The sequence below is a fragment of the Quercus robur genome, chromosome 2 (genome assembly GCF_932294415.1).
Source record: "Quercus robur chromosome 2, dhQueRobu3.1, whole genome shotgun sequence".
NCBI lineage: Eukaryota > Viridiplantae > Streptophyta > Magnoliopsida > Fagales > Fagaceae > Quercus > Quercus robur.
Genome location: NC_065535.1, coordinates 60,832,471 through 60,976,649, shown reverse-complemented (window position 1 = coordinate 60,976,649; position 144,179 = coordinate 60,832,471). Strand labels below are relative to the sequence as shown.

The window sequence follows — 144,179 nt, the reverse complement described above, 5'->3', positions numbered from 1 at the left end:
GACAAACAAATTAAATTATGTTAGGCTAAACTACAATTAATAATTTTATAATTAATGAAACAACAATATAACAAATTATAATTTATAAAAGACAAACAAATTAATGAAACAACTAAACAACAATAATTAATAATTTTATGTATATAAAGAATGGGAGATCAGTGGATGAACTACGCAACAGTAGAAAGAAGTTTTTAAGCAATGAAATATATAAAGAATGAACTGCGTAATCGAATGGGAGATCAGTGGATAAATGATTACTTGGTTGTGTATATTGAAAAAGATGTAGTTTGTAGCATTGATAATGAGATTATAATACAACGATTTCAAAAGATGAAAACTCGTAGAAGGCAATTGTAAATTTTATGTATTTGCGTGTTTTTTATTGTTGTTGTTGTCAATATATAAAATTTTCTTTTTATTAGATTGTGTAATTTATGCTTGTTGAGGAACACTCTGAAAAAATTTCTTAGAGTCGCCACTGAATATAGGTAGCTGAATAGTCAAATATTTGCATTTAAAACAAATGAATAGTAAACTGTTGAATAGTAATGTAGTGCATTAACAGGTTTGTCTATGAACTATATTTAATTATTTTAAAAAAATAAAATAGAAAAATCATAAAGGAATTTTTTTTAAAGTATGATGTGACTGATGAGGTAGCTTAATAGAGTATAGCAACACTAAACTCTACGTCTTAGTTTTTAGATATATATAGATATAGACTAGTAAGTTGCTCGTGCGATGCACGGATAATGTTATAACGTTTTATATAAGATGGTTCTAGAGAATGTTGTACATATGTTATAGCATAATTGTTATAGAACTTTGTTAATAATGAGTTCAACATAAGAAGCAACAATTATAAATTATACACTTATATCCATTATAATTATTCAGTTCAAGTGATAAGAAAAAAAAAAACTTTGAAGGAATATTATAGAATAAAAGTTGATATTGAATATGTCTTTGCTTTCCTCCTTATATCTAAAATAAAATGTACATTCCAAACACGCACAATCAATCACAGCCTTAACAAAACCCACAAGTCCACAACGTTCGATCTTAATATCAAAATCATAGTTGCCACTATCAGTCAATATAAAATGCAAGTCTTCTTCCTTGGTAGTAGGCAACTCATACATGTTAGAATTAGATGGAAAAACAATATTTGAGCTAGGTAGGTGTTGTCGAAAGATTGAAAGTAACGCTCCGTTTGTTTCGATGTAAAATATTTTACATGTAAAAAATTTTACTGTAAAATATTTTCATTTTCAAGTGTTTGGCAAGATTAGACACTTGAAAATATAAGCATAAACCAGCCACCAGCCACCATCACCAAATACAAGCACAAACCACCACCAACCATCCAAAATCCAGATTGGCAAGAGAGAGAGAGAGAGAGAGAGAGAGAAAAAAAAACCACCGCCTTGGTGCCACCAAAATCTAGTGACTAAACACCACCACCCACACCACCACAACAACAACCACCAATAGGAAGCAACAATACCAAATGAAAACAAAAAAGAAAAATCCAAAAGCAAAGATCAATGAAACCCACCCTTTATTTAGCCACCATTGACATCGGAACCCATTGCCACCATCGAAACACATAAACCACCATAACTACAATCGTGGCTGTCACCAAAACCCAATCACCAAACTCAAAACCAAACCTGAAAACACCAAACCAAGTCCACCAAAATCCAACATCAATGACCCACCCCACCACAGAGAGAGAGAGAGAGAGAGAGAGAGAGAGAGAGAGAGAGAGAGAGAGAGAGAGAGAGAGAGAGAGAGAGAGAGAGAGAGAGAACAATGCTTAGATCTGACGATGACCCACCCCACTACTGACCTTATCATTGATCTGCATTGCTATTATGCTCGACATCCACATCGGAAACATTGATGCTGAGAGTCAAAGTCCCAAGGGATTGCTAGAGAAAGTGGAGCCAGTGATAAGTGGGAGAGAAGGATTGAATGTGGGTTGGGTTGTGGAGAGAAACTGGAAGAGTGAAAGAGTGAGAAAGGTTGATCGAGACTAAGAGAGAGGCAAATGTAAAATATTTTACCAATATTTCAAGTGTAAAACATTTTACACTTATTTTCCTTGGTTGAATTGTATGATTGAAAATATTTTACTTTTGACCAAATGTTTTACAACAAAACAAACACTGTAAAATGTCAAAACAAACGGAGTGTAAATGACATTGTTTTTATTATGTGTGTATTTTACATAGGATGACATGAAGGGTTATGGGTAGATATATATAAAGGAGTAGAATTGCAAGAGGTAAAAATAGTGAATTGAAATACAAAGAGTTTAGTCTGTTTGTGTGAGGGAGGAAAAGTCTTGAAACATTAAAAAGCAGAATACTTATTATTTTAATTAAAAAATTCTAGAAACATTGAACTAAATGAAATAAAAAGTCAATATTTAATTTGTTCTTATCTCTAATGTGACACTTGAGAATATTTCAGTTCTCTTTGCAAAGAATAGGTCACTTGGCAAAACCTCATATACACGAAAGCACGCACGGCTGATACCATAAAGGGGGAAGGACGCACAGCTGAAGGCAGAGACACGAAAGCACAGTAATATTGTAATGAAAATAATGTACGAAACTTGAAAATAAATAACTTGAAAGTAAGAACAATTATAAGGCGATAGAACCAGCCAAGTATATATGAAAATAATTCGAAGTAAATGAAAGCAATTTAGAACCGTTTGTTATGGCGGTAATCCGTCCAAGGTGGCGGTAGCAACAAATAGAACAATGAACATAGAATTGAAAATACTTGTTATTGAAAGTAGGATAAACACTTACAGTAGTAGTGAATACAAGATCTCAACAGTACAAGTTAACAGTTACAAAGCTTGGACTAGTCCTATTTACAAGGTTTGTAGAGTTACAAGGTTTGTAGTGAACAAGGTAGTAGTAGTAGAAGTAGGGTGAATTCTCTTTCTAAGAAGGCTTCCTAAGGGAAGGAGTTCTAAGGGAAGAGAAATTTGAAGTAAAACCTGAGTAAAATTTTTTTCAAACATAAGGGACAACCCCCCTTAAATAGGCAAAATTCGAAGTGAACAGTGACATGAACAGTAACGGATGAATAGTGACAGGTGAATAGTGACTGAATAGTAAATTTTCTTTTTTGTCTCCAAATCTTGGGGAATCATCCGTAGAGCTGGAATGTCTGAAAATTTGAGAACCAAGACCAAATAATGGGTGTCTTTAGATTCTAGACCATCTTTTAGGCAATATTATTGGTGCCCAAAAGAACCAATCACAAGAGAAAGAAACTAACTTTGTCATCTTGTGCCAATTGAGAGTAATTATTAGGAATCTTCAGTAGCATCATATTGGTAGGAAATAAGCTTCTAGTAGTAGTAAACATTGAAGCATTGTGCAGGCCAGACAAGTAGGAGAATCAAAATCTTCCATCGAATTCGGAGTATCATGAAACAGTTCCGGATTTTCAGCAACATATTCGTCAAGGCCATTGAAATATTTTGGCTTTTGTGCAAGCCAGACAAATAAAGTAGCATCAGTCTTGTAACAGTAGTAACCTTAAGAATAAACTCATCAATTAGTAAAGGGAGCATCTGATGGATAACCATCAAAAGGATCAAAAGGACCTTGTGGAGAATCACATTCATGCTCATGGTATATAGCATACTGATTACAGAATACACAATATAAAATTGGCTCAAACGTTGGAGTTTTCCCCGGGATGAGAAGACTTCTTGCGTTACAATGATCAGCAATCCACAAATGAGCAATGGCTTTAGAATATGGTCTGGGACCAAAGACAGAAATCCTATCTGTGCTTCCCATGAAATGGTAATTTTTCCATAAATTCTAAGCAACATTAATAATTTGGTTATTAAAACAATTTCTCCAACATTCTGCAAGAGTAAAAGGGTCATCAAAGGACAAATGAGAATTTCCTTCAAACCATGGCCCTTGGTGAGTGTGACCATTTATGAGAATGAGATGCTTTGAGGGCTGGACATTCATCCAGTTATCTCTTTCCCATTTTGGCAACGTACTCCAGCATCTGATGGAAACAAAAGGACTGTTAAATCCTTTAATAGCATCCTGAATAATTTGTGGGAGTTGGCTGGCTTGATAATGGCTTGTTAATTTTATAAACGTGATAAAGCCATATTCAAACATTTGGGAAAGCCAGTGAGGGTCCCTGTCATCATCATCATCTGAATCATTAGCAACAATTGAACCATCATCATAATTTATCAAGAGACCAGGAAATGGGTGTTTCTTTTCGTACACTTTGAGGGTACTCCCAAAGTGTTCTTCCCAATCAAGCTGAATAAAGACATTATCACCTTCGTCTAATTCATCAGGATCAAGAATAGTGGTTGTAACAAGTTTCTTGAAATACCTGAACTATAGGTCAACAGACCGAAACATAGCCTTACTGTTCAGAATACGAGATTGTATATCTGTTGGCAAGTTGGCAACAACACTTCTTAACATAGATTGGGTCTTAAGGCTCAATCTTGCATAATCAGTGCCCATTATAGTCATTTTATCCTTTGAATAGATATCCTCTTTGCCAAAGAGTTGACTAATGTAAGAATCATTTGTAATATTTGGATGGTCAACAAGATGACTTCTAAAAGCCTCATTTTCTAAAATAAGAATATTTCCTGGAATAAGCTTTGAAACAAGGTCATTTTCCGAAGCAAGGATTTTTTTTTTTTTTTTCTGAAATAAGGTTAGCATAGTGGCTTATATAAGCTTCATTCTGAGCAGTAAGATTAACAAGGTGGATTTCGAGAGCTTGGAGGGTTTTTTCAAACAGGGAACAATGGTTTCTAGTAAAAGCAGCATAGAGATTATCAAGAATATATTTTATGGAATATGGTAATTCACTATAAACTCCATTATGAAATTGTAAGGATCTAAATAAGACTTCCTGTAAAGAAATTATCATATCACCACTGGAATATGTCATTTTAGCTGGGGCATATCTTTGAAGGGATGTTGATCCTCTGGGTTTTACCCCAGAAGATGCGCCTTCATGCATTGCAAAAGGTCCCACTGGGAGTCTTTTGTTTTGAGAATAGTCCTGTGTAGGAGCTTTTCCCTTGTTTTTATTTTCCATAATAATCCACTTACTAGTGGTATAAATATGAATATTATTATTATTATCCCACCTATTAGTGGTATTTATCCACGCATCATTGTCCGATTCCTGCAAAGAATCATTGATAATGTTAGGATAATTGATAGTGTGGGGCCCAATAATTTATGGGCCAGGCCCACTTGCTCATGGGGAGTCCAAAGGCCCAAGCCGAAGAAGGCTATGGCCCAAGCTCAATAACATAAAGCAGAAAACGGCCCGGAGAAGCAGCCGAGGACAGTCCAGTCCTCGGCTGACCCAAAGCTCCACCGAGAAGAGGGGCAAAAACGGTATAGGGATAAACTTGAAAGAAAATCTAAAATATCTAGGAAAGGCTGCCCCTACTACCCTCCCCATACACAGCTCTGCACCTAACAGAGTCGTATTCTTCAGCTTTATCAACCACTCCCAACGACTTTGGTCTTGGACTGACGGGACAAGTATCAGTCTTGGAAAGGTCGACCCTACACGTGGACGAAGGAAAGCGAACGCAGGCTAGTATAAAAGAAAAAATAAGTAATCTGGAGGGGGGACTGGAAAAAATGGCCAAAAATGGAGGGCCTCCCAGTCTACCTCCGAGAGACAGACTCCAGGGGTGAAAACACCTTAAACACGTACGAACACCATAAAGAACCCACTGCCGGGTATCCAAGGCCTAGCCTTTCAAACCCACTCTCTACAAATGATATTGTCTGGGCCCTTTCACGTGCGAGCCCAACACTATTGTGGTTCGTTGCGGATCGTGTCCTTACAATTGGCGCCGTCTGTGGGAAAGGCTTGCGCGTTGGCTCAGGCGACAGTGGAGTTAGGCTTTTGTCGAATAAAAGTCTATGAGGACGCCTTTATGACTGGCGACACATTGTTGTTGTTCCAACATAAGTTCCCACTAGGGGCTACGCCTCGCAGTGCCAGTGGCGTGGGCAAGTCTAGGGGCTTCAAACATCAAGCTGACTTCCTCCACCTTATTCGAGGAGCTAACCTTTAGGAAATAAATAAATAAATGAACAACTACAAGTTTTGGACAGAACCAAGGCCTTGCATGGTCCTCGGACCCAAGCCTCTGGGGAAACCAACTACTTACAAAGAAAAGACAAGTTTTAGACAGAACCAAGGCCTTGCATGGTCCTCGGACCCAAGCCTCTGGGGAAACCAACTACTTACAAAGAAAAGACAAGTTTTGGACAGAACCAAGACCTTGCATGGTCCTCGGACCCAAGCCTCTGGGGAAACCAACTACTTACAAAGAAAAGACAAGTTTTGGACAGAACCAAGGCCTTGCATGGTCCTCGGACCCAAGTCTCTGGGGAAACCAACTACTTACAAAGAAAACACAAGTTTTGGACAGAACCAAGGCCTTGCATGGTCCTCGGACCCAAGCCTCTGGGGAAACCAACTACTTACAAAGAAAAGACAAGTTTTGGACAGAACCAAGGCCTTGCATGGTCCTCGGACCCAAGCCTCTGGGGAAACCAACTACTTACAAAGAAAAGACAAGTTTTGGACAGAACCAAGGCGTTGCATGGTCCTCGGATCCAAGCCTCTGGGGAAACCAACTACTTACAAAGAAAACACAAGTTTTGGACAGAACCAAGGCCTTGCATGGTCCTCGGACCCAAGCCTCTGGGGAAACCAACTACTTACAAAGAAAAGACAAGTTTTGGACAGAATCAAGGCATCGCATGGTCCTCGTACCCAAGCCTCTGGGGAAACCAACTACTTACAAGGAAAAACTACATTACATGGACGTTAGGATCTATCCGAGGAAAACTCTCCACTAACAATTGGGTTAATTCCTCAATTGCGAGGATTCTCAAGTCTGCTTTCGGATCTTCAGCACCAAAGGGATCGTTACAATATAGAGCAGTATGTTGCCTGAAACACAATCGGAGTTCCCTACTGCTCAGTCAACTCCTCGGATGGATTATTTAGAGATTATCATTCTCGGACGGTATTCTCGCACTTATCATAGAATATTCAACCGTTACCTCGGTTAGTTTCCTAAGTTTAACTTACTATGAATTATCGTCATAATGCCTGGTAGTGTTGGTAAATCAGAATTAGTTGGATTATGTTTCAAGGTTTCCTGCTCTAAGTATCATTGAAGAAACACACACATGGAGCACACTCATTCACAAAGTAGTGTTGCAAAAAGAATAGTATTCAAACAAGTAAATAAATTTCCCTTTTTTTACTAAAACAAAGAAATAGTACAGCGTACAATGAAAAGCTGGAATCAGCTCATGTCAAAGCTCACTACATAATCGAAAAGAAAGATACAAGAGAATAAGACAAAGCCGAGGAGGCAGCACAGAAGATAGGTTGGCTTCTAAAGCTAACTACATAATCGAAAAGAAAGGTACAGGAGAATAAGATAAAGCCGAGGAGGTGGCACAGAGGAGAGGTTGGCTACTGCTTCAAGACCTTGTTCTTCCTCAATGCTTTTACATGCCCATAACTCAGGCAGAAAAAAAACCCAACTTGAGCCTCACACCGCTGAAGGAAAGGTGCAGGGAGCGGGAAGTTGAGGAGCCTTCACCAAAAATTTGCCTGCAACAAGGCAGAGGCGCTGATGGCGGAGAATCTTTCTTCTGACACACCAAAATTCTGGCATGAACAGAACCTGCTTCGGATTTTGACTAAAAGAGGGAGAAACACCCTTTCCCCTCTGTCAAAACGGAATATTCTCTTGAATTTATGCCTCCCTTGCCCGTACCTCACTACTTTGAGTCTCAGGAGGACACGGTGCCTCTGTGGCGGAGAGAGTTCCTTCACCCTAACCTTCGCCTCAAACATGTTATACTAAGGGAGGATAGCACCGAATATGGGAGTTGTGATTTGGGAAGAAACTGAAGGATTTGTGCGTAGGTAAAGCAACTTTCTCTCCTATTTATTTAAAAAGATAAGGTGGTGGCATTTAATTCACGCAGCGTCCCAAGGAACGCTACAGACAAAATGGCTCCGGCTCAATTTCCAACGCCACCTGCAACCATGAGATTAAAGGAGTCTCGTGAAGGCGCACCTCGAACACTGGGGCGCCAAAGAGTACCACGTGACCAAAGACTACAGAAATACCTCTTAATTTGTGGGCCTAGTGAATTCCCGGCCCAGGCCCGTTCTGCATGGGGGCCCAGGGACTACGGCCCACGCCGAGGAATAGCCATTGCCGAGGACAACCTCCTGCTCGGCACCTATACAAGTTTTGGACAGAACCAAGGCCTTGTATGGTCTTCGGACTCAAGCCTCTGGGGAAACCAACTACTTACAAAGAAAATACAAGTTTTGGACAGAACCAAGACCTTGCATGGTCCTCAGACTCAAGCCTATGGGGAAACCAACTACTTACAAAGAAAATACAAGTTTTGGACAGAACCAAGGCATCGCATGGTCCTCGGACTCAAACCTATGGGAAAACCAACTACTTGGATGGGGAAAGTCCTCGGCTTAAATACTGTAAAAGGTTAAGGCCAATAATAGTGTTAAAAATATGGCGAAACGCCCCACTACTCAGTAGCCTAAGGGGGCTGTTCATTTTTGCGGGTGATACGTCTTCGGATGGTTACTTCCTACACCGCATAGAGCATCTAGTTCTCATCTCGGCACGTTTTGGGGTAAGTATCGTTCTTCACAGGTCGGCATTGTTGTGCCAAACAATTCTATTAAATTTATGGTGACATCTTTTCATTAGCAAGTATTTTGGCCCTAGTTGTCATTGATTCAAATGCTATATTATTGAGCCGAACAGCACTTGCAAATTTGTAAAGACATAGAGATAGAACATGCGAAGTAAATTGATAACAATTTTTATTAATATGAAGAATTATTACAACGTATAAAGAGGGGCTTAAACAAGCCTATACAAAAGGTGAACTGCCGAAACAACGATAACATCAGTAATACAGATAAGTAAATAGTCAGGTGTCTTTTAAACTCGTCTTCAAAGTCTCTCCAATCTCTGCCTCAGTATCGCCCATATTGAGAGAAGAACCTTCTTTAGAAAAAGATGAAGGAGAAGGAAGAAGAAGATGAAGGAGAAGGAAGAAGAAGGTGGAGGAGATGAATGAGGAAGATGGAGGAGATGAATGAAAAGAAGGAGGGGAAGAAGAGGGAAGAGATGAAAAGGAAGAAGAAGGAGCAAAAGAGGGAGAAGGAAAAGTACCAGGATGGATCTGATGGTAGAAAGAAGAAGAAAGAGAGGCAAAAGGAGGCACCAGTGAACAAAGAGAGGAAGAAGCAGGGGCACTTAGTCCCTGCCCCAGTCCTGACTCCTAACACACTGGTGCCATGTTAGATATGCTCATGAGAGAGCGGGTGGTACTGATCATGGGTGTCCTCGGCTCAGTCACGCCGAAAGTATGACGTGACAAGTCCCTGCTTCGGATTTTGGCTGAAAGGAAGGTGAGGCAAATCTTGAGTCTCCGCCATCCTTGCCCTGACCAAGCCATTTCAAGCTTTATTAGAATATGGTATTTTTGGGAGGGGAATGGTTTCTTCATTGCCTATAACTGTGGTGAACGTATTACAGATTGAGGTATAATCAGAAGGTAAAGGTAAACTCTGGGAGGAATCTAAGGATTTCAGATTTCTGGAGGATTAAGGGATTCATATATGGGAAAAACAACTCTCGTCTTTCCTCTTTATATAAGGGACGAAGAGGAGTGTACTAAATGTGTTCAGATCTCCAAGGAAATCTGCAAACAAGAATGCGCCCGTTCCGCTCCCCCACACCATCAGTAACCATTGAATCTGAGAGGTCTCGTGAAGAGAAACCATTAAAGACATGCTTCGGATAACCAAACGGCATGAACATATCGTGAACAAATCAAGAAGAACATCTCGTAGACCGGTGCATTTCCTGGGCAGGTGGAGAGCTGCCAACGTCGGTAAAATGTTGAATTAAATGAGCCGTAATAAAGGCTCGGTATTATCAAAACCCCCCTCTCCAACCAGGAGGTCGGACAGCATGGTTTTGAGGGGCTATTGTGGGGCCCAATAATTTATGGGCCAGGCCCACTTGCTCATGGGGAGTCCAAAGGCCCAAGCCGAAGAAGACTATGGCCCAAGCTCAATAACATAAAGTAGAAAACGGCCCGGAGAAGCAGCCGAGGACAGTCCAGTCCTCGACTGACCCAAAGCTCCACCGAGAAGAGGGGCAAAAACGGTATAGGGATAAACTTAAAAGAAAATCTAAAATATCTAGGAAAGGCTGCCCCTACTACCCTCCTCATACATGGCTCTGCACCTAACAGAGCCGTATTCTTCAGCTTTATCAACCACTCCCAACGACTTTGGTCTTGGACTAACGGGACAAGTATCAGTCTTGGAAAGGTCGACCCTACACGTGGACGAAGGAAAGCGAACGCAGGCTAGTATAAAAGAAAAAATAAGTAATCTGGAGGGGGGACTGGAAAAAATGGCCAAAAATGGAGGGCCTCCCAGTCTACCTCTGAGAGACAGACTCCAGGGGTGAAAACACCTTAAACACGTACGAACACCATAAAGAACCCACCGCCGGGTATCCAAGGCCTAGTCTTTCAAACCCACTCTCTACAAATGTTGTTTTGAAACCTCATCTTTTGAAATAGAATGGTTTTCAAGAAAATCAAAAAACAAAATATGTTTTTTCAATTGATTTATCTTTTCTAACCATTTTCTCTTAACACGGTCTTTTTCAGACTGAGCAAAATTATTTTGGAAATATTTTCTTTTAGGTCTGTTTTTTGAAAGCATAAACTCATTGTACAAAGAATCCCAATCAATCTCAAAATCATCATTTAAAATAGTCAAAACTCTTAATTGATTTTAGTAAACATAAGGATTTTCAATAGGAGGAGAATCAAAGTCTGATGGAGTAACAGATACAGAGTCTTCTTCATCATCAATAGCAACATTGCCATGAGGAGAGGAAGATTCAGCTTTAGTAGAATAGAAAGGAGTGCTAACTTGTGAATAACCACTGGAGACTCCTTTTAGCTTTAAATCAAAGGGTTTTTCCAAATTCTTTTTCAAAAAATCATTGATCTCTTGATCTCTTTTTGAAATACTTTCAGATCCAGCAAAGGAATGTCTTCCTTCGTTGATCCTCGATCCAACAAAGGAATGTCTTCCTTTGTTGATCCTCAAAGGTGGATTGTTTTGAAAACTTATTTTAACAGTACCATCAAGATATTGTTGAATATGGGTGAGATCTAGTTCATCAAAAACAGGTTTAGCAGGAGGGGATTCTTGTTCCAACAACCAATCATTAGGAGGCTTAACATCTTGCCATTGAATCATTTTTGGAACTTGAATTTTAGCATCAGGGGTTGAACATTGAATTAACATGGTTTTACCAGAAGGTTCTCTAGGAATCTTAGCACATGGGTTCATTTGAGTACCCAATAATCTATAATAAATGCGATAAATCAAAGCAAAAGGCTTACTACCTTCTTTCATGTGATAACCAGATGAAGCAATATTCGATGTCAAGGCTTTAACAATATTAGGATCATCCAAAGCAAGAGTAAGATCAGGGTAACAATTAAAATAAACAGGACCATCATACATAGAAGCAATAATCATACCAAGAATGCTATCTTTATAAATCTTAAATCTAGCATCTTTTAAACACATGAGAACAGAAGCATTAATACCCTTTCGGGTGAGTGGTTTAATAGCAACTTGAACCATACCAATATGCAAATAACTGAATTTTTTGGCAACAAGGAATTCATTAATATTTCTTTTGGTAAACAGGCAGCATTTTTCATGAACTTTTGAAATAGAGAAAATTTGTTCAACAGTTCTGGCTTTGTAAGCAGAATGAAAAGCACTTTCAACAAAACTAGTTTTATAAACAGTTTTAGTATCAACTTTAGGAATATTCCAATTACGAAAATCAGGGATCAACTCATTATCATCAATAGTGTGATCTTCTTCATTTACAATATCAGGAGGATAACTAGTCCTGGAGCTGATAGAGGAGTTGGATCTCCATAACCTATCCATATTATCCTAGGTTCAACACTCAATTATCATGTTTTTCTCACAACCGTTGCATTACATAACACATACCCTAACCAACCTTATACCTCTCATGCCCTACACGCCCTCTCTTGGCTCAAACGGCCCTTATAGTTAGGTTCTAGGAATTCACTTTACAGTTAGGGCCTTATTATTGTTCTATATTATTCATTTACAATACTTTCACTATAATATTATTGTGCTTCCGTCTCTTCCCTTCAGCTGTGTGTCCTCTTCCCCCTTTATGGTATCAGAGCCACTCTTTTCTGGCCGTTGATAGTGTGGTTGTGTCTTTGTTTCTTGTCCGTGTCTACCCGAAACTTTGATATTCCGTTGTTGTGTTCCCTTCTTACCGTCGTTGGCACCACCCTAGTCGTAAAGTGAATTCCTAGAACCTAACTATAAGGCCTATTTGAGCCAAGAGAGGGTGTGTAGGGCATGAGAGGTATAAGGTTGGTTAGGGTATGTGTTATGAAATGCAACGGTTGTGAGAAAAACATGATAACTAAGTGTTGAACCTAGGATAGTATGGATAGGTTGTGGAGATCCAACTCCTTTATCAGCTCTAGGACTAGTTGTCCTCCTGATATTGTAAATGAAGAAGATCACACTATTGATGATAATGAGTTGATCCCTGATTTTCGTAATTGGAATGTTCCTAGAGTTGATACTAAAACTATTTATAAAACTAGTTTTGTTGAAAGTGCTTTTCATTTTGCTTACAGAGCCAGAACTGTTGAACAAATTTTCTCTATTTCAAAAGTTCATGAAAAATGCTGCCTGTTTACTAAAAGAAATATTAATGAATTCCTTGCTGCCAAAAAATTCAGTTATTTGCATATTGGTATGGTTCAAGTTGCTATTAAACCACTCACTCGAAAGGGTATTAATACTTCTGTTCTCATGTGTTTAAAAGATGCTAGATTTAAGATTTATAAAGATAGCATTCTTGGTATGATTACTGCTTCTATGTATGATGGCCTTGTTGATTTTAATTGTTACCCTGATCTTACTCTTACTTTGGATGATCCTAATATTGTTAAAGCCTTGACATTGAATATTGCTTCATCTGGTTATCACATGGAAGAAGGTAGTAAGCCTTTTGCTTTGATTTATCGCATTTATTATAGATTATTGGGTACTCAAATGAACCCATGTGCTAAGATTCCTAGATAACCTTCTGGTAAAACCATGTTAATTCAATGTTCAACCCCTGATGCTAAAATTCAAGTTCCAAAAATGATTCAATGGCAAGATGTTAAGCTTCCTAATGATTGGTTGTTGGAACAAGAATCCCCTCCTGCTAAACCTGTTTTTGATGAACTAGATCTCACCCATATTCAACAATATCTTGATGGTACTGTTAAAATAAGTTTTCAAAACAATCCACCTTTGAGGATCAACGAAGGAAGACATTCCTTTGCTGGATCTGAAAGTATTTCAAAAAGAGATCAAGAGATCAATGATTTTTTGAAAAAGAATTTGGAAAAACCCTCTGATTTAAAGCTAAAAGGAGTCTCCAGTGGTAATTCACAAGTTAGCACTCCTTTCTATTTTACTAAAGCTGAATCTTCCTCTCCTCATGACAATGTTGCTATTGATGATGAAGAAGACTTTGTATCTGTTACTCCATCAGACTTTGATTCTCCTCCTATTGAAAATCCTCATGTTTACCAAAATCAATTAAGAGTTTTGACTATTTTAAATGATGATTTTGAGATTGATTGGGATTCTTTGTACAATGAGTTTATGCTTTCAAAAAACAGACCTAAAAGAAAATATTTCCAAAATAATTTTGCTCAGTTTGAAAAAGACCGTGTTAAGAGAAAATGGTTGAAAAAGATGAATCAATTGAAAAAACATATTTTTTTTTTTGATTTTCTTGAAAACTGTTAGGACATATGTGTTTCACATGTTTAAGAACATATGTCATGATTTTATGTAATTGGCTTATCCTTTGACAAAACGCACTTTACTTGTATGTTAGCAGATTTAGAATGTTTTAAATACTTCAAGAAACCTTGTTTCAAGATCAAGTGTTGAAACTTTCAAGTCTGTTCAAGAAAACAAGTTCAGAGTGCAAAATCATTAAAACTCGACAGCTGGTCGACAGCTGCATCTATCGAGCTTAAGGAAGCTGTTCTTCATTCGGTGTGCTCGACACCTGCTCGACAGCTGCTATCTGTCGAGATTTAAGATTTTCAGAATTTCAATATGATTTTCTTGGGATCCATGAATATGTCTTTGGGCCTTCTTTTCTTCTAAACCTAGACATATAAAATGATCAGTTTAAGGGCTGTCAAAGTGTTCACAAGTTGCACAAGCTTTAAGCAAACACTGTTCAAGCAAATTGTGATCGGAGACGAAGTTCTTGCCCTAGTTCATCTCTTTCTCTTGAAGAAGTTGCTGTGTATGTGCACCGTAGGGTTTTGTGACCAAGAATCTTCGTGATCTTCATCGTGTGGATGAACTGAAGAACTTTGCAACCAACAACCTTCTTAGTTGGTGATTGAAGTTGAGTACTGGGATCCGCACAATTGGTTAGTCATGTACTGGGAGTCGTGCATCTGAAAGGAGAACTGTCACTACAGAACAAGTCCAATTGGGTATTGGGGTAAGGGTTCAACTGTAAGTTGGTAAGGTACTTGGATTCCTTTACTTGTAACCGCTTGTTGTGATAATAGTGGAGTTTCGGGAGTAGTGACCTGAAAATTACCAGATGGGGTTTTTACCGTTAGGTTTTCCCCATTCGTAAACAAATCACTTTGTCCTTTATTTTTCGCTGCGTATTTAGTTTATTGGTGATTTGTTTGTGCTACCACACGTTTGCATGTTAAATTGATTAATTAATGACTTGACTAATTAATTGATTAATTTCTATCACAATGGGTCATTCAGTTTGTGGCCTATCAAGTGGTATCAGAGCGGGCACACTCTAATTAGGGTTTAATCTTTACTGTGTTGGTCCATTGACCCCTGTTTGTCATGGATAGAGGACAGTCATTAATCATACCTCCTTTATTTGATGGCACTAACTATGCATACTGGAAAGTACGCATGAGAGTTTTCTTACAGTCTTTAGATGAGAAAGTGTGGTAAGCTGTGGAGTTAGGCTGGACTAAGCCTACAGAAGCGCCAGCCGACTGGGATGATGCCAAGATTAAGGCGGCAAACTTCAACAGCAGAGCTTTGAATGCATTGTTCAGTGTTGTCACCAATGAGGAGTTCAAGAAGATATCCTCCACTGAAACTGCCAAGGAGGCTTGGACCATTCTCCAGACAACCTATGAGGGTACTAAGGCTATCAAAGACTCAAAGCTTCAGAGGCTCACTACAAGCTTTAAAGAGATAAAGATGGAGGATGATGAGTCTTTCGATGAGTTCTATGCCAAGCTGAAGAACATAGTGAACTCAGCCTTCAATCTTGGGGAAACCATTCTTGAACCTAAGATTGTGAGGAAAGTGCTCAAATCTCTGCCCGAGAGATTTCATGCCAAGATTACGGCAATAGAGGAGTCAAAGGATATTGACAAGATTCCTCTGACTGAGCTAGTTGGAAACTTGCAGACCTACGAGCTAGGGTTGACAAGAATAAGCAAGTCAGGTAAAAGCAAAAGTATAGCACTGAAGGCCAAGAGCAGTGAAACAGATGAATCTTCTGATGATGAAGATTCCAAGATGAAGTCCCACATCACCAGGCAGTTCAAGAAGTTTATGAAGAATGCCAATGGAAAGGGTTTCGACAAGGACCGCAGGCAATCCAGTTCTTCTCAGTTTAAAGGCCAAGACAAGGGGAAGAAGGATGCTAAGGAAGGCGATCAGTACACTGTTCCTTCAGGACCTAAGTGCTTTGGGTGTCAAAGTTTTGGTCACATGAAGCATGAGTGTCCTACATACCTCAAGAGCATTGGGAAGAGCAAGGCACTTGCTGTTACCTTGAGTGACACTGAGATTGAGGATGATTTCGACAACGAGGATGACGAAATCTTAAATGCCTTCACAGCCACGGTCAATCCTACTGATAGGATTGTTGAAGATGTGGTTGAAGAAGAGGAACTGGTGGAATCTAAGTTTGAGAAGATGGATGACCAAGATGACATCCATACAGCCTATGAGAAGTTGTATAAGCTTTCTGAGAAGCATGAGAAATTATATAGGCTAACCACCAAGAAGCTTAGTGATGTGGAACTTGACCGTGAGGAGCTTTCCATAAAGTTTGATGAGGCCAATCAGACTATTGGAGTACTGAGATTTGAGAACAATTTCTTGGCTGAGAAGACCAAGAAGCTTGAAGTGGAGTTGTTTCAAGTCAGAGCTCAATTGGAGAGGACTTCAAGCGCGAAGCTGGATGAGATGTTGAGCATTCAAAAATCTGCTTCAAATCGAACAGGTTTAGGGTATGGTATTTCTTCCTCTAATACTGCTTCTTCTAGTACTACTGTTTTTGTTTCTCCTACTAATAATGTTAAAATTGAGAACAATGAGATTAAAACTGAATTAGCTAGTGAGAACTTAGACAAGGGTAAATCTATCTTAGGAGCACCCCCTAAGCTTGAGAAGAAAAATATTAAAAACCCTAGGGCTAAGAAGGCTAACTCTCAGAAGCCTAAACAAAAGAAGCAGCATCTCTGTCATCATTGTGGAGCTGCTGGTCATACTCGACCAAATTACTACAAGCCACTCAACAGAGCAACGGCATGATAGCATCTGGTAACCAGAATCAGCTTCAATCCTCTCTTGCTCCCCTTGGAGATCTTCTCAAAGCCTTCATGTTCCTTTCGAACTTGAACGGTTTTAATTCTTCCCCTTCACCGCCGATTCAAGGGTTTGCTAGACGGAAAGGTTCTTCCAAGGTGTGGAAGGAAAAGGGCTCCAAGTGATTCTATCACTTTTCTCTCTCTCTTCTTGTTTTTGTGTGTGCATTACTTATGTATTTTGCTTTCATGTTTTGAGTCAGTATAGTTTTTATGCTTTGTTTGTTTAACATGTTTTTGTTTGGTTATTTTTCAGTTTTTTCTTTGTTTTTTTTTCTTTATAAAAATAAAAAAAAAATTGAAAAAAATCAGAAAAATACAAAAACAGTGTGTGTTTTGTGTACATTGGTACTTGTGTACCATGGATGGCCATTGAAATAAAGTCTTCTAAACTTTGTATCGTTTGTAACTTAGATAAGCATCTCTATGCACAACTAAGCAAGTGAGCTTTGTGGCTCGTGTTTGTGATAAGTACGATTAATTTGTCTCTTAAATTTAACATGCATATCACTCTTTTTGATGGGAAGGACTAAAAAATCCTGAGAGAAAGGCATAAATAACCATCTCACCACTGTTGCCCGCCAATCATAATATGACACCTGTATGCTTCGGCATAGCAAAAGTGCAGTGTCAATGACATTTGTGTGCTTAGGCATAGCAAAATTTGAATGTCAAATATCATTGGGTAATTCTTTTCTCTCTCTAATAAGCCCATGCATGATATGTTTAAAAGAAGAATATGCAAAGAAAAATCAAAAACAAAAAGATCAAAAATGTTTTAAAAATGATTGCAAGCGTGTATTCTAGGAGATGTGAGAGTTATAGGATGTACCTCAAAGGTGATAGTCCCCATCAAGCAGTTATGATTGTGTGTGAGTTAAGTGATTTTCTCATATCTCAAATCATCATAACATATATACACTTATGCAATCTTGCGATGTTTTTCACACACAACACGCAATATTCTTTGCTACTCTTGATACATGTGCAGGTACAATGTGATTTGGCCATCACGAGGTTTTACATGTATTAATGTATGCTCACTAAACTGTTTAGACTTGTTTTTGAAATATAAAATTGGTTAGACTTGTTTAGTGTGTGTGTGTGTTTGTGGAGATCCATGTGCTTAAATTTTCATTTGAGAGATGTTTTTAAGAGCTTAATATGTTGATTGGATCGTTGGTTGAGTTGCATGATGAATTGCATTCATGTTTGTGTTTTTCATATCTCGAAAAACTGCTCTTAAAAGCTGGCTCGACACCTCCTCGATAGCTGGCTATCTGTCGAGCTTCCTTAAGCTTTTTCTTATCGCAATCTCGCCTGCACCTCGATACCTGGTGGATCGATCGAGCTTTTGTTCTATAAACTGGTGTGTTGATCCTCGATACCTCAACTGTCGACGTGTATTTTCTCGACACCTCCTTGATATATACCTCGATACCTGTCAATACCTGCATCTGTCGAGAATTACTGGCTTTCCTATATAAAGCCCTTATGCGATCCGGTCTTCATTTCGTTCGATCTCTCTCTCGATACTTCTCTGTTTCTCTCCCTAAAACACTCCAATCTCACTCCTATCTTGGTTCTCAAGGATTTTCCAAGGTTTTTCACGGTTTTCTTCATTAGGTAAGCTTCTAATCCTTTCTCATTCATGCATTTCATGTTTAAAAACCTAGGATTTGGGGTTTTTGGAAATTTTTTGGGGTTTTCAAAATTGATGAGATTTCATTGAAATTTTGGGTTGGGTTTTCACTTAAATGTGTTTAAAACCTCATACATTGCATCACATTAGCATTATAATGGTCTTGCCATGCATTTAGATGTGTGCTATATGATTGTGTGCTGGTAGGTTTGGATTGGGTTGAGCCCATGATGCAATTACTTTTGCATGTCACATGTTCATGCATTTCCCATGCATACGTACTTCTTTTCAATATATTTGATATATTTGAAAATGTTTGGGACTTTTCTGATTGTCTTTCTTTTTTCTCCCTCTCTGTTGTTTACGTTAGTTGTTTCTATGGCACCCAAGCGTAAATCCACTCCAGCTCGGAACCCTCTTCGTTCCGGTGCTTCTTCTTCATCTGATCCTACCTTATCTCATATCCGGTTCCATGATGATGATGCCTTTAAGGCAATTTCGGAGAACTTTTCTAGACGAGGCATTCATTCGGAACGCCAAGTCATCTTGTTTGATTTTGCAGACACCAACTTTCCCTCTGTCATTCACAGTAGGGGATGGGAGTCACTGTGTGATGCCCCGGTCACCTGTCCTCTCGTGCTTATCCAAGAGTTCTACTCCAACATGCACGGGATTGATCGGTTAGCACCTCTTTTCTTCACTCGTGTTCGAGGTATGCGCATTCCTGTCACACCGCAGTTAGTTGCAGATGTGCCTCGGGTTCCTAGGATAGAGTTTCCTGACTATCCTGGTTGTGAGCGTCTGAGGACTGTGTCTAGGGATAAGCTCATGTCCGCTTTTTGTGAGCGCCCTACTTCTTGGGGTGAGCGTCTTTTTACACCATGTCGACCTTTTGCTAAAGGTCCTAGATTCATGAACATGGTGATGACTTTTGTTTTGCATCCCCTCTCTCACTATAACTCCATCACAGAGCCTCGTGCTCGGTTTTTGTTGTCTCTTCTTGAGCATCTTACCATAGACTTCCCTTCTCATTTCATTCTATCTATTATAGATGTTCATCTAGATTCGGCGACCCGTGATAAGATCATCTTTCCTTCCGCTATCATGAGGATTCTACGCCATTTTTCTGTTCCTTTTCCCTCATCCGACCATTTTACCATCATGTGTGCCATAGATTATGCTACTGTTAAACGTAGCGAGGCCTAGCTTCGGTCGCGGCAGTTGGATCCAACGGCTCCTTCCTCTCGTTCCGCTCCATCCCATTCGGCTCCATCCACATCGGCTCCTCCTTCCTCTTCGAAGAATGTGTCTCTGGGAGATATTATGGCGCAGCTGCAGCACATGGATGCTCGCCTTGATACACTCTCTACGGAGTTGTATCAGGTGAACATTTGTGTCGGTCGTATTGCACAACGACAGGCGTCTATGGGTGGCTTTGCTCCTGAGGCTACTCCTTCACCGCCTTCTCCTGTGGCTTCTGCTTCTGAGGATAAGGATGATGATGCTGGTGATGACGATGATGCTTCAGATGATGGTGATGACGATGCTAGCTCTGCCGATGAGATGTCTACTTGACACTCTTACCCTTTGTCATTCGTGACAAAAAGGGGGAGTAGTTTTGGTGGTATGAGAGTAGTCTATCTTAGGGGGAGAGTTAGTACAAGATCATTTTGTTAGGGGGAGTGTTGATATATTTTTTGAGGGATGTAGTGAGGATAGTTTGTATCTTTTTCTTTTCTTTCTTTTTTTTAGATACATTACTCTTGTACATGAGGTCTTGTGACCATTTCTAGACATGCATTGTACTTATCTCTTTATTTATATTGATGTATGTTTATCTTTCACCTACCCCTTCATGTGTTGTTTCTTTTCGCTCTTTATACACATGTTTCTTATACTTGTATGAAATCTATTATTTCTGTTTCACACAAAGATACCTTGATGAATTTTGTTTAAAGTGTTTTAGAAATACAGGTTGTCAAAGTCTACTTGCCATAAACTCTCTTCTTGCAAAGTTTTCAAGAGTTTGTGTTAGGATAGATTTTATTGTATTCAACAAGTGAATATGAGTTGAGTGATTTATGACTTCTCTCATATGTTCATTTGTTTGTTGTGGTTTTGTCACAGATTGCCAAAGGGGGAGATTGTTAGGACATATGTGTTTCACATGTTTAAGAACATATGTCATGATTTTATGTGATTGACTTATCCTTTGACAAAACGCACTTTACTTGTATTTGGATAGATTTAGGATGTTTAAATACTTCAAGAAACCTTGTTTCAAGATCAAGTATTGAAGTTTTTAAGTCTGTTCAAGAAAACAAGTTCAGAGTGCAAAATCATTAAAATTCGATAGCTGGTCGACAGCTGCATCTATCGAGCTTAAGGAAGCTGTTCTTCATTTGGTGTGCTCGACACCTGCTCGACACCTGCTATCTGTCGAGATTTAAGATTTTTAGAATTTCAATATGATTTTCTTGGGATCCGTGAATATGTCTTTGGGCCTTCTTTTCTTCTAAACCTAGACATATAAAAGGATCAGTTTAAGGGCCATCAAAGTGTTCACAAGTTGCACAAGCTTTGAGCAAACTTTGTTCAAGCAAATTGTGACCGGAGACGAAGTTCTTGCCCTAGTTCATCTCTTTCTCTTGAAGAAGTTGCTGTGTATGTGCACCGTAGGGTTTTGTGACCAAGCATCTTCGTGATCTTCATCGTGTGGATGAACTGAAGAACTTTGCAACCAACAACCTTCTTAGTTGGCGATTGAAGTCGCGTACTGGGATCCACGCAATTGGTTAGTCACATACTGGGAGTCGTGCATCTGAAAGGGGAATTGTCACTACAGAACAAGTCTAATTGGGTATTGGGGTGAGGGTTCAACTGTAGGTTGGTAAGGTACTTGGATTCCTTTACTTGTAACCGCTTGTTGTGATAATAGTGGAGTTTCGGGAGTGGTGACCTAAAAATCACCCGGTGGGGTTTTTGCTGTTAGGTTTTCCCCATTCGTAAACAAATCACTGTGTCTTTTATTTTCCGCTGCGTATTTAGTTTATTGGTAATTTGTTTGTGCTACCACGCGTTTGCATGTTAAATTGATTAATAAATAACTTGACTAATTAATTGATTAATTTCTATCACAAGGGGTCATTCAGTTTGTGGCCTATCAAAAACCATTATGTTTCAAAAGATGAGGTTTCAAAACAACATTTAAACGTGATAAAAAAAAATCAAATTTTGTTAAAATAGATAAAACCATTATTAGATCTAGTCATCCTCCTCTTGAGCCAATTTTGATAACTACTAAGAAGGATGAAGTGACAAAAGAGGAAGTGAAGGCCTCTCCTTTCAAAATTGTTGATGATCAAACTCCCATTGTTAGTCTTATTGAACAAAACAATTTTACTAATCAATCTTTGCATATTATTGGTCAACAGCTTGACCGTATTGAAGAAAAAATTGTTGAAAAACCTATTTCTGAAAAATCTGTTTCTGTTAAAACTAAGAAACCTTTGATTGATTTACCCAGTCAAAGAGAAAAAGTTATGTTTAAAACTTCTCCGTCCAAGACTCTTGAAATTGTTGAAAAAATACTTTCTAATTTAAAAGTTAAAACTGAGGGTACTTCTACAAGTACTCCAACTGCTCGAACCACTACGAGTACTCCAACTGCTCGAACTATTTCCAAAAAAAAAAATTGTTTCTGAAGAAAATACAGATTCTGATACTGTTTCTTCTGTTTCTACAAAAAGAATCTTTGATGATAATTTACCATAAATTAAAAGATTTGTTGGAAACTCCAAACCCATGTCTTTTACTAAAAACTAGTATTCAAAACCCACTCCTCCTGATATGCAGTTAGAAGAGAGATCTTTTCAAACACAGTTTTTTGTTTCTGCTGATAAGCTTTATGAATGGAATATTGGTGGTTTGTCTGAACAAGAAATCATTAATAAAATGAGTCATATGTCTATGGTTGGTATTGCTTATCAAAATAACCATGATCTTGATCAACCTGAAATTGTTAATTTACTTGTTACTGGTTTTTCTGGTACTCTTTGTGGATGGTGGGATTCATATATCACTGAAGAATCCAGAGAGTCTATTAAATATGCTGTTAAAAAGAATGGTGAAGATTTGCCTATTTTTGATGAAAGTATTGGTCGTGGTATTCCTGATGGTGTTAATACCTTGATCTATACTATTCTCAAACATTTTTTTGGTACTCCATCCAATATTTCATCTCGTGTTTCTGATTATTTAAATAATTTAAGTTGTCCTACTATGTCTGATTACAGATGGTATCAAGATGTTTTTACTTCCAGAGTGATGCTTCGGAAAGATTGTCATAAGCCTTATTGGAAAGAAAAGTTTATTGACGATCTGCCTCCTATCTTTGCTCATAAGGTAAAACAAGAATTAATGGGTAAAAATGATTCTATTGATTATGATAATTTAACCTATGGTGATATTTTCAATACTATTAAAAAACTTGGTATCAATATGTGTAATGATGAAAAATTGTTAAAACACCAATTAAAGAATAAAAGAAAAGCTAAATATGAAATGGGAAATTTCTGTGAACAATATGGTTTGCCTCCTATTGCTCCTTCCAGGCAAAAAAGTAAAAAACATGATAAGAGCCATAAAAATATAAAAAATACAGAAATAACTTTGTCTAATGATTTCTATGCTAAGAAGAAAAATGTTTCTAAAAAATATGTTAAACAAAGATCAGGTAAAGGTAAATGCTTTAACTGTAGTAAACTTGGACACTTTAGTAAAGACTGTAAAGAAAAACCTGGTAAGTTAAAAAACAAATTTAACATGCTAAATATTGATGATAAAGAGCAAGAAGAATTATTCAGAATCCTTGAATCAAACAACCCGTCTGATTCTTTGGAAGATGATTTTTCTTCTTCATCTGATTCTTGCTATCAATCTGCTGATGATTCTTCTGATTCTCCTAATATTAAAATTGGTTGTAGAGATTCTTGTTGCAATGTTGTTAAAACTCTTAATGCTCTCACCAAGAGTGAAGAAGATGAAAAATTAATAATTCAGCTAATAAATCAAATTCAAAACCCTGAACTGCAAAAAGAATATTTGGATAGGTTTAAGAAAAATTTGATAAGAGATGAAACTGGTAAAAAACCAAAATCTACTATAAGCTTTGAAGAAACTTTGGAAAGATTTAATAAAAAGAAATCTAAAGAATTAACTGTTAATGATCTCCAACATGAAATTAATATTGTTAAACAAGAGATAAATGAATTAAAACATGAATTTAAAGGCATGAAAAGCGATAACAATAATCTCAAACAAGAATTGATAATGTTAAAAATTGATAAAGATCTTAATAAATCCGATAATGAACAAGATAAACAAGATGAGCACAATGATGGAGCTGAATCCAGTCAACAGGCTCTTCTTTTTTATAAAGGTATTCCTGATACTTTCACTGATCCTCAACTTGCTTTTGTTAATAAAATAGTTCCTCCAAAATGGTTTACAAAAGTTAAAATTGTTGTTTCTCCTGATTATCATTTCACTGTTATTGCTATGATTGATTTTGGTGCGGATATGAACTGTATCCAAGAAGGATTGATTCCTTCAAAATATTTTGAAAAATCCACTGAAAGATTGGTTTCTGCTAATGGTTCCCAAATGAAGATCAAATATGAATTGAATAATGCTCATGTTTGCCATGATAATGTCTGTTTCAAGATTCCTTCTGTTCTTGTTAAAAATATGACTGATAAAGTGATTCTTGGTCTGCCATTTATAAATGCTTTATATCCTTTTTTTGTTGAACATGATGAAATTACTACTGATCCTTTTGGATAGAAAGTAAAATTCAAATTTGCTTTAAAATTTGAATTTGATATTGATAATTTGTCTTATAAAAAAATTCTCCCATGAATGAACTTATTCAAGAACTAGTGATGAGTTCTTGCCAATATTTCACTGATGATTTTAAAGGTAATTTTCATAGTACCAAAATGTTAAATACTATCAATTATCCTAACATTATCAATGATTCTTTGCAGGAATCGGACAATGATGCGTGGATAAATACCACTAATAGGTGGGATAATAATAATAATATTCATATTTATGAGTGGATTATTATGGAAAAGAAAAACAAGGAAAAAGCTCCTACACAGGACTATTCTCAAAACAAAAGACTCCCAGCGGGACCTTTTGCAATGCATGAAGGCGCATCTTCTGGGGTAAAACCCAACGGATCAACATCCCTTCAGAGATATGCCCCAGCTAAAATGACATATTCCAATGGTGATATGATAATTGCTTTACAGGAAGTCTTATCTAGATCCTTACAATTTCATAATGGAGTCTATAGTGAATTACCAGATTCCATAAAATATATTCTTGATAATCTCTATGCTGCTTTTACTAGAAACCATTGTTCCCTATTTGAAAAAACCCTCTAAGCTCTCGAAATCCACCTTGTTAATCTTACTGCTCAGAATGAAGCTTATATAAGCCACTATACTAACCTTATTTCAAAAAAAATCCTTGCTTCGAAAAATGATCTTGTTTCAAACCTTGTTCCAGGAAATATTCTTATTTTAGAAAATGAGGCTTTTAGAAGCCATCTTGTTGACCATCCAAATATTACAAATGATTCTTACATTAGTCAACTCTTTGGCAAAGAGGATATCCATTCAAAGGATAAAATGACTATAATGGGCACTAATTATGCAAGATTGAGCCTTAAGACCCAATCTATGTTAAGAAGTATTGTTGCCAACTTGCCAACAGATATACAATCTCGTATTCTGAACAGCAAGGCTATGTTCCAGTCTGTTGACCTATGGTTCAGGTATTTCAAGAAACTTGTTACAACCACTATTCCTGATCCTGATGAATTAGACGAAGGTGATAATGTCTTTATTCAGCTTGATTGGGAAGAACACTTTGGGAGTACCCTCAGAGTGTATGAAAAGAAACACCCATTTCCTGGTCTCTTGATAAATTATGATGATGGTTCAATTGTTGCTAATGATTCAGATGATGATGATGACAGGGACCCTCACTGGCTTTCCCAAATGTTTGAATATGGCTTTATCAGGTTTATAAAATTAACAAGCCATTATCAAGCCAGCTAACTCCCACAAATTATTCAGGATGCTATTAAAGGATTTAACAGTCCTTTTGTTTCCATCAGATGCTAGAGTACGTTGCCAAAATGGGAAAGAGATAACTGGATGAATGTCCAGCCCTCAAAGCATCTCATTCTCATAAATGGTCACACTCACCTAGGGCCATGGTTTGAAGGAAATTCTCATTTGTCCTTTGATGACCCTTTTACTCTTGCAGAATGTTGAAGAAATTGTTTTAATAACCAAATTATTAATGTTGCTTAGAATTTATGAAAAAATTACCATTTCATGGGAAGCACAGATAGGATTTCTTTCTTTGTTCCCAGGCCATATTCTGATGCCATTGCTCATTTGCAGATTGCTGATCATTGTAACGCAAGAAGTCTTCTCATCCCGGGGAAAACTCCAACGTTTGAGCCAATTTTATATTGTGGATTCTGTAATCAGTATGCTATTTACCATGAGCATGAATGTGATTCTCCACAAGGTCCTTTTGATCCTTTTGATGGTTATCCATCAGATGCTCCCTTTACTGATTGATGAGTTTATTCTTGAGGTTACTACTGTTACAAGACTGATGCTACTTTATTTGTCTGGCTTGCACAAAAGCCAAAATATTTCAATGTCCTTGACGAATATGTTGCTGAAAATCCGGAACTGTTTCATGATACTCCGAATTCGGCGGAAGATTTTGATTCTCCTACTTGTCTGGCCTGCACAATGGCCAAAAGCTTCAATGTTTACTACTACTAGAAGCTTATTTCCTACCAATATGATGCTTCTGAAGATTCCTAATAATTACTCTCAATTGGCACAAGATGACAAAGTTAGTTTCTTTCTCTTGTGATTGGTTCTTTTGGGCTCCAATAATATGGCCTAAAATATGGTCTAGAATCTAAAGACACCCATTATTTGGCCTAGGTTCTCAAATTTTCAGACATTCCAGCTCTACGGATGATTCCCCAAGATTTGGAGACAAAAAAGAAAATTTACTATTCAGTCACTATTCACTGTCACTATTCATCCGTTACTGTTCATGACACTGTTCACTTCGAATTTTGCCTATTTAAGAGGGGTTGTCCCTTATGTTTGAAAAAAAATTTACTCAAGTTTTACTTCAAATTTCTCTTCCCTTAGAACTCCTTCCCTTAGGAAGCCTTCTTAGAAAGAGAATTATATGTATGTATGTATTGATTATGGATAGATATATTGATTTATGTATAATTTTTTTTAATACCAAAAATAGAAGAGGGGAGAGAAATTTTTGGAGAGTCAAGGGGGCCATGCCCCTAGTGGCCTAGCCCCCCTCCATCCATCCCTATTTATAACATACCTTGATCAGTCATGGTTAGTTGCACTTGTAGTGTTTGGCTTCTGGAAATCACTTCAGCTAATGTGAGGGAAGATGTGAGGGAAGGACATGCTTAATCCAAGTCAAAAAGCCATATATGGCTTAGTTAAGTTGGATTTTTGTTTTTCAAAGAAACCTATGTGGATAAATTAGTTAAAGTTTTATAATGTTGGGTTGTTTTCGTTTCCTGTGAGAGAATGACATACTTAATCCAAGTCGAATATCTATATATGGATTTGTATATAGAGAAAAACTTTCATCACGCTTTTGGGTTAGGATTCCAACAAGCAAGTGTGATGAGGATGGTGTTTATTGTGGGAAGAGAGAGAGGAGAAATTGAGCGGGTTGAAATAAAATATTGGTTTCTAAAGAATTGGTACACTAGTATTAATTGGTATTACAATTTTTCGTTTCTTTGCCCAAACCAAAACAGTCTCTGAGTGACAACTTTGACTCTGGAGATAGACAAAAGGGCATTTTGAATATAAAATCAAATTTTTTGAACCAAAATGAGAATATCAAACTTAAGGGACCAAAATGAAAGCAATTCCATACTTAAAAATATATAATAAAAAAATTAGTAAGAAGAAAATGTAAAAAAAAAATGTTTTGGTTACATTGATGGGTACGCACACATGTATAGGGGTGACAATTTTGCCTTGTCCCACCCCACTTCGCCCCACGCGGGTTTTCCCTGCTCCGCAAAGGTGGTGAGACAGGAATGGGGCGTGATTTTATCTTTGCACCGCAAGGCGGGGATGAATTTAGACTTTTTAGACCCATCCCATCCCCGTCCCACCCCACCCATCCCATCCCCGCCCTGCATTGATAAGGGTTAAATTGTAAATTTTTCATACCCTAAAACCCTACTATTTAAACAAACATATCATCAGCTTATTTTATTCTACCCAACAGGGCTTTCTGCCTTTTATTTATTTATTTATTTTTTTCTCTAGTAAGGTTGGAAATAAGGTACTAATTTTAACATTTTCTTTTGTCTTTATTATAAACAAATTTATATACTATTAAATCATTGATTTTGTATTATGATATATTTTGTTTTTGTTGTGATATTGTCTTGTTAAATACTATAATAATATTATTCAATTTTTGCTAAAAATTAGTTTGATTTGATGGGATAAATTTATTTGTAATTTCAAGTATATTTTTATTAACGAAATAGATTTTATTAAAAACAATTGTAATAGTTGTGGCCAAATTAACAAGAAGTAGAGTTTTGCAGGGTGGGGTGGGGCTTCATAGGGCCCCAAGGGCCGGGATGGGATAAGAAAATTTTTCCCGTCATGCGAGGTGGGGATTAGTGGTGGCTCTACATGAAAGCTAGGGTGGTCACAGGACCACCCTGACTTGCAAAATAATGTATGTATACATTTGCCAAAAAAAAATTATATGCTAAACTAACTTATTGTGATCACCTTAATAAAAATTTTGAAACCCTAACTTGAGAATTACAAAAACTTGGATTCAACAAAAATAAGAGTAGTGCTACTACATTGACAACATTTTCACAATAATTTTACAACAAATCTAATGTAATAAGCCTTTTACTGATTCTAATTTGGGCCAAATACTAGTATTTTTTTTTACTCACAAATAACAGCTTTTTGAATAAGATTTATTGTAAAATGGTTGTGGACGTAGCATTGCTCCAAAATTAATTCTGCCTCCAAACATAATTCTTAATTCCTGTTTTTTTTTTTAAACTTAAATAATGACAATAAATATTAGCTCAAATAACAACAAACATAAACCAAACAAAAACAAGACAAAACCAAACAACAAGAAGTGAAAAGATAATTCAACAAAAAGCCTATTATAAAAATAAAAAAAAGAGATAAAATTTGTAGCTCGTTCAACCTATTCAATAAAAATAATTTCTAATTTCATTTTTCTTTAAAAAATGGTAATAAGAAAAAAATTATAGTAATTTAAATTTTTTAGTAACCACCCTAAAAATAATTCCTAGAGCCACCATTGGTGGAGATGGGATAGGACAAAACCATGCGGAGCGAGAGCAAAGACCTCATTCTTCGACCCCCGTCCCATTGCCATCTCTACACATGCATGTACACTAGGTAAATTTGAATTGAAATCGTGACTTGAAATTTGAAATCATATATGTACAAACAATTTCAGTTCAAATTATGTGTTTTGTTGTTTGAAACCATGTGTGAAAATATGTATGGGTAAAAAAATATGAAAATATGTACAATGTTATTTAAAACTGAAAATATGTGTTTAAGTGGATTTACCAAACACCCCAAATCTCTGCGGACATGTGTGCAAATTGATGGTTGTAATTAGCACTCCATTGAGGGGTATTATAGTGGATAAACTATAAACGGGCCTGAAAATGAACATTTTTCGCCGACTGGTTGTATTGTATATTATTTGTATTCTTCCCAGGGGTTTTCCAACGGGGCTGATTACTCGATGATGATGATCCTGAAAGCCAAGAACCCCCATTTCCTTCTACAATCCACAAAGTCTCCCAATGATAAAACCCACTCCAACAAACACAAACGCAAATCCATTCCCTCTGTGACTGCGTGTCAGTGTCTCCTCCGCAACTCTGATGCTGGAAAATTGGTCCATGAGTTCGACCCAAAGGTTCCAGTAGAAAAGGCTGTGACACCACCCAGCTCATGGTACACAGACCCTTCGTTTTTCCAAGAAGAACTGGAGCGTGTCTTCTACAGGGGCTGGCAGGCCGTAGGGTGCATTGAACACATAAAGGACCCAGGTGACTTTTTCACGGGCAGATTGGGTGATGTAGAGTTTTTGGTTTGTAGAGATGAAAAGGGAAACATTCGTGCCTTTCACAATGTGTGTCGCCATCACGCCTCTCTCCTTGTCTCATCAGGAACTGCCCACAAAGCCTCTTGCTTTGTCTGCCCTTATCATGTCAGTAACACTTAGACTTCACTAACCATTATGGTATAGATATGTTGTGTACTAGCACTTCTCTTATGATAGTTAATATCTGTTAGCACATTTCTAAGCCATTTCTCATGTCAAACCTCACCAAATATGGGAGATTAAAAACCTGTGTTGAAAAGGTATTCTGTAGAAAACATAGGGCACAAGTAGCTTGAGCATTTAACTCTCCAGCTTTAACCCAAAAAAACCCATATTTGAATAAAGAAATGCTGAGTTTACAATATTTTCACCGCTTCACAACAAATAATAGGTGGCCAGTTATTACTGGTGGTTTAAGAAGTAATTTAAATGGTGGGTTCAAATTAGAACTAGTTGTTACTTAAAATTTGTTGTGAAAGTGTTGTGGACAAAACATTTCTCATTTGATTAACAAAATTCAACATATTATGCTTTGTTTTAAGTGGTGAGACACTTAAGATTCTTCTAGTTGAGACTTTCCTATTTTTTGATTAGTAAGTAACATTTATTGATATAACATGAAAAGAACATAGATACTTCTTTTCCAGAAAAATAAACACATTGTTTCTCTTTTTAGTTTCACTTTGTGGACAGTCTGTGTTGAAAGAAAAACTAAATTTGAATTTCAAGCACTTGCCCCAAAGAAAAAAAAAACAGTTAATTTGATTTCAAGTTGCTTTCTTCCAAAATTTGGACCAGCACCATCTTTATCTCTTCTAGATTTGAGCATCATATATCACCTCTTCCTTATATTGCTAGACACATCATACAATGTTATATTAATAAATTACTAAATTTCATCATCATTGACTTCCATCAAACATCAATGGTGTTGTCCAACGAACATGTGTGTAAAACTTCCATGTTTGAACACTACTCTTAGGTCAACACTAGGTTTATATCACTCTCTTGAACAATTTCTTTATTATTTAATGAAACAGAAATACTCACCTTAACCAAATTATCATTGTTAGAGTAAATATTATTGATTGGTGCATAATATCCCATGGAACAAATTCTTTTAAGTTTTTTGCCCTCCATTTCACCTTGTATTGGATATTCTATATATATGTCATCCTCAAGACCACCTCTTGGTATATGCAAGAGTTTGCAGTCCCCTCCTAAATCACCATTTAAGCCTACAATTTGTCAATCCGCTTAGATAACCACTTCAATTGGAGTTCAATCTCTTCCAACTTTTTGATCTTCATGCAAGGATGGATTGTCTTTGGCTCTAATAGCAACTAACGCAACTAAGAATGCTATGAGACTAGGGTTTACTTCAATTGTCCATCAAAACCTAAGTTTCTTAGAGGGAATAAAGGGAAAATGTTCCTTGAGTGCTTAATCAAGTGAATCCTAAGTCCTTTAAAAAACTTTTGAGCTAATAACTAAATTTTAATTGATAAATAAAAGTCAAGATGTCTTTTAAAGTTATCATAACCTCTATTTATAACAGGATTGAACCCAAGAACCCCAGTAACTTAAAACTGTAGCCCCTAATTAAATCTAATTAATCGTGCACTTCAGCTGAAATAAAAGGAAAAGTACAAAAGTACTCTTTAAAAGTCTAGCCATAGTGCCATGTACAGGACAGTCATTACAGTACAATGAACATTACTGCTCTAGTAGTCATAACCTTTATTTTAAAGATCTTACCCTGCATTATTTGGTCTTTCTTGGGTCTATTGAACCCAGAAACTCATACTCCTAAAAGTTTAAATTTCAATCCTTTTGCTATCTTTTTCTATTTCATGTTGCTTTGTCAGGAACTTTCTCATAATGCCCATTGTTGCATCAATCAGCTAGAAAGGTGGTACCAAATTACAACACAGTCTGTAACAGAGTAGATGTAAGCTCTTTTTTAACTCTGTCAACATGCTTTGGGGTTAATGTTTACCTGTTCATCTTGCCACAAGTGCTTCTGATGCTATAAATACATTTCCTCCCCCTTCTTTTTTGGATTTCTGGAGAGGGTTGTGGGGGATGTTATGGGTACCTTTATTAGATTAACACCCCCTCCCAGGCATCATGCCACCAGCCTAGTCCAACAGAACTTCAACTGTTTCCTTGTACCTTTCTAACGAAACTTCTATATGTATGATAGGACAGTGCCTCATCAAAGTTGGTGGGATCACACTCATTTTTAAATAGAAATTATGAATTTTTCTTTTGTGGCAGCTTAGACCATTCAATAGTTTAAGTATCTCTTATATGATGGATAACTGAGTGAAAATTACAAATTCAATACTTACTTTTACTAGGAAATAAGGATTCTGTTCTTTACCTCATATGTGTAATACAATTTACCTGTACAGATATAAGTAAAGATTTAAATCACTAATAAAAAAAATCAAATCACTTTACTTCAGTAACTCAAATGAAATTCGAAGATTGCCTACCATTATGCGTCATTGATTTGTTTGAACAATTTAGATCTGTACATACTATGATTATTAGGCTTCAAAAATCAATTTTGCTGCAGCACCTTCCTATATATATATATATATATATATAACTTTAAGTAATGTTATACTACTCAAATTTTTTTTTTGTATGCGATCTTTGATATATCCATTGTTGGATAACATTTTCTTATTATACCCTTCATGCTTGCAAAATTTCTAGATGATTTGAGATCAATTATTATCTCATCTGTAAAATGTTGAAATTTCAGGTTTTTGTATTTAAAAATTATGCAGAAATGATGAGTTTGGATTGAATAGTAAAATGACATCCGATTGACAAGAAATTTGGTATGTGTGTTAAGAACATAAAGAATGTGTAATCCAATGGTGGTACTTTCAAAATATTAATTTGATAAAAAGTTATCAAGTCGTGTTACACTACTTAAATTTACACCATGTGTTATTTAATCCTAACCTCTAACTGAAGGGAATGAGTACGACTTTAAGTTGTCAATCTATCAATATAATTACAAAATAAATTATTCTGTTTATTTTGAGTTAAGTTCAAGTTACACCTGGTGTAACTTTAAACTATGTTACACCACCCAATAACTTGTTATAAAATTCATATTTTGAAAATCCCACCGTTGAATTACATGTTTTATATGTTTTTAACATTCATGCCAATTTTCATGTCAATTGGATGTTATTTACCAATTAATCCATAGACTTATCTTTTATGCATTATTTTAAATTACAAAAATTTGAATTTAAACAGTTGACTGATGACATAACTATTAATTTTTGATCACCTCGAAATTTTGCAAGCATGGAGAATATATGAAGATAATGTAATCCAACGGTGGATTTCTCAAAATTTGCATCCAATTAAAAAATATTGAGTGGTGTAACATTACTTAAAGTTACAAAAGGTGTAACTTGAACCCAACCCATTTATTTTATATATTCTTATGATGATTTTAACAGATAGACCTAAACTTTTTCTACAGGCATGGACGTATGGGTTGGATGGACAGCTTCTGAAGGCAACTAGGATAACAGGAATACAGAATTTCAATGTAAAGGTATGCTGTGAAAATTCCTATATTAGCAATCACATTAGAATTCTTGTACAATATCCTCTAAATTCGAGAATAATTTGGATACTTTCTCTGTTCATTGAGGGTAGGACTTTGGACTTATACCAATAAAAGTAGCTACTTGGGGGCCATTTGTCCTTCTCAACTTAGACAAAGAGATATCTCGGCATGAAGCTGATATTAATACAGTGGCAAGTGAATGGCTTGGTAGCTGTTCAGAGATACTGAGTACCAATGGAGTTGATTCTTCCCTAAGTTATGTCTGTAGTCGTGAATACACTATTGAATGTAACTGGAAGGTGTGGTCTTCTAACTATGTTGTTGAAATTATGCTCCTTAATGAATCTCCTTTTTTCTTTTTCTTTTTCTTTTCTTTTTTATTTTTATTTTTAAATTGGCCTCGTATAATGCCTACAACTTTTAATGCATGGAAATCCATATGCAGGTGTTTTGTGACAACTACTTAGATGGTGGATATCATGTGCCATATGCACATAAAGGCTTAGCATCAGGTCTTCAGCTTCAATCCTATTCCACCAAAGTATGATTCACTGCTTATTACCTCTCTGAAATTGTACTTCATTGTTACAAATTATGGTAGTATGTCTCTCACAGAGTCATGAAGACCATAATGTTTTCTCTGAATTACCTGCATTTGATTGCTGGTGTTGTACTTCCAAGTAACAAAAAAATTGATTGTTAATTACACCTAAGGACAACCTCTGATTCTAAACAAGAAATAATACATAAACTGAAGCACTTAAGATTATAGAACACTTCTTTATTTAGTGACATAGGTTTTGGACATACCGCATTCCAGAAGAAGAATGACTTCTTCTTGAGCCTTCTTCAACTTCACCTGCAAGTTCTAATCTATTCAGAAGCATTTTCTACCTTTCCAATTTTGTTCCTTCTCTGTGTTCCAACAAAACAGAAATTTTCTGTTGTTTTTCTTCATATTTTAGCAAGAACAAAAATTCTCTCAGAAAACTCTCTCTGATAGCATTATATGCTGGAGAGATTTCAGTTGAATTTCAACATTTGTTTCCCTCAAAAAACTGTGACAGTGGTATATGGTAAAGAGATTTCAGGGGACTTTCTGTACTCGTTTCTCGCAGAAAACTCTCTTTGACAGCAATATTTCTAAGGAACTTTTGTTATAGTTTCAGTACTCTTTTTCTCTTAAAAGCTCTCTTTTTTGCAGTGAAGCCCCCCTATTCATAGGGTATGCGAAGTTAACCATAGCTGAACCTGTTTTCTAGTCAATCATTTTGTTGAGATCCTAATGTTTATCCTTATTCAAGATTATTCAGGCACATATCTGTGACTTTGTGAGGCCCAATCATGGACCCATCTGGTTGCTGAAGAATCCCCAGCTGTGGGCTTGAAACCAGGACCACACATGGTACCTATTTGGACCTTTTAAGGCTCTGTTTGAAGCCCGATGCTGCCTTCCTTAAACTATTCCTGCCAATGCACTTTATCTTTATTACTTAAATTTTAATTTAAGCTTTTAGAGCTGGACTTGCTTTCCAGAAATTAAAGTTTGGCTGTCAACATTGATACTTCTAGATTGGTAGTTTAATTACTCATGTTTATTGATGTTTCTCTTTGTTCCTGATGGGTTGCTGCTTATGAGATAGATGTATGAGAAGGTTAGCATTCAAAGTTGTGAAGGTGGCTCGATGGATAGGAAAGATGATTACGATAGACTGGGATCAAAGGCTCTATATGCTTTTATTTATCCAAACTTCATGATCAATAGGTATTTGCTCAGTTGTTAGAAGTGGCAATGGCTCATCTATTTGTTACTTCCATGAATTGTTTCAGCTAATCTGTATGTCTAAATAAGTTGAGTTCTTTGGTGGTCTTATAGGTATGGACCTTGGATGGACACCAATCTAGTACTCCCACTAGGACCCAGGAAATGTCAAGTGGTATTTGACTACTTTCTTGAAGCTTCTCTTAAGGTAATCTCTTATTTTATTCACTAATTCATTACATCTTGTCCGTAATTCAAATAGTACTACATACAATAAGCATTACCTCAAACGACACTTTCTTCCACTGTAAGAACAAGATGGAAAGTGAGGTTATGGGTTCAAAACTCATTAGGTGTATGTTTAACTTACTAATAAAAAAAATCGTGAAGGAATATTTAGATGGATGTCATGTCATAATTTGGTTATCCTCCACCCAAGCTGTGTCTCTCTGTATAGGTATTGGCTTGATTGTACAGTGTTATCAAATGTAAGATTTTCTTTTGTTTTTATTTATTTATTCTACATTCGTGTTAAAAAAAAAAAAAAATTATTTTGGAATATTTATTAAGTGCTATTTGCAGACAAATCATTAATTTTTTGGGGCATGACATTTTGAATGTGTCTGAGCATGCTGTGTTAAGAGGGCTGCACATCGTTGGGTTCATACTGGTCAAGGTCCCCAACTAAACCACATTTAATAAAAATGGTTTGGGTTGAGGCTGAAGAAGTCTAGTGTCATTGGATTGCTTCTCACTATTATATACTCTTGCCTGCTTATCATATTGATTTGCATGTCTTACTATATAAGATAACATGACAAATAAGCAACTATCTATATATCTTGATCTTGTTGGAAAGCTGAGATAGGCGAAACTGCAATAGATATTTCTTCAATCTCTAATTTCCTAATTGTACTTGTAATTGCTATTGAAATGACAAATCATTATTCTCAAATGCGTGATTCAGAGGAAGCATTTTGGGGATAAGAGTGTTGAGTGTGAGCTCCATGCATAGTTCAGTCTTAACCTACTTGTGAAATGTATGAAATTTTTATGATGAAAATTTGAATGATTGATGGCTTGTGGTTGGGAATATTTTGTGCATCTAAATTCTATATATGTTGGCCAACAAAAGAAGAAAGGAAAAAAAAGAAAGAAAAAAGAATACAATGTTTTATTATATTGGTCTTCTGATATGTGAAAACAAGTGCAATGTACTCTAATGAGCTATTCCCCCTCTCATCTCAGGATGACAAAGCTTTCATAGAGAAAAGTTTAGAAGATAGTGAACAAGTGCAGGTAAAACATTGTCTAGTCCATCAATCTGGAAACTATCTCAAGTATCACTTATTTTAAGGCTAATGCACTTGGTTTAAAAAGTGCAGATAGAAGATATTGTGCTATGTGAAGGTGTTCAGAGGGGCCTTGAATCACCAGCATATTCTACTGGCAGATACGCTCCTACAGTAGAGAAGGCCATGCACCATTTCCATAGTCTGCTTCATTATAACCTAACAAATGATTAACTCATCTAATTAATTCCGAAATTGAATATACGAACATTATTTTTTTGTTCCACGGTCCACCTCCCATTTCGTATAATGCATGTCTCTGTTAATTCAAGTTTACAGTTTTATGTAATAATGAACCTTTTTGTCAGTGCCTTTGAGTTTATATTGTATTCCCAAAAGCATGGAATGACACCCAGAGTCATTCTCAGCAGTAAATTCTTGGTTATTGAGTAGTCTTGCTTCTATGTAAATCTAGCCAAATGGGACTATTGCCCTTGTCAAGTACCAAATAACCAAATACATGAACAAATGACAAATTCCAAACTTCGAAGTTACTATCCATATCATCCTTGGGAAAGAGGCGTAGCAGGTTTAAGAATTATTAAATAGGAAAGGGTAAAGAAAAAATAAAAAGGATTGTCAATAAATTGATAAACCAAAATAGTATTGACAACCCCTAGTTATGTATGATCTGCTCTCTAAGTTAAATTTTATCAAGTTTTTATACGTACTCGAGGGCAAAGTTAGGCCCATAACAACAAAATAGACTAGCTTAGAAAACAACTAAAGTACGTCTACTTGAACTGGAATGAATTTTTACTTTTATTTTATATATATATGTATATATATATATATGTAATTTGTATACCTTTTAACAATAGATATTTGAAACATTGCTCCTTGGAAAATTAAAATGAAAGGCCAAAGAATCATCAAACAAAGCTTATTCTGATTTTAATTTGCATTTTTACCGTCTTGATTTTGATTGATTTTGACTTGAAACTTTAGGGATTCTGACCTAATAATAATAATAATAATTATTATTATTATTATTAGACAAAATCAGCAACAAAAGAAGTGAGAGTGCTGAAAAGGGGAGGACACGCTTGAGAGAGAGAGAAGAGTTGAGTCTGTCATGCCACAAACGTCCAAAGTTGATTTTTATTTTTTTTTATTTTTTAAATGTTGAGCTGTAAAATGGTGAGGCCTCAAAAGTTTGTGTCAAATATTAAAAGATTAATCAAAGTTAAATTGTTCAAGTTTTATATAAAATAGTCGTAAATTTATGCGATGCGTGAGAAAATGTAATATAATTATTTTATAAGAATATATTGTAAAAATTGTAGGTTAAATAGTACGTGTTATGTAAAAGTAATTTCTATTTTTAAAAGTTTTATGTAATAGAACATATAATGTATTTGACATTCAATAACAATACATAGTGATTATATATATATATATATATATACAAAATGTAAATTAATAAGAAGATTTAAATTACATAAATTATAATATTGTTTTATATAAATAGAGAAGATGTTATTAAAAGGATTTAAAAAAATATAAAATAATCAGTTGACTAATTTGAACATATCTAAGAATTAACAAAAAATTATACACCCACATTCCATGAAACACAAACATGTTACATTAAGTTTAGAATTGTAGCTTTTTTTCCCCAAATATAATTATAATGCCTACATTATTGAATCTTAAATTTTAAGGTGATCTTTGTCTCAAAAAATATATATTAAGCTAATCTTTTAAATATTTATCATTTTTATTGCTTTTTTAGGGCTCATATTTCTAAGTTCAAATGCCTATTTTGTTTGTATTTTTTAGCCAAAAACTAAAGAGTTTGATAAGAATAAAATAAAATTTCATACTTTTCAACCCAAAATTAAGGGAAAAAAATTTGTGTTTTTGAGCCAAAAAGGAAAAAAATTGAAAAGACAATCTACAAAAAAAATCAATTTAAGTCCCAATTAGTCCAACATAGATCGAAACGAACCAAATTATCAAAATGAGGCAAATGAGACTGAATAGGCTAAATGAGAACAAAGTGGACTGAAATGAACCTAAGTAGACCAAAATGGATCAAAATATACTATGATGTTGCTCAAAAGGATTGGATAGACCAAATGAGATTGAATAAACCAAATGAGACCAAAGTAGACCAAATTGGATTGAAGTGAACTTAAATGGACTAAAATAAACCAAAATGCTATGATGATGTAGCTTAAAGGGAAAGTAACAACAATAAATACTCCGCTCTCCACTTTTATGGCCTGTTTGGAAGGAAGGGGGTAGGAGAAAAAGTGGAAGAGAATAGAGTTAATTAAAAATAAGTTAATTTTGTACTAAATCTACTTTACTCCCCTTTCCTCTCCCTCAATCCAAATGGACCATTACAGATTATATAGATTATAAATTAATTTTTTATTTGTAATTGGCTTTAAAGAATAAAAACTAGTGTCAATAGAGGTTGACCATTTTTTGGCTTAAGCACTCGCTCAATTTTAAAGAAATGAAATTTTTTTAGTTGTATTGTGTTCTATAGTGAAGTTTTCTTAATCGCGGTAGTTTTGAACCCACTTAAAACAAAAATGATATAATTTGATGGAAAAAAAAAATTGAGTATTGTTGTAAAAACAAAAATTATAAAATTTGGTAAGCCAATATTCGCATGAGAGAATTACATAGGGAATAAATTTAAGATCACTTTAAAAAAAAAAAAAAATTTATTTGTAATAACATATATTCCGAAGGCAGAGGGAATCAGAGAACTGGAAATCTGATGATCATCTAGAAGATGCCACTATTTTTGTTGGAAAAGAGAGATTCGAGAGAGAGAGAGAGAGATGGGAGTGAACAGAAGAAATAATTGGGGGAGTGTGTCCATGACCCAAAGTCGTTTTTATCAAGGGATTAAAATGAGCTCTTTTTAAGGCATTCTCGAAACTCATTATAAAGTAGAATTAACCCCCCATAAGTATATACACTGTAATAAGTATATACATGAGAGGTATATACTATGTACTGAACTCATTTGACATAATGCTTAAATCATGAAATGAAATGCAAAATCTCCTTAAGTATATAAACTGTAATCATTTGACATAATGCAGTAATTACTGCCAACAATTGGAGAATCTTGGAATTTAAGCACGCTCAGTTTGATAAGATGTTTCACTCGAAATTCCTGTAGCATCCCACTAATCCACAAAATATTACCAAAACAGAGGGTAGAATTAACTGTACTTAAAATACTGCACGCTTGCTATGCACCACGTAACCCTAAAACAAGTTATAATAAATGAATTCGAAACGGAAAAGAAATGGACTCAAACGAATTCCTTTAAGATAAGTTCCATGCATAAAATCCACTTTTCCCTCAGTATCACAATGTGAGGATATCAAGTACCAAACATAATTTCAACAATAGAACTGCACAAGCATATCTTGTCAACAAAAACGGGTAGTATGCCAAAAAGTAGAACTGCACTAGTACCCTATCATCCTCGATAAAAAAAAAATTTTAAAAAAAAATCCCCAAGCAATTCAGGTAATAATGCAGATCGCTCCTATTTTCAATTCATTAGTTTGTTTTTCCATCAAACGTAAATCACTGACATCCTAAAAACTGAATATAAAAAAAGAGCAATGAAAAAAACCCCCAAAGAGGGAGTGAATTTGTAAACTTGGTTGACGTCACTGCTCCAACTCCTCAAGTCTTCTATATAAACTAACCTATAAGGCACGAAAGAGAGAATTAAACAAATCAGAAGCCATAGCAGTTAGAATGCACCCTAGAGAAAAATAACATAAATAGTGTCATTTCTTACTTTGAGAAGCTCCTCTTTGACAGAACTTTAACTTTTTCAATCCATTACCGATGGGAGTTTCTGAAACAGGTATTAGTTTCCCTAGAACAGCAAGGGGCCAACTGAATGGGGAGAGAGAGAGAGAGAGAGTGAGAGAATATTCCATTAGTTAGGGGAAGAAAATGGAGATAAGCACTTTAGCCTATAATACTATAATAACACATGCCTATGGTTTTTACATGTTCATAACGGTTGGATGGAGTTTTCCAGGTTTACCAATGACCATCCAGAAAAAAGAGATTCACTTTGCAGAAAAAGTTCCAAACAAAGTTGAGATGCAAGATGCTCAAAAACATTTACAACGCCTTAAAACCACTTGATGTTATTACCAACTGACCTTATGATACCAATAATAACAGAGATCAGCCACTGAGACCAATTCAATTTTACTGTTGAGGTGAACTTCCCAAGAAACTCGATGATAAGAACCTAAACAACAGCAAGAAATGTGAATTCAAAACAAGATCCATAAAGCCAAAAGGCACATAAAAAATGCTGTACAAGTCTCACCTGAAGCACAACTGTTGCTCCCACTATCCCCATGAAAAGATAGTTTTTAGTAATTCCTTTGAACACGTTAAATTCATCTGGCTTTCGAGCATTAAATTCATTGAAAATCTGCAGTTGGAATAATTAATTGAAAACGCTTAATAGCTAACAAATATCACTCATGATATACCAATTTCCTAGCCAAATGAGATCAGCTTGGCCGGTTAACTTTACAGACACAAATGAATCACACATTGGAAAACTAGCAGACAAACAATAATGAATGGCAGTCGGGATATTTTTATCAGCCAATTAAAATTGATAAATAATTGGATCACGAATGGAGTTAACAGCACCAGTGTGCCATCCCCACCCTAAGAAGATTTCATAATCCTGACAAGTGTAAGTGTTCCCGTAACACACACAAGCACACCACTTTTTTCTTTTACATTTTTTAAAACAAAATTATAATCACACAGCCGCAGGACTGGGTAGTCTGTGGCTACAACTGCTGATTTTTAGCATGTGTAATGAGATAAACAGAGATACAGATATCAACAAAAAGTAAAGAAATTACATGGGCAAACTTATTCCTTAGAAACAGAAGATTTTTATATTATATATATATATATATATTTTAATTTTTAACTCACACACACACAGCTGATCACTCCCAGTGAAGAAGCATGAAAGAATTTGATAGGCATGATGATCAAGAGCTTCATTAAGACGGCTTTAAATGAGTTTTCTTGTCATGTGTGTAGAATTGGAATAAAGCCAGACTGAAATCATTTCATTTTAATTCTCCAAGAGGCTAAATCAAGTGGTCTGTGGAAGCCGTGCATGTCAAAGTAGCCTATATATATATATAGTAAACCTATTTAACAGATTTCTGAGAATGTAGCTATAGAACCTTCTGTGAAATAATGTTTAAAAGAGATAAATATGCCCCAAAGAATATCCAGGCAAATAGTCAAAGTCAAAGATAGAAGCTTAAATAACTTAAACTTCATTTCTTTAAATTGAAAGAGTCAAAAATTACCTGACAAAGTACAAAGGCATTGAATATCAAAGTATTCTTCACTTTGGTGGCATGGGCGATTGTGTCACCCTCTAACTTCAGTATACTTCTACCTTGGAAATTGAGGACAAGCAGAACGGTCACTTGATATAGAGCCTGCAATTTCCAAACCAACATTAAAAATGACCATTAACATGACAGACAACTGAAAGACAGTTTATGAACTGAAATTCCCTCAACAGTAACATAGTACTGGTCACAAAGAAACAAACAAAACACATGTACCTGTATCAGCAAGTTCCTCCACATGATATTTGTTATAAGAGGTTCTCTGAAAAACGGACAATAATTCATAAAAGCATCAAAGAAACAGATATACAATAATTTGATTCTTTTCAATGAAGAGCTCAAAATACAAGTCATGCCAGCCAATAAAAATTTAAAAAGATTTGAATAACCTTGGTAAAGATGACAAAAAAACAGAAAACAGAGTGCACAACATGGTTGGTCCCTCTAAAAAATTGGTCCGTAATGCCAATAAGAATACAACTTACCATTATAAAGTTCCTTTCAACAGGGGATAAACTATAAAGTAAATGACAAAACTTTAAAATCATTTTCCAATCCCATGGAAAGCATTGCATCACACTAAATTGAAATAAAACAATAGGCAACTTATTTTCAAGAAACCAGCATAAAATTACAGCTCCCATGATCCAAAAATTATTACCTTCGACCAACTGGAGGCCTGTCCATCAGGTGATCAGTTGGTGGTTCAGTAGCCAATGCTAGAGCTCCAAGAGTATCCATGATAAGATTAACCCAGAGAAGCTATACAACAAGCAACAAATGTTGATCCATCAGCATGGAGCACATACATCTATGCAGAGAGAGAGAGAGAAAGAGAGAGAGAGAGAACCTGCACAGCATTTAGTGGGACATCCCCAGAGGAAACCGCCGCCACAACATTTATAATCAGAGCTGCTACATTTACTGTAAGTTGAAACTGAATGAATTTTTGAATATTTGCATATACAGATCGGCCCCATCTGACAACCTACATTACAACAACAACGAAGCCTTAGTCCCAAAATTTTGGGGTCAAAAATAAAAATTATTAAACATTTTGCATTTTAAAATTAAAATATGACATTGTGGCCAGGATGATCCTAAAGACAAGCTCATGAATTAATGGGTCCCAAGTCTAATTCAATTGTCATTTAACAGAGAATAATAGAATCTTATAAGTTCATAACAGAACCCTCAAAGAGCAGAAAAGTCGAATCAAATGATCATGAACATAAACTAACATGACACATTAAAATCTGCAACGACCAAGGACAAATCTCTTTTGAGATAATATCCACATTTTTATATAATTCAACAAAACAAAATATTATATATTCATTCCAGTCCTTGCAACTATGGACCATTATTCCTAATCCTCTCTTGTTCTTTTACCTGTCCGGCCAAGCAACAGAAAACATAATGAAAGCAGTAGTCACATTTTACAACAAACGAAAGTTACAGAGAATTATCTTGAGGGCAGAAGAAAGCATTTTACAAGTTTTCAAGATCAAAGTTATGCATATAATTATGAGGGAAACAAAACAGAGAAGAAATAAGAAGGCACATATATGACAAAGCTAACCTTCACAACAGAAGCAAAATTGTCATCCAAGATAACGATATCCGAGCTCTCTTTAGCAACCTCTGTCCCAGAAATACCCATTGCAAGACCGATATCTGCCTAAACTCCAGAATAATATAATACCAATCAACACTAAGAAGATAGATTTTTTTAGACCATTTTATGTCAAATAAATTTCAAAATCTAAAGGCAAAAACAGGGCTATAACAATTAGCCAGTACAAATTGTACAATGAAAACCATTATTGCATGTGTGAACAGAGACCTGGATCCACAATTAGTTTGTTTCACTCGCAAAGCCAAAGGATCCATTATATTGCTCTTGGTAGAAAAGCACATTTAAACAGGGGATTCTCAAAAATGAGAATCACCTAAGTTGATTGTATCAAATGGTATTTGCCACAGCATCCAGACATCTATAATCAAATAGATTAAATTATATGGTACACCATTATTGTGCTGACTTTGTGAACAACACTTGTTCTTTTAAAAAAAAAATTATAGTTGGGGGTGAGGGATATGAAGCTGGATGTCTCCATTGGAAAAACCAAGAGGTGCCAGTTGAGCTATGAGGTGGCAAATTTGTAAACAATACTACTAGTAGTAGTAACAACAGTAAGACATGGCCAGACAAAGAAGACTCCATAAAACGACACGAAGAAGACAAGAAGAATCATAAGAAATAGGAGATGCTGTTAAACCTCATATAGAGCAGGAGCATCATTAGTGCCATGCCCAGTTACAGCAACATGTCCCCTCTTTCTCAATACTACCAGTAGTAGTAACAACAGTAAGACATGGACAGACATAAGACTCCATAAAACAACATGAAGATGACAAGAAGAATAGGAAGAAATAGGACATGCTGTTAAACCTCATGTAGAGCAGGAGCATCATTAGTGCCATCCCCAGTTACAGCAACAACATGTCCCTTCTTTCTCAATGCTTGCACAAGCAGAAGCTTGTCATTGGGAGAAGATCGGCCCATCACCTATACATTGGACAATACAGTTAATGTTTTCACCATGTTGGCCACAATAAATATTTTTTTTTTTTGGATAATTAAAAATATATAAATAAATAAACAATTTAATTAGTGGACATATACACAATAAATAAATAAATCAAAGATAATACAAATGTAGCAGATCATACAGATATCTGATCGACAATTTCTTCTCTGCGCAATTCTGGTAACTCACGAAATACTCTTCCTTCAATGAGAGTTGGCTCAGTAACATTGTCATCTGAACCTAGTATTCCACATTCAGAAGCTATTGCTTTAGCAGTTTGAATATTGTCACCAGTAACCATGCGCACCTATGCATAGGAAAAAAAGATGCTCCTTTTAATAATCTATATAAAATTTACAAAATTACTCTCCCCACACACACACTGCATACCATCATGATCATATTACTATCAATAAAATAATGAAACCAAAAAAGCACGAGAGAGAGAGAGAGAGAGAGAGAGGGGTGCTTTATCTCACACAAACTCTATGATAAGCTATTTTAGTGTAAATCACATGATTAATGACAGAAACAGGTCTTCAACATTACATGCAACTAAAAACTTTAGTACAGAAAAAAAATACCTTAATGCCAGCTTTTTGGCATAGCTGCACGGCATCTTTGACACCAGGTCGACAAGGATCCTGCATTGTATTGTCCACATAAGTTAAAGCCCTCGTATAGGAATTGACTTTCAAAAAGTTGATGCTATCAGTAACACACTTCAAGTAAAACCTTCTTGAAACATTTTAGATGATGCCCTTAAGAAACAAGCCCTTTTTAATAGAAAAAACTAAGAAACAAGATAGTTATTGGACTTTGTGAAATATCAACTGCTGCAACAAAATACTTATCAAAAAGAAAATGAATGCTACAAAAATAATGCAGACTAATTATACAAAATACTTGGTGAAATGAATGTATATAAGCATTTTTTTAGAGATATTTTAAGAACATTTTCCATGCTAGGAGTGCAAAGCACGGAAAGGAAAGAGGTATTACAGCAAAATGACATAGAATCTCAACAAATGCTTTCCTCATTTCATACAACACCTATTAAGTTAAAGGAAGGTTTTATAAGACTGCTATACGACCAGGTATGCTCTATGGTACTGAATGTGGTGCTACTAAGAAGCAACATATTCATAAAATGCGTGTAATTGAAATGAGATTTTTAATATGGATAAGTGGAATTACACAGAAAGATAGGATCCAAAATGAGAAAATCCGCTTAAAAATAGGCATAGCCCCCCTATTGATGAAAAGATTAGAGAATCTCACTTGAGATGGTTTGGTTATGTTCAAAGAAGAGCGACTAATGCAACAGTTAAAAAAAGTGAATTGATGCAAGTTGAGGGAAAGAAAAAAAAAGTAGAGGAGACCCAAAATTACATTAGTATAAGTAATTCAAGAGGACTTGTCTAGTAAAGGTGAGTATGAATTCAGCTAGAATAGAATGGAGGAATAAATACACGTGGCTGACCCTAGTTGACCCTAAAAATTTGGGATTAAGACTTGTTTTTTGTAGTTGTATATTGTACACACCAGTTAGGACCCGAACCAACAATTTTACCCTCAATCCAATTCTTAAAGGGGAAGGAGAGGTGCCAATTGAGTTAGAGCTTATCAACAAGAAGAATGTAAACCATAAATGGAAACATGGAAACATATACCTTTATGCCCAAAATAGCCAGCAATACAAGGTCATCCTCAGGTAAGGCCCACTGATCTAGTTGCTCTTCAGTAGATGGAACCTTTTCCACTTCATATAATCGATATGCCATGGCAACACAGCGCAAACTACCAGAAGCCATATCTCCAATAGCTTTCTTAAAAAACCTCGCCTGCAAACCGAGAAAAATTTCACCTAAGCAATAAAGTTACAACAGAAACTTGAAAAATACTTGTACTAATTGTGGTGTGACCATAAAATACCTATTAAGTCTACGGTATTGCATGTTGGACTATTAAGAACTAGCATGTTCATAAAATGAGCATAGTTAATGACAATGTTAAGGTAGAGATGTGATAATGCAAAAGAAAGGAGATGAAATAAAAAATTTTAAAAAATAAAGATAGATCCTATTGATCAAAAGATAAAATAAATTCACATGAGGTGGTTTGGTCATGTGCAAAAGGAGAGAGATTGATGCAACAATGTGGAGTGATTTATTTCCAGTCAAGAGAACGAAAATGTGTAGTAGATGATCTACAATAACATTAGTAGAAAAAAAAAAAAAGATATGACAATTAAGGAAGTGAGAGTATGATTTTGGATAATATAGAATGGTGGAGAGAACATGGGGCCGACCCGTATTAGTGTATGACAGATCCATAACAAAAATTTGGGCCAAGGCTTTGTTTTCATCATTGCTCTTGATATACACCTTAAGAGAAGCAAATCTGAAACTGCATCTCTTGAAATTTTTTAAACAAAATAACATTTCTTGCAAGATTTAAAAATGAGTTAGGTTCAAATCACACCACATTTATTCTTGTTAATATCAGATGAGTTTTTTGATTGATCCACTGTTGAATTACATTGATCCTATCAATAACTATTTCGTTTATAAAATGTTTTAAGTTCAAGTATTTTGTATTCTACATATAAGTTTATTAACAAATACTAACCAGTAACCAAGTAATAAAATGGTGGACTTTTCCAAAAAAAAAAAAAAAAAATCTAACAAAAAGTTGTTAGTGTTAAAACACTAAAGAAATAACACTAGGTAAAACTTGAACTTACCAATAAATAATTTTTATATCCGAATAATATCAAAACTGAAAAGGATAAAAAAGGAAAGGAAAGAGAATGACAACGAAAACAATCAATGATATTGTTGTTGAGTACTTCAGTTAAGGTATGCTTTTTGAAGGTTGAATGTTGTATCATTTAAATAGTTAATTATCTTTCTTTTTAAAGCAAGTTTTTGGAACTTTTTTATTTTTTATTTTTTAAAAGTACTTGGATTTTAAAGCTAAAAATTGAATTAGTATTGGGTATGTTATCTCTTTTTTATACGTAAGTATTAGATATATTATTAACCCTTGATGCTTGTTATTTATGTTTTAAACCTATTAGTAACAATAAATATACAATCACAAAAAAAAATATTAAAAAAAACCCTAAAAAAACATGTCAATCAATTCATTAATTAACATATTTCCACCATATCATATCCTAATTTTTAAAAAATTAACGTATCACCATATCTGTATCATATTGGACCTAGATAAAGTATTCATATCAATGCTTCATAAACTATGACACAAACTGTAAATCTTGGAAAGTAATTACGCATCCAACCTTATCTTCATCCATTGCAACTAACTGACCCGCTGCATCAATATACTGCGTGCATGATGCTAAAACTATTTCAGCAGCCCCTTTCCAGTGAATATGAATTTGAGAGTCGGGCTGTAAACAAAGAAAAGAAAATGATAGTCATTAGTAATAACATTTTGCCATATACGCAAAACACATAGTATCAGTAGATTAATCCTGAAATTACACACAATGATTATTGAATTCCACCAAAACTTGTTTTGGACCAAGATGCTGGTTTCATGGAGAACATCAGATCATAGATAAAGAATTTATATTTTTCCATAATAAATAAGTAAAGCTTTAAAGTCTTCTTTATTGACAGCACTTTGATATCCTAATTGCTCAATAGTATTCTTCTACGTATCAATATCAAAACATGCAATAGGCAAAAAGGAATCATGAATTTTTTTAATTGGAGGTGGATGGATCTATTAGTAGGTTGTATACACACAAGCATATCATGTAAAACATAGGGTAAACAAAATTTGTCAAGCAATGGTAGATTTCCATTCCTGCAGGGAGCACAGTGTGAAGCAATCACTACCTTAGGAAAAAAACAATGCAACAATCACTACTTTAAGAAGGGGGGGGGGGGGGGGGGTGGGGTGAGGGGGAACAATAATGTTAAGCAAAAGGTGACATGCGATGTCAAGGGAACTACCTAGTGAAACTGCACTAAAATTTATTTAAATTGAGAATACATTAAAAATAGTATTGCTGAGAATATTCTACTAAAAAAGAATACTCTATTTTGTCTTTTTAATGCCATTTGTCAGCTGGGAGGTTACGAGGTAGAGTATTAATTCTTTTGAAAATTTGGGGGTGCTGTGTTATTTCTTGAAAATCATTATAGCGAGTGTTGTTTCGCTATACCTTGGGGCTGTCATTGTAATTGACCATATAAATTAACTAGTTAAAATACAACATTGTTAAATAAAAATCAAATTAACTTAACTAAACATAAAAAATTTAAAATTCTTGCCACTGAATGAAATTCTTAATTCTCTAGGACTGTAGTGGTAAACTATCTTTCATTACTTTCTACACAATTCCTTTAACTTTTTTTATTAATGGGAATCTGACATCATTAATAACAAATAAATAAATGGTCATACAAAGTGCAGAACCTCTGATTCTGCAGGGCTGTGCGTGATTGTTGGTAGACAGCCTTACCCCCGAATTTTGGAATCTGATCTCAGTAACATCAATAACAAAATTTACCTCTTTCAAAAACTAAAAAAAATTAGCAGATTACCATATTTACCAGCTGTATCTGAGATTTTGTTTCTTCAGATATCAATAATACAAATGGTGTGGAAGAGAGAATAACATTGGTAATAACTATAGGTTTCAACTTTTTTACTGACACGCACAGTTCCATAACCAGCCATTAAAGTCCCAAGAAGCAAGCTCAAATTAATCTTCTATTTGTTCCTTTGGTTTGTTATGCCTAATTTCAATCTAAATAGGGGTAATTACTGTAAATCCCCTTGTGGTTAGGCCCATTTAAATAGTGCCTACCCATAGTTTAAACTATGTCACTTTACCCACTTGAGGTTGCCTCCGTTAGGACTCCTTAACCCACCTCAACTTCTCACCATTAGAAAAAGGGAAAAAAAAAAAAAAAAAAAAACATAAAGATAAAGATCTAAAAATTAGGGTTTGATAAAAATTGACACCCCCAATTCCAACCTCAAAACTCCAGAAACCCAAATAAAAAGTGTAGCAAGGAGAAAGAAGAGAATCATTCAAGGATCCAAGAAATCACTGTGTTATAAATTTCCAGCAGTTATCCCACCATGTCAAAATTTCAGATACAAATTCTAATGGTCTGTTCTACAATAGACCTTATCTGAATATCAATTTCCCACCTAATGTCTCTCCACTGAAGCCACCGAAAGATTCTTTCTAAGATAAAGAATAAAAATGACATTAACATCCTGCCTCGATAGTAAACATGAAATGAAGGTGATAAAAAATTAGAAATGACTAAACTTTGGGTCGGAAAATTCTAATGACCAACTGCTTTACCAGAAGACAATGAACTTCCACCAAACCACCACTCCCCCCCCCCCCCCCCCCCCCCCCCCCAACCCCCGCCCCAAACCCCAAGCCAGATAAGAATGTTGAAAAAAGATATGGTGAATCCATAGCCCCACCATTTTACTGAGAGGGGCATAGTTGGCACTGCAGAAAACAGGAGTTGACCCAATGCCATAGTGGGTAAGGCCACCCATGAGGTTCGAAAAGAAGGCGAGTAGGTCACGTTAAATTGGAAACTAACAAGGCTTTGAAAAGCAATACATGAATACAAGAAGTAGGTCATGTTAAATTGGAAACAAACAAGGCTTTGAAAAGCAATACATGAATACAACAAGCACCATTTCTGGTGTTTGAATCTGTACATATGAATCTGTGGGTATGAACCATGTGTTGGTGAAGGTGAATCTGTGTGTGTATGTTCATGTGGATTTGGCCTTGTTTATGATTGTGGGTGTATTGATTTTCTGGTCAGTGTACAAGTCATAATGTTAATATAAACACATCATATCCATTTCTGGGTTTTGATTTTAGTGTTCTAAGGTCAAAGTTTAAAAACTTTCACAATTTTTTCCAATACCACTTTTTGATCTAAATTTTTCTGGTTTTGTTATTTTATTTTATTATTTTTTTTTTTAACAATGAGAAGTTGAGTTACGGAGTCCTAACAGAAGCAACCTCAGGTAGGTAAAGTGATAAAGTTCAACCCATGGGTAGGCACTATTAAAATGGGCCTAACCCGAAGTGAGTTTACTGTAATTACCCCAACTAGATATCTTGATAGAAAACTTTCTCTATTTAGTTCATAGTATTTTTTTTTTTTTTTTTTGATAAGTAAGAAGATAATATTATTAAAAAGGGAAAAACAGGAGAATACAAAAGTGTTCACGGTAGTGAACAACCAAAAAAAAAAATACAAGCAGCCACACACAGCCACTAAGAAAGGCTAATAGATGAAAGGAATTCCATAAGGGTAAAACAATCAGAGAGACCCCAACACTAAGACCAATCAAAGAGGGTCCAATGGCATAAATCTAATAATTGAACCACAATTTTCCCCTTATCCTCGAAAGAACGCCGATTCCGTTCAGTCCAAATAGTCCACATTAAACAGCTTGGAACCAAATTCCAAATATCGGAGCTATGCTTCCCAAGCCAATGGTACCAACAAAATAATTTGTACCTAAATCTACAAAATAGTTCATAGTATTTTTTTTCCCACTTGCAGATTTAATTAGTACCTAAATCTACTTATCAAAAAAATATTTGCACCTAAATCTCTGTATTCCAATCAACAATCAACATAGGCAATCTGCCAAGAGTCTTGTAGCAAAATGGCAATGTTTGGTCTCCTTTATGTGGGAAACCGAGCTTCAAATCCCCCTTCCCCAACTTGTTGTAAAATTTTAATTATTTATTAAAAAAAAAAAAAAAAGATCCAACATATGCCATCAACAGACAGCAATACATGTGTTGCATAGTTTGTGTAGTCTTGGGCAAGATTCACAATATTAAGAACTGAAAATAGAAAATATATAAGCAAGTATCATTTATTCCAGTTGCTGCCATGATTGAATAATATTTAAAGAAGAATATGCCTTCACATTACCAATTGTAGTGCAATGCCTCCTCGTTTTTTATCGGAGTTGAACGGGAAGACATGAATGACTGAAGATTCAGATCTGACGGCCTCAAAATTCATCCCCAGCTGTGAAGAAAAAAAAACAGTCTAAGAGTACTACTAAAAAATCAATTTACCAGAGAAGTGGTAAAAGTTATATAATTAGAGAACGAACCTTCACTCCCCAATTAAGAATTGCCTTTTCTGTTGGTGAACCAGAAAGCTCTATATCTCCACCACCCTGCAGGAGAGCAGTGACACCATTATCATACTATGCATAGGTTTTCTGCTTATGTTTTCGCAGAATTATTTACTAAGGAAAAAGCACACCTCAGACCCATACACACTGCCATTAGTGTTTTGTGCAATGCCTTCAATGAGTAAAGAGCATAGCATGGAAGGCAACTCTGACTTGTTCTCAGGAGAATCAATCTTTTTCCCGCCAACGTAAGCCTCAACAACAGTCATCTATTAATAAAAGATAATATCACAATTAGTAAACATAAATTGAAGAAAAAGGACAATTGACTAAACCCCAACCATCCCCCTCCCACACCCTGCACAACCAAAAAAAAAAAAGAACCTCAAGGCAAGCTTTTTGTCCCAAAACACCCAGCTGCATTCACAATAGTCTCTTACTACCACAGCCACAAAACAATAACTTCCATGTCTCTTTCTTTTCATTTTCTTCTTTTTTTTTTCTCTTTTTTCTTTTTTTTGGGGGGGGGGGGGGGGGGGGGGGGTGGTTATTGTCTTGGAATTAAAAGATTTAACCAAATTTTAAGACTTTTATTAATATTATAAATCTACGTACTTGTTATGACTTGGCCATGTTCATTTGATATTTCAATCCTAAGTGACCACCAAGTCCAAAGCCTACCAACATAAGGAACTTCTCTTCTGAACAGCATAAGATTAAATCAAGCAAATGCTTAAAAATCTACCTGATTCAAAGTTAAGGTTCCAGTCTTATCACTGCATATAGTTGTGGCAGAGCCCATGGTTTCACAGGCAGAAAGCCTTCGTACCTGCAATATGACTTTTGTTATACAAATATATTTACTTTCACACAGCATGCGTATGCGCGTACTAAACAACTAATGTAAGCACAAGCGTCAAAAACTCCATCATTACATACCAAGGCCTTATCTGCCATCATTTTTCGCATAGAATAGGCAAGACTGTATCATAGTCAAAGAAAACAATTATCAGGTAATGACAAAATATAAGACAAATAGAGATATAAACATATTAGAATAACATATAATATTAGATATACATATCAATTAATCTGAGCTAATGAGAAACAAAAAATGAGTAGCCAAGACTGCATAATATTCAGGAAAAACAACCATAGGAAACAAGGGATGAGAGAAATTGATATATATATATATATATATATATACACACACACATAGATAGATAAATTAATACCGGTCAGACTAATAACAAGTTGGAGGTAGCACCATCACCTAGATGAGGGGAAAATATGCTGAGACATTCCCAACTTCATGTGCCAGAAAAGGGAAAACCAACCAAAAAAAAAAAAGGCGAAATGCTGGCAGTCCCTATCTCTTATATGGATTGATTGAAGGCATTTCAAGATTTAAGGGGAAAGACTACAAAGAAGAGAGAGGGGGGGGGGGGGGGGGGGTACATAACACAGTTTAACATGGGGAAAGGTTACAGATTTATCGATATTTATATGTACAATTATTTTTTAACTACAGTAATTACAGAAAAGATATTTGCCCAAAAATACAGAAAGAATTACAGAATTCAACATATAAAACATATATAAAGCTAGGGAAACTCACGTTAAGGTAACGGCTAAAGGGAGCCCTTCAGGCACTGCAACCACTACAATGGTGACCTACAATATTTCAACATAGGTAAATTTATCAACATGTTTTTTATAGTAATGAATTTCTCCACATATAAATATGCGCATAAATACACAAAACATCAACCAAAAAATATATACATACAGCAACGGTAACAATTTTAATGGCGCCATCTATGGCAGGACTAAGTTTCGTCTTGCCAGCTGTAAACAGAATGTTTCCATTTGCGTCTTTGGTATGGCCAGTAAAATATCTGCATACATTTTATTTGTCAACCACAGCACTTAATTATGAGAGAGAGAGAGAGAGAGAGAGAGAGAGATCATTCCCAATATTTTGAGTTACCTGACCAGAAGGACAATCAAGACACAAACAGCTACTGTAAGTCCAACCATACCAATTAAAGTCGCAACTCCATTTAGGCGTACCTATAACATGTAATTTGCAAGTTAACATAACATCCAAACAATGAAGTTACTCAAAAACATCAAGATAAAATAGCTGACCTGCAATGGAGTCTCCTCACCAGTGTCTTCTGAAATACTAGCCATGAGCATACCCCACTCAGTATTAATCCCAACACTAGTTACCTTTAAAAAAAATGTGCATGCAAGTTGGTGAAAATAAAAGAGTGAAGCAAATAAGATTTGCAGATAGTACAACTTGATATTTTCCGTAATACAGACTGTAATAAAGAACAGTGATGACATTTTCTTATGAGGCGCACACGTTAAATTAGAAAAAGAAGACAAAAAAAGGTGTTAAGACTCTCATCATTACAAACTGTCTCATTTGTATGCTGTTTGTCATGACTGATATGCTGTAGACTTTACTAATATAGAGATACTTCTGTAATAATAGATATAAGGTGTAGTAATAAGCTGATAAGCATATCAATTAGACATGTTCTTCACTATTAATGGCATGTGATTAATTAGATATACTATTAGTCAGTTAGGACGTAGTTAGAGCTGTTAGTTACAGTTGTAGGAGCTTGTAGCAGTTACTTAAGATCAGAAGGGACAGATTGTAACTCATCAATGACATAACACACAAGTTCTTCTCTTTCTTGTTCTCTATTCTCTCCAATTCCTTTCTCTAATTCTTAAAAGGCCTGGCTACCTCAAATCAGCCATTCCAAAGCACAATTCACACACTTAATCACCATCAACAGTTCAAGGGAGAAGATCCAGCCTGCTGGGTGTACAAGGAAAATCAGTTCTTTGCATATAATAAAACCCATATGCATCAGCAAGTGTCAATGGCTTCGTTTCACAAGGGGAAGCTCTGGTGTGGTTTCAAAATGCTGAAGACATGGTTGTTTGCTGGTTGGGACTTCTGCATATGATGACCCCATGACAGTTTCAACCAAATTAAAGCAGGCTTCCAATGTGCTCAGTTAAAGGGCTTTCAGAGCCTCATAAGCTCAGTTGCTTCTTGAGTGGACTCGAAGATGAGATCAGACTGTCTGTAAGAATGCTAGCTTATAAGACCTTAAACACAGCATTTGGATTGGCAAAGATTCAAGAAGAATATCTGAATAGCAGCCAGAAAAGCCTGAAATCAGTCCAAGATAATGGGAAGCCATCAATTCTTGAAGTTCCTAGATTCAGAAAAAAAAAAGAAAAGAAGAGAAAGTAGAGAAAAAATTAGGGGTTCCAGTGCAGAAGCTCACTAGTGCTCAAATGGAGGAACGAAGGAAGAAGGGTCTTTGTTATAACTGTGATGAAAAGTGGCATGTTGGCCACCGATGTAGGGGAGTGAAATTCTTTCTCTTAGAAGGCTCAATTGTGGAAACAGATCACAAGCCTGGAGTACAATTGGTAGAATTGACTGCCGATGATGAAATTATGGCGGATCAGGTTCAAGAAGTCCAAGCAAAGGATGCAGAGATCACTTTGTGTGCTCTAGTGGGAAATCCCTCTCCAAGCACCATGAGGGTTAAGAGCAGATTTCAAGATAAAGAAGTTGTGACATTGATTGACTCGGTAGTACACACAATTTGTGGATGCTGTTCTGGTTTAAACAAGTTAGCAGTGGACATTTCTCATATCCTGGAAGTGAAGGTAGCAAATGGAGAAGTTATTAAAACAAAAGGGGTTTGTTGTGGCCTATTTCTTTTGATGCAGGATCAGAAACTGTGTTAATTGGAATGTGGTATCCCTGGGGGTAGTGAAATGCAAGGTCAGAAATTTTGTGTTGATTTGAATGTGATGTCCCAGTGGGGTTGTTAAGTAATCTTGGGGGCTCAATGGCTGAGTACCTTGGGAGCTATAGGTTGGGATTTCAAGTTGCTACCATGAAGTTTTAGTACCTGGGAAAGCAAGTGGTACTTCAAGGGCATGCAGGTTACTGAATCTGTCCTTCAAAGAGACATGTTCTTTACTAAAAGACCAAAGAAATGGTTAATTTTGCAGATTGCTACAGCAAGTCCTGGTTGTATGGAGCAGGAATCACTACCTGCAATCTTGGCTGATCTCCCTGCAGATTATGCAGAGGTCTTTTCCACACCAGTGAGCCTTCCCCCAGTTAGAGGCCATGAACACCAAATCATTCTCAAGGAAGGTACTCCTCCAGTTTCTGCAAGACCCTACAGGTATCCTTATTTTCAAAAGTCTGAAATAGAAAAAATTGAGAAAGAATTACTTGAGGTGGGGTATATTAGACCAATCCAAAGCCCTTTCTTCTCACCTGTTTACTTGTTAGAAAGACTGATGGTAGTTGTAAGAAGTGCATTGATTATAGGGCTTTGAATAATGCTACTGTTGAAGATAAGTTCGCAATTACCGTTGTAGATGAACTCTTTAGATGAGTCGGCTGGGGCTGAAAATTTTTCTAAACTTGATCTCAGATCTGGTCACCACCAGATTCATATGAAGGAGGAAGATATTCCAAAAACTGCATTTAGAACTCATGGAGGTCACTATGAATTTCTAGTTATGCCTTTTGGCTTAACTAATGCTCCTTCTACTTATGAACACTGTTTAAACCCTGTTTAAGACGATTTCTTTGTTCTTTGATAATATTCTGGCCTTAGTAAGACTTTGGATTTCTAGTTAAGTTTTCTGGCTTAACTAATGCTCCTTCTACTTATGAATACAGTGTCTAAACCCTGTTTACGAAGATTTGTTTTAGTCTTCTTTGATGATATTCTGGTCTTTAGAAAGACTTTGGATGAGCGTATAGTTGACTTGAAAGCTGTCTTAGAGTTGTCACTGAACAATCATGGCATATCTTCTGTGGCCATGGTGTTAAAGCTGATCCCAAAAAGACAGCTGCAATGCAGCAATGGCCAGTGCCTAGCTCAATAAAACATTGAGGGGTTTCTTCGGCCTGACTGGCTATTACAGAAAATTTATTAGGCACTATGGGGAAATTGCTAAACCACTGACTGGTCTACTTAAAAAAGAATCATTTCTGTGGGATAATAGGCTTAAGTGGCTTTTGAGAAACTGAAACAGGAAGTGGCTAGTCCACCAGTGTTGGCCCTTTCAGATTTTTCCAATTCCTTGTTGAGTGTGATGCTTTGGGCTTTGGGATTGAAGCTGTTTCAATGCAAGACCATAGGTCAATTACTTTTCATATTCAAGCTCTTAAAGGGAAGAACCTGCATTTGTCCACCTATAAAAATAAATTGTTGGCCTTAGCTACTGCAGTGCAGAAATGGAGGCCTAACTTGTTTGGCAGGCCTTTCCTTGTGAAGACTGATCCAAAAATTTTGAAATTTCTGTTGGAGAAAAGAGTTGGTAATCTGGCCCAGTAGATATGGATCACTAAACTCATGGGCTATGGCTTTTCAGTGGAATACAAGAAGGGAAGTGACAAAAGGGTGGCTGATGCGCTCTCCTGAGTGGTGAAAGTAGACTCACAAACCAGCCAACCAGACTTTCAGCAAGATTGTACTCTATTTTTGCTCTCTGTCCAAAATCCAACTTGGCTTGATACTCAAAAGGACAATTACCAGCTGGATGTCAATTTACAGAAGTTGATACATTCCATTGAATCAGGTGACCCCCATCCAAATGGTTTTTCCTTGAATAATGGCCTGCTATTATACAAAAAAAGAATTTATCTTCCCCCAAATTCTTCTCTCAAGCCTTTGGTTCTCAAACACATCCATAATAGTCCTGTAGTATAAATCTCTTCATCTGCTAAAGAGTTTTATTAGCAAGGCATGAAAGCAGACATCATGTGATGAACTGTTGGCACCAGTCCTCCATTTTAAGGAATGTAGCATCTGTCAAAGGATCAAGTCTGACACTACTGCCCCTGCAGGTTTATTACAACCATTGTCAATTCCAACAAAACCATGGACTGATGTTAGCCATGATTTCATTGAAGGCTTACAGTAATTCTGGTGGTAGTGGACCACCTGACCAGATATGTGCACTTCATGCCTTTATCCTCACCCTTATACAGCCGCAAAGGTAGCCTCTGGGTATATGCAGCATGTCTTCAAGTTACATGGCTTGCTTGCAACCCTGGTCAGTGATAGGGATGCCACTTTTACTTCCCATTCCTGGTCTGAGCAGTTCAGATTACAGTGTGTGGATTTGGCTTTGTCAACAGCTTAACACCCTCAGTCTGATGGACAAACTGAGGTGGTGAATAGAAGTCTTGGGCAATACTTAAGAGCTTTTGTGGGTGATAGACCTCAAAGATGGGTTGAATGGTTACCACTGGCTGAATATTGGTTAATTAACAACTTTCACACATCTCTTAAGCTCACCCCTTTTGAGGCTTTATATGGGTTCCCTTCCCCCAAGCTGCAGAATTATATCCCTAGTCAGCTCGAATTGAAGCAGCAGATTACTCTTAAGCATAATTTACTGCTGGCTCAAGAGAGGATGAAATTTCAAGCCAACACAGGTCTGAAAGGCATTTTCAAGTGGGAGACTGGGTTTATTTAAAGTTGCAACCTTACAAACAGAAATCCTTGGCTGGTCAGGGTAAGTGGAAGCTTGCACCAAGGTTCTTTGGCCCATTTCAGATCCTACAGAAGATTGGGGAAGTGGTTTATAAGTTAAAACTACCACCTGATACTGGCATACACCCTGTATATTCCATGTTTCCTGTTTGAAAATTAAACTATGACAGCATGTCACACCAACCACAAATTTTCCCCTTGATTCAGAAGGTCAATTGGCACCTGAGCCTGTTGCTGTTCTCCAATAGGGTGAAGCAGTTAAGACCTAGGTCAATCACTGAGGTGTTGGTTCAATGGAAGGACACCTCTCCAGAGAATGCCACCCGGGAGTCTCCACAAGCTGCAACTTCAATTCCCTCACCTTGTGGGCAAGGTGCTTTAAAGGGGAAAGGAATGTTAAGAGACTCATCATTACAAACTGTCTCATTAGTATGCTGTTGTCATAACTAATATGCTGTAAACATTACGGATATAAAGATACTGCTGTAACACTAGATATAAGGGGTAGTAATAAGCTGGTGCTCATATCAATAAGACACATGCTTCAAAACTAATGGCATATGATTAGTTGGATATTCTGTTAAGTCAGTTAGGAAATAGTTAGAGCTGTTAGTTACAGTTGTAAGAGCTTGTAGCAGTTACTTAAAAGCAGAAACGACAGATTGTAATGCATCAATTAAATAACCCGCAAGTTCTTCTCTTTCTTGTTCTCTATTTTCTCTTATTCTTGTCTCTAATTCTTAGGAGGCCTGGCTACCTTGAATCAGCTATTCCAAAGCACAATTCACACACTTAATAACCATCAACAGTAAGAACCACAGAGCAGGTTCTTATCAAAAGGTCCTCAGTTTTCCAGAAAAGATAGTTAATCTGGGGAGAGAATCATTCCTACATATTAAACTACCATTTTATATATATATATATATATATATATATATATAAACACACAGTATGTGAGAATGACATATATATAGTTTATGAAGAAAAACACTACACACAATAAGTGAAGAAATGAAAAGAGCTAAAAACAATATCATTTTACCAGCATGGTGCCACTACCATCAGCAACTTTGCAGCCAGACATCAGAAATGGATCTTTGGAATCCTTGTGTACCTGGGGTTGGGGGGAGGGGGACATTAAAAATGAAAAATATGATTATTAATAAAAGTGCAAGAAAGGTAGAAATGCTCACAATCTTGCTCTCCCCAGTCATACTCGATTCATCAATTGCGAGAGAGTGACCAGAAATCAATACTCCATCGGCAGGAACCTATGAAGAGATTTAGAATGTCAAGTCAACAAAATATTTAAAGCACGACTGTAGTGTACAACAATAAGAGCAAGAATGAAACATGTACCTGATCACCGATGTTGAGAGGCAAAACATCACCAACTACTATGTCATATATAGAGATTTCAACTCTTCTGCCACCTCGAATAACCTATGCATGTGTCTTCAGGTGCAAATCCAAAAAGAAAAGAACGAGAGAGAGGGGGGGGGGGGGGGGGGTGGGGGAGGGGGCACCACAAAAAGTCATAGAAACAAACCTCCATATGGATATTTCGCTTCTCTTCATTTAAACTTTGGAACTGAAGAGATTGTTTGTAATCACTTATAGCTGTAGAGGAAAGTATTAGAAAAAAATGGCAAAATAATAATAATAATAATAATAATAAGTGCAACTGTCATTCCATAGAGGCAATCAACATGACAATTTGTAAGCCCCTCCAAGATGCATTGGATATAGAAATTGCATATGATAAACAGATCAAGAATTAAAGATCCATAGAGAATTAACAGAAAGCATAACTTCAGATAGAATAGAAGAAAAGTACATATGTGGCCAATCCTAAGTAATCTATTGACGATCCATAGCTGAACCCAAAAAATTTGGAACTAAGGCTTTGCTATTGTAGTTGTTGTAGAGAATTGTAGACACAAAACATCACATAGCAAAACAGATTAAAACTAAAAAAGTGAACAATAATAGATAACAAGAATTCAGAATAAAACTTGAGCTTCAGCAATAATAAAAGGAACAGTTGTACAGTTGTGGGAATTTATAGCTTGAAAGAAAAAAAAAATCCCTTAATTGTTAGGAAGACGAGCAGGTAAATTAACAAATGCACATGTTAACAAGTATAATATAATGTTCAATGATATGAAGGAATTACATTTTCACTTGATTGGTTGGTTTTCAAACATTAAACATTTACGAGTTTTTTTTGGCCCGTTTATATCTAGAAATAAAATAAAAAGGAAACAAAAAAAAAAGCTCAATGAATGGTGTAGTAGTCCTTTTTAGCAACTGTAATTTTATCCTCCATGAACACAGTGATAATTACAGTGCTTCCAATTCATCTTGTTTTAAAAACATTTAAATGTTTCCCAACATCTTGTCAAAAAGAAGCAAGAATATTTAAAAATCATAAGAAAAACTAAAATAAATAAAACCAACTAGAGCTGAATAAAATGAACATTTAATAGAGGTATTAATCCAACATATTAAACTTATCCTCTAATGTAATAGAAAATAAATATTTTTAATGAAGCATTCCATTCAATACCTGTAACAACAATCACAAGAATAACAGCAAAGGCTATGCTGCCTCCATCATACCATCCTTCCTTAATCCCCTTCAGAAAAAAAAAAAATAATAATAATAAGGCACAGTTTCTTGAGATAAATAAAGATAAATGACGCAGTTACTAAATAAGTGGAAACTAGTATACTACTTATCAGAAAATAAAAGAGGAAACTAGCATACTAAAACAAGGCAAAAAGGAAAGTAAATCAAACTGAGAGAGAGAGAAAGTGTACCTCTCTAACAAATAATGATCAAAAGCATAACAGAAATAACAGTCTAGATGCTCTTAAAGCGAAGCTTGACCTATTTGTAAAGTCTTATTACAAAATGCAAAGCGGCACAAATCATGTGTGCACCAGGAAGTTAGAAGCCCCCAAACCCACACAAAAAATGGAAATCACACCAACCAGCTTAAAGTATAAGGAAATGACAGTCATTCCCAAAGTTTCGCAAAAATGACAATCACCTCTCTAAGATTTGTGATAAATATAAAAAATATAATGGAATCCCTATTTTGTCATTGAGTTTATCCTAATTTTGCGGACTAACCTGCCCTTGACTAAGGGATAATGTTCCTATTTGTTCTTGGCTTATCAATGAAGTCTTTATTTTGCCCTAATCTAATCACCCAATTTACCAAGAATTATGAATGCTTAAATTGGGTAACTCAAAGGTAAAATAAGAATTTCATTGTATTTTTTTTCTGTTTTTATTTTTTATTTTTATAAGTAATATAACTTCATTAAAATAAATAAATTGAGGGAACCAAAGCACATGCAACACTGATTTACCAAAGGAATACCTTTTTATTTATAAGGTTATCCCCTGCAGGATCTTATCAAAGGCTGCTTTCCAAACAACAAAAGCTTCTCTTTGGTGTCTTAGCATGCCATATACCCTTCTATGGAAATCTTACGTCATTTAATCCATGAACAACTTCATAATATGATTTCACATCAAACTTTTCATTGCCACTCAAAAGATCATGAACACCACCACATGGAATATTGGAATATAGGATGTCAAGGAAAGACTGAACTGACTAAAACATTCCATCCAACAGCTTGTTCCAAACATGAAGAAACTAATAAATCTTTGTCAACTGTGATGGAGGACAACTAAGGATACAACTCTTTCAGTATGATCACCACACCAAGTATCATACCAGAATCTTACCCTATATCCATCTCCAACCACATGAACAAATAGGTCGCAAATCCATCCCATCATACTCGTACTCTTCCAAAATCCCCAACAGTGAGTAGTTCTAATCTTATCCATGGTCCAATGGCACCATGCATCCCCATATTTCCCTTCTATAGAAATTATTTTCCTCCTCTTTAACACCACAATCATTTCCCCAGGAAAACTTGATTAAAATTCCTCACCCCAACCATAATTGCCCTCCTAGCGTGATCGTTTTTCCTTCAAGTGTCCTATCATTAAGATTTCAAGTGTGTGGTCACTCTTGGAGAATTCCATTATGCATTTGAAATTAAATTTTATTTTGCACATTTCCTTCGTTAGGATTTATTTGGGATTTTTGTCTATGTTTAATCTTGTGGGGTTTAGACCATTTAGTTATTTTGGAGATAGATGGATTACCGCATGATTTGATTTCATGACTAAATAAATTTGATTGGGAGATCTTATATTGTGGTTTAAAATATAGAAACTTTTGGAATTTAAAATTTCATAGCATTACAATTAGTGTGGGTTGATACAAGGGGAGAGGGGCAATCACATAGTTAGTGGACTGCAGGTCTCACTTATGTAGTTGAAAACGTTGGATTTGATATTATTGTTCTAGTGGTCGAGTAATATTGGAACTAGTGATATGAATTTCCTTGTAGATTTTATTCTCTGTTAGAATGCAATTCTTTAGGAGCACTTTGTGTACACACCCTGTGTAAATGATGTCTCTCCTCCATATCAATAAAAATATATTATCTATAATAATAAATAAAATCTCCAAATTAAAAATAACAATTTACAGATTGCAGAAGAACAAGGGGACCATGGGCAACATTCACCACACATTTTAATGTGAGCTATGACATGTATTTGCGTAGCATAGATATGTCTCAACAGCTAACTCTTAGGTTTTATCAACACACTTAGTTTCTTAATAAAGAATAGAAGGATGTGGCTCACATAATTCTAAAATGCAACAAGAAGACAAAGATAATTGTCTTGCAGTGGAACAATACACCAAAACTCTATTAGAAGAATACCAGGGCAGCCTGCATCCACAAGTTGTGAATGCTGACACCAATATGACCATCATCTAAGTGAACAAGCATCTAAAAATGTAAACAAATCAGTACAAGAAGGACAAAACCAAACAGCCAGCCATTCATGCAGTGTGCGAAGCAAAATAGACTTCAAATCCAAGAGAAGAGTTCAAGCCCCATCGAACAAACGCTCAGGAAATTGATCAGTCTGAGACTGATCAATTTTTATCCATTATAGCTAGGGAGAGTTATCTAATTAATTATGAAATTGAAAACTCACCTCAGACTTTATACCAAGTGCCAAAGAGGCCACAGCAGCTACTATCAATATGATTAATGTGAGGTCTTGCCAAGCTTCCCAAAGAAACATCTAAGAGACAGCAAAATAAATAAGTACAATCATCTTGTATTCTCTTCTTCAACAAAGGTAAAGTAAATAGCACTAAAAAAAATGAGTGTTAAAAGATCAAATTGATGATGAATTTACCCAAAAACTCCTCCCTTTTTTCTTAGGATATGTATTTGATCCAAATGAATTCTTCCTCTTCAGCAAATCATCATCATCACCTTTAATACCCTTCTCTAAATTTGTTTTCAACAATTCTGATAGTCCTTTGACCTGATGTGGTAGGGAAGCAAATAATATATATAACTAAACTTAACTAAGTACTAACAATACAAAAATCAGATAAAATAAAATAAAATAAAATGATAATTCAGTTGCAAACTTGCCCCTCCACACTCCTGCAGCGCTGAAACATCATGATCCCGTGACATTACAGCAAGCTGGTCTTGTCCAATTGCAAAATGACCACCGGAAGGTGGAGGTGGAGATGCTTCTGATGTTCCTAACACTTGAAGACAACAAATAAATAATCTTGTGTACAAGTAGGATACAACAAGAATGCAACTAAAATATCAGCCAAGAGCCTTGTAGCTCAATTGTCATCTCTTGTTGTTTCCTACAGAGACATCTAGGGTTCAAATCTCCCCAACCCCAATTATCGAATTATAAAAAATAATAATAATAATGCAACTACAAATCCACATGGAACTGAAAGTAACTGTAGAAAACAGGTAATTTAGATAAAGATAATATAGCACCATGGCATAAGGAGATGCATCAAAAGTTCAAAAATTAAGTCCAACATAAATGATAGTTAAATATAAACTTGAATCCTGCCACATCTTAAGATCTGGCTACAAATAAATGATCTCACACCAGCATAGGCAACAAGAAGGTAGGGCTAAATTGCCCTTCAAGAAGACTAATAAAATTGAAGCAGTTATATAAAATATTCATAAAATATGGGTAACCCGGTTGATATTATGTCTGGTACAAGAAGAAACCAAAAAACAAGGTTGTTGTCCTGAAGAAAGAAACGGTCTCCAACAATAAACCTATAGAAGGCCCTCAACGACACAGACTGGTGGGAAAAAACAAAACAAAACAAACAAATTGGCATGAATTTTTTTTTAAAAAAAAAATTATAAGGTTTGGCCCAAATGAGAGGGGAAAGGAATTTGAACTAGTAACCACAGCTTCATAGGTTAAGGTCTTCATAATTCTATTTGTGCTACCCTCACTATTTATTTCCCTTGGAAGACCATTTGGTGTGTTAAGGCCCCAAACAGGGTGTCTTTCTTTCAGTGGACAGCACTGTGGGATCAAATTCTCACAACTGATAATCTTGTTAAGAGGAATTTTTCCCTAGTCAATCGTTGTTGTATGTGTTGTTATTGTGGGGAATAGGTGGATCATCTCTTGCTTCATTGTGAGGTTGCTCGTCCATTGTGGAGTGTAGTGTTTTAGATGTTTGGGATTCAGTGGGTGATACTGGAGAGGGTCATCTATCTTCTGTTTGGTTGGCAAAATTGATTGGGGAAGCATTTCTCGGATGTTTGGAATTTAGTGCTTGCATGTCTAATGTGGTTAGTGGGGATGGAACAAAACAGCTACAATTTTTGAGGATGTTAAGAGACCTTTTGAGCATTTGAAGTCCTTGCTAATCCAGACCCTGTTTGATTTTTCTTGGATTTGGGGTTTACACACTGCATTTCCAACATTCTATTAGTTTCTCTTTTGATTTGATTTTAATTGTTTTAGATACTTTGTGTTCACCATCATGAACATAGAGTCCTCATTTCTATATCATTAAATTCTTATTACTTATCAAAAAATAAATGCTCTCCAGCCGATTATGCAAACAAAAATTGTGAGACAAATTAGAAAGAAAGGATTTTTGAAGCCAAATCCAAGCAATTAAAGCAAACTATGTCCACTGGATTCCATTTTTTAGTCTCAATTATTCCATTAGATTGACTGCCTAACACATAAGCCAGACTGTACTAGTCGTTCGTCATGACCCTTTTGCCACAATTTATGCTAAAGAAGTAAAATAACTGTTATGGATCAGTGATTTATTAAGAACAAGACCAGCAAGAACAAGACAGAGAAATTTAATAATTCTTCTGAGCAACAAGTTATGGATCAGTGATTTATTAAGAAATAAAAAACAGCTGACAGAAACCAAGATGGCATAATTAGTATTAGAAATAAAACTATAAAATCTTTCCTAAAAGCAAACCTCAAACACAAACAAAAAAAGGAAAAACCAAAAGATTAATGCAGATAAGAGAAACTGTGGTAGCAAAAGGAAAGGAATAACTAGAGGGAAGGGACAGACACTATAAAGCCAAAACAAGTAGCATTCAGATTTGATAATATAATAACTGCTATAAATAAAGAACAAGAAAGGACATAAGTAGATTTACCATTCCTTTGTTCCCCAGCCGCCTTGAAACGATGTGCAGCCTAATACAGCCAATTTCATAAATTCAAAGATACAATACACCTGTAAACACTAAACATCGTACAAGAAAATCAAGTTTGAGGAAATATATTACCCGTATGGCTTCAATATTTACTCTAACTTTCCTAATCAGTTGCTGCTTCTCTTCTTCCCTTTTCAGGTCCAAGGTGTAACGAAATCGACGAGAAGCATTTAGCACAAGTGCCGCTTGCTACGATGAAAAAAAAAAGGTTGAGTAAGTAGCCCAAATGTTAAGGAGCATCGTCTTCTAATCAAGACACAGTAAATTCAGCAACCAACAGAAAATTCACTTAACACCCACTAAATATAAAGAAAGATAAAATACAGAGTCAAACTTGCCATTACTGCCCAAATACAGTAAGATTACATAAAGAAATTTATGAAAAAGATAAGCTGCAACTTGGAAATGAAAATACTCAGTATGATGCACTATATAATTACAACCATAATTTTTTATGCTAATTTGAGTATTTCTCAAACATATTTGTTTGCTTCTTTCCAAAAATGAAATCTTGTTTGCTACTAATACTGATTAATGTTTCCTAAAGAAGCACGATATAACAAAAAGTTTGTTAAAAACATTACCATAAACACAAACACACTTTTTTTGTTCAAAACTTTCCTAGTGAATCAACAAACACTTATTTGCTAGTACATTAAGTTGAGTAGCCCAAGTGTTAAGGAGCACTGTCTTCTAATCAAGACACAGTAAATTCAGCAACCAACAGAAAATTCACTTAACACCCACTAAATATAAAGAAATATAAGACACAGAGTCAAACTTGCCATTACTGCTAGAATACAGTAAGATTACATAAAGAAATTTATGAAAAAGATCAGCTGCTACTTGGAAATGAAAATACTCAGTATGATGCACTATATAATTACAACCTTGATTTTAGATGCTAATTTGATTATTACTCAGACATATTTGTTTGCTTCTTGCCATAAATGAAATCTTATTTGCTGCATATATAAGCATCTGGCTAACTAAGAGAACTTCACTTAGATTAGTTGAACATTGCATAGCATACCGTACAACAATCCTCACTATACTCTTATACAGGCACCAGTTACTGGGTAATCCATCAAGATTACTACTAATACTGATTAATGTTTCCTAAATAAGCATGATATAACAAAAAGTTAATTAAAAACATTACTATAAACACAAACACACTATTTTTGTTCAGAACTTTCCTGGTGAATCAAATAAACATTTATTTTGCCAGTTACATTAATTGGCCTCAAAATATAGTAACACAAAGCAATTGAAAAAGTGCACAATTCCAATTTCAAATACAAGATTGGCCAAAAATAGAAATAGAGTTGAGAAAAAAAAAACGTACCCTCCATTTTCGGAGACGCTCGATGGAGGCATTCTTAGTGCTGGTAATATTGAAAGGATTCGAAGACGACGACTCTTCGTCTTCATCGGCACGGCTTCCTCCGCCGGCCTCAACGTCGTTGTTGTTGGTGTGCCGGCGGTACGGCGAGCCCTTAAAGAAACTCATGTCACTGTCGCAGGAGAGATGGCACCGTCAGATTTCTCACTTCACTCTCTTTTCACCACTCATACATCACACTCATCACTTCACTACCACTGATTCACTATCACTATGCGAAATCGAATATTCAAACAAACAGTAAAACACACTCTCTCTCAAATCTGAAATATATATTTATTCTACCCAGTTTTTCACTCGCTGTGTTTGCACTTTCTCCCTCGCCAAACAGAGATTAGGGTTCCAAAGAAAAAAAAGAAAAAAAAAAAGAAAAAATGGGCCCCGGTGCTGCACCCTTTTTATAGGAAAACGTGGTTGGTTTTCCTCCAAAAGAAAATATTATATTATATTCAAAATCAATAAAGCTAATGTCGGTTTGAAATTGCTTAATAATAATAATAATAATAATAATAAGTGTGATTTGAAAAGGCTGTACAAACACTAAAAGGCAAAAATATAAGGACACTAATGATCCGTTTAGACGAGTGAGAGAGAAGTAGAGTAGGATAGATTTAACATAAAATTAATTTATTTTTAACTAATTTTTCTTTATTTCTCTCTTTTTCTGCTCTATCCAAACAGACCATAAAACAAGCCATAAAAACAGACCATAAAACAAGCCATAAAAGCAAGTATACAGAGTCAATAGTAGTTCACCTAGCCTTACCTGATCTTTTTTGTTTTTCAAATTTTCTTCCCGAAAAAGAAAAAACCAGTAGCCAAATTTTCTGCTGCTGTTTCCCTTCTACTTCCACTTGACCTTTACGTCTAGTCTTCTTCTTCCTCTGCAATCTACTGCTGTAAGCAGTAAAAAATAAGAAGTTAAAAGGTTATTTATATATATATATATATATAGTTAAAAGGTTATTTATATATATATATATATATATATTAAGAAAATTGTTAATGGATATCTAAAAATATTTGGTAGTGAATTATTTTTGGAAAATTTTAATAAGGAAAGAAAAAAATTAATATTTTGGCAATTTTTTCTATTTTTTATAAAAATTATGTTAAATTTTTTTTAAAATAATTTTTAATAATTACCTTAAGAATACCCGTTAATATAATTTATTTTTTAAAATTTGCCTATCTTAAAAAAAAAGTAATGTCTCAAAAATAAAATTATAACGTATATGTTTCTAGTAATCAAAATTATTATTATATTTATTACTTATTATTAGTTCTAATGTCACTAAAATAATTCTTAAAACAATTATTAATAAACTATTTTAGAAGAATTTTAATATTATGATAAATATAAAAAAAATCAGTTTTTCTTTTCTTTTCATATAAAAAGTGTCTTAAAAGCATTTTTTAAAAGAATTCCCTTAAGGGATCTATCATATTTTAAAAAAAAAAAAATTATACCCGTCTTTTTCTCTTGAAAACCCTTATACGTGGCTTAGGCCATCCCATTAATAATATCTAAAGGCTTTTTAAATTTAAAAGAATTAAAAGGTAATAAAAAAAAGAAAAAAAGAAAATTATTTTACTTTCTAAGATTAATTTCTTGCTCCTTACGCAATCAAAGTTCCTCTTATGCGAAACTTCCCCCTTCTTTCTTGTGCGTGTTTAAAAAGGCAGTAAAAAAAAAAAAAAAAAAAAAAAAAAAAAAAAAAAAAAAAAAAAAAAATGCGTTATTCTTTTGTTATTATGTATTGCACATAATAATGACTATTGACTAATGGTGATTTGATTTAAATGTGGAAATGACTAATGGTGATCTGATTTAAATGTGGAAAAGGATATTTTCCAAAAATGGAAGTGAAGTGCAGTGGTGGGGACCGAGGGCGAAATTTTCGAATCCTTTCGGTCATATTGTTGAGTCACAGCCTGATTGGTGGAACCAGTAAGGCAAGTAATGACAGATGTACAACATGCAATATGCATGATACTATCATCACCACACACATGGCTGGTGTGTTGCAGAAAAGACGGTGGGGAATGCATGTTTAGTTGGGTTTTCTTTTTCAAACCAACAGTCACAAGGAATACGTGGTAGTGTAGCTATCATGACACAGCTGATGCAGATGACACTTGTTAAATTGAAGACTTTAGAGTGTGGTAACTGCAAACGAGTTCAGGCTGAAAGGGAGGGTTTTCTTTCTTGGGCAGTGAAAAAGTTATCAATCATGGTCTACCCGATTTTGCTTTCAATGAGATTAATGGGATTATTATAATCAAGAAGTTGTTTTAGATAGAACTCTTCAATGAGTTTTCAATTTTTCAAAGCTTATTCTTAATATCATTGTACGTATCAGAAATAAACTTAACAAGTACGTACTGTATCACAATCGATCAACAGCTTATCAAAAACGACCATGCATATACTCTAGGCTACATGCATACTAAGCACTAGAGTGAGTCCGATCATGCATGCAGTAGTATTATCACTCAAACGGTCAAACCTAGCGAATTAACTTTTGGCTAAGTGCCTACTGTTTCCATAGACCATGATTTTATACCATTCACCTATGTTTCTGGCATTTAATCATGTGACCATATGCACCCAAGTTATCAACTTATTATCATATAGAGTGGTGGAATACAGATAGATTGGTATCGATCATGGTTTTTAAATACCGGACCTTATCGGCCGGTTGAACCAGAAATTGTACACTGAACCGGCCTAGTAAAAACTATGAAAACTGCCCGTTCAATCAGAAACCGAACCTATTTTTGGTATTTTGACTGTTCAGATTTTTAAAACTATATAGATAACTATTCATCTTTCACAACTGATATTTTATGGGAATTGATTTTCATACAAGGGACTGGACTGGATTGCACCCAAAATCATAAATGTGGCTGAACAGTGAACAGTGAATACCAAACCCGTTTGGTCAACGAATTTGGCAATAATGAATTAGAGCAATTTCTTTTATAGCCGAGAGAATTTAAGGAATTTGGGAATAATGAACTAGAGCAATTTCATTTATAACTGAAATATTAAAAGGCAGTTTGGTAGGGCATTTCAAGCAATCTTTCGAACATTTTAAACATACTTACAAACATTTCTACACACTTTTTCATTTATATATATATCAATAAGATCCAAAAAATATTACTTAAACACCCCAAAACTCTGAAATCTATAGAAAAATAAGTAATCGTGCGTGAATGCTTTGCTTTCTTCGGGGTATAATTTCATCTTAAGAAAAAAAAATAGTTTAAATTGAAATTTCCTAAACTTGAAATTTTTAATTGAAAGATTCTGATTATCTAAAAATTTGTAATTATATAACCAAAAAAAAAAAAACAAAGCATTTACCTTTAAGCAATAAATAATAATTAAACAAATTCCGGTGGAAATTGAATATAGCCAGTAACCCAGAGAGAGGGAGGGAGCAAGTGGGGGAAGAAGCAATATTTCCTTTCGGTCATGTTTTGGTGAAAAGTAAAATCATACTTGGACGATTAATATTCAGACCAAATATCTATGGCAACTGACAAACTTTCTAATGAAATAAAAGTGCATGAAAAGTCCACTGAGATACATACCTTTTAGCTTTCAGTTGCTCGAATAGATTATCCTGGGTGTTGGAAGGAAAAATCACAATAACCCCTTCATCACCAAAAATCGAGCTTATGAGATGCCTCTTCCTCTATCAGTCCAACTCCAATATGTATATTTTCTTCTTTAAAATCTTCATATATGCATCAAAAAGATGTATTTGAGAAGATCCCATATATTGATCCGCACTTTAAATGAGATTAAAAACTATAAATGAGTGGATTCATCGTGCTAATTATTAAATGAGAGAAGATTAGAAGACATCTATAGTACTGCTGATTATTAAGATTTACTTTGAGATGAATGCATTTCTTCAACAAACACTTTTTTTTTGGGGGGAAAGTGGAAGATGAAAAGCTTTGCGATAAGATTTTTGTGAAAAGAAAAGAGTATACGTGGAGACATGCATTTTTGTCAATTGTCTCATTGACAATCTGACATAAATTCATGTGAAAAGCATTAATACTAGCAGTAGTGTTCATATATTCTTGTCTTCCTGTTAAAGCCACACATACACTACAGACATAAAAAATAAAAATAAAAATAAACAACTAGAATACCCACACGCATCAACTATACCTACATCGGTAGAATTTCTTCTTCCTTTCTTTCCATGCCTTGCCTTTATTCTATTCACGCAAGGTATACACCGAAAGAGAAGCAACAGTAGTACGTAAAATGGTAAACAGGTGAAGATTTTCTCAAAAAAAGGTTTTGCCCAGATGAGGTTACTTTGATTAATTTAATTCCCTTTAGAGTTGTACCACGATGAATTTTCTTTACTTGCTGGATGGGTTTGCGCTTTCGTTGTAAAAGATTTGTTTATGAATGAGAAAGCGGGGATTTAAACCCTACGTATGTTCTCTACTTCTCTTCAAAAAAAATGGCTATGAAACACGAAGTGAGCGTTTGGGCTCCGCGTCCGCTGCATCTGCGTTTTTCCAGTTCGCGTTTTCTCTTCTTTTTTTTTTTTTTGCCCGCTTTTGTTGACTTTGGGAGACAAATTTCACTATTATGAACAGTAAATGAACTGTTCACACACTGTGCTGTTACTGTTCATATATTAAAAAATATTAAAAATAGGTCTCACGATACTATTTACACATTTAAAAATTATTTTACTACAGTGTTTTCAGTTTTCAGTTTCAGCAACAATAAGCTCAATCCAAACGGACCCGAAATTTCCATTTGAGATTTCATACCCAGGCTACGTTTGGATAGGGCGTTTGCGTCTGCGTTTTCCCTTTTTTTTTTTTTTTTTTCACGTGTTTTTGAGCTTTTTGAGTGCTGCGGTTACTGTTTATATACTGTTTAATAAACAGTAACCGCAAATTTTAACTTTTCCAATTTGTTTCAGTCAATCACAGCACATCGTGTACTGTTCACGGACCCACAAATTTCACTTTTCAGCAACTTTTTCATTAAAAATGGGTCCTACGATACTATTCACATATTTAAAAATTATTTTATTACAGTGTTTTTCAGTTTTCAGTTGTATCCAAAATGCCTAAACCGACATCCTGCTTTTGTATTTTAGTGGGCCAAAATGCCTAAACCGACATCCTGTATCTTATAATAAGGGTTTCCCTTGGGCCTTGATCATCTCATCGAATAGCCAACCCATGGGCTTATTCCCAAGCACACATGCATGCCACGTGGCTCCGAAGTAAGCCGCATGAACCATATGAATCCAACAAAATCCCACAATGGCATGTATTTGTGTCAACTCGCCTTTAATAAAGTTTGTTATTAGGATTAGAAAATCGTCCTTCTTTGACATATTTGGAGGCACCCTCATGGCATTTTGTGTCGACCACAGCCGTGGGGCTCCACATTGTCGGCAGAATGTTCAAGATGTTCATACGAACACCACATTGTCGACACTCGATAGAATGTTCAAGATGTTCATACGAACACCAGATTGTCGACACTCGACAGAACATTTAGGGTCTGTTTGGTAGAGGAGTTTGAATAATGTTTTTTTAGTATTTTTTATATATATATGAGTGAAAAAGTGTGTTAAAATATGTATAAAGTTGTTTAAAATGTGAAAATATGTGTTTAAACCATACAACCAAACAGGGCCTTAGACTTGCAAAAATAAATAAATACACATACACGTAATTGACTTGTTTTGTTTAACCTAAAAAAAATATTAAACATGAGAATTCTAAAATTTTGGGTTCAACAAAAATAAGAATAAAGCTAACGACACAACAAAAAACCATAATAATTTTATAACATTCTTAAATTAGCATGCTAACTCAAACATTGGCTCACCACAATCTCAAATTTAATTTTTTTTAATGATATGGCATAACAATTTGGGAATGTTGTGAAATTGTTATAGCTTTTTGTTGTTCTTAGCACTACTCCAAAATTAATATCGGCTCCCAAATATAATCCTTAACCTCTTATATATATATATATATATATTTATTTATTTATATAAAATGAAGCTCAGACAACAATGATAAAAAGTAGCTCAAATAACAATAAAAATAGCCCAAACAACAACAAAACTTCTAATATATCAAAACTCTTAATCATTCAAATTTGTAACTTCTTCAACTCATTCCATAAAAATAATACCCAACTTCAATTTCCTAAAAACAATGCCAGATACCGTGAGTTCTCTTCGGTAGTGCTGGCAGCTTTGCTCTCTTTGGTTTTGTAATTGCAACATTGATAATGAAACTATTATGTAACGATTTTAAATTTTGAAACCTTGTAGAAGGAAATTGTAAAATTTCATGTATTTGTATGTGTGTGTGTGTTTTTTTTTAATGTCAATATATATTTAAGGTTTTTTTTATTATCAAATTTTATATAATTTAAGTTTATTAATGACTACTCTATAGAAAAAATTTCTAGGAAAAATTCCTAATTCTGTTTTTGATGCAGTCAGTTCTTTTGATAAAAAGTTTCTAGTGTATTGAGGGAAAGGAATTACTAGCAGAAGACTGCTCGATTTGAGGATCTAGTTCCAATCCAAAGCACGCTTAATCTAATGGCTGGAGGATGAAGACAGGCCTTTTTAGATTCGAGCTAAGTCAGGACAGTATATGGAAAAGGGTGGTCCCTAAGGTCAACTAAAGGATGCGAACACATTTCCAAAGTAATTCCAAAGCAATCCTTCATAAGATGCCTAGCAAATCCAAAATAGATTATCAGACAAGGATAATTGCTACAGTGGGGTTTTAGTGGTGTTTCTTAGTGTCTTTTATGTAGATACAAAATTGAGAGCTGAGAGCACTTGTTTTTCTAAATTACAGAGTCTGCTACCATTCGAGGATTTTTTTTTAGTGCCCTAGCCTTTAATGTTAGCTACTCTATTTCTCTGTGTTAAGGTCATTTCCAAGGAGCTCATACATTGGAAAGTGATGCAAGATTGATTTGGTTAATTGGTAATAAATTGAAAATTCCGCTGCATAATTGATTTGGGGTCTAAACTACTTATCCTCTAAATTTGTCGTCAAAGCTTTGGGGGTACATTTTGACTAGCTATTAATTTTTTGAGTGTGATCCTTGTTTCTTATTGTCATGGATAAATACATAACTTGGAAAGACTATAAAAATAAGGCTAAATTGCAAACTACACCCTTAAAGTTTGGGAGTGTTTAGATTTTATACTCTAAAGTTTCAGAATTTAGATTTTACCCCCTAAAGTTTAAGGTGTTAGGATTTTACATTTTGAAGTTTTAAAATTTTGATTTTACTTTTCCAAAACTTCAAGGCATAAAATTCAAATTTTAAAACTTCTGGGTGTAAAATTCAAGCACCCAAACTTTAGAAGTGTATTTTACCATTTAGCCTAAAAATAAAAAAGAAGAATAAAAGTACTCAAGCTATTCAACGCCATGGGTTATTGGGTTTTGGACACGTTCACGTAGACTAAGCTAATTTTAAAAGATTCAAAGTGTAAAACCCTGAAGGTAATCCTCAATAAAGAGCCTAAAAATTGTACTAATGAGAAAGACGAATTTTGAGCTTATACAGTTATACTAGCTTAGGATTTGTTTGGATTGAGCTTATTTTTGCTGAAACTGAAAACACTGTAGCAAAATATTTTTTAAATGTGTGAATAGTGCCATGAGACCCATTTTTAATGAAAAAGTTACTGAAAAGTGGAATTTGTGGATCTATAAACAGTGCACGGATCACTGTTCACAGTAGAAAGTCAACATTTGCGGTTACTGTTCACAATAGCCGCATCACTCTGAAACGCGTGAAAAAAAAGGACACGTTTACTGTAGCGTGGGTCCCATGCCCAAAACACAAACACCAGGAAAACGTCCAAACCAAACGGACACTTAGTTTCCAATTAAAAAAACCATGCTGAATCTTGTAAGTAGGGATTAGATGATGATGTTGACCTTCAAGCAACCTATAATAAGCTTTCTTTAAAGAATTCATGAAACTTCCTAAAACATCTAGGACAGCTATTAATTTATTAAAGATATAAAAGGGGTTCAACATGAAAACGAGACATTGGTATAATAATCAAAATGTCTCTCATGTGGATTAGATAAAAAGTTTAGAGAACTTGATTTGTTTGGGACAAAATTGGAGAGTTTGTTTAGTGCTAAACTTGATGAAGTACTTAACTCTTAAAAGCCTAGTTTTGATAGGTTTGGCTTATAATATATTTAGGAAAGACCATCTAACCCATCAACCTCAGAGTCCCCTACTTCTAAGGAAAAATCTATGTTTGTACCCCCAACTGATAAAAGTGAAACAAAAATGCCAATTTAGCTAGGGTAGACACTGGTAATGCTCTATAAATGAAATTCAAGTTATAAATCCATGTCTAGATCCCCTCCTAGGCAACCAAATAAATAAGTTTGTGTTTACCTGTCACCGTCATGGCGTTGTTGGGCATATTCGACCAAATTATTTAGGCTTAGGTCTAAGTTAACTCCCTTTCTAGTTAAATGTTCACCTAGAAAGCAAAGCAGTCCTAAGACAACTCATTTTTTTCCACCATTATGGTTCTGCGTAACACACTTGTCCCAATTTTTTTAAAATTAACTTAGTCTAGAGCACTAAATCATGTGCCTCTACCTGGTGAGCTGTTAAGAGATCTTAGTTTTTTAACTCAATTTTAGAGGAATAAAAATGCCTCTCGATTAGCTCATAGGCACTCTAGGACCAATTCCTCCCCACTTTCACAACCCAAGACTCAAGTTGTATGGTTGAAGAAGGATTCCAAGAATTGAGTATCATTTTGCATGTCCTCTGCTTTGATACTTCCTATCTTGTGTGGGGCATACTCTTTTTGACTAATTTGGATGCATATCATTTTGCATCAATCATCCTAGGACTAGGAGTCTATGTATGTTATTGTATACTTTCCATGCCTAGAATTGTCAAGGGTTGGAACTAAGAAGAAAGACGCATTTACTCCTCAAATGGCACTCAGTTTATATTCTTCTAAAAGCAAGTATACTTACAAAACCTAAAGAAGAAGGGGGTCTTGGGATTCAAGCGGCAAAACCGAAAAACACTGCTCTATTAGCAAAGCCTAACTGGAGATTTAATTCTGAAAAATCCTCCCTTTGGGTCAGAGTCCTTTCCAAAAAATATCTCAAGCAGAGGAGAGGTTTTAGAACCCAAGAAGCATACCAATTGGCAGTGAAAAAGGATGAAGATTTGAGCAGAGCTTCTTTTCCGGGTGCTTGGGTGTGGAAGATTTTATCCCTTCCCAAAGTTCTATGGCAATGCTGCCATTATAGCATTCCTGTGAAAACAACCCTTAATGAGAGGGGGATGGGAATTCCACCGACCTGCCCTGCCCTGCCCTGTTTGTAACACCGAGCCAGAGACCATTATCCATGCTTTAAGAGACTGCCCCAAAGCCAAGTGTTTTTGGAACTCCTTGATGTCGTCGAATATCTTTTATAGAGTGCCTCTAGTTGATTGGCTGAAAATAAACTGCAGCAGCTCTCTGATTAGCGCTATTCCTGATATGGAGTGGGGAACTATTTTTTTCCTATGGCAGTGTGGATTCTTTGGCTCCAACGAAATAGCGTTGTGTTTGGCAGAACAGGGCCGCAACGAAATCTTCTAGATGAAACTTCGGCTAGAGCAGCAGAGGTAGCCTATTTGGTTAGCAATGGGAAGCAGAATACTATTAGAAATAAAATCCAGGTTAGGTGGCTGAACCCCCGAGTAATTAGTTCAAATTAAATTCGGATGGTTCATCAAAGGGCAACCCAGGTTTGGCTGGTGGAGGAGGGCTGATCCCAAATGAGAAGGGTGAGTGGGTGAAAGGGTATGCCCGAGCCATTGGTATCACGACTAGTGTTGCTGCAGAACTGTGGGCTTTACGTGATGGCATTCGATTTTGCATTGCTCTCAAGCTTCCAGCAGCGGAAATAGAGGTGGATGCCAAGGTGGTAATTGATTTAGTGAGGAAAGAGACTAGTAAGTTTAACAGCTTAGATTCGCTAGTAGCTGATTGCAAAGAGGGCCTGAAGAAAATTCCTAATGTCAAATTTATGCTATGCTTCAGAGAGGCCAATAAGTGCGCAGACAATTTAGCTAGGCGAGGTGCTCTTTTGGACCAAGATTTTGTTGTTTTTATCCACCCTCCTCCTGAGGTGGAGTTGCTTATTAGATTAGATGCCGGGGCACAATGTATGACCGTTTTGTATCCTCTTCTATAGAGGCTTTTTAGTTTGTTAATGAAAGTTACTGTTTATCCCAAAAAAAAAAAAAAAAAAGCCAGTATACGGAGAGAATAGTAGTTCAGCAAGCCTTACCTGATCGGTTTTGTTTTTCAAATTTTCTTCCCGGAAAAGAAAAAAACAGTAGCCAAATGCTGTTTAAATCCTTCTGCTGCTGTTTCCCTTCTACTTCCACTTGACCTTTTCGTCTAGTCTTCTTCTTCCACTGCAATCTACTGTTGGAAGCAGTAAAAAAAAAGTTAAAGGGTTATTTACATATTTTGTTTTTACATGTTAAGGTAAAATTTATATATATATATTAAGAAAATTGTTAATGAATGTCTAAAAATATTTCTTAAATGGACTATTTTTGGAAAATTTTAATATGAAAAGAAGAAAAAAAAAGTAATTTTTTTTTCATATAAAAAGTGTCTTAAAGCATTTTTTAAAAGAATTCCCTTAAGGGATCTATTAACAAAATTCATATTTTTTTTATAAACAAAAAAAAACAAAAATACAAATTTGTACGCATCTTTTTCTTTTGAAAACCCTTAATACGTGGCTTAGGCCATCCCATTAATAATATCTAAAGGCTTTTTGAATTAAAAAGAATTAAAAGGTAATAAAAAAATAAAAAGAGAAAATTATTTTACTTTCTTCTGTTAATTTCTTGCCCCTTATGCAATCAAAGTTACTCTTATACAAAACTTTCTTCCTAGTTTCTTCCATTTTCCTTGTGTGTGTTTTAAAAAAGAATACAAAACGCGTTATTCTTTCGTTATCATGTATTGCACACGACAATGACTAATAGTGATTCAAAGTTAAACTTCCTTCCCTTTTCCTTGTGTGTTTTAAAAAAAAAATACAAAACGCGTTATTCTTTCGTTATCATGTATTGCACACGACAATGACTAACAGTGATTCAAAGTTACTCTTCTACGAAACTTCCTTCCTTTTTCCTTGTGTGTGTTTTAAAAAAGAATACAAAATGCGTTATTCTTTCGTTATCATGTATTGTACATGACAATAACTAATAGTGATTCGATTTAAACGTAGAAAAGGATATTTTCCTAAAATGGGAGTATGGTGGGGACCGAGTGCGAAATTTTCGAATCCTTTCGGTGGTATTGTTGAGAGTCACGGCCTGATTGGTGGATCCAGTGAAGCAAGCAATGACAGATGTACAACATGCACTATGCATGATATCTTTGACACTATCATCACCACACATGGCTGGTGTGTTGCAGAAAATTAAGGCGGTGGGGGATGCGTGTTGAGTTGGGTTTTTTTAAAAAAAAAAAAAAACAAATAGTCACAAGGAATTCGTGGTAGTGTAGCTATCATGACACAGCTGATGCAGATGACATTTGTTAAATTGAAGACTTTAGAGTGTGGAAACTGCAAACGAGTTCAGACTGAAAGGGAGGGTTTTCTTTCTTGGGCAGGAAAAAAGATATCAATCATGGTCTACCCGATTTTGCTTGCTTTCAATGAGATTAATGGGATTATCATAAATAAGAAGTTGTTTTAGATAGAACTCTTCGATGAGTTTTCAATATTTTAAAGCTTATTCTTAATATCATTGTACGTACGTATCAGAAATTAACTTAATCAAATTAAAACTGCTAAGTTATAATTGATTCAAAACTTAACAAGCACGTACCACTGTATCATGATCAATCAACAGCTTATCAAAAAGGACCATATACTCTAGGCGACATGCATACTAGGCCCTAGAGTCCGATCATGCATGCAGTGGTATTGTCACTCAAACCTAGCCAATTCACTACTGTTTCCCATAGATCATGATTTTATACCATTCGCCTATGTTTCTGGCATTTAATCATGTGACCATATGCACCCAAGTTATCAACTTATTATCATATACATTATACAGTGGTGGAATATAGATAGATTAGTATTGATCATGGTTTTTAAAAACCGGACCTTACCGGCTGGTTGAACCAGAAATTGTACACTAAATCAGTCTAGTAAAAACTATGAAAACTGCCCGTTCAATTAGAAACCGAACCTATTTTTGGTATTTTGATTGTTCTGAGTTTTAAAACTATAATATTGATCACTATTCACCTTTCACAACTGATATTTTATGGATATTTTATGGAAATTGAGAGGTTATTTGTAAGGTTGTTCTAGTAACGTTATTGTTTGTATTTTTTTTTTTTAAATATGTGTAGATAAAAAAGTGTGTGAAAATACGTGTAATATTGTTTAAAAACTGAAAACATATATTTAAAGTTTAAACACATACCAAACGGATCTGATTTTCATATAAGAGACTGGACTGGATTGCACTCAAAATCATAAATGTGGCTGAACAGTGAATACCAAAACCCGTTTGGTCAACGAATTTGGGAATAATGAATGAGGGCAATTTCATTTATAGCCGAAAGAATTAAAACTCTGAAATCTATAGAAAAATAAGCAATCGTGCGTGAATGTTTTGCTTTATTCTGGGTATAATTTCATATTAAGAAAAAAAAAGTTTAAATTGAAATTTCCTAAACTTGAAATTTTTAATTGAAAGATTCTGATTATCTAAAAATTTGTAATTATATAACCAAAAAATAAACATTTAACTTTAAGCAATAAATAATAATTAAACAAATTCCGGCGGAAATTGAATATAGTAACCCAGATAGAGGGAGGGAGCAATTGGGGGAAGAAGCAATATTTCCTTTTCCGTCATGTTTTGGCGAAAAGTAAAATCATACTTGGACGATTAATATTCAGACCAAATATCTATGGCAACTCACAAACTTTCTAATGAAATAAAAGTGCATGAAAAGTCCACTGAGATACATACCTTTAGCTTTCAGTTGCTCGAATAGATTATCTTGGGTGTTGAAAGAAAAATCACAATAACCCCTGCATCGCCAAAAATCGAGCTTATGAGATGCCTCTTCCTCCAATATGTATATTTTCTTCTTTAAAATCTTCATATATGCATCAAAAAGATGTATTTGAAAAGATCCCATATATTGATCCGCACTTTAAATGAGATTAAAAACTATAAATGATCAGTGGATTCATCGTGCTAATTATTAAATGAGAGAAGATTAGAAGACATATATATATATATATATATATATATATATAGTACTGCTGATTATCAAGATTTACTTTGAGATGAATGCATTTCTTCAACAAAAAAAAAAAAGAGAGAGATGACTGAGATAATTAATCTTCAGTGGAAGATGATTTCTTTTCTTTTTTTTTTTGGAAAAGTGGAAGATGAAAAGCTTTGCGACAAGAAAAATGCCGGCCTGTTTGATAGCTCAACTCTAACTATTATTTTCATATTTTAAATAACATCACACACATTTCTACACACTTTTTTACTCATATGTATATTAAAAATAACCAAACAATATTACTTAAACTCTTCTATCAAACAAGCCCTAAAGAAGCATTTTTGTGAAAAAAAAAAAAGAGTATACGTGGAGACATGCACGCATTTTTGCCAACTGTCTCATCGACAATCTGGCATAAATTCATGTGAAAAGCATTAATACTTGCAGTAGTGTTCTTATTATATTCTTGCCTTCCTATTCCCACCAAAAACATTGTTACAGCTTGCAGAGTCTTCGAAAAGTAATACTGATCGAGCATCGTTAAACGGTTAAAGCCGCGCATATATACACTACAAACATTAAAAAAAATAAACAACGAGAATACCCACACGCATCTAACAGTTTTGGGTTTTCAGTGAGATAAAGTTTTGAGAATTGAATTATGTTTCTGAGTCACGTGTTTTTAGCTTAGAGTTTTGAAATACTTACAATTCAAACACCTCCTAAATCCCCGCTTTCTCATTCATAAACAAATCTTTTACAACGAAAGCGCAAACCCATCCAGCAAGTAAAGAAAATTCATCGTGGTACTGGTACAACTCTAAAGGGAATTAAATTAATCAAAGTAACCACCCCATCTGGGCAAAACCATTTTTTGAGAAAATCTTCACCTGTTTACCATTTTACGTACTACTGTTGCTTCTCTTGCGGTGTATACCTTGCGTGAATAGAATAAAGGCAAGGCATGGAAAGAAACGAAGAAGAAAAAGGCAAGCTCTCACATATCCATAAGTGGAAACCCCTCTAAGTTTAAAGTTGTTCCGGTGTAGGTATAGTAAACCCTATATATGTTCTCTTCAAAAAAAATGGCTATGAAACACGAAATTTCCACTTGAGATTTCACACCCAGTATCGCTGCTTTTGTATTTTAGTGGGCCAAATTGAGATATAATGCCTAAACCGACATCCTGTATCTTATAATAAGGGTTTCCCTTGGCCCTTGATCATCTCATCGAATAGCCAACCCATGGGCTTATTCCCAAGCACACATGCATGCCACGTGGCTCCGAAGTAAGCCGCATGAACCATAATCTGATTCCAACAAAATCCCACAATGGCATGTATGTCAACTCGCCTTTAATAAAGTTTGTTATTAGGATTAGAAAATCGTCCTTCTTTCACAGCCGCGGGGCTCCACATTGTCGACAGAATGTTCAGGATGTTCATACGAACACTTAGACTTGCAAAAATAAATAAATAAATACATATACACGTAATTATTTTTTAATTGACTTGTTTTGTTTAACCTAAAAAAAAAATATTGCATATGAGAATTTTAAAATTTTGGGTTCGACAAAAATAACAATAATGCTAACGACGCAACAAAAAACCATAATAATTTTATAACATTCTTAAATTAGCATGCTAACTCACACATTGGCTCACCACAATCTCAAATTTAATTTTTTTTAATGATATGGCATACCAATTTGAGAATATTGTGAAATTGTTATGGCTTTTTGTTGTTCTTAGCATTACTCCAAAATTAATATTGGCTCTCAAATATAATCCTTAACCTCTTAAAAATATATTTATTTATTTATTTATTTATTTGTCTCAGACAACAATAATAAAAATGAGCTCAAAAAATAGCCCAAACAACAACAAAACTTCTTATATATCAAAACTCTTAATCATTCAAATTTGTAACTTCTTCAACTCATTCCATAAAAATAATACCCAACTTCAATTTCCTAAAAACAATGCCAGATACCATGAGTTCTCTTCAGTAGCGCTAGCAACTTTGCTCTCTTTGGTTTTGCAATTGCAACATTGATAATGAAACTATCATGTAACGATTTCAAACTTTGAAAACTTGTAGAAAGAAATTGTAAAACTCCATGTATTTGTATGTGTGTGTGTTTTTCTTTTTAATGTCAATATATATTTAAGGTTTTTTTTATATCAAATTTTATATAATTTAAGTTTATTAATGATTACTCTAGAAAAAATTTCTAGAAAAAATTCCTAATTCGGTTTTTGATGCAGTCAGTTCTTTTGATAAAAAGTTTCTAGTGTATTGAGGGAAAGGAATTACTAGCAGAAGCCTGCTCGATTTGAGGATCTAATTCCAATCCAAAGCACGCTTAGTCTAGTGGCTAGAGGATGAAGACAGGCCTCTTTAGATTCGAGCTAAGTGAGGACAGTATATGGAAAAGGGTGGTCCTTAAGGTCAACTAATGGATGCGAATATGATTTCCAAAGTAATTCCAAAGCAATCCTTCATAAGATGCCTAGCAAATCCAAAATAGATTATCAGACAAGGATCGATTAATTGCTACGGTGGGGTTTTAGCGGTGTTTCTTAGATTATGTTTGGTAAAAGTTTTTGTTTTCTATTTTCAAAAACTTGTTTTTGGGAATATAAAGAAAAAAAAAATTTCTTGCATTTTTGAAATCAAAAACATGTTTGGTTAGTTAAAATTAAAAATATAGTTTTTTGAAGAAAAAAATAGAAAATACTAAAATATGTTGTTACTAGGATTTGAACTTTAATGCTAACTCATTAAATAAGATAAATTCATTAAATTAAATGTATGTTTTTATTGAATTTTGAAAATTAGAAATTGAAAACAGCATTTTACATGTTTTCAGTTTCCTTTACAAATTGAGTTTTGAGAACAGTTTTTGTTTTCTGTCTATTTGGGATTGCCAAATAAGTTTTTTAGTCTTAAAAATAAAAAATTGTTTTTGAAAACAAAAAATAAGAGAAAAAAACAGTTATCAAATATACCCCTAGTGTCTTTTATAATATACCCCTAGTGTCTTTTATGTAGATACAAAATTGAGAGCTGAGAGCACTTGCTTTTCTAAATTACAGAGTCAACTACCATTTGAGGATTTTTTTTAGTGCTCTAGCCTTTAATGTTAGCTACTCTATTTCTGTGTGTTAAGGTCATTTCGTAGGAGCTCATGCAATGGAAAGTAATGCAAGATTAATTTGGTTAATTGGTTATAAATTGAAATTTCCGCTGCATAACTGATTTGGGGTCTAAACTACTTATCCTCTAAATTTAGCGTCAAAGCATTAGATTTTACCTCCTAAAGTTTAGAGTGTTTAGATTTTACAATTTGAAGTTTCAAAATTTTGATTTTGCACCCCCCAAAACTTCAAGGCATAAAATCCAAATTTTAAAACTTCTAGGTGTAGAATTCAAGCACCCAAAGTATAAGACTGAAGTAAATAACTTAATAATTGAAACTAACCTTTTGCAGAGAACAAATGAAGCGCATGCATGCACTGGAAAATATATTTCCCTGTTGAAATTCTTCAGAAGCTTTGGGCAAAATCTGTTTGGATGCTTCAGAAGCTTTGGGCAAAATCTGTTTGGATGCTTCAGAAGCTTTGGGCAAAATCTGTTTGGATTCGCAAGAGTGATATTCCATCAGAATGGGAAAGGTTGCAAAATAGTTTCAGACTTAGAAATAAACACTATAAAATATCAACCACCAAGCCTCTTTTCTCTCTACCGCAAAGAAACGTATAAAAAAGCCAGTTATATATATATATATATATATATATATATATATATATAAAGATTAGGAATATCGCTCTTTTCACTTTCGGTAATTTGTTTTTTTACTATAGTCGATCCTTTAAGTCACTATAGAATATAGACACTTATCGGATCAAAGTATCAAAATATCCAATCTCCTTGCACAGGAAAGATAACAACAGGGTTCACTGTCTTGGAAATGAAGTTTGAAGCACCAATCACAACAACTCCTTTATATCTTCTCCTCAAGTAAAGCAAAGAATATAAACAAATATCTGATCAAATCAAATTAACTTGATTTCCACCTCTTATATTCATATGGAGAATAATTAGTTCGTTCATTCATTCTTATCTAAACTATCCCATCTATCCAACTGCTACCAGCACACAGTCGAAACGTAAAATCAAGATAGCACACTTGTACTTCTTTTGTTCCTTATTTTCTACAGCATGATAACATTCCACCTAAAATTGAATTAAAGAATACAGTAAATATTAGCTTTACATTCAATTTAGTTCTTCTATCTTCTCTGGCACAACTCAAAATAATTAAAGACGTGAAATAATGAAATTCGTGGGCATTTATTTAGCGGCGGATTCTGGGTAACGCGCATGGATATTGTGGTAGCTGATATAAATATTACAAGATCAATGTACTTATGAGAGGATTCAGGATGCATATATATAATATATTCCTTGTATCTTATTATAAGTACATGCTGTTATAATGGTAAACTTACCACAGATCTCTCTCTCAGCCAAAAAACCAAAACACAAACAAAGAGATCTCAAACGCAAGCACAAGTTTTAATGTTATATTATGGTTATCTAATACTACTTGCTTTAAAATAATTTTAAGATGATCGTATTTGTGTAGGAATACCGTGTCTTTTAGTGGTTTTAGAGTCAACAAACATTATGTCATTCAGTGGGCACACACTGTAAGGCTAAGAAATGAATACCAAAGATATATAAGTGTTGTTTCTCAAAAAAAAAAAAAAAAGATATATAAGTGTCGGCATTTTAAAGACTATACCATTAACTTGGCGTCGGTTAGTTGCTAGGAATTTGTTTCTCAAAAAAAAAAAAAAAAGTTGCTGGGAATTTTTTCGTTAAAATTTTATTAGTTTATTTACAGTTTTTTAAAAATTTTATATTTTTTCAAGTACAAATATAGAAATTGGACTTGCGGATGGGAATATGCTAGCAGGTCGGTATGAAGTGAAGAATAATGCTTTTCCTGCCCGTCACTTTCATGTAATATATGAAAGCAACTTGCATGGTAATCAAGGGTAACATTCATCCAAAAAAAAAAAAAAGTAATCAAGGGTAACAGATACTCCATAGCATTCTTAGAAGTCGGCAAACTATTCTCAAAAAAAAAAAAAAAAAGAAGTCGGCAAACATTTTTAAAAGTTGGTGCCCTTATTCCATGGTGATCGTGACAATTATTTGGAAAAAACATAATAATAAAACATTACATAAAAGAACCACATAAAATCCTAAGAAAAAAGGTTCACGCGTTTTTTTTAACCAAAAAAAAAGGAATAAGATTTTTTTTTTTTTTGATCATGAGATTACAAATATAATTTTTTTTCTTTATAAAAAAAATGCAAAACTAAAATTGATGACAAATAGGAGTAAAGTTGAAACATGGATGCCTTGTCTCCTTTCCAAGATGAGGAAGAAGTGCCAGACAAAAATAGTACTAGATGTGGTGGAAGTATTTTACTATCACTAACAAGGTGATTTCAAGCAATAATGAAATGGAAATGAAAAAAAAAAAAATGGAATGGACAATGTTGAAATACATTGTTAGTCACTAAAGTTTAGTCCATCAGTTTATGAGTATTGACCTTGAAGTTGAAAGTTGTCGTTTTTAATTTCTAACTGACTTAAAGTGATCAATGTGATTCTAACACTAAGAAAATAGAGATGAAAGAGAAATGGGAGGTACAACACTGAAATACATTGTTGTTCCTAAAGTTTAGCTCATTAGCAATTTTACTATCTAAAATTTAAAACAATTGATAGCTATTTGAATGATATGGTCAAACTAAAAACTGACACACTATAGATATATCACTCCATATTAACCAAAGGTGCTCACTTTAAGTTTGTTAAAGACTAAAAACAATCATTTTAAACTTCAAAAACTAAAATTGCTCATAAACTTTTAAACTTTAGAAACCAATAGTATATATATTTTTTTTTTGAGAAATGGGACCAATAATTTATTGTGACCTATGTTTAAAAAAAATCATCAATATTATATGGATATATAAAAAATATTAAATTAAGTATATAACTAATATATATAGACTCACACATCCTTGTGACAAGAAAAACTCACATGAGATAGAGTGGGAAAGATGTACCATATGGTACTTCGATTGTGGGCTTATTGGTGTAGGGTATTTAGAAGTTTTAGTTTGAATTGACCATAGTATTGATTAACGTGATATCAAGGGAATTGCTCAGTCAAAAAAGAAAAAGAAAAAACAACAACAACAACAACAACAACCTGATGACTTTTTATTTCAAGCAAGTCGACAAACATAAAAGCTGTGGTATTTGACAAAGAATTGGTGGATCCTTTCGGCTCTATTCTTTTCAAATCTCTCTTTGCTTTTTTTTTTTTTAATAAATTTTTGAGAACAAAAAAATCTGAATTTGAGAATACTTCAGTCTCCTTTTTAGAGAGAGAGAGAAAACCTGACACAGTCCCAGAATATTGCTTGCTCTCACAAAGGGGTTAGGTCCCATGCCCCTTTCTTTTAGTTACTTCTTACCCACTACACGTGTTAATGAAAGCAGCAAAACAATTAATGAAGCACTATTTCTTTTTTTAGTCAAAAGATCAATTTCTTACGAATAACTTTTCATCTTAGGCTGTGTTTAATTCCCATAAAATATTTTTTGAAAAATAAATATTTTTCAGAAATACTATTTTCGGGAAATGAAAATATTTTCAAGTATTTGGTTGTATTATAAAAATTGTTGTAGAAAATATTTTCATGTGTTTGGTTCTATTCTGAAAATGCTATTTTCCTACAAAATTTTCACATTTTCTCAGCTATTTTCGCAGCATCCAAACAAATTTTATTATAGAAAATTTCAAAATCACAGCCAAATCCCAATCCACAGAACAAATCACAGCCAAATCCCAACACCAGACACCACCGAAACTCCAATTCAACCCACGGCAACAAACTCTGGCAATCAAAAGCCACAACCACCAAAACACCACTACCACACCACCAGAGAGAGAGATTGGTGGGTCGCAGGCAAGATCGCGCGGAGGCGAGATCGAAGGCGAGATCGCGCGGAGGTGAGATCGAGCGACGAGATCGAGTAGTGTGGTGAGATCGACGCGGTGCTACGATCGACGAGACCAGTGCGATCTAGTGCGTGCTATCGTCGGACTGGAGCTCGGGGTCCGCCGGCAATGTCGAAGGCGTGATCTGGGCTCCCTGTTCTTCCTCTCTCTCTCTCTCTCTCTCTCTCTCTCTCTCTCTCTCTCTCTCTCCGGAAACCATTTGAAGTGAAAATAGGAACGGAAATGAATTTCCGTGGTCAAAGCCTCTTTTTTACAGTCAAATGAAAATGATTTCCGGAAAATTCTATTTTCAAAACCAACCAAATACCCGCATTTACAGAAAAGCATTTCCGGAAGTGATTTTCACCCAAAACAAACACAGCCTTAGTGTGCGTTTGGGAATGCGCTTCCCAAACGCCCACGACCACGTTTTGCGTTTTTATTTTTTATTTTTTATTTTTTAAGTCGTGATGGTTGACCTTTCTCTCATGAACAGGGCATGTGTGTACTATTTACAGGACTTACAAACTTTACTTTTCTGCAATTTTTTCATTAAAAATGGGTTTTACGGTACTATTTACATATTTAAAAATTATTTTGATACAGTGTTTTCAGTTTTCAGCTGTATCCAATTTGGATATCACTTATTTTGCTGAAAACTAAAAACAATAAAAAAAATTATTGTTCACGCGTTTGGAACTGTTCATAAGCCTAAAATTACTGTTCATGGACAATGAATAGTACCAGACGAGTGTCTAGGAAAAAAAAACGCAGAAAACGCAACGCAAGAAACCTAATACCCAAATGCCACCTTTAATGCTCCTACATGGCATGTTTAAAGTAAATTCTGGGGTGTAAATATGTCTAAAATAATGCAAAAAAAAAAATTTAAGGTTGTAATTTTGTGTAAGAATCTGAGTTTTCCCATAATTATGCTTTATTTGTTTTGAAGTAAAATATTTTAGGAAATATTTTTTTCATTTTTAGGTGTTTGTTTGCGTGTAAAATGTGGTTAATCTTGTAAAATATTTTTCATTGATGATAAAATCTTTTATAAAAAGCTGTAAAACGTTTTACCTTTAAATTTTTGGTTAAATACTTTACAATAACAAATAGTGGCTTCCCTCACCTCATCTAGTGGCTAGGTCACCGATTTATAAAAAGTTATAAAACATTTTACAATAACACACAATAGCTTCCCTCATCCTATCTAGTGGCTAGGTCACCAGTCCAATGGGTTAGATAGCTAGTGCTAGGGTCCTATTACTAAAGTTGCCACTCCAATAATCGGTGTTGGCAAATTGATGCGAAGGTTTGATAATCAAAGCCGACATTTCGGCCATCAATGTTGGCAATTCGATGGTTGGAGACACCATTTCGGCCACAGTGCTGACAGTCCGGTCACCCGAGACACTGCTTTGTCTGCAATATCCGGCAATTTGGTCACTAGAGCAATCGTTCTAGTGATCCTATCACTAGTGGCTTCCCTCACCTCATCTAGTGGCTAGGTCACCGGTTTATAAAAAGTTATGAAACATTTTACAATTACACTCAATGGCTTCCCTCATCCTATCTAGTGGCTAGGTCACCAGTCCAATGGGTTAGATAGCTAGTGCTAGGGTCCTATTACTAAAGTTGCCACTCCAATAATCGGTGTTGGCAAACTGATATGAAGGTTTGATAATCAAAGCCGACATTTCAGCCATCAGTGTTGGCAGTCCGATGGCCGGAGACACCATTTCGGCCACAGTGCTGACAGTCCGGTCACTCGAGACACTGCTTTGTTAGCAATATCTGGCAATTTGGTCACTAGAGCAATCGTTCTAGTGATCCTATCACTAGACCTTTGAAACTAGCGGCTCTGGTGGCTGAGCCACCAATTTTAATGGTTTGTTTGAAAAATTTTACTTGTCATATCAAACACTTGGAGATGTTTGACATGTAGAACCTTTTATTTGTAAAATATTTTACATTTGAAAATATTTTACTTTACAACAAACAGAGTGAAAAAGCCAAATATTTTTCACATAGCACTTTTCAACATTGTATGCCCTCTAGGAATGCTTCTCATATATGGAAAGCTCTATATTATGGAAAGGAGAATTTGAGTCAAGGTATGAGATGGAAAATAGGAGACGAAACTCGGCTAAAATTTTGGGAGAAGTGTTACATCTATAACATTTTCACAACAAATCATAAATATAAGTTGTTATTGGTTCTAATTTGAACCACCACTGAAATTTATTTTTTGTTCACCGATAACAATCAGTAACAACCTATTACTTAAGTTATATTGTAAAAGTATTATGAAAGTGTTGTGAATATAACATTGTTCAAATTTTGGACCGAGCCATGGCTTCCTAATGGCACTTTGAGGTTTCAAGTGGAAGGCCCTTTGGATTTGGAAGAAGAAGATAGGTGTGTAGCTTCGCTTTATATGTCTGATACATGCCACTTGGATAGATTATCATACCAACTCCCTTGCCTATTCAAGAAGCAATAATTGCTACCCCTATTCCTCAAGTTCAAATCCATCTTGATTTGTTAGAATTGTGTAGTTAAATAATTAAATTATTAAACTTACCGTATCCCAATAGTTTAAGTTTTTGGGACAATCGGTAATTTAACATGGTATTAGAGTAAGAGATTCTGAGTTTCATCATTGTCTCCTCTACTTTACCTCCTATTTAAAATCCCACGTGTTGAGTCTTACATATTAATTGGAGTTCATACCCAAACGTCAGGGGAGTGTTAAAATTGTGTGGTTAACTTATTAAATTTACTATATCCCAATAGCTTAACATTTTGAAACAATCGATAATTTAACATGATCATAAGTGGCAAGGAGGGTCTCTTATTTGAAAAGGATAAATGGATTTGGATATGGAAAATCCCATGCCAAAATAAAATTTAGATTTTTGTTTGGAAATGTTTCCATAATAGGCTCCCCACCAGATCGTATATTGTTCATAACCAGAGCAACTTCGGGCCGAAATGCCCAGAATGCAACTAAATTGAAACATGTTATTTAAGATTGCTCTTGGGCCAAATCATTCTGGAACTCCCTTCCAGGTCAGAGAGACTAACTTTTTTACTACACCCTTAGAGATTTCCCTTCCTACCAATCTGTGCAAGGATAAAGCTAGTAATTATCCATCTACTCCTTGCAATATCATTTTCGATTATATGGGTTATGGCACCTTAGCTAAGCGAGAAATGAACACATTTTTAATCCACCTTCTCTCAGCTTAAACCAACTTCTTTATAAAACCTTACATCTATCGACAGAATTCTACCATCTTGTTTATTCCCCCAATCAACCTTCATATAAAATCATCAAAATTGTTAAATGGATGCCACCCATTGACCCGTTTGTTACATTAAGTACTAATGGGATAACAACCAATAATGCAGCTGAAATATAGGTAGTAAGGAAGGGTTAACAGATTGCATGGAATTTAGATTTACGTAATTTAAAAGAGAGATTATGAGCTTATCATTAATTGTTGACTTCGTATTTTGGCTCCTGTCTCATCTGTTTTGGTCTATGATTGCAGGCAATTACTGAACTAGGCGTGGACCGTCCGTCTACACGTCACATCTTTTGTGAAGCAAATAGTGTCGCGGATGGACTCGAAAGAGAGTAAGGGAGCAAGGCAGCATACTAGAAGAATATAATATATGTCCTACTTTTGTAACTAGTAACTATGTGTGCGATCTTTTGCAAATTGGAACTCCTTGTGAGTGTCCTTTGATATCCCCTGTAACTATGCACTCTCCATGAGTGCCTTATGGACAAACCTAGTGTCTTGTTGCTAAGTTATAAATAATACCCCCTTTTTCTTACCAAAAAAAAAAAAAAAAACAAAAAACAAACAATATATGCACATATTTATGTATGAATAAATAAATTAAAACTCACAGACCAAGTGAATGCAATATGAAATTCAAAACTGATCAAGGCTAGTGTTTGACACTATTTATTTAAGACAGATTTCATCCCTCATAATATTTCTTTTCAGACTCTTAAATGTTTGTCTCTTAGGATACAATGATCAACATTACACAAAAGAAACACTACAATATTTGTGCACAATGATTAGAATTGTGCATCTCTCTCTCTCTAGAGTCTCTAATGAATGAGTGCAAAGAACTAACTAAAATGAAATGAGGGATACCTATTTATGGAGACACTCACACTAGTTTAGAAAATGTGCAATAACAAATAGACATATTGTTTTGGAATTAATTACAATGTGCATAGACAAACATTGAAACAAAAAATTATTAAATATTGAACGAACAAGGCCTAGCCCACACAAACATGTGTCCAATATTTTATGCTTTCCTTTCCCATGTGGGGACTCTAGGATTTTCACCAATTTAAACTATATTCATGTGAGCTCTTTAAAAGTCAATTTCTCATTCACTCCTTAATGGTTTTGGGAAAGTGATTACATAATGTTAATCTCCTCACAAAGGAGAACATGTCCCAACTCATAGCCACCTCAAACAACATGTGGGTCCCATTTTAATTTTGGCTCAAAAATTTCCACCCAAACACTTGTAAAAATCAATTTTGTTCTAACAATCTCTCACAAGATTGAAAATGTAAATATGTGAATGATAATGAAATCACAAAGAGAGTAGAATGAAAAATCACTATATCGGGATAGATAGCTTTTACATTTGAATCTTCTTTTGCGAAAGAAAATTGAAGATTTTGGCTATCCAATAAACATGGTGCCTTGAACTATTTAGCCGTTTGTGTATAGGAAGACATTAAAATTCACACAACTCCTTTTCGAACACAGTTAGTTTGGATTGTGTTCATTTTGGCCCTAAACAAAGCTAGGTTTCATGAATGATATCAAGAATTCATCCCTAAAATTCACATAGAAGCGTCCAACTGCACACTCATATTGCTGATTTCTTATTAAGACTATCCTGCTATACCATATACACACTTGGATTTTCAAGATTCAACAATCATTACAAGCATAATTTATCCTAATTTTTCTTGTTAAGTGTCACTATTTATCATAGGAGTGGGTAGTAGATGTTATCTACATAATGATGGTGCCAAGTCACATTATTTGCTCTCCACCCAAACCTTTTTGTTTAATGGATCCACTATTGTGCTCTCCACTCAAACCTTTTTGTTTAATGGATCCACTATATTGTAGTCGATGAAGTTAATTCCATTTGGAAGCAACTTCTTCATAGTATTTTGAGACTGACCGTTATACATACAACTCTGTGCCCAACCACTCGCTAACTAGCAATCACAATGTACACAAATAAGAGGTATAAAGGCTATTGTTATTTGTCAAAGATTTTGTAGATTCTTTCGGCCCTACTCTTTTGTTTTTTTAATCGAATCTTAATGCGACAAAATCTGACAGAGAAGCGCTATCTCTGTATTGTAGTCAACATGTCGGATCATTGAGTTGAAAAGATAGTCGCAAGATTTTTTTTGACAAGTTGAAAAGATAGTCGCAAGATTTTTTTTTAAAATTTTTTTTTATAGGAATTAAAATAAAAAATCTTGCGACTAACTAATGTCATGTCATGTATAAAGCAAGTTTTTGGGTGTAAATGCATAAGTATTTTTTTTTTTTTAAATAATTTTAAAATTGATTCTCACTGTACTATTTATATTTTTAAAAATTATTTTACTGCCGTACTTTTAATTTTTAATTTTTAATTTTCAATTTTCAACAATAAATAATATCCAAACAGACCCTAAATATAATTTTCACATAATCATAGATAAAGTCCAATAATATATCTTTAGATTAAATATGTTCAAGTTATTTTTGTAATAACTTTTTAAGTATAATACACAACTTATACCCTTCATATTTACAAATTTTGACAAATTCATTGATAGATTAAATTTTCATCTTATACCTTTCATATTTACAAAATTTTAGAATAATCTGAGATCAATAACTATCTTATCCATAAAATATTTAAATTTTTAGTTTTTTTTTTCTTTAAAATTGTGCATAAAATATAGTTTTTGAATTTAATAATAAATAACATTTAATTGATACAAAATTTGAAATGCATATTAAAAATATGAAAGACATGTACATTCAACAATGGGATTTTAAAAATATTAATTCTATATAAATTTACGAGCATATAAACCCTATATATGAAAAGGTATAAAATCCTATTCCCTAAAAATGTATTAGCTTATAAACCCCACATTTTTTTTCATTTTTTAAAATTTTAATGTATATTTGGTAACATTAGGGAATAGAAATTTATTTCATGATTTTTTATTATTTTAGATTTTTTTTAATGCTTTTATAGTCAACTAAGGCTCTTTTTAGGGTAGGGTAACAATAAGATATCTTTTAAAATATTTCTTCTTATCAATCAAGTTTTATGGGACCATTAAATTAGTCTCCAAGTCTGTAAAGGAATTTTCAATTTAGAATTATGAAATTGATTAATAAAAATTTTAAAGAGGATTTTCTCTTTCCTTTCTGGTTGATTTCATATTTTTCCTTATAGATTCAGGAAAATCCATATGGATTTAAAGGTTTCATTATGCTATAACAATATCTACTTTTTCCTATTAAAAAAAGATTTAGTTCTTTCCATATTTATATTATGCGTTAATTGGTATCAGAGCTTTTTAGAACCCAAATACAGCAAACCACAACGACAAAAGCAACCACTCCATTGATGGTGATCGTGGGGTGCTAGCTCTGAGGGCAAAAATTCAAATTGAAAATGTGAGATTGACTTGTGAATTCTATGAAATTTGTTACATGCTCATTGATTTGGGTTTGAATGCCAAACAAGAGTATGAAGACAATAGATATAATTATGTCAAACAGTATTCTTGGGGTTGTCCTATCAATCAACATGTTCTTAATTTTAATGATATTCCATGCTTTGATAGCATATCATACCAAGAAAACTTCATAAACTGGACTTTGGATCTTGAACATTATTTTGCTTACGCAAATATCCCTGAATATTTTAATGTGTAATTTGTATTGAGTAAGTTTGCTAGCAATGCAGGGGGATCGGTGGAATGATATAGAGTATTTAGAATATGAAGGGGCAAGTTTAGAATTTCCTCACAACCAAGAACGAATAAGATGATGCATGATAAACTTTTTCTTTCGTTATGATTTTGATGAAATATTTTTTCGTGTGTCAAAATTATAAGGGAATCAATTCATGGAATATGGATAATAACTAGAATTTTGGATTTCATTTATCCCGTGAAGAGCTAGCTAGGTTTAGAGTTCAATAATGTGAAGCAAATTTTTGAAGAAAATATTGAAGACATTGAACAATATGAAATAAGACCACAAGTCAAGATTGAAGACCAAGATAATGTTTTGCAAGAAGTTGTTGAACGTTAAAGCGGAAAATATGAAGTTGATTGAGGAGAATAGCAAAAATTATGAGTTGGAGATTGTTATAAATTTAGTGGAAGATTTAATAAAAGTTAAATATGAGGGTGAGCCACCAAGAGTCTTATAACCTAACTGACATCTCTTAGTATTTTTAATATAAACATTCAAGGTCCAAATTCCCCTACCCCCAACTATCGAATTATAATAAAAAAGAGGGTGAGCCTATAACCCTTAGGTCTCAAGATCCTATTGACAGCACATCAAAGTCTATTGATTTTTAGGGGTAGAATATATTGATTATGTGTGCGTTTGGAAAGCACGTTTCCAGCTCCACGTCTGCGTTTACCTTTTTTTGGCTGGTCCCATGGCACTGTTCATGGACCAGCCAAAGCACAAAAACGGGTGAACAATGTTTTGTCTTTTAAAAAATGTTTTGCTATAGTGTTTTCAGTAATAAGTTTTCAGTTTTCAGCAAATAAACGATATTCAAACAAACCTTATGTCTTCAATCCTTTATTAATTGATGTCCAATGAGAAGAAATTTTATATAACACTATTTCAAGGATTAAAGTTTCAAAAACCGGATTATTGAATTATTCAAATTATCTTTTTCTTTTCTTTTCTTTTTTTTTTTTAAGTAGAAATTTCAATTTCTAGACAGGTAAGTTTCATTCAAGTTTATAGGTTTGATGTAAGACAAAATATAAGGGTCTGTTTTTATCATTCGTTAATTATTTTATTTTTTAGTTTTATGTATTTTTTATATGATTTTATTTCCATAACTTTAAGTCTTTTATAGTTAACTAAGAGTTCTTAAAAATTTGTGGGTTCCAGTTAACTCAATTGGTAAAATTTTTTATTGTTGAATAAGAAATCTAAAGTTCAATTTCTGCCTATACCAAAAACCTATTAATGTTTTATTCTATCCAAAAAAAAATAAGTCCTTCATTCTGAATCAAAATCTTTTGTCCCACGGCCATTGTTCCACTCCATATACCACTAATAAAAAAAAAATGACTCCTGGCTTTTTTATCCCCTTCTAACTTAACGAATCTCTTTAGGGGATTTTGGGGCTTGTTTTGAATTTCTTCTCTTTGATTTGGGGGTTTGTGTAGGTAACGGATTAATGAAATTTCTCTATGTTGGGGCATTGTTGGTGGTGATGTTTTCAAGTAGTAATGAGTAGAGGGGTTTATCACAAAGGCATAGCAGCTCATGCTATCTTACAGAAGAAGGATTGGCCTAGAACGTAATCCAGTTTGAATTTTGTTCTATTAGGAAAAGGGTTGGAGAGAAAAAAGTTTCTCTTTATTGTGAAGATTTTTGTTCCTAACCTGCACAAAGCAGGAATGTGTTCATATTCATTCCCTTTTTTTTCCCCTACATAAGTGTTCATATTCATTCTATTGCAAAAAAATTTGAAACTTTGGAATTAAAAATTTTCAACAATTTCTCAAACAACTTTATCCAATTCAAAAAATTAAAATTCTAGGCAAAAGGTTTAAGATGTCAAGTTGTATACCAACTTCAACCAGATTTAATTAGGAACTTTTAAATAAATTTCAAATAGTTGCTGTTACATGGATACAATAATAAATGGTCCATAAGATTTGCGTGAACGGAATCCTAGAATTAGTTTATATAAAAATGCAGAAGGAAGGAGAGAAAAAAGGTTTTTCTTTGTTGTTTAAGAGATGGTTGAGACTTGAGATGTTAGCTGCAAGAAGAAGAGGAAAAAAAAGTTTGATCTAAACAAAAAGTCACGTGACAGAGAGTTACCCAGTTTACCAACGTTATTTAGATGAAATAGGAACCTTATCTCAACTGACATGGAGAAGGAAAAAATTAAAAATAAGCCAGGTGTCATTTTTTTATTAGTGGTATGTGGAGTGGAACACAGCCCATGGGACATAAGATATTGATTCCTTAATTTTATGACTAAGAGTTTTGGAGCTCAACTGGTTGACATCTCATGGTATTTCCAACGAAAACATCTAAGGTTCAAATTTTTTATTAGCAATCAATTATGATCTTTTTTACCTATCAAAAAGAGATCCTAATTGTCTTGTCTCATGGCGTAGCTCCATCACAGATTTTTGCTTCTTGTTGGGTATTTCTCTTGTCTCATGATGTAGCAAGAAGTATGATATTGTTTCTCGTTCCATGTCCTTGCTGACACCACTATTGAGTTCGTCTGGCTTCAATGGCTCATAGTTGACTTAAATGCTCCATAGCCCACTGGAACTCCCCTATATTGTGATAATCACAATGCTTATTCACATTGTTTATAACAATGTCTTCCATAAACACAACAAGCACATTAAAATCGACTACCACATCACTCGTCATCATCTCAAAAAACGCAATCTATTGTTGTATTCCATTTCCTTAACCGACCAACCTGTTGATATCTTCACCAAGACTCACCCACCTAGTCATCTTTGAGATCTTATATCTAAACTCTAGTTGGTTTCTTCCTTGCTACCTCAAATTTAAGGGGAGTGTTAGTATATATGTTAGTCTTGCCCATTGTGTTTGGGCCTAGTATACTGTACTTGTAGTACACTCATTTCACCTACTTCACACATACTATGCCTATATAAAACTCTCTATTGTACAATGTTACACACAGAATATGCATCAATATACAAACTATTCTTAGACTCTCTCTCTCTATATTCTTATCGTTGGAAATGCACGATATAATTGAAGTTAAACATTAGAGTACAAAGGGAATATCAAAGGATGTGAAGGAATATGTATGTTGAGTAAATTAGATGGGCCATAATTCCACGTACCTTTGTAGAACAGATCACCCACTTGTCAGATCTTTTTCTTTGTTTACTTTACAAACTCCCCACAATCTCTACCATTCTTGAAGCACCTTCTTGTCACCGAAGAGGCTATCAGAGTCTTTTTGTAAATTCCACGCTTCAAGTTCTAGAGCATTGTTGATGGTGTCCCTAGAGAGAGCAATTAGAGAAATTGTACTTATATTTTTTGTTCTCACAATAGCTCTCTTAGTCTTCTCTAATCTGTCTGTTATAGGAGTATTCAAATTCAAGTAAGGATAAGTCCAATATCAAATGAGTGGTCCTAAAAACTCTTAACTATTTATCTTTAATCACTTCAATATTGATATTAACAACTCATATTAAAATCTTTTTTTTTTTTTCCCTTTTTCCAGAAGAGATTAGTTTAAATCTAAATTTAAATTTAAACTCATTACATAACCCATGCAGACGATCCAAGGGCCATGAATTATGGGTCGGATCTAAGTCAATTATTAACTGTGTAATAATCAAGGATGCTAATGCTTTTGAGAGGGGGGGAAAAAGTATGAGGAAAGAATGTCCAAACTACATTAATTTCAAAGGTAAAGGCATGAATACTACCTTGAGTGATTATGAGAGTTTGAATTCTGTAAATGGCAGTGATAGTGAAGGAAACTTCACTGCATTAACTGTATTAGCTCATCTTATTGGTGAGAACCCTAGAGAAAATTTTGTGGAAGTTGTTAAGGAAGTGTGCATTTGGCATGGGCTTAAAAAGCTAGTTTTTTTATTTATTTATTTTTTTTATATACTATTTATGGGTTCCATTGCATTTTTTGGTACTATTCATGAGTCCTACTGTACTATTTCAACTACCTTTTAGCTTTATCTATAATACTTTTAGCAAAAAGTTTTCAGTTTCAGCTAAATAAGTTGTTTCCAAACAGACACGAAGTCTCTGAGTCTGATAATGGTGAAGGATTAGAGGATGAATTTGGGTGCAATAGAGATCTTCAAATACCTTATAATGAGATTGTTATGGATTGTGGCAAGTATGAGAAAACTTCTGGAATTGCTCTTAAAAAATTTAGTAAAGTTGGGTGAAAAAATTTCTATAATAGAGTAGTTAGAGGTGGCTACAAAGGAGATTGAGCAGTTGAAGATTGATCTTGTAGGTGCTCTTGATAAAATCACACTTTTGGAGCAAGAAGTTGCTCAATCTAGAACTAAGTTGGATAGGATTAGCTTTAGGTTACACTAGTGAAGGTCCATCCAACCCATCTTCCTCTCAATCCTCTAGCTTAAAAGGAAAGATCAAATTTGCTCATCCGTCCTTGTTTCAATTCTAATTCTTTATATCATTAGACCATTCACATTGGGAATGGTATATGCCATATGTTGGTTCAATTTAGCATAAAAGCCCAAAACAACCTCTGCATCAGGACTTGTAAAAAGCTACTATTGCAAAAAAATTTGCAATTGTGCTACAGTGCAATTCTAAATGTAGAATTGCATTGTAGCTCAATTGTAAAACAAAATATAATATTTTATTCTAAATATCAGCTTTCTCTCTCATTCACACGACACAATCTCTCTTCTCTCTCTCTCCATCGCTGAGCTTCACCAAGCCTCTCTCTTCTCTGTCAAATTCACATGGTCTCTCATCTCTCTCTTGCCATCTCTGAGCTTCACCAAGCCGATTTACTCATCTCATAAACCCAACACTCTAGATAACTCTACCCATTTAACTCTTCACTCTATCACTCTCTCTTCAAACTGAGATTCTCAAGGGTTTTTGGGTTTGGGTTAAGATTTTGTTTGCAAAATCTCAAAACGAAGCTCCGTCGGTGATGGGTTTGGATAGGTGGGTCAGGTGATGGGTTTGGATAGGTGGATTGGTGTATCATGGGCCAGGTGGTGGCGTAGGATTGGATTGTGGAGATTGGTGGATTTTGGGTTTGGTATCGGCGTGGGTTTGGATCGGTTGTGGCTAGCGGGTTTGAATCGGCGCTAGGTTTTGGATTTTGGATTTGGGATCGGCATGGATCAATGGAGATTGGAGATTGTGGTGATTTTGTTTTTGGCTTGGTTTGATGGTGGGGTTTTGGCTTGGTTTGAACTGATGCTTTGATGGTTTTTTTTTTTCTTTTTAAATGTGGTTTTGGTTTTGGTTTGATGGTTCGGTGGGTGGTGCTGGGATATGTGGGGATGACTGTGTGTTGAACTGTTTTGGTTTTATCTGTTGTAGCCAGTGCTAAAGGTTGAGGGAGAGAGAGGAAAAGGAAGAGAAAAAGAGAAATAGTAAAAAAAAGAAATAAAAAAGAATATTTAAATAAAATGGGGAAAAAAATAGAGTTTTGGGATGTTGGGTGTATTATAAGATGGTATAGTATAATTGATAAAATAGCTTTTTGAGATGGTAAAATAAGATGGGATGCAATTTTTGGATGTGAATGCTCTTAGTGGACATTCATGCGCACATCTGACATTGCATTTACATACATTGTGCATCCTAAAACTTAGTTGGATAGGATTAGCTTAGGTTACACTGGTGAAGGTCCATCCAACCCATCTTCCTCTCAATAGGAAAGATCAAATTTGCTCCTCCGTCCTTGTTTCAATTCTTTATATCATTAGTGGACATTGATGCACATCCTACATTGCATTTGCATACACTATGCATCGCATCTCATTTAGATTTATTTAGTCCTTAGTTCCTTTTTCCATAGTTTTGTTTGTTTTTTAAGTTTTGATTAAAAAAAAATAGAAAATTTGAAATCTTTCTAAAATAGAGTTAGCTTTGTGAAATCCATTTTTAGTCGTGCATTCTTACAATGGCGTAGTGCATTTGTGAAGCTAGCTAGCATATGTATGCATAAATAAGTTTGAGTGAGTATTGTGGCCCTTAAGTGAGTGATTAGCGGCAATCGGTCATGCGACCTACTTGTAAATATTGAGAATTTTGATGAAATACTAGACACTCTAATGAGAAATGCATAAATGAGTACTTACAGCTAATTTTTCTGATCTTCAAAAATTATCCTCCTGCATATAGAAAAGTCGGATCTCATAAGATTTTTTTCTTTTTTTGAGAAACAAACACACACAAGAGAGAAAGGGAAAGAAGTTCTAAGACAAAGACACATAAAAGGAGTAAATATGAATAATTAAGCATGAACTTAAATATAAGATTCAAATGTGGTGTACTTTAATTTTGTTTAAAAAAAATGTAGAATTCTTTTAATAAGGACAAACAGTAAGGGGGATTCATCATTCATACGATGTAACTCATTAGAGGATTGTGTCTATCAAACCTTAGTGATATTTTGTGTGTACATTATGTGCTGGTTTCTTGTATGGCATTTAGCCATCTCACTATTTCTTTTGTAACAACTTGCTTTAAGTGTTTAAATTTACACACTACTTGCAAGTCCTAAGTGTAATCAATGCCTAATTTCTATTATGGTTCAAATAGCACTTGCTCAAACTTTGTTTAAACATGCTTATCTCCTTATGAAAGAACCCAAAAGATGTTTTGTTCTTTTTTTTTGGTGGCAAGTCTTTAGAGTGTTTTTCTTGAGAAAAATAGGGTCTTTTTAATTTTTTAAGAGCATTTGCATTAAAAAATTGATTGGTGTCTTGGTCTGATAATAAAGAGTTATTATCAGAAGCGGACACCATAAATTGAATTCTCTCTAAAATGGAAAAAAGAAAAAAAGAAGAAAAGCATTTGCATCAATCAATACAAAATAGAAACATGTATCAATTTTACACATTCAAAATCATCCATATCAATCAATCAAGTTAAAAAAGTGTAAATTTGCAAAATTGTTAAAATAACTGTGTAAATTTACACTAACATTATTCATTTTGCATATAATTTTTTTATTCATTTTTAACGCATTTCGAGGTTGAAGGAAGAAAGTGAACAATGATTATTGTGTGAAAAAAGAAAAATAATTAAAAAATTAAGAAAAATTGATATTTTAATAAAATATAATGTAAAAATGTGGAGAGTTTTGAAGGGCAAATATGTGTTTGACTCTAAATTAAAAAGCCAGCTTATTTTACTATATATCTTATTTTTCTACTATTTATGGATCCTATACTTTTTAGTATTATTCACAAGTCCACTGTATTATTTCAGCTAACTTTTACCTTTATCTATAATACTTTCAACAAAAAATATTCAGTTTCAGCAAAATAAGAGAATCCAAAACAGAAAAAATGTAAAATAAAAATTCTTACTTAAAATAGACCGATTTTTATTTTTTTTAACCGAATTTTGTTCCAAACCTCATTTAAACGGTTTTTACTCGACATTTGGGGTCAGTTTTGCCATTTTACTCGGTAGTGCGAAATTTCACCCCGCCCTCACCCTCAAGCTTCCAACCTGAAATTATTTCGAGATTACTGTATTCCTTTCAGGTTTTCCTTCATCATTGAGGTAATCTTACGCTATCCCATCTCATTTCACCATGTATTTCATCTAGTTTCAATCTGGGGCATGAAAATTGGGATTTTTTCACAAAGGTTGGATTTGTGTATAAAGTCCATCAAAATTTCTCTATTATATTGGTTGTCAACGATGGGGTTTGTTCCCCTTTGAAGCTTTGAAGGCTATTTGTGTGTAATTTGGACCATTTTCATGGGTGGTTGTTAGCTCATTCCTGGTTGCGTTGACTACGCACGCTAAATGTTCGACAAAATGCCCAAGTGAAATTTTGTCCAATAATCATCGCCTGTATAGCATGATTGTGTCGTAGACCTTGATTATGGCCTATCTACTAGGTATTTTATGGTATAAACCCTTCACACTTGCACTAGAATTTCCATACACATCATTGTGGAAATACCTTTTCTCAAGCATATTGGGATATCTCATGTAGGCGTTGTTCCATTGAGTCATGTCTCGATCTTCATTGCATATTTTCTCTAATTGTTTCCAGGATAATGGCTCCTAGCTCTAGCTCTAGCTCTAGTGCTTCCACTTCTCGCTTTGACAAGAACCAATTCATCATGTTTGAGCCTCAAATGCTTTCCATGAGTGTCATGGTCTATGTGAGATGCACCTTGAGCGTCCTATAGATTTTCCTGATCTAGGTAATACCTGAGCACCCCAAATGACACAACGAGTGCGACACCAGTATGGCACCCCAAATGAAGTGTCCGTGCTTCCTTTCCATTACTCACAATATCACCGAACCTACTCTCATGCTTATTCAATAATTTTTCTCTAATATCCATCTCATCACTAAGGAGGATTCTTTTCAATCTTTTGTCATGGAGTTAGTTTTAAGGTCAACCGGGATATTCATTTAAAGATAATATTCATTGTAGACTTCCTATTTTGTTCCAATAAATAGACTCAAGTCCCAATCCTTAATCATGAAGGAGCAAAGCTCTAACCTTGATAAACAAAGTATTGGAGGCTTTTGTAAAGGATCTAGATCAATTCATGACTCAAAAGTCCCCGAAAGTACTACTGATGAAGTCACTATTTTTTTTCCTCATTTGTTCATATCTCATAAAATACATGGAATGTTAAAATGGAAATTTTCTCATGTGAAAGTACACATCTGAAACTTCAATGTGCACAAATTTGGTACTAGTCGGAATTAAAATAAGTGAGATATCATATGACAATTGGTCCCAAAGTCCTAGAGAATCACTATAAAAACATTATTATATCTAGAGTTAAGGGAGGAATTTTGAAGAGGAAAAATTATTGAATGTGATTTTGCAAAAATATAAGTCACCCATTGTCCCCCCCCCCCCCCCCCCCAACACAAAAAAAAATTCCTCTAAGTTTAAAACTTTTAAAACTTTTCCAAGAGTTCTCATTGGTTTTCTATAAGCTTCTAAAAGTACCAAAGATTTTTGTAAGCCTTGTTCTTCTAGATTCGCGAAGCTTAATGTGATAAGTGCTCATTGATTAGTTCATTTAGTGAGCTATTTAGATCTTAGAGCTTTCAAGGAACTGGATATTTTACTTTCTAATTTTGATTTGAGATCTATGTGATTAGGAATTACTTTGTTACTTGTGTGTTTTGGTATTAACCGATTCTTTGGATGGTTTGTTTAATGATATTATTTGTTTTTTCTTTTGATTATATGGTGATGTAGGTAAAAATCACATGAGTCTCCATCTTAGGTTTTTGGGTTTTATAAATTTCCTGGCATGATCATATAGTTTGTTTTGAGATCTCAATATGTTCTAATATTTTTTATCAAATGTGAGATATGCAATGCTTTGTTAGATGTTAGGTTAGATCAAAACACAAATTTGAGGGTTTTCATATTTAATTTCATGTAACTATTTATGTTTTGGTTTTCATAATCATGTTTAGGACCCCCTAAACTTTTATGTTATTGCACTAAGACTCCTTTATCATTTATTTGTTTGCTAATGTAGTACATGAACTTGGATGGTGTACCAAATGCACCCCTTATGTTAGTTATTCTGTCAATTTTAACAATGAGATAAGGTGAGACTCTTTTGAGCCTTAAATTTTAGAAACAAATCTTTTTTGAAAATTTCCCGAGCATTATATTTAAGTTAAAAGACACTTTCCTTTATGCATAACAAATTGTCAACCAAGTTAAATATAGATAATAAAACCTAGTAGGGGATAGTCATCTATCAAAAAAAAAAAAAAAACCTAGTATGGGATTGTTGTTGTGGATATATATGTAGGTTCTAATTTATGAAGGATCTTACTTTGAAAGTTAAAGAATGAAGAGATAATAAAAAATAGAAAACTATGTTTTAACGACTTGCTTGAGCAAGCTTGAGGGCCACTCAAGCAAATGCTATAATGCCTTTAATCATTATTTTATTATTTTTGTGTCTTGGGAATTGTGATAAATAAAATTAGGTGTTTGAAAGGAGAGAGAAATAATAAAAAATGGGTGAAGAAATAATATTTAAATGAAATCAGATTTAGAGTAGAGAATTTGATATGGGTGTTTTGAAAATTGGTTAGCTAAGATAGAAAAAAATAGGTTCTTATCCTAAAATAAGGAGAAAAATTTAGAGATACTTAGAGTATAAACATTGGGGGTGCTAAAACACTCAAAATGCCATTTTAGCACCAAACAACAAAAAAGTGGCTCTATTTGGCATGCCACTTTGAAAAAAATTTGCAAAATTTTTTCACTATAGCAATGCTACTTTTTTTTGTTAATTAATTTATTCTCTCTCCTCACTCTCTCACTCGTACCTCTCTTTCCTCTCTCCAACTATCTTTCACAGTCTTTCTCATGCCTCTCTCTATTTTTCTCTGACTCATTCCTTATAGTTCTAGGCAGTGGATTTTGTGATGTGGGTTTGATGGTATGGATCTCAGTTTGTGATCTGGGTTTGATGGATCTCGGTGTTAGGTGGTGATGCGGTGATAACTATGGGTTGTGGTGGTGATTGTGGACTGTGGGTTTGGTGATATGGGTGCTAGGTTTACTTTGTGTGTTTTTTGTTGTCTCATATTTATTCGTTGAACTCATTTTTTCTTTGTGGGTTATGAGTTGGGGCAGCAATTTTGATTATGCAAAAATTTGAAATTGTTAAGTTGTTGGAGTTGGTTTATAAATTTAAGGTTACAATTGCACATTTTGTTTCTTCGGTTGTTTTGGCGATCGCTAAGAGCCTTGAGGTTAATAAGTATGACTTGTTGACGATTTAGATAGTGATGTCTGGTGCGATACCTATAGGGAAGGAGCTTGAGGATGCTATCAGAGCTAAACTTCCTAATGCCAAACTTGGATAGGTAAACTTCTTTTAATTCCTTTAATGCAGTGATGCTAGGATTGATGTAGTGGTGTTGGGTTTGGTGATGTTGGTTGTGGTAGATTTTGTGGTGTTGTGTTTGCTCTTTTACTTTTTTATTTTAATGGCTTGTATAATAAAATAGTATATAAGATGTAGGCTAAATTATGAAATGGTATATTAGAGCATTTGCACTGGGTCTTGATAACGGTATATGTTGGGGGATTTTAGCATCAAAGCACCAAAAGCATGCGTTATCCAATCTCTCAATTACAATTGTGCTACAGTACCATCATAAATTTATGATGGCAGTGTAGTACAATTGTAAACCATTATATATTATTTTATTCCCAAAATTAACAATTTCTTTGTCTCTCTCTTAACATTCTCTCATCCCCTTTCTCTTGCTAGAGCTCATCAATGCCAAACCTCTCTCTCTCTCTCTCTCTTCCCCGTTGCTTTAGTTCTATCTCTTGACCTCAATTGCTACTCTCTCTTGGTCGAACAAAAATCTCTCTCTAGTGGGTTTGATGAGTGTGTTTTATTGTGTGGTGGTGTTGGTTGGGTTGTGGGTCTTATTGTGTGGTGGTGTTGGGTGGCTGCGGTGGCGGTGGGTTTGATGAGTGTGGTTGTGGATCAGTGTGGATGGTAGTGATTTGCTATCGTATGTGGATCGGTGTGGATCATGGTGGTTTGGGGTTGAGGATTGTGGTGGTTTGGGTTTGAGGATTGTGGTGGATTGGTGTGGTGGTGGCATGGTGGGTCTAGGGCTGAGTTTCGGTGGTGGCTCTGGTGGGTCATGGTGGGTTGTGGTAGGTCTGGGGCTAAGGATCGTGGTGGTCAGTGAGGTGGGTCGTGGGTCGTGGTGGCATGGTGGGTCTGGGGCTAATTTCGATGGTGGGTCTGGGGTTGATTTCAATGGTGGTTTTGGGGTTGATTTCAGTGGTGGCTCTAGTGTTTGGTGGGTTTGCGTGGTGTTTCCAGCGGTGGCACTGTGATGTGGTAGTTATTGGTTGTGTTGTTGATGGTGGATCAATGGGTGGTGATTGGAATTTTTTGGGTGGATCAGTGGGTTGTTGTGTTGTTGATGGTTGGGTTGAGTTTTTGTGCTAGGTTTGTTTGGGGTTGGGGATGAGTTTCTGTGTTGGGGGTTTTGGGTCTTCATAGTAGTGATGGAGGTGATAAGTGGTTGAGAGAGAGAGAGAGAGAGAGAGAGAGAGAGAGAGATAGAGAGAGAGAGATATATTTTATTGTGTAAATTTATTATTTTAATGTGTTTTATAGAAAAATAAAAGTTGGGATGTTGAGTGTGTAATAAAATAGTATGGTATAATAGGAAAAGTAGCTTTTATGATGGTAAAATAGAATAGTTTGAAGATTGCGGATGTGAATGCTCTTAAAGTAGCAAAAATAGTAGTTTGGTATACTAAACTAACATTTGTTTAGCACACTAGATGCTAATAGCACTACCATTGGATGTGCTAAGTACTAAATTTTTAGCATTTAGCACATCAAACACAAAAAAAAGTCATTTCTCTTGGATGTGTCAAATGCCAAAAAAAATTGGTTTGAGTTACAATACCCTTCTACTAATAGAAGAGTACGACAACCATGCTATTTATTTTAATAATTTCTCTCTCCTTTCTTATATTGATCTCTCTCTCTTTTTGGAAAATCCTCCAATTTCTAAATCCTCTCTAGCAAATTCACCTCCTCCTCTCCAACCCAATTGTGATACCACTAGCCAACAACACAATCCCTACCACGCCTAAGCCTTGTTCCCCTCCAATTCCAATTGCATTGTCTTCTTCAAGCTCAACATAGCCACTAGATTCGTAGCAAGATCAATCAAGGAAGAAGTAAGGCAAAGGAATTCAATGATGGAGAGAAATGATTTGAAGTTGAGATTTCTGCAGCCACTATTTATGAGTTGAATATTTGTGAGTCTCGATTGGTGGCACTGAGATCAGTGGGTTTGTGGGTTGCAATATGGTGTTTTGTGCGATGGTTGCAGTGTGTTGGGTTTTTTAAGGCTGCGATCAATGGGTTGGTGGCATGTGATTTCATAGCAATCAGGTTGGAGGCAAGGAGGTTGGGTTTTTGCATTACACAAATTGTAGCTATAAAATTTTAGGTTTTTGCAAGTTGTGGGTTTTTAGGTTCGTTTGGATAGAACTTATTTTTTTGAAATTAAAAACTGAAAACTGAAAACACTGTAGCAAAATAATTTTTAAATGTGTGAATAGTACCGTATGACCCATTTTCAATGAAAAAGTGGCTGAAAAGTGAAGTTTATGGGATCCGTAAACAGTGCACGGATGCACTGTTCACTGCTGACTTGGTCAACAACTACGGTAGGGGAAAACGCAGACTTGTATCCAAACCCACACTTTGTATATCTACATTTGTAGAAGTTATGTTGATTTTGTGGGTTATTGAATTTGGGTTTTTTGTATTTGCAGAAATTTGATGGTGGTGGTGGTGGGGGGTTGTGGTTAGGGGTGTTCGCGGTGCAGTGCAGTGCGATTTTGGGTCATTTTTAGCTCTGCACTTTGCGGTGTGATTTAGTCACAATCACAACCGCATCGCACCTCACTTTTGCGGTCATATGTGCAGTGCGGTTTGGTGTGGTTTAGAGTTTAGCCAAAATCATAACCGTACCGCATTTCATTTTTTAGGTCACATGTGCGGTGCACGGTATAAGATACAGTTTGAATGGTTTGAAACCGGTATATTTTTCGAATTTTGGACTTTTCCTGCCTGGTCCAAGATTGATTTTTCCCTTTGTTTTGGGCCAAGTTTTAAATTATTGAACTAATTTTTCTTTATTTTGGGTTGGTTTTCCTAATCAACACTTGCTAAGGTTATTAAACTTTTTATTTTTGGACAACTAGGGTTATTAAACTATTAATAATTTATTTAATATTAAAAAATAAATATATTAATATATAGCAAGGGTGCGATGCAGTGTGATTTGTGTGGTTTTATTATTATAAAACCGCAAACTGCACTGCACCATGCGGTACAGTGCATTGTAACTTGCAAGTAGTTTAGGTGTGGTTTTTGCGGTTTGTGTAGTTTATGCGGTTTGGTGAACACCCCTAGTTATGGCTAACAAGTTACATGTAGGGTTGGTGGTGTGCATTTTTATTTTTTAATAATAAAAGGTATGTATTATTTTAATGGGAAATATTTAAAATAAGAGATGAGATGTAAGGAATAATGTTAAATACTATATTAAAATAAATAAAGTAATCTTTTGTTGTACTAAAAATATGATTTAAAAAAAAAAAAAAATCTGATACAGCGGCGCTAATACTCTTAAGACTTAAAAATTAAAAATGAAAAGTTTAGGTGATTTGTTAAAGTAGAAGATGAGATATAAGATATATCATTAAATATTATTCTAAAATAGATATATATATATATATATATAAATATAAACATATTTTAGTGCATTAAAAAGTTAATTTATTTATTTTAAAATTGTTGTATCACTCACTTTCCGTGACAGTCTAGACTATTCTGATATGACTTGTCAGTTCTGCAGGACCTAGGGTTGTGGTCCTTGACTTGACTAATGACAGTGACTGCAATCCCTTTAATATAGACCAGCTTTCTTGACTATTGGAGGGACGCGTACTGCAATTTAATCCTTTGAACTTGAAACGAAGTTTCGCAGGGCCTTTAGAAAAGGATGTATTAATTTATATTTAAAGAGTTAAAAGTACAATAGAAATGACTCCAATAAAGATAAAGATAAAGACTTTTAGCTTCTTCAATTGCCTGGAAAAGCAGTGGGAACAAATAAAAGGGGACGAGGTTTCTATTTTCTAACCCATAGCACACGGTTGGGGTCAAATTTACTAAAAGTCATTGCTGGATTAGCTCCCTCCTGTCGATGTCGATCTAGGTCCTGATCGTGCTACGTGCCTACGTCTATGATCTTAGCAACTCTACGACTATGAGAGCTGGATTATTGGTCTAAATTCGATCATCACAAAACCCAAAGTAGAGTTGTCCTTTCTCGTGTTGTTGTTTTTTTTCCTCTCCTCACTCCTCAGTTGTCACCTCCAATTAAAGTCATACGAATAAGAGTATTCATATTGATGCGACAACTTTTTTTTTTTTAACAACTTTTCGGTTGCTATTTTACCACTTTACGGTTTATTTAGATTATTATTGATTTTTTTTTTTTGGTTAAAAGTACACTAAATTATATTTATATTTTGAAAAATTTTAAAATGGTGAGAAAAAGTTAAAAAAAAAAAAGAGTAAAATTTTAAAAAATTGTACATAAAAATTAAAAGATAAAAGTTAATACTTAAAATTGATGTTAAACTCATCCTAAGACATCCAAAACCTACAAAATCTAGATTTGTATATTTCAAAAAATTTGTAATCTTGTTGATAGGTTGTAAAGAAAAAAAAGTCTTATGGAAAGAGTAACTTTTATTTTTATTAGGTATATATTATTTTATTGAATTGTATATAAAAAGTAATTCTTAATTATTTTCGTAGCATGAAAAATATTGCGACCTCCTCTCACATTTATAGTTCATTTATTAAATTAATGATGAGGTTCGCCATATATGTTAGAAGATGGAACACCATTTTCCATACTTCAGGAATACCTAAAAAATTTTCCTTCTCTTTGTGGTGTAGGATTGTGGATAGAAAATATATTGTTTTAATATGATGAAATGTGGAATAAAAAAAGAGAGATGTATGGTATGTTGTAAAAGTGATAATGTAAAATAAATAAAATGATTTTTGGTGATTAAAAAATCCTTCTAGTTTTTGTTGTTGCAGCAAAAACGGATGAAAATGCTCTAACGTGCTCATTTGGTATTATTGCAAGGAATAAAGTTTAAAAAAAAATTATTTATAGATAATATAGTATTTCAAATATATGACATCTTCTACTAAGACACTAATTAATTTTTAGTATAGGTTATAAGAGAAGACTGTTTTTACGATCTTGTCAATTTGATATCAGGTTATTTGACTTTTTGCAAAAAGTAAGTGAAAGTATAATGATACTTTAAAATTTAAAAATTTGTACATAAACAAAACAAGTTGAAAACTAAACAAAAAAAATTAGTGGCAAATATTTTTAAAAAATTGAAATTTATAAAGCATATATAATAAATTGTAGAGTTTTTTTATTTTTTTTCCTTAAAAGACTATAAGAGAGTTTTATAGGCTTAAAATTCTTTTTTTTTTCTTAATACCAAACTTTTTTTTTTTTTTTTTAATGCTAAAGTTTAGAGCTATTGTATGCTTTAGTGAGGTCAAGAAAGAGAGTATTTGGATAGAGGGAGGGGAGAGGGGGTATCTTACCCCTTATTTGGATGTTTTGGATAAAAAAGTGTGTGTTTTAGTGAAACTTATCTGAATGTTTTTAAAAAAGGGGCAGGATGATATTAATGCTCCATTGGTTTTGTTGGAACTGAAAATATTTTCAGTAAAGACATTTACAAGTGTTTGGTGTGACCTACAATGAAAAGGGGAAAAATATCATATCAAAACCTACCCGCCACCACAAGATTAGCACAATCCACCTTACCGCCCACCAAATTGGAGCAACTCGGTCCAACCAACCATCAAATTGACACTTGTTGACCTCGCCACCACTAGATCAGTCTAAAAACCAACTAGACCCATGGCCCTAACCACAGGATTGGTGCAACCTTAAGGGATCCACGACCCTAGCCACTAGATCATTGCCCTCAGCCACCAAATTAATGCTTCCCAACTACCATTAGCACCCCTCAACCGCTATTAGAGCCTCCCAATTGTGAATCAAAGCTTCGCCAACACAATTCACCAAAACCCAACCACCATTGAATCCTCCAACCACTATGAACTAGATTGTGGTGACCGTTGTGATTCAAGGCTATGTAGACCACCTTTGTGAGCAAATGAGGAAAAGGGTGGAGGGTGTACGAGGAGTTTTAAGGGTGGGGGGTTGTGCGAGCTCAATAGTCTGTAAACTATTTTGCCCAAGTTTTTATGTGTAAAACATTTTACAAAATTTTGTAAAGGGTTTTACGGTCAACTGAAATGTTTTTAGGTTTAACCAACATTTTACAACAAACAAACACCGCTATGTTTGTTTTGAAATAAAATATTTTCTAGAAAATGTTTTCTCATATTTAGGTGTTTGTTTATAAATTTGTAAAATATTTTTCCGTTGGCCGTAAAATCCTTTATAAGAAGTTGTAAAACATTTACCTTTAAAAATTTGATAAAACATTTTACAAAAATACACAATTGCTTTCCCTCACCCTCTCTGTTGGCTAGATCACCAGTTTGGTGGGTTGAGCATCTAGTGTTGGCAGTCTAATGTTCGAAGCCATTGCTCCGACGATTGGTGCCAGAGGTTTAGTCATCAAAGCCATCGTTTCGATGACCTGTGTTTGTGGTTTGATGGCTAGAGCTGCTACTTTGGAACTGGTTCCTACGATTTGTTGGCCAAAGTTGTTGTTTTGATAACCGATGTCGAGCTCTAGTCATCGTAGACGTTGTTCAGACGACTGGTGTTGGAGGTTTGATGACCAGAACTGTCGTTCTGACCACCGATGCTGGTGGTCTAGTTATCGGAGACATTACTCTGGCGATGGTTGCCAGAGTCATCGTTTCAACTATAGGTTTTGGTGATCTGATCACCAGACCTCTGGCTCCGCTAGTTGAGTTACCGATTTTGGTGGTTTGTTTGAAAAATTTTACTTGTCATACCAAATACCTAAAAATATTTTATATATAAAATCTTTTTCCTAAACATTTTACAATGAAACATGTGTTTTATCAATTTTATATCCTTTAGGAGAGAGAGAGAGAGAGAGAGAGAGAGAGAGAGAGGGGGGGGGGGGGGGGGTCATGTTCTAGTGTAGTACTATTATTTCCATCATTATTGTGGGAAATATGAACTTTTGTTTTTATTAGAGCATCTAAGATAGTACAAGTATAAGTGTTTTTTTAAAGTAAAAGTAAAAGTTAACGGGGCTAAGAGACTTTTTTTTTTTTTTTTTTTTTTAATGGGAAGGGGCTAAGAGACTTTACCATAATTGAAACCTACCAAGGAAAAGGAGCTTTAATACCATATTGAAGCATTCAAGCTAATACGTAGAGAGCCAACAAATATATATATATATATATATATATATATATATATATATCTAACAAAGTAAATTCTTAAATTATTTTTTATTTTTTGTGGTGGGGTCAGGGGTGTTAAGAATGGATGTATCAAGTTGCCGTATTCGCCTCTATACTTTTTGGAAGAGTATTGGACTAAAGCAGTAGAAAGAGTTGAAAAGGCCAATAAATAAACTTCCAACAATTAATTTTTATATAGCTTAGGCCTTATAAATTTGATCAAAAATAAAATGGAAGACAAAATAACAGTTCCACATATTCATGTCAATTGCGTTTAGGAAGATTAATAAAAATGGACAAAGTATATTAAGATTCTTTCTAATTTTTTTGGTTCAAATTAAATATTACAGATTTAAAAGTGTATTAAGTATTGCGTTTATTTTAAATTTTAAACGATGTAACACAATATGCATTGCCAAATCCAAAAAAATCAAATCTCTTCCATGGATAGAATCTGGTTCTTAAAATATCCTCGTATGTAAGTCTAATCAATACTCTTCCAATGAAGAAAAAAAAAAAATTGTTGGGTGAATATGATTTTATTCATGTTAATGCATTTAGGGTAGAAAAGGAATTTAAAAGTGCAGTAAGATGCCAGATAATGAAACTAGGATACAAATAAGGAGTGTATCGAATTTGATTGTGTTCTCTTACATTAATGCATAAAATAATGTGGAGGATATTACATACATACCTGGGAAAATGATTGAGACCGGAGAAGAAATACCCACGAAGGATCATCAGCTCTGAACTTATCCGATTGAACGAAGAAATCGAATCTGCCGGCCCCCTGGAATAAAGAAAAGATCTACTTGGAAAATCTAAGTGTGAAAACCATATATGTTGAAAGACTAGGAACAGCAACTTCGTAGTACCGATCTTATAGAAAGCTTAGTGAAGCAGATTCTGCATAAAAGGGCTTCAACTGCTACTAACAGTCTGTCGTCATTCAGAAAAAAGAAAAGAAAAAACAAACAGAAACAGCATCATGTCATCAACCACGCAGCTCTCATGAGTCATCACTGCCATTTTTTTTTATGAGTATCATCACTGCCATATTTTTTTATGAGTATCATCACTGCCATTCATATATTAATTTATATTGCTGTACATTATTTTGTTTGTGGTCTGGTGACGAGTTGACCCAATGAAATTTCCTGGAAAGAGAGACCGGTTCATACTATGGCATAAGCTTATTTTTAAATTTATTAGGTTAAATAAAAATGTTCTTTTACTCAAGTGTCTATTTGGAAACAATTTATTTAATTGAAATTAAAAACTTTCTGTTGAAAGTGATGTAGATAAAACTAAAAGATATTTGAAATAATATAATGAGACCTATAAATAGTTCCAAAAAATATAATGAGATCCATAAATACTAATAAAAATAAGTTGAATAATAAAAAATTTTGGTTTTTTAAGCCAATATTAAATGCATACTTAATTATTTTTTATTAAAAAAAAAAAAAGAAGCTAACTAGATTCTTGTGACTATGGCTTAAATGAACTAATCCGTTTATAAACAACTCAGGCTTAACTCAATAAAAAGCTCATTAATGTTTGTTTGTATATAAACAAGCCAAACTTTAACTTTAGTTTTAGACTTGTTTAATAAACAAGTTAAGCCTAAGCAAAAATAAAAAACTTGTTCATGAACAAAATTGAACATTAGGACATGATACAAAACAAGCTAAGTCTGACTCATTTAGGAGCTTGATAATAAGTTTGATAGATGAATTCATATATTTTTTAAACTTTAATTAAATAGAATTTGGGACTCACTCGACCAAATCAAATAGGCTTAATAATAAGTTTGATATAAGCTTGATAATGTACTTGTTTTAAATCTCAAACTCAAAAACCTAATATTGAGCTCAAGTTTGAGCTTGATATTGAGCTCAACCTTGGCTTAATTGATGAATCAAACCGAGTTGAGTGGAGTGGAACTCAAGCTTTTAAACTTTTTGACAAGCTCAAGCTTTAATATTATTTCATGGGAATATACATGAATTTCCATATCTATAAATACAGAAACATATAGAAAAATTAATCACATACGAGACAATCACATGACACAAGAAATTACGTGCTTCGACAATTTTCCGCATTCACTAAGTTGCAGTGATTTCATTATTTTCAAGGAACATATACAAGATGGGGCGGTACAATTTTTCTCTATAAAGAAACACACAAAAACCTCATCTAAAACAATGATATTTATATCCCACACAGTGGATACTATTGACCTAAGCCTTTTACCCATGGACTAAGTTTCAAAAAATCTCTCATTAAAACCGCAACACTTTTATATCGAGTCGAGTCATAATCCGGATAAAATACAACTAGACTCTAAATAGCTCAACAAATCTCCCACTTGGAGACTAGTTCAATCACCAACACTAGCCACATACCTCTAAACACAAGCTCTCATCACTGCAACTCATCATCATATCCTTAAGCTAGATGACCAACTCAAGCAATCACATCTTCAACTTCTCAATGGTGACACCCTTAATGAACATATCTGCCAGATTCTTAGATTCATAAATCTTTTCAGGTTTTAACAGATCATTTTGAAGAAGATAATGGATAAAATTGTATCTCATCTATATATGCTTCAACTTTGAATGAAAAGTCGAATTTTTACTAAGAAAAGTAGTAGTCTGGCTGTCAATATGTAGAATATCCTTCTCCAGCTTCTTACCAAATTCATCCAAGAAACTTTGTAGCCAAATCATGTCCTTCACAGCTTCAGTAGATATAATATTCTTAGCTTTTATAGTAGACAGATCAAAAATCTTCTATTGATTTGAAGCCCAAGATACAATTGTTCTACCTAGAGTAAATACAAACCCAATAGTACTTTTCTTGTTGTCAACATCATCGGCCAAATCAGCATCTACATAACCCTACAGTTTCAAAACTGCATTTGTAAAGCAAAGACACATTATCTAATGAACCTCTTAGAAACCTCAGAATCCACTTGACTGCTTTCCAATGCTACTTTTCCTGGCCTACTTATGTATCTTCTCAAACTCCCATTGCATGTGCAATATTTGGTCTTGTACACACCATAGCATACATAAGACCACCAACAGTTGAGGCATGGGATACCTTGCTCATATGGTCCATTTCTTGCTTCGTCTTAAGTGATTGATCTTTACTTAGTCTAAAATGACTACCAAATGGTATGCTTATTGGTCTACCTTCATTCATGTTAAACTTGCTAAGAACCTTCTTTACATACTCTGTTTGTAAAAACTTCAGTGTACCATTGACCTTGTCCCTAGTGATTCTCAAACCAATGATTTGTTTTAAAGCTCTCAAATCCTTTATTGCAAATTATTTTGACAACTGCTTCTTCAAATTTTTATTCTCCTCAATGCTGGACCCTGCAATGAGCATATCATCCACATACAATATTAAAATGATATAAGAGTTGTCGAAATTTTTAACATGAAAGCAATGATTAGTTTCATATATCTTAAATCTACTTCTACACATAAAACTATCAAATTCCTTGTAACATTGTTTGTGAGTTCTTTTTAGTCATACAAGATTTTCTCAATTTGCAAACTAGACCCTCTTGTTCCTGAACAACGAACCCACGTGGCTAACACATGTAGTCTCAATTTGCAAATCAGACCTTCCCACCTCTTCAAAAATTTCCAATGGTTACCAACCGTTTTTTTTTTTCTTCTTCTTCTTCTTATTTCTCTTCATCTTCCTCATCTCTTCACATTCTCATTAATTCTCCAACTTCCGTCTTTTCTCTCTACAAATACTCTTTACCTCTCTTTCATTTCCTCACAATCTGATCTTTTACTCTCAAATTCTCTCATCCAAAACTCTCTCTCTCTCAAACTCTCTCACCCATTGGAATGGGGCTGTGAGGCTGAATGAGTCCCCTTCATTGACCCACAAGCCACATGATCATCTTTCAACGAGTGCATGGATTGGATTGGTAAGTTTTTCAAAGTTTTCTCATTTTCGAGTTTTGTTTTTATCTTCCATTTTGATAAGTTTTTGGACATGTAAATGCTCGAGTTTTGCTGTGGGATAAGTTTAGATGAAAACCTAACACTTTTGGAGTGGTAGGAACATGTTTAGGATGAGTTTTGATCGAAATGTTGTTGAAAATGTCGAAGAACATTTCTCTTTCTATGTTCATTCGTACGTGGGTATCGGCTAGCGTACAAAACTTGTATTCATGTGTACGCATACTTGACTCAGGCGTACGTAGAGTCCCTTCATGTGTACGAATTCACGTTCTTTAGTTTATACAGACACATGATTCAACTTTCACACATGTGGCATCTCGCAGACACGAGCCCGCATGTGCACGTTGGCACTCAAAAACCCTATTTTGACTATTTTAACTCCTTTTTCACTTATTTTATCATCCAACTGCAATTTTAATGCTCTATTTTCATCTTTTTGCAAATCTTGTCCACCTTCTCAGGTAAGGGCAGCACCAACTGTGTTGTTGCATGGTATAGGATCTTGACCAAGGAAACAAGGAGCAACATACGCATTGCAGGCTTTAAGCCTATCATCTGTTTGTTGTCGGAGACCTTTGCTAGTGCCATTTTGGTGTAGTCCTTGGTTGAGAGGTGGTGGGATACTATTCACAATTTCCATATTATTGATCGGGAGATGACGGTGACTCCTCATGACTTTCATTGGATGACTAGCCTTAGGTGTGATGGGACGCTCATTAACTTGGGGGTGCGTCGAGCATATAGCTGGGCATAAAGTTGCTTGGAAGGAGGTACTTAATGGATATGATCCGTTATTACGACATTGAGACGGATTACAGGCCTCTCTCGCAAGTGACTCTTGATGACTATGCCTAGATGGTTAGGGCCTTCTCACTATATATTCTGAGGGCATATCTCCTCGCTAATTGAGGTAGATAGTGTCCCTAAGGTGGTTGTCCCTTGTCTTTGATTTCGAGAAGGCTCGGGAGGCCAACTAAAGACAAGCATGTCTTACTTACCTGTACTCTTCTTTAGACACACTTTGCAGAGGGACTCTACGCTAGTTGGTGGGGCCTTGGAAACTCCTTGAGGTTAGTTCTCTCATCCGTTCTAGCATCTTACAAAGTATGTTGTGGAGGCATAGCTCAACTATTGGGCTCACTATCTAACTGGGCTTACAATCTATTTATGGTAATGGGTATATGGATATCCTACATCTGCAGACCTACGAGCTAGGGTTGACTAGGATTGGCAAGGTAAAGGCAAGAGCATGGCACTGAAGGCCGAGAGCAGTAAGACAGATGAGTCTTCAAATGATGAGGATTCTAAGATGAAGCCCTACATCACCAGGCAGTTCAAGAACTTTATGAAGAATGCCAATGGAAAGGGCTTTGACAAGGACCGTAGGCAATCCAATTCTTCTCAGTTCAAGATCCAAGACAAAGAGAAGAAGGATGCAAAGGATGTCGCTCAGTACACTGTTCTCGCAGGACCTAAGTGCTTTAGGTGTCAAGGCTTTAGTCATATGAAACAAGAGTGCCCTACATATCTCAAGAGCATTGGGAAGAGCAAGGCATTTGCTGCTACCTTGAACGACACCGAGCCTAAGGATGATTCCGACAATGAGGATGACGGAATCCTGAATGCCTTCACTGCCATTGTCATTCCTACTGATGGGATTGTTGAAGATGTGGATGAAGAAGAGGAATTGGTGGGGTCTAAGTTTGAGAAGATGGATGATCAAGATGATATCTATACAGTCTATAAGAAATTATACAAGAATTCTGAGAAACATGAGAAACTTTATAGGCTGACCACCAAGAAGGTCAGTGATGTGGAACTTGATTGTAAAAAGCTTTTCACAAAATTTGATGAGGCTAATTAGATTATTGGAGCACTGAAATTTGAGAACAATTTCTTGGCTGAGAAGACTAAGAAGCTTGAAGTGGAGCTGTTTCAAGTCAAAGCTCAATTGGAAAGGACTTCAAGTGCAAAGCTTGATAAGATGCTCAGTCTTCAAAAATGTGCTTCTGATCGAACAGGTTTAGGATATGGTTTCTCTTCCTCTAATATTGCTTCAACTAGTAATACTGTTTTTGTTTCTCTCGCCAATAATGTTGAAATTGAAAACAATGATGTTAAAACTGATTTAGCTAGTGAGAACATAGACAAGGGTAAATCTATCTTAGGGGCACCACCTAAGCAAGATAAGAAGGAAGCTAAGAACCCTAGGGCTAAGAAGGATAACTCTCAAAAGTCTTAAAAGAAGAAGCAACATCTCTGTCATCATTGTGGAGTTGCCAGTCATACTCGACCAAATTCTTATAAGTGGCTAGCCACTCAACAGAGCAACGGCATGATAGCATCTGGAAACTAGAATTAGCTTCAATTCTCTCCTGCTCCTCTTGGAGATCTTCTTAAAGCCCTTATGTTTCTTTTGAACTTGAATGGTTTAAATTCTTCCCCCTCATCGCCAGTTCAAGGGTTTAATTAAAGGAAAGGTTCTCCCAAGCTGTGGAAGAAAAAGGACTCTAAGTGATTCTATCACTTTTCTCTTTCTCTCTTCTTGTTTTTGTGTGTGCATTACTTGTGTGTTTTGCTTTCAAGTTTTGAGTTCGTCTAGTTTTTATACTTTGCATTGTTTAACATGTTTTTGTTTGTTTTCAGTTTTGTTTATTTTGTTTTTAATATAAAAATAAAAAAATTGAAAAATCAGAAAAATACAAAAACAGTGTGTGTTTTGTGTACATTGATACTTGTGTACCTTGGATGGCCATTGAAACTAAGTTTTCTAAATTTTGTATCTCTTGTAACTTAGATGAGCATTTCTATGCATAACTAAGCAAGTGAGCTTTGTGGCTCGTGTTTGTAATGAGTATGATTAAGTAATTTTTTGTACTTGACACTCGTATCACTCTTTTTGACGGGAAGGACTAAAAAATTCTAAGAGAAATGTATAAAATAACCATCTCACCACTGTTGCCTGCCAATCATAATATGACACCTGTATGCTTCGGCATAGCAAATGTGCAGTGTCAATGACATTTGTGTGCTTCGGCATAGCAAAATTGGAATGTCAAATGTTTACCATCATTGGGTATTTCTTTTCTCTTTCTTATATGCCCATGCATGATTTGCTTAAATAACAATATGCAAAGAAAATGAAAAGCAAAAAGATAAAAAATGCTTAAATATGATTGCAAGTGTGTATTCTAGGAGATGTGGGAATTATAGGATGTACCTCGAAGGTGATATCCCCGTCAAACAGTTATGATTGGGTGTGAGTTAAAGTGATTTTCTCATATCTCAAATTGTCATAACAAGTATACACTTATGCAATCTTGTGATATTTTTCACACATAACACGCAATATTCTTTGCTACTTTTGATATATATGTAGGTATAATGTGATTTGGCCATCACAAGGTTTTATATGTGTTAATGTATGCTCACTAAACTGTCTTAACTTGTTTTTGAAATATAAAATTGGTTAGACTTGTTTAGTGTGTGTGTGCGTTTTTTGGATCATTATGCTTAAAATTTTTGTTGAGGAGATGATTTTGAGAGCTTAAAATGTTGATTGGATCTTTGGTTGAGTTGCGTGCTTGATTGCATTCATATCTGTGTTTTTCCTTTCTTGAAAAACGGTTTTTAAGCAATCTCGACACCTCCTTGATACCTCCTCGACACTTGACTATCTGTCGAGCTCTTAAGGTCTTTTCTTATTGTAATCTTGACAGATCCTCGACAGCTGGTGGATCGATCGAGAAAGTTCCTGGACTCTCGATAGCTTCTCGACAGCTGGTGGATCGATCGAGCTTCTCTTCTTATGTCTTTGCTTTGTTTCTCGACATCGTCTCGACAGTTGTATCTATCGACGTTGTTTTTCTCGACACCTTCCTCAATAGATGGCTCGACACCTCTATCTGTCGAGAATTACTGAGGATCTATATATTCGTTCTTCGCGATCTGGTTCTCATTTCTTCGATCTCTCTCGATCTGTCTACACCTGTTCATCTCCCAAACACTATCTCTTTCACTTCTAACCTCTTCCTCAAGCATTTTTTTTGAGATTAATCAAGCTTTTCTTCACTTGGTAAGCTTCAATTCTCTCATTTTCATGCATTTCATTCTTTGAAACCTAAGCTTTTGGGATTTTTACAAAATTTGGGGTTTTTCAAAATCAAAGAGGTTTTTGTGTAATTTTTGGGATGGGTTTTGAAGATTCAATCTTAAAAACTTCATGCATTGCATTCCATGAGCATTATAACTGCATTATCATGCATTTAAATGTGTGCAAATTGATTATGTGCTGGTAGGATTGGATTGGGCTGAGCCCATGATGCAAATTCTTTTGCATATCACATGTTCATGCATTCCTCATACATATGTACTCTCTCTTCAATATACTTGTTATATTTGAATTGCTTTGGGACTTTTTTAATTGTCTCTCTTTCTCTCCCTCTCTTTCTGTTTACGTTAGTCATGTTTATGGCACTTAAGCGTAAGTCAGCTCTGTCCCAGAACCCTTTGCGTTCTAGGGCATCGTTTTCTTCTGATCCTACTCCTTCTCATATTCGGTTCCGTGATGAGGATGCCCAAAAGGACTTCTATGAGAACTTTTCTCGACGAGGTGTTCATTCAGAATGCTGAGTCATTTTAGCGAACTTCGCCAACACTGACCTTCCTATTGTCATTCACAGTTGAGGATGAGAGTCACTGTGTGATGTCCCTGTCACTTGTCCATCCGTGCTGATCTAGGAGTTTTACTCCAACATGCATGGATTTGATTTTTCAATACCTCTCTTTTCTACTCGCGTTCAAGGTATGCGCATTGTAGTCACACCGCAGCTTGTTACGGATGTGCTTCATGTTCCAAGAGTAGAGCATCCTAACTACCTCGGTTATGAGTGTCTGAGGATTGTGTCCAAAGACAAGATGATTTTCGCTTTCTGTGAGCATCCCGCAGATTGGGGTGATCGTCAGTTTACACCATGTAAGGCCTTCGCTAAAGGTTCTAGATTCATGAACATGATGATGACTTTTGTTTTGCACCCACTCTCTCACTATAACTCTATCACAGAGCCTCGTGCTCGATTTTTGCTTTCTTTGTTAGAGCACCTCACTATAGATTTTCCTTCAGATTTTATTCTTTCTATCTTAGATGTATATAGGGATACGGCTACCCGTGATAAGCTCATTTTCCCTTCGATTATCACGCGGATTCTATGCCATTTTTCTATTCCCTTTCCCTTTTCCAACCACTTTTCTATCATGTGTGCCATAGACTACGCTGCCCCTAAACGTAGCGAGGCGCAGTTTAGGTCTCGGCAGTTGGATTCAGCAGCTCCTCCATTCGATTCTGTTCTGTCTTATTCTACTTCATCCACATCCGCTCTATCCTCTTCTTCAGGCAATGTGACTCTAGGAGACATCATGGCGCAGCTGCAGCGCATGGATGCTCGCCTTGATACACTCTCTACAGAGTTGTATCAAGTGAACGTTTGTGTCGGTCGTATTGCATGGCGACAGGCAACCATGGGTGGTTATGCTCCTAAGGCTTCTCTTCCACCACCTCCTCCAGTGGCTTTTGATTCTAAGGATGAGGATGATGATGATGGTGATGACGATGCTGCTTCAAATGATGATGATGAAGATGCTAGTTCTACCGATGAGATGTCTACTTGACACTTTTACCCTTTGTCACTCGTGACAAAAAGGGGGAGTAGTTTTGGATATGAGAGTAGTCATTTTTAGGGGGAGAGTTAGTATAGGACATTTTTTTAGGGGGAGTGTTGATATCTGAGGGATGTAGTGAGGATTACTTGTATTTTTTTTCTTTTCTCTATTTTAGATACATTTGTTCTTGTACATGGGTCTTGTGACCATTTTTGACATACACTGTACTTATCTCTTTATATATGTTGATGCATGTTTCTTTCACCTACCCTTACATGTGTTGTTTCTTTTCTCTCTTTATGCACATGCTTCTTATTACGTGTATGTATTCTATTATTTTTGTTTCACACAAAGATGCCTTGATGAGTTTTGTTTAAAGTGTTTCAGAAATACAGGTTGTCAAAGTCTACTTGCCATAAACTCTCTTCTTGCAAAATTTTTCAAGAGTTTGTGTTAGGATAGATTTTATTGTATTCAACAAGTGAATATGAGTTGAGTGATTTATGACTTCTCTCATATGTTCATTTGTTTGTTGTGGTTTTGTCACGGATTGCCAAAAGGGGAGATTGTTAGGACATATGTGATTCACTTGTTAAGAACATATGTCACTATTTTATATAATTGGCTTATCCTTTGACAAAATGCACTTTACTTGTATTTGGGTAGATCTAGGATGTGTTTAATACTTCAAGAAACTATGTTTCAAAATCAAGTATTGAAGACATGCAAGTCTGTCCAAGATTCAAGTTGAAGAAGTGCTGTTCATTAAAGCTCGATAGTTAGTTCGACAGTTAGCTATCCATCGAGCTTAAGAAACTATTTCAGCACCGTGGCTCGACAGCTGCTCGATAGCATCTCGATAGACAAGTATCTGTCAAGTTTTATGAAAAACAAAATTCCAGTTCTGTTTTAACTCTAATCTGTGATTATGTGTTTGGACTTTCTTTTCTTCTAACTTTAGACATATAAAAGGATTATTTTAAGGGCTGTCAAAGGATACACAAGTTGCACAAGTGTTGAGCAAAATTTATTCAAGCAATTTGTAACCGGTGACAGTTTTGCCCTAATTCATCATTCTTGTGAAAAAGTTGCTGTGTATGTGCACTGTAGGATTTTGTGACCAAGCATCTTCTTGATCTTCAACGTTGGGATGAACTGAAGAACTTTGCAGCCAACAAGCTTCTCTAGTTGGTGATTGAAGTCGCGTACTGGGATCCGCGCATTGGTTAGTCATGTACTTGGGAGTCGTGCATCAAAAGGGGAAATTATGCTACCACGCGTTTGCATGTTAATTTAATTAATTAATAAACTTGGCTAATTAATCATTTAATTAATCACAAGGGGGTCAATTCGTTTTTGGCCTATCACTCATGTCTTTACTTTTTGAATTTAATAAATGATTGGAATGTTCCAAATCTCCTATGGAAACAATTTATTATCTTTTAATTTGACCAATAAGAGAATAAACCATTTTATTATCTTTGCTTATTGTCTTTAATTTTTTCTTTTCTTTCTTTTTCTTTTCTTTTTCTGCGCCATGTAATTTTTGCCCATGACGTCTTTGTGGGAATTTTCACCATGCCTATAGTCTTTTCCCCTATTTTTTGCCTAGTTCGGCCTTTCGGGTTTTCAACCTAACGGGGTTTCTTTGCCTTAATTTTTTCCTAGGCCGCCCTCTTGAGTTTTCAACCTAGCAAGATTTTTTCTTTTTCTTCTTTTCAAATGTTATACCTTGGGAGCTTATCCATGTTGATTGGGCGAAGCATCTTTTCTCCATCCAAATCCGTAGTTCTTGTAGCACCTCTTGACATGACCTTTTTGATAATAAAAGGTCCAAACCATCTTGGCTTCATCTTTCCTCTTGGATCGAAAACCTTATCTCTAAGTATCTTTAGGACCAAGTTTACTTCCTTAAGGTTTCTAGGCTCCACCTTCTTGTTAAATGCTTTAGCAATCCTCTTTTGGTAACCTTGTGCATGGTATTGTGCTCTAACTCTTTTCTCATTTATCAAAGCCAACCATTCATAACTTTCTTTCATCCAATCTTTCTTTAGGACTTTGGTTTCTACCAACACCCTTAGTGATTGTATCTCCACTTTGAAAGGAAGCACTGCTTCACTCCCATAAACCAAATAGTAGGGGGTTACCCCAGTTGATGCATGGATACCGTACCCTTATAAGGAAAATGGAAGCTTTTCGGCCCAATTTTTGTACGTTACTACCATCTTGGCTAAGATATTCTTGATGCTATTGTTGGCTGTTTCCACGGCCCCATTAGTTTGTAGTTGGTATTATGGACACTGCATTTTGTACCCCTTATGACTTGGCCCCCCATTCCCTAATGATGGTAAAATTCTAAAGCCCAAGATTTGTTTAGGGCTCGATCTGATAGAAATTGACTTGAGGAATTTTTTTTTTTTTTTAAATGGAAAATATAACTTTTTATGAGTTGAATAAAACTATTTTCAGAAAATAAAGGCCACAGAAACCCTAAGCACGCATACCCAGACACGTGTATGCGTACGTATGCCCCAAACCTGCATACGCAAACATGGACATGCGTACGCATGTTAATGTTTTAGAAACTATGAAAGACAAGTTTTTCTGCATTAAAGTTGAGGTTTAGAACGAATACCACATCGCTTGGGAGTCGTTCCAAACCCCAATTTTCTCAATATAAAAAGTCATACATGGTACATTTTCAAAACACAGAAAATCCTATGGGAAAATAGAAGATTCACTATTTCTAGTGAATCAAAGAGGGAGTTTTCCTTTAAACATCCTCAAGTCAATATTTTCTGATTAGGGCCTTTCTAGCCTTGATCTTCGAGTTTTAAGATTACTAATCACTTTTGTATTTGATTGTGAATAGATTTGATTGAGAGGAACAGTCAAAATCACTTGCCATGTTCCGATCGACACTTGCCATGTGTTGATCAGCACTCTTAGAGCGCCGGTTTGCCCTCTCAAGTGTCGAGCCTAATTCCCAATTTTGGTTCAAACTGGATTCTTTTTTAGGGATTTTATGAGTCGAGAATTGCACCTGGACGTATTTTTAGCTCATACTCTAAAATTAATCCTTTTTATTTTGATAGATAAATATTCTAAAAAGACTTAATTATCAACAATTCCCTTGTTATCTAATTATCCATTTTATTCTTACGCAACCAAGCTCATTTCTGATAAAAATAAACAACCAATCACATAATTATTCAATTAATTTTAATTGTTTAACCAATCAGAATTAAATTCAATTAATCACACGTGATCGGCTTCACCCCCATACATTGCATGCAAACCGTAAAAATTGATTTTGTGATATCTTTCAATCCGACAGTCCGATTTAGGAATCGAGCATACTATTGCGACTGTTAGAATTTTAATATCATTTTTATGATATGCAATGAATAATCTAATGCATGTAATACAACTATGATTTTTGGGTATTTGAAAGGGTCATTTTAGTCATCTTCCAAAACTAAATTATGGGTGCAAAATCGAGTGTCTACACACTGATTTTTACCGGACTAGTTGAGGGTTCGGTTCTTGATTGAACCGTTCGGTATGATTCTGTTTTTAAAACCATGGTTTCACCCATTAGTTTGTGAGAATTGCTGCCCCATTTCGACTGAAAACTTAGGGCGTAGGCATGCAAAATCTAAGATAACAAGAGCATGAAACCATCTTAAATCACTCTACTAGTTATCTCAAATTGAGTATTTTTGGTACACAGCAATACCTATGCAAGTAGGGATAAACCCACTATCAAGATGAGTAGTTCCTAAAAATACTCAATTACTCATCTTAAATCATTCCACTAGTGATCTTGACAACTTATATTAAAATCAGTTTAAATTCAAACTCATTTATAAGATTACCCATGTAGACTTCATGGGCCATGAGTTATGGTTGGGTCAAATTTGGCCAAATTACCATCATACACCAAGTTAGACTTGAGAATGAATTCTTACTAATCTGGTATGTGTATAAACTATAGAAGGGACTGCCTTTATATAGGTATACAAACGAGTTTTGTACAACTAATTATAAGAGTGTAGTACAAATGAAGTTGAATGAACTTATGATCCATCGGGTTAACATACACTAAAAATCATAATATCAAAGTACGTGATTTTGTACCTTGAATAGACAATTTAGAAAACCCATAAAAGTGTAAATGGCATCCGAGTTCTTTATCCAAACACACTGAAAATGGAGTACCGTATTATGAGCCAATGTAAATGATAGAGAGGAAATCCGAAATCATAAACATTTCAACTAGAGTATGCAACCTGGAACCCCTTTTGTTCATCAAAAAAAAACCTGGAACCCCATTTTTAGCAATTTGAAGTTGTTGTTTATTTATTTATTTTTCTAGGAGTTGCAATCTTAAGTTGTTTTACTTCCATGAGAAATCTACAAGGAAGGCAACGAGGTGTCACTGCAACGGTGGAACCAAGAAGGTTGACTTTAGTTAGAGATGACGGTAGGTCATTGAATAATAATTTTTTTTCAACAGATGGAAAGAAAATTCCAATAGTGAACTTTCGCGGTAGTGAGGTGATAGACTTCCATGTCCTTTTATTTTTTTAGAAAATTATTATGTTTGTTAGGTAAGGATGAAAAGGAAAATAATGGAAAATTGACGATAGAAAATAGTGGGATAAGTACCATTTTCTTAGTTTGGTAAAGAAGAAACTCTTATCCGAAAGAAAGAGAGTTAAGATTTTTCTTCCTGGGCTCAATTTTCCCCCCTCTCTCTAAAAGAGGAGAAAACAAGGGAGAAAATTTCCCTGACGAAAAGAAGACAAATTTACGATTTTCTCCCATGTTTTTCTAATCTATTTATAAGGTGCAATTTGTACTAATTTACTCAAGTTATTTTTTTCTTATTTAAAATAGATGGATATTTAATAAATTTAATATACGTTCACTAGTTTTATAATCATAGTAATCTTTATTAACTTATCTAATTACATTTTTTTTCTTATATAGTAAGGACATAATGATAATGGTAAGCGCAAAACTTACGTATGAATTTTTTTTTTTTTTAACAAAAGATATATATATATATATATATATATATAGATATATATAAATAAAGTTATATGATTAAATTCAAATATAGCAATGTGTTTAAATTTAATTGGAAATTAAATCTATTATATTGCACTTGAAATACTTTACCTAAGTTTTACCATAATGTGGCATTTGATACGGGGTAATGTTTTAGGATTCCCAGGAATGTTTAAAAATTCCTATGTTTGGTTGCAAATCACGCTAGGGAATCAGATACTAGGAGAATCTAGATTCCTCCTTTAAACCCCTCTCAGTAGGAATGTGAATTTCCTTTAAAATAGGTGGGCATTCAAATTCCCAAGTTTAAAGGAAATTATATTTTTTTATAAATTGACAATTTTAACCATTTTTTCTTATCATTTAAGCAATTAAGATAAAATATAAAACAAATCATCAATATCTTTTCTCTTGTCTTTATCTTTTCTTGCAAAAATAACATAAACATGATAAACAATTTTGTTGATATATTATTTAACAAAGTTCTATTTAGGCTTCATGTGTGTGGAAAAAAAAAAAAATTTGAATGGGACCCTCCATTATTGCTAGGTATTCACTTTTGTTGTAGTGTGTGTGTTGCTCAACAAATTATTTATAGTTTACATTTTGTTTTTCATTATTTATTTAGAGGAAGATTTTTTTTTTTAAAGGACTTGGTAGTTCACATTCAAATCTAAGGATAGAGTGAGAAAAATAAATAATTCATTTAAGATTCTTAGGAATAAACCAAATATTATCATCTCACATTCTTAGGAATCTTAAAAGATTCCCAATGAAACCAAACATATAGGAATAGATTCCCAATGAAACTAAACATAGGAATAGCTACATTCCTAGACTTTCAAATTGTAAGGAATTACATTTCTAGGAATTTGGATGCCAGAAGTAATGTGGATTCTCTCGTACCAAACGCCACAAATAGTAAATTTATAAGCCAATTTTGTTTCAACCTTTATTCTTCCTCCAAAGCCCTAATCAAACAAAGGAGGGTCATATTTATTTTTTCATCATTTCACTTTTCTATCATCCTACCAAATTCAAACACACACACAAAACAATTATGATTAAGATTATTTTATCTTTCTCATATTCTTATAGTGTAACCTTACCTAAGGAGTAAGAATTAGTGTTTGGTTCGATGAAAAATATTTTTCGATTGTAAAATATTTTCAGGTGAAAATATTTAATTTCTAGAAATGAAATTATTTTCAAGTATTTGGTTATATTCTTGAAAATATTCTGGAAAAATATTGTCTAGTATTTGGTTGTGGTCTTGAAAATACTATAGAAAATATATTTTCTACTATTTTCTCATCTCCCAAGCACGTACATAATTTTTTTTTATTTTTTAAGAAAAGTTTAGATAAAAAATAGTAATTAGGGACCGGTGGTTGACGGCCACTAGCCACCGACGGCAATGGTTATTGGCCACCGGAGATGGGGGACTTTAGTGGGGGTGATGGTTGGGTGGTAGATAGTGGTTGGGAGGGGGGAGAGGAGGAGTGAAGGTTCAGTTGATAAATTTTTGGTGAAACAAAAAAATGGTTTATAGAAAATGAAAAAATAAGCCAATTTTCATCATAAGTACGTTTATTTTACTATCAACTGGAAAACAATTTTCATTTGAACAACATTTTTCATGCCCTAAATACCTATAAATGTGAAAAATACCTTTCTTGAAATGAATTTCTATCAACCAAACACAACCTAAGCTTAGAAACAAACCAGCGGCCTTACTCTCCCGATGAAAAGTTACAAGTACCCAAGGGAATAATAAACAACTTAGAAACAAACCCGCGGCCTTACCTCCTGATGAAAAGTTAAAAGTACCCAAGGGAATAATAAACAAAACAACATAAAATAAGAATCACTCGAAGTCGTATGACACCGACTTCCCAAAAAAATAAAGTTTTTTTTTTTTTTTTTTTTTTACCCACTAAACATTGGGGTAGGACATATACATCCAACTTGACACCGACTTAGCAGTCTCTGAAAACCCCTAAGATGCTGACTAAAAGAGCTGCAAAATGTCAATTGGAAGGTGAAGATCAGAACAAAATTTGAAGAAAGAAAACTCAGTACTTAAGCGTTTTTGATACTTCAAACCAATGCATACTTTGAGGGATGTTATTGCATAGTCGGGGACCATGCTCCGGTTCTCTCATGGAGGGGTGAGTCCCACTCACCATGAGACCCACATATCTGTGAGAGAAAGGGAGCATAATCCCGAACTATGCAATAATTTTCTTTGTCAAAGAAAAAGTACACAGTTTTTAATTTTTTAATTCAGTTCACATTGCACCGCCGAAATTTTTTAAAGAATTTTTTTTTAAGTGGCCACTAAAAAAAATTTAATTATAAAAAATCTAATAAAGAAATAATTTGGATGTATGTCACAAAAAAAAAAAGCGCAAATACATGAAGTATTACCATTTCTTTCTATTAACAAAGAGAATGTTGATGTAGTATTGCTCTTATTTTTGTTGTGAAAAGCATTTTTATTGTTGATGTAATATTACTCTTATTTTTATGGGGCTAATTTTTATTGTTGTTATTTAATTATTATTTTTTTTTGGGGTTTTTTTAAAGAGGTTAAGGATTATATTTGGGGGCTAGAATTATTTATGAAGTAATGTTATGTTCATAACATTTTCATAACAAATTTTTTTGCGACCAATTGTTATATATTGATGGGTAAAAAAGTGATGTTAGTATTAGGCTCAAATTAAAATTAATAACAGCTTACCACAATATTATCTCTCAAGTTAGAAGCTGCAATTTGTAGTGAAATTATTGTGAAAATATTGTGGATGCAGCATTAATTTTATTTTTATTGAACCAAAATTCTTGTGATTTTCAAATCAAGGTGTTTAATATTATTATTAGGGTAGTCAAAATAGGTTACTTTATTATATAATTTTTTTAATTTCAAGTATATAAATTTATTTTGGCAAGTTAGATGGTCCCGTGACCACCCTGAACTATATGTGGAGCCGCCATACGAGTCTATGACAGCTGTTGTTTGTTCCACTTCTTACATCTTGCATGTGCTACATGGAAAAATGCTTCACCTAATTATGGAGTCACGACGTGCTTCTTGTGTAACTCCATTACATCTAGTGCCAGAGGTCTAATTCTAGCCTGCAATATTCTTGATATCACATGGGTATTGGTCGGATTGTGATAATGTGCAATACCTAAAATATTACATATGATGCAATAACAATGAACGGTTGAGATTGAAAGTTACAAAAAGTAATTTTTTAATCTTAACCATTGAATAAGAAAATATTAAAAAGAAGTAAAAAGTTAAAATTAAAAAATTAAAAAAGTAAAAAAAATTTGTGAGGGAGAACAAAACAAAGTAGGGTTTCTTTCACAATGACTAAAGTAGGATTTCTTTCATCATTGACAAAAGTTGACCTTCATTATTTCTTTTGCATGTTAAGGAGAATAAAACAACATAAAATGATGAGAGTCACAAGATAGAGTATTGGTGAGTTGAAAGACTTTGGAAAAGGAAACTGTAAGTGATGTGCGGTGAAACAATTTAGGAGGCATTTTGGTTTCTAAATATTTAGAATTTTGTATCGAGTTTTTAGTATATTTTAGTAATTTAAACATGGTCAATTTTTAACCCAAAAAAAAAACATGATCAATTATATATGATGACATATTAAGAATAAAGAGAATATGAATCCAATGGTGAAAATTTTAAAATATTAATCTAATAAAAATTTATTGAGTGAATCGTAAAGAGGTACACTAAAGTGTAACTTGATCCTAAATCATTGTAAATATTATTTAATCTAGTATAAAAGTATTTACTAATATTTAAAATTAAAATAAATAGAATTTTAGAAGTTTATTTTTTTTTTGGATTATCTAACCCATTATAGTAAGATTATTAACGGGGCAAATGGGACGAGTTTTTATTTTTCAATTATAAATAGTATTGAGTTTAGGGTGAAATTCTTAAAATTTAAAGGATTTCGTATGTAAAAACTTAAAGGATTAGGTTTTGTAGGTGGGGTTGCCTGGGAAGATAGGAATCATTTCTGTTTTTATTTTTACTATACTTACATTCAATGTACTTTGTTTTAGTCTCACTTAATTGAAAGCCTTTAGATTCTAGAGCTTCTTGCCAAATTTCTAACTTAGTATTAACTCTACTTCTAACTTCGTACATTAAAACTATATCATTTGTAAAAGGCATATATTAAGGGACTGCCTTTTAGATTGATTTACTGAGCTTGTCCATCATTAGTGCAAAGAGATATTGACATAATGTTGATCCTTGATGAAAACTCACAGTGATATGAAACTCACATGTGATTCCTCTTCTTCTCAACTTAATCAACTTAATATTACTTTAGAGAAATTTTTTCTTTTCCAAAACACACCACATAACTTCTCTAGAGGCCTTATTGTATAACTTCTCTAGCTCAATGAAACCATATGAAGAACTTTACAAGTGTTTCTATATTTTTCTATCAGACATTTAATTAGGAAAATATAGCTTCCATGGTAGATCGTCCGGGCATAAAACTAGATTCAGTTTCTGATATTGTTGTCTTTATGTCTTAACCTGTATTCAATCACTCTTTTCCAAAGTTTCATAGTGTGGCTCATAAGATCAATTCCATAGTAATTTGTATAGTTTTAAATATTCTAATCGTTAAATTAAAAAAATAAAATAGATTTTAGACTATCATTCGATTCTAGATATGTGATAGTGCACCAACCAACTTTTTTTTTCAAGAAGATAACTGGCACCCACCATTTCAATGGTGCTCCATTAGTCTAATTATTTCCACACCTATAGTTCTGACTCCCCCACCCCGAAAAAGAAAATATGGAAAAAGGGAAAAAAAAAAACAAAGAAGGTGGCAAAATGTAATGGTCTTAAATGGATCCGTGATAATAACAAATACACTACCATGTGCCCTTGGCCCCTTGTATGCGTCTCATAGTGCTTGACCGGACCGCTAAAAATGTCAAAAGAATTAGGCCCATAGAATAGAAATAAATAATAATAATTTAGGGGCCCCAAGAGATTAAAAAAAAAAAAAAAATCCCTTTACAGCCTTTTCACTTCCACTTTTTCCTTTATCAGTCGCCGCGGTAAGTCTTTGGGTTAAACGAAATTGAGAAAGTTAGTTGGTGAGTAATACTATTTACACGATACAAAATTACAATAACTTCGAAATATTCCTAAATTAACATTTCATATCATTTAAATTGAAGATTGTGGTGGTACTCACATGTGAATTGACATATTAATACATGAAATGTTGTGACTTTTTGTTTTTTGTTTTTTTCACTTTTCACATTAAACTAAGGGTGTGGTGCATTATATGTTGGAAGTATAGGTCGGAAAATTGTCCAAATTGATTAACAAAGTTGCAAAGCAATATCAATAATGTAGGGTCACAATTTAAGGCCCAAGCCCAAAATGTATGGAGTCTTGGTTCAATGAACCTAATATAATGAATTTATAGATAATGGGTCAAAGAATTAGGTCCTAGTGAGTTGGACAACGGCTCGTATTGGACTAAATGGCAATCAAACACAAATAAGAGATGTTGATGTCAGTGGATTTTCCGTCCGAGGAGACTACAATTATTGTATATTGATCACAGTTGGATATTAAGACAGTTTGGATTGCTACAGTATTTTCTCTTTCCTTTCTTCCTCCCCCCCCCCCCCTCATGGGGGTTCTTCCACATTATATAGCTCCTTTCTGGTCATCTTGACCCTACACTTGTTGATTATCTGAATCTCCACTTGAGTGCCCGTCCCATCAGACACTCCTTTCAGTCTTTTATGAGTTGTGGTAGCCAAGACAGCACTATTTAAAGGTCATCTCCACATTAATTCGACCAGGAAAGTAGTTGCAGAGCATTTAATGCAGTGGTAGCAGTTTTTCCTTAGATATTTTAAGTCTCTATCTCTCTCACATGTTCATGGGGCATGCTTTGATTACTAGAGTGTATACTCGGATTATATTTACCGTGTCCAAGGAGTAATTCCTCCTCAGATCTCCTTCCCTTCATCTCTCGCTTATCAAATTTTTACTGGGAATCATTTGATAGTTATTTCCTCCTCAGACTTGTTAGTGTCCTCGGACAAAGTCTAAGGCCTAATACATTATTTTGGGCCCTAGCCCCTATAATAGCCCTTCAAAATTCTAATTTTTCCCTCCCATCTGAGGAGAAAAAGTGGGGTTTTGATATTTAAAAGATAAGATCAACTGATTTTTGATTCGCACGTGTGGGAGTGCGGTTTTATGTGCTTCATGATTGTTTCTGACGCTTCATAGTCTACAAGGCGTTATTAATTACTCCAGGTAGCTTTGTGTCCCCCACATCCAACGGCGAAACGCAGATCCGATGGCTGACGTTTCCTCTAATATTTTGAGTGGGAGTACTCCTTTCCATTTTCTCCCTCTATATAAGGCCTTGTAGGGATCCCCTTTTCCTTTCTTTTTTACGAATCCTCAAGAACTTTAGAGAACTCCAGGGTCCAGTCTTCATAAAACGCACCAAACTCTTGAGTTTCCATTGTCATTTCTTGTAAGAAGTGTTCTTCTGAAAAAAATCTCTAAAAGTTTCAGAGATTGTCATACGAGTGATCGTAAGTTTTATTTCTTTATATTACCCTTTTTCCTCTCGGTCTTTCTCCTCAGCCTTTCAATTTACCTAGATGGGTAGATTCAAACACTTAGTAAACACACTGGCCGATATGGAGGGCTTTAGGGCTAGGTACCGTATTCCACAGGGGGTCATTTTAGAATATTGCCCCTCGAAAGGAGTATTGACTGATAGAGATATGGGTCAAGTTGTCATTCCCATGATTGCTTTCATAGAGGGAGAAATGACGCTTCCGATGGGTAGGATAACCAGAGACTACCTACTTAACCATAGACTAACCCCCAACCAGTATGCCCCCAACCTATTTAGGGTCTTGGGCTGCGTAGATGCCCTGAATTAGCAGCTGGGCTTAGGGCTCACGTGGCACGATGTGGTTCACATGTACGAATGCCACAAGCTTGTCAGTGCGGGCTACTACCTCAAATCCCGATCTGAGTTCGTTAGGCTAATATCCTGTCTGCCCAAGTCCAATAAGGGTATGAAGGATGACTTCCTGATTGCCTCAGGGAAATGGAGCGATGGTCTTCATTGTCCAACTCAGGCAAGAGATCCAGGTGTGGTATCTTTAGGACCAATCCCTTTGGAAGGGGACTTAGGCTTTTAGTTCTATTCTCTTTACTTGACGCTTCATCTTCTTTTGGTAGAAACTATTTTCTTGGCGACCTGACCATGACTTCCTTCTCGGCTGTTTTGTAGATAGGGCTAACGTTGCTTCGTGGCTCAGTCATACCAACGTCCAGGCTCTTAATTATCTTCTGAGGTCGGAAATTTTTGTGAGCGAGGACGGACAACTGCGAGCTGCTCATCTGATCTTGGATTACGAGCCTTTGTCCCATACCTTCCAGGACATAGGCCAAGCGATAAGGGCCGGGAGCTCAAGGTTGGCTTGGATTGACGTCTCTAAGCCAGGATTTTTGGCTCGAAGGGATCTTCCTCCAGTCGTCTTGCCAATTCCACAAATCCCTCCACCAACTGCACAACCACCTCCACAAAACCTTGTCGAAGCAGCAACATTTCCTAAAGAGGAGATTGCCTCATCTTGCCTTTCACTAGAGGAGAAGATAGACAAATTCTGTTTCAAAGAAATTAATCCAAAGGCTTCTCTAATTAACCTCTCGGACGCTGAGGAGGAGTCAGACAGGAGTTTCAGAGTTCGCACCCCCATTTTAGTGATCGCTTGCCTAGATAACTCCTCCAAAGAAGAGGAGGATGACATGGCCTTGAACAGAGGTAACACGAACCTAAAGGAGCTCATGGCTGCTAGGGGTAAGGGGTCAACCTCGAAGGCACCTCCTAAGCCCCAAGCTCAATCCAATCTTCCTCCTTCCCCTTCACAAGTTCCCACCGATCTCAGCCTAAAGCCTAACCTCAACCTGAAGAAGAAAAGGCTGGCCAAGTGGCTCGAGGAAGGCAAGATGGGTCCTCGGCAGGGTACCAAGCACCAAAAGGTGGTCTAGGAGCCTCGGGACAAAAGGTCCCAGTCTGTGGACAGCCGTGAGGAGCAAGACAGGGCTGAAGTGCACGTAGCACCGCGTACTTGGAGCCTTCGGCTCGAGGTGGATGGGGCATCAATTCCTTGGAACGCCTCCATCTGAGAATACCAGAGGGGCCGAGTAAGGTACATAGCTGAAGCACTGGAGCAGCCCATGCTCCTTCCTAGGGACATGGAAGCTTACAGGCGTTTCTCGCAAAATGACCTCTTCCTGTCTCTGAAGAGGGACCTTACGATGGTAAGGAAGTTTATCCCTTTACAAACATAAATGTTGAATTGTATTTCATCTTAACTCACATTGTTTTGTGACCTTTGAGCAGATTACTTAGCAAATTTTTGTGGCCGAGGAGTGGTATCGCGATGCTCGTAAGCGGGCTGATACTAAAGCCCTTTCTCACGCCGAGACTGAGAAAACACTAGGGCCTATCAAGCAGGAGAAATACGAGCTAACTAAGCGGCTGAAGGAGGCACAATCAACTCGCTTAAGCGTCGAGGTTGGCTTGAAAAGTGCGGAGACCCAGGCTGAGGATCAGCGCCAGAAATTGCACATGACTGAGATCAATCTAGCTACAGAGAAACAGACAATCTTAAATTTCAAAGCTGCGTTGTAGAAGGCCAAGGAGGAAGTCCAGCTTGCCAAGGAAGCAGCCGAGGCCGAGAAGTAAGCTGCATACCAACTTGGCGTGGAGGAGACGCAAGTAAGGCTTGCCGAGGAGCTATCAGATGTATGCAGGGACTACTGTAGTGTGACATGGGACACGGCCCTCAGCGTTGCAGGTGTCCCTGCAGACTTTGTTTGGAGGTTGCTCGGAAGCGTCTTTTATCCCTCAGAGATTCGGGAAGTCCCTGCTGATACCCCAGAATCTTCTGAGCAGCCTGCGGCTATCCCAGAGGCTATCCCCTTAATTGAAGCTACGAAGGGGTCTAGCCAAGTTGGCAACCAAGGCCAGGGAGCCGAGGGTGAGAAAGGCAAAGGCAAGGGCAAAGGGAAGAAACTTCTTGCCAAGTCAAAAGATGCCGCCCAAGAGAAACCAACAGAGGCCAAGACTCATGGAACTGATCCCCAAGCCAAGGATGTTCCCCCTTCTTAGCCAAGCCAAAACGAAGACCCTCCTGCTGAAGCTTAGCCTCTAGGTTTTCTTTTTTGTAGTACCATTTGTAGTGGGAGTGTACTTATTTTTATTTTATTTCATTTTATTTTATTTTATTTAAAGACATCATGTCCGCACGTAGTGTACTATCTTTATTACTTAAGGAAAATGCTCCTCCTTTTATCTTTTGTTCTTTTGCCTGATATGATTTGAATTTTGTTGCATAGCTCTGAGTTGATGTAACTATGCCTTTAATTAGAGCTTACAATAATGTTTTGTTTGCTACTATGACTAAGTGTCAAGAGTAAAGTTGTGAATTGAATCTTAGGTAATGAAGACTAGCATGCATAGATTTATATCATGTGGAACAAAGCAAAAGGAGGGGTAGATGGTTTGTATATTGCGCCTAATACAAGTTTAAATTTACCCTAGGTCTATTTTGGCTTTAAGTCCTGTTCAAACCTCTACACATATGTATTTTAGGATCACAAAATGCATACTTTCATCCCCATATGTGGTTTGAAAGACTTGACCCATTTTAAGATCCGTTTGTTATTTGAGAAGTCACCAGAGATGGTTAACTTCCTCTAAGCCTGTGGTCCGAGGAGCTGCGTTGGACTTAGGTTCTGTTTAGTACATAGATAGCTGCCATAAGTTATTGGTTTCCCCAAGGTTTGTGGTCTGAGGAGCCATGCAAGGCCTTGGTTCTATCTAATACTTGGATATCTGCCTTAAGTTATTAGTTTCACCAAGGTTTGTGGTCCGAGGAGCCATGCAAGGTCTTGGTTTTGTCTAATACTTGGATATCAGCCTTAAGTTATTAGTTTCCCTAAGGTTTGTGGTCCGAGGAGCCATGCAAGGCCTTGGTTCTATCTAATACTTGGATATTTGCCTTAAGTTATTAGTTTCACCAAGGTTTGTGGTTCGAGGAGCCATGCAAGACCTTAGTTCTGTCTAATACTTGGATATTTGCCTTAAGTTATTAGTTTCCCCAAGTTTTGTGGTCCAAGGAGCCGTGCAAGATCTTGGTTCTGTCTAATACTTGGATATCTGCCTTAAGTTATTAGTTTTACCAAGGTTTGTGGTCCGAGAAGCCATGCAAGACCTTGGTTTTGTCTAATACTTAGATATCTGTCTTAAGTTACTAGTTTCACCAAGGTTTGTGGTCCAAATAGTTAATTTCCTCTAAACCTGTGGTCCAAGGAACTATCCAAGACTTAGATTCTATTTAAATACTTGAAAGGGTGACAGAGTAATTAATTTCCCCTAAACTTATGGTCCGAGGAGCCATCCAGGATTTAGGTTCTGTTTAAATACTTGTAAGGGTGACAGAGTAATTAATTTCCCCTAAACCTGTGGTCCGAGGAGCCATCCAGGACTTAGGTTCTGTTTAAATACTTGTAAGGGTGACAGAGTAATTAATTTCCCCTAAACCTATGGTCCGAGGAGCCATCCAGATTTAGGTTCTATTTAAATACTTGTAAGGGTGACAGAGCAATTAATTTCCCCTAAACCTGTGGTCTGAGGAGCCATCCAGGACTTATGTTCTATTTAAATACTTGTAAGGATGAAAAAGTAGTTAATTTCCCCTATACCTGTGATTCGATGAGTCATCCAGGACTTAAGTTCTGTTTAAATACTTGTAAGGATGACAGAGTAGTTAATTTCCCTTATACCTGTGATCCGAGGAGTCATCCAGGACTTAGGTTCTGTTTAAATACTTGTAAGGATGACAAAGTAGTTAATTTCCCTTATACCTATGGTCCGAGGAGCCATCTAGGACTTAGGTTCTATTTAAATACTTGTAAGGATGACAGAGTAGTTAATTTCCCCTATACTTATGGTCCGAGGAGTCATCCAGGACTTAGGTTCTATTTAAATACTGGGCTAGATTGAGAGACAAGAAACACGGGGCCTTCATACAACAAAAGAACTTATTGAGAAAGGAAATTTTCATTAATAATAATACTTTTTCAGGTTGTTTACATTCCAAGGGCATGGTATAATATGCTCATCTAAATCTTCTAGAAAAAATATGCCCCAATACCAGCCACTGAGGTGATGCGATATGGCCCTTCCCAATTTGGTCCCAACTTCCCCCGTGTTGGGTTTTTAGCATTGCCTAGAACTTTCCTCAACACTAAGTCTCCAGGCATTAATGGCCTTAATTTTACTTTGGTATCATAGCCTGCTTAAGTTTGTGTTGGTACTACGCCAGTTGGACCATTGCTTTTTTCCTTCTTTCTTCAATAAGGTCTAAGCTTTTTTCTAGCAACCCATCATTGTTGCTCAGACAGAATGAGCTGGTTTTTAGTGTTGGAAAACCCGTTTCTAGAGGAATAACGGCCTCGGCTCCGTAAGTCATCGAGTAGGGGGTCTCTCCAGTTGACCTGCGGAGCGTGGTCCGATACGTCCACAAGACATGTGGCAATTCTTCCACCCACCTTCCCTTCGCGTCATCTAATCTCTTCTTAAGTCCATTCACTATGACTTTATTAACAGCCTCGGCTTACCCATTCTCCTAGGGGTAGGCTGGGGTAGAATATCTATTCGTAATCCCCAATTCGCAACAGTACCTTTTAAAGGCCTTACTATCAAACTGGAGACCGTTGTCCGAGATGAGGGAGTGAGGGACCCCGAACTGGGTGACAATGTTTCTCCAAAAAAACTTTTTGACGTCCACATCTCTGATATTTGCTAGAGGTTCGGCTTCGACCCATTTGGTAAAGTAGTCAGTGCCGACGAGCAGATATCTTTTGTTCCCTGCTGCCTTGGGAAATGGCCTAACGATATCCAAGCCCCATTGAGCGAACAACCAAGGGCTGGACAGTGGATTGAGGATCCCTCTTGGTTGATGTATGTTTGGAGCAAACCTTTAACACTGGTCGCACTTCTTCACATATTCGTGCACTTCTTTCTGTATGTTTAGTCACCAGTAGCCTTGGGTGATGGCTCTAGGGGATAAGGACCTACCTCCTATATGGCTTCCTCAAATTCCTTCGTGCAATTCCTCCAGGATTAGTTCTGAGGCCTCGAGGTGTACGCAGAGCAAGTATGGTCCAGAAAAGAAGCGTTTATACAGCTTCTGGTCCTCGGATAGCCAGAACCGAGAAGCTTTTCTTCGTATCTTGTCAGCTTCGTTCTTCTCTTCAGGTAAAATATCTTCTTTCAGAAATAGTACCAAAGGGTCCATCCAGCTAGGCCCCACTTTGACGTGGTGGACATGGATCACTTTTCTTTTCGTCACCGAGGGTTTGTATAAATCTTCCACAAGGATGACCCGAGGTAGACATTGAGCCGAGGAGGTGGCAAGTGTGGCCAAAGAGTCGGCATGTGTGTTTCCACTTCTAGGGATGTGTAGTAAGCTAAAAGAATCAAAATGATATCGTAGGCATTTAGCTTGGTCTAAGTATCCTTGCATTCTTTCGTCTCTTGCTTCTAACTCCCTATTTACTTGGCCCACAACAAGTCTTAAGTTCAAGAATATGTTTATAGCTTTTCCGCCCAGTTTCTGAACCATGGACATTTCTTGCAGTAGGGCTTCATATTCAGCCTCATTATTCGTGGCCGAGAAGCCCAGTCTTAGTGATTTTTTGATGGTAATCCCTTCAGGGGAAACCAGGACTAGCCCCACACCAGAGCCCCTTTGGTTTGCCGCGCCATCCACATATACCTTCCAGCAAGTGGTCCCTATTGTAGAGAGATTGGGCCAACTGATTTTTCATCCATGCCTGGCACCCATACTTCTTCTTCTAGCGAGGGTTCAGCAAATTCAGCCACCAGATCTGCAAGGACTTGACCCTTAACGGAGGTACGAGGCATGTACTTAATGTCAAAAGCCCCTAGAATCGTGCCCCACTTAGCAATTCTCCCAGTATAATCAGCACTTCGGAGTATGGACCCGAGCGGGAGTTGGGTTAGAACAATAACTATGTGCACCTGGAAGTAATGGGGAAGCTTCTGTGTTGCTTGAACCACCGCGAGGATGGCTTTTTCTAGTGGAAGGTAGCGAGTCTTAGCCTCAAGCAATGATTTACTCACGTAAAAGACTAGTCGTTGTACGCCATTGTCCGTTCGTATCAGCACTAGGCTTACTGCGTGAGGGGCCACAACAATGTATGCGAACAAGACTTCATCGGCCTCGGGACTAGACATGATTAGTGGTCGAGACAGATACTCTTTGAGTTGTTGGGAGGCCAAAGCACATTCTTTGCTCCATTCAAATCCCTTCCATTTATTCAATAAGAGGAAGAAAGGCCTACAGTTATCCGCTGACCGAGAAATAAAACGGTTTAAAGCAGCAATCATGCTGGTAAGCTTTTGGACCTCCTTGGGATTCCGAGGTTGCAGCATGCTGTGGACAGCCCTGATTTGATCGGGATTGACCTCTTCCCCTGTGGGTCACCATATAGCCCAAGAATTTTCCTGATCCTACCCCAAATGAACATTTGGACGCGTTGAGACCAGCTTGTGTCTCTTCAGAATTTCAAAGATGTCGTTGAGGTCTCTCACGTGTTCGGACACCACTTTGTTCTTTACCACCATGTCATCTATATAAACTTCAATGTTCTTACCCAACTGCGGCTCAAACATTCGGGTCATCATTTTCTGGTAGGTGGACTTTGTGTTTTTCAAACCAAAAGGCATCACCTTGTAATGGTTGTTTCCAATGGGAGTGACAAAAGCTGTCTTTTCTTGGTCGTCTATGGCCAGGGGTATCTGATGGTATCCTTGAAAGGCATCTAAGAAGCTCATTCGAGGGTGCCCAGCGGTCGTGTCTACCAACTGATCTATCCGGGGCATAGGGAATGGATCTTTTGAGCAGGCTTTATTCAGATCCATGAAGTCCACACAGACTCGCCATTTTCCGCTCTTCTTTTTCACTACTACAGTATTGGCCAACCACTCAGGGTAAGAAACTTCTTTGATAGCCCTTGCTTTCTTAAGCTCTATCACCTTTTCCCTAACAACGTTAGCATGCTCCTTTGACGGGCACTGGGGGGGTTGCTTCTTAGGGGTAATGGATGGATTAACGTTTAGGTGGTGGCAAATGAAGCTCGGATCAAACCTTAGGGCCTTATAGGCATCCCACGCAAACATGTCTACGTTTTCTCTGAGAAAATCGATCAGTTCTTATTTTTCTTGGGGAGGTAGTTCTGAGTCGATCTAAAAGAACTTTTCAAGATCAAAGCCCACAGAAACCTTTTCTAGATCCTCGCATTTTGCCTTCTCGGTTGATTCACCACCGGGCAATGCTGGGGTGGGTAATTGCTATAAGCCACTTTCAGTAGAGGCTGAGGGCTCAGCATTGTGGTAGCGTGAGATAGCGGCCACCGGCCCACCATGCACTGTCTGGCCATGGTCTGGTCCCCCGTGATCTCTTTGACCTGGCCTTCCGATGGGTACTTCACCTTTTGGTACAGGGTAGAGGAGATAGCTCCTAGGGTATGAAGCTAAGGCCTAGCTACAATGGCCGTGTAGGGTGAATAAGCGTCAACTACGATGAAATCCACCTCCACCACGTCCGAACCTGTTTGTATGGGCAGTCTGATCTGACCTCTTGGAGTAACGGTCTTCCCTTCAAAGCTTACCAGAAGGGAATCGTATGCCGTTAAGTCCTCGGGTTTTAAATTCAGCCCTTTGTATAGGTCGGGGTATATTACTTCCACGGCGTTGCCCTGATCTACTAGCACTCTCCTCACATCATATCCTCAAATCCTGAGCGTGACAACCAAAGTATCATCTTGGGGCTGGATGGTTTTGACTTTATCTTCGTCCGAGAAGCCCAGCACAGGTGATGCTATCTTCTTGGCCTTTTTGGACTCCCGATCATCATGTTCGGTTGGGAGCTGAGCTATAAACATTACTCTGGAAGGACAAGAGCCGGTCCTTCCCGGGGCGGTAAGAATGATATTTATCGTGCCTATAGGTGGTCTCAAGGGGGTGTCCCTGCGTGTCTCAGTATTCGCCTGCCATTGTCGACCACTGGAATGATGTAGGAGGCTACTTAATTTTCCCTTTCAAACCAGCTGGTCCAAGTGTTTCTTCAAATTCCTGCAGTCCTCGGTGGTATGCCTTGGTTCTTGGTGGTATTGGCAATACAGGTTTTGGTTGCGCTTCATGGGGTCTCTTGCCATCTTATTTGGCCATTTGATGAACGGCTCATTCTTGATTTTCTCTATAACCTGATGTATCAGATCTTGGAACACATTGTGAATTGCCTACACGTTGGCAAGTCCAAATTGCTCTGCATAGTCTCTCCTCGATCGGCTGTTGTGGTTAAATCGGTCCGACCTGAAGTCCCTCCTCTCCTGAGGGACGACCTTCGCTTTACCCTTATCCAACTGTTGGTCCTCTTCAACCCTTTTATACTTGTCAATTCGGTCCATGAGTTGGCATAGGCTGGGGACGGGCTTCCTTGTTAGGGATTTTCTTAAACTGTGCTCAGTTGGAAGGCCGCTCTTGAAAGTACTAATGGCAATGTCATCATAGTTGCCTTCTATTTTGTTGTACATCTCGCAATACCTATCCGAGTAGGCTTTTAAGGTCTCCCCTTCTCGCATGGACAAGGACAAAAGGGAATCCAAGGGCCAAGGAACCCTGCTGCTCATGATGAAGCAAGAGACAAAGGCCTAGGTCAGCTGCTTAAAGGAATCTATGGAGTTTGGCTTGAGGCCATCAAACCATCTCATCACCATCGGTCCCAAACTGGACGGAAACACCTTGCACATCAAAGCCTCATCTTTGGAGTGGACGGTCATCCTCTAGTTAAACTGGCTTACGTGCTCTACGGGGTCCGTTCGACCGTTGTACATAGTGAAAGTAGGTTGATGGAATCGCCATGGAAGCTCAGCCCCTTCTATCTTGCATGTGAAGGGTGATTTGGAGATTCGATCTAAGGCCTTGCTCATGGCGTCGTTCACTAGGCCTTTAAGGGGTGGACTCCTGTGACTGCGCTTATGATGGTGTTCTTCCTCATAGGAGAAGGTCACACTTGGTGGAGTTCTTGACCTTTGCCTATAATTGCTGTCTACTTCATCATTGGTGTCTGAGCTAGAAGGGGGACGCTTCTGTTGCGCACGACGCAGTTTCCTTTTCAAGTCGTTGATCTACTGCTATAGGGCTCTGTTATCGTCCTACTTTTGGGATACGTGACTTCTCACCTTAGAAGGGCTTTTGCTTGTATGGGTAGTACGTACACTTCCCCTTCGACATTTGTCCTGATCTCTTTCCCATTCAAGGTTAAGAAAGTTGTCCTGCCGTTGAA

General features: G+C 35.5%; 2 protein-coding genes across 17 annotated transcripts; one reads left to right on the top strand and one right to left on the bottom strand.

The window, feature by feature from the left end:
* The first annotated feature begins 29,391 nt into the window (after window positions 1-29,391).
* LOC126714338 (choline monooxygenase, chloroplastic) lies at window positions 29,392-36,951 on the top strand. Its single transcript, XM_050414450.1, is given in 8 exon segments — window positions 29,392-29,943; window positions 33,356-33,430; window positions 33,535-33,744; window positions 33,891-33,986; window positions 35,089-35,210; window positions 35,322-35,415; window positions 36,456-36,506; window positions 36,593-36,951. Coding segments are annotated over 8 exon segments (1,269 nt in total). The 5' UTR covers window positions 29,392-29,472; the 3' UTR covers window positions 36,743-36,951.
* Window positions 36,952-39,852: 2,901 nt separating this feature from the next.
* LOC126714336 (calcium-transporting ATPase 8, plasma membrane-type-like) lies at window positions 39,853-113,798 on the bottom strand. 16 transcript variants are annotated; one of them, XM_050414435.1, is made up of 43 exons: window positions 113,636-113,798; window positions 101,028-101,060; window positions 98,040-98,280; window positions 84,245-84,394; window positions 80,492-80,553; window positions 77,761-77,900; window positions 70,984-71,129; window positions 68,147-68,277; window positions 67,324-67,492; window positions 66,048-66,164; window positions 65,916-65,955; window positions 63,873-63,994; window positions 63,628-63,759; window positions 63,421-63,510; window positions 60,886-60,955; window positions 59,866-59,936; window positions 59,676-59,759; window positions 59,510-59,587; window positions 59,359-59,430; window positions 53,896-53,979; window positions 53,735-53,817; window positions 53,534-53,642; window positions 53,363-53,418; window positions 52,684-52,726; window positions 52,490-52,573; window positions 51,876-52,013; window positions 51,721-51,786; window positions 51,534-51,632; window positions 47,864-47,974; window positions 46,230-46,400; window positions 45,141-45,200; window positions 44,699-44,863; window positions 44,418-44,534; window positions 43,545-43,643; window positions 42,813-42,950; window positions 42,624-42,724; window positions 42,179-42,224; window positions 41,915-42,049; window positions 40,894-41,001; window positions 40,721-40,812; window positions 40,345-40,445; window positions 40,200-40,249; window positions 39,853-40,155 (listed from the first exon to the last, which is right to left on the bottom strand). In XM_050414435.1, the coding sequence occupies exons 9-42, from the start codon at window positions 67,486-67,488 to the stop codon at window positions 40,245-40,247; spliced, it is 3,252 nt and encodes a 1,083-aa protein (XP_050270392.1). In that variant the 5' UTR covers window positions 67,489-67,492; window positions 68,147-68,277; window positions 70,984-71,129; window positions 77,761-77,900; window positions 80,492-80,553; window positions 84,245-84,394; window positions 98,040-98,280; window positions 101,028-101,060; window positions 113,636-113,798; the 3' UTR covers window positions 39,853-40,155; window positions 40,200-40,244. The 16 variants fall into 16 exon arrangements, with proteins under 16 accessions (XP_050270392.1, XP_050270396.1, XP_050270390.1 ...); XM_050414439.1 differs by having other exon boundaries at window positions 39,853-40,249; window positions 80,492-80,621; XM_050414433.1 differs by having other exon boundaries at window positions 39,853-40,249.
* Window positions 113,799-144,179: the final 30,381 nt, after the last annotated feature.

Excerpts from the sequence above, each read along its gene's own strand:
- LOC126714336 (XM_050414439.1), bottom strand. The coding sequence starts at position 67,488 with ATGAGTTTCTTTAAGGGCTCGCCGTACCGCCGGCACACCAACAACAAC. Across the intron at positions 51,633-51,720 it reads TTCTTAATTGGGGAGTGAAG|CTGGGGATGAATTTTGAGGC; the intron begins GTTCGTTCTCTA and ends TTTTCTTCACAG. Across the intron at positions 42,725-42,812 it reads TCCCACTAAATGCTGTGCAG|CTTCTCTGGGTTAATCTTAT; the intron begins GTTCTCTCTCTC and ends CTTGTTGTATAG.